The 144,179-nt window shown below is 43.1% G+C and overlaps 1 protein-coding gene and 1 pseudogene across 5 annotated transcripts; both read right to left on the reverse strand.

Moving 5' to 3' along the window:
- Window positions 1-16,838: 16,838 nt before the first annotated feature.
- LONRF3 (LON peptidase N-terminal domain and ring finger 3) lies at window positions 16,839-68,018 on the reverse strand. Of its 5 annotated transcripts, XM_051827336.3 has the most exons (12): window positions 67,020-67,974; window positions 64,139-64,257; window positions 59,725-59,847; window positions 55,710-55,865; window positions 52,720-52,987; window positions 51,847-51,937; window positions 40,783-40,897; window positions 30,613-30,734; window positions 27,682-27,840; window positions 26,731-26,893; window positions 25,587-25,736; window positions 16,839-21,671 (listed from the first exon to the last, which is right to left on the reverse strand). In XM_051827336.3, the coding sequence occupies exons 1-12, from the start codon at window positions 67,840-67,842 to the stop codon at window positions 21,516-21,518; spliced, it is 2,445 nt and encodes an 814-aa protein (XP_051683296.1). In that variant the 5' UTR covers window positions 67,843-67,974; the 3' UTR covers window positions 16,839-21,515. The 5 variants fall into 5 exon arrangements, with proteins under 5 accessions (XP_051683296.1, XP_051683294.1, XP_051683295.1 ...); XM_051827334.3 differs by lacking the exon at window positions 55,710-55,865 and having other exon boundaries at window positions 67,020-68,018; XM_051827335.3 differs by lacking the exon at window positions 55,710-55,865 and having other exon boundaries at window positions 52,870-52,987.
- Window positions 68,019-86,112: 18,094 nt separating this feature from the next.
- LOC108178695 (6-phosphogluconate dehydrogenase, decarboxylating-like) lies at window positions 86,113-87,729 on the reverse strand (annotated as a pseudogene).
- Window positions 87,730-144,179: the final 56,450 nt, after the last annotated feature.

A 144,179-nucleotide genomic window follows, 5' to 3' on the forward strand; every position in this document is an offset into this window, starting at 1 on the left:
AAGACTTTACTTTCTCTGGAATAATACAAATAAATTACATATGAGTAATTAAAAAAATTGGTAGGAAACATCTTGATTAATGTGGTATTTCTAGAGAAAGAAATGAGCAACATGGCCCGCACTGTGGTGTAGCAGGTAAAGCTGGCCACCTGCAATACCAGCATCCCATATGAATGCCGGTTTGGGTCCCGGCTGCTCCACTTCTGATCCAGCTCTGTGCTATGGCCTGGAGAAGCAGTAGAAGGGGGCCCAAGCACCCGCGTAGGAGACCTGGAAGAAGCTCCTGGCTCCTGGCTTCGTATCTGCACAGCTCTGGCCATTGCAGCCAATTGGGGAATGAATCAACAGATGGAAGACCTCTCTCTCTCTGCCTCTCCTTCTCTCTGTGTGTAACTCTTTAAAATAAATAAATGAATCTTAAAAAAAGAGAAATGAGCAAAACAGTCATTAATATGAGGGCTGGTCAGTTGCATTGGTTGAGTGTGATATCAGGATATCCAAGAGATGCCTATAAGACCCACTGTGCAGGAAACCCAGGAGATACCCACATGCCCAAAGGACAGGTTCTTCTAACAGTGAGCATCAAGATCTTTCTTTCTATTTGGGTTTGAAACCATTAATTAGCATAAGCATAAAGAACCCTGGGATATCTCCACCCTCTAATGGAAATCTAACAAGCAAAAGGTAGGAAATGCATTTATCCATTCCTTGCCAAGTGCTCAGCAGGGTCAGAGAGAAGCCCTGTACTATTCAATGCATAACTTTGGCGAGGAGGTATGTGCCTTTCCATGGAATCGACATGTGTTTAGAGTTAGTCCTTAGCTTTGGGGTACAAAAATTAATTTGGATTCCTGTCTCTTTTTTCAGGGTGATGAGGTTGTGGGAAAATGTTCCTCACTAGTGAAAATCATATGTAGTTATCCTTACAACTGAATGTTTTACAGTAAGTGTGTGTGTGTGTGGGGGGGGTAACCGTCTATTGAGCTCCATATAGCAGTGATTCCCAGATGTTGGGATTTCATCAATCAAATGTATTGAGTAACTTGATAAGGATTCACATTCTTCAAGCCCTTACTATGTGACAGGGACTCAGAAATTCTTTTTTTTTTTTTTTTTTTTTTTTTTTTTTGACAGGCAGAGTGGACAGTGAGAGAGAGAGAGACAGAGAGAAAGGTCTTCCTTTGCCGTTGGTTCACCCTCCAATGGCCGCCGCGGCCGGCGCGCTGCGGCCGGCGCACCGCGCTGATCCGATGGCAGGAGCCAGGAGCCAGGTGCTTTTCCTGGTCTCCCATGGGGTGCAGGGCCCAAGCACCTGGGCCATCCTCCACTGCACTCCCTGGCCACAGCAGAGGGCTGGCCTGGAAGAGGGGCAACCGGGACAGAATCCGGCGCCCCGACCGGGACTAGAACCCGGTGTGCCGGCGCCGCTAGGCGGAGGATTAGCCTATTGAGCCGCGGCGCCGGCCAGAAATTCTTTATATAACATCTCATTTAAGCCTCACAGCAATCCTATGGTATACTATGACTATGAAGTACTGTTTTGTTCCCCATGTAGATGAGGAGATTAAGCTGCAGAGAAAGAACTCTACGGACGGCAAATGGCATATCTGTATGACTCCAAAGTCATAGAATGTTATAATAACAAAAGACACAGCTCCTTCTTCCATTAACTGGGAAAAATATGGGGAGAGGGTGAGGAAGGAGTCCTGTAAGCAGAAGGAAGAAAACACCACCTCTCTCCTACTGCCTATGACTCAGCTGTGGCTGTGACTCATAGAGGACTGAAGGTCACTCTGCAAGCTGGAAACGACCCTGGACTTAGTATCAGAGCCAAAGTATGAGTACTGTGGCTCTGGTTGTTATCCCCAATTGACCTCTCTCGCCACCACTCCTCTAGGGCGATACTGTCTTCAGGTTTCCACACTTATCTTCTCTCAGAAAAATGTGATCAAAGGTAACAGATAAGGCATTGGGTGTGCTGTCTGGGGAATGGAGAGGGCAGAGTTGGCTTCTAAGACACCAAGGAAGTTAACAAAGAAGAAATTTCCAGGATCCAGGAAGTAGGCAGCACTTGACACTGGTCTCTCAGCACATGTATTTCTGGTGGGAATGTAGACTCCGACTCCTGTTTTGGGCTGATGTTGATCAGGCTACAGGCTTTCCTCCCACAGGATTCTGAGAAAGCAGAATGCATCTCTTTCTCTTTCATTGCATGTCCCAGGCTGGAAACAATTTTTTTTTAAGTCAAACTCTATTCTCATCAGCAGGTGCAAAGTGAAATAGTTGCCTTATACTCTGGTTTCTCTTTAGATAGGATAAATCTTGGCCTTTCATTAAATTAGCGGCCTTATATAATACTTGGCAATGTCCACGTTAAATGAAACTGGGTTGATTAATATATTTACATCTGGCTTACAGAGTTGTCACTGAGATAAAAGAACCAAATGGCAGGTGTTCATTTCTAGCAGTCTGTGTATTAATCACCAATTTTCTGTCTGTTCTTGTAGGCATAATGGAAATGTATGGCTGTAATATGTTTTGAGATGAGGGAAAATGAGAACTGGAAGACTGTAGGTTAGCCTATTAACCTTGGTACACCTGCAGGTTCCCAAACCCAGGATTTTTGTACATCCCATCCTGCCCATCCTGGTCTTCCTGTGTTTTCTTGTCCACCAATTACTTTACTCCTTGCTTGTTTCAGGTGGATAACAATAGTACCCCACCACCTACTTTCAAAAAAAAAAAAAAAAAAGAGGCCTGCCTGCTTTTGCCAGGAGATCACCAATCAGGGATCACCAATTCTAGGTAGCTCCAAACCTTTTTTTTTTTTTTTAGTCTTCAGGGACTCCTGAATTTTTTATTATTTATTTATTTATTTACTTGCATGCATTTCATAAATAAACACTAGGAACATAGTAATTCTTCCCACTGTACCCGTCCTCCCACCTACTCTTCTACCCCTCTTCCTCTTCCCTCTCCCATTCCCTGTCCTGTTTTTCACTAAGATCTATTTCATTTAATTTTATATGCAGAGAATTAACTCTATTCTAGGTAAAGAGTTCAACATTTAGTATGAGAAAGAAAAGAAAAAGAGAAACAACAACCACAAAAACTGTTCCTCAACAGTCCAGACGAGGGCTGTTCAAAGTTATTGCATTTTGAAAGTGATCTCACTTTTTTTCCCTTCCTTCCTCCCCCCTCTTTCCTTTTAGAAACTTAATTATCTTTAAAGAGAACCCAAGAATGATACATCTTTTGTGAACTCTTAGCCATAACTGTAACTTATGAGACATAATAATATCCTCCATTTAATACACTAAAAGGAAGTGATTCTTGAGAACAAGTTTTACTGTTAAGTCTCATGATACAACTCTTTGAGGACAGAGGTCCTGCATGGGAAGTAAGTGCACAGTGACTCTTGTTGTTTATTTAACAATTAATACTATTATGTATGATGTCAGCGATCACCTGAGGCTCTTGACATGAGCTGCCTAGGCTATGGAAGTCTTTTGGACCCACTGCCTTGACAAGGCCATCAGCAAAATGGAAGTTCTCTCCTCCCTTCAGAGAAAAGCACATCCTTCTTCGATGACCACTTCTTTCCACTGGGGTCTTACCCACAGAGGTCCTTCATGTAGAACATTTTTTGCCACAGTGTCTTGGTTTTCCATGACTAAAATGCTTCCCTGGGCTTTTCAACCAGACCAGAATGCCTTAAGGGCTGATTATGAGGTCAGAGTGCTACTTAAAGCAATTGTCATTCTATGAGTCTGCTGTATGAACTGCTTCCCACGTTGGAGCATTCACTCCTTTTAATTCTGTTTGTTATTATTACCAAACACTTAGGCCTATTTATATGATTGCTTTAACACTTGATCCTATCTATATGGTTACTTTACTACTTAATCCTGTTCATATGATCTCTATAACACTTAAGCTGCTATTTTTACCAGCCAGCTTAAGGGAATTTGGGGTCCCATGGTAAGTTTTTAAACTGTACCCTTAGAAGTAAGTCCATAGGAATGTATTAGGACTGTATTGCTTTGCAGTTGCAAACTTCATACATTTCACAATTATAACTTAGGATCTTGGTAATTCTTCCCCCTGTGCCTGCCCCCCCACCCACACTCCCCCCCCCACTTCCTCTTCCCTTTCTTATTCTCACTGTTATTTTTTTACTAAGATCTATTTTTCAATTAACTTTATACATATATGGTTACTTCTATGTTAAATAGAGTTCAACAATTAGTATGAAAGAAAACAGATAAGGAAAATATGATGAAGGAAAAGAAAAGAAAAAAAAATAAAGAAAAGCTGTTTCTCAACAGTCAAGAGAAGGGCTGTTGAAAGTCATTGCTTCTCAAAGTATCAATTTCATCTTTACTTAATGTATACTAAGCTGATCTTCTGTATATTAAGATAATCGAAAATGAATCTTGATGTGAATGGAAGGGGAGAGGGAGTGGGAAAGGGGAGGGTTGTGGGTGGGAGGGACGTTGGTGGGGGGAAGCCATTGTAATCCACAAGTCGTACTTTGGAAATTTATATTCATTAAATAAAAGTTAAAAAAAGTATCAATTTCATTTCCACAGGTTGCCTTTTAGGTGCTCTATTAGTTATCATGTGTGAGGGAGAACATGTGCTATTTGTTCTTTTGGGACTGGCTTATTTCACTAAGTCTGGTGTTTTCCAGTTTCATTCAGACTTTTCTAACTCAAGCCTTAGACTTTCTGTTTTCTCAAGTCTCCTCCTTCCACTCTTCAGGGCACTGCCCACCTCTCATCCTGAAAGCAAAACAAAATAAAACACAATATATGCACACCCCACCACTCACTCCCAAGTGCAAGCCCCCTTGACAATAGGGCAGTATGATGCAGCAGTCTCGGGCCTTTGTAAGTACCTACTTGCCTCTTCCTGGATGAGTGGGCTCTGACCTTCACTTCTTCTATTTCCATAACTCTTGGTCAGCCAATTCTCATAAAGCTCTGCTCTAACCTAGTTGCACCTCTCAATTTAATGATTTCATAGGTTACAAGAGGTGCGGCTGCTAGGTTGCTATAGAAACCTTTGCTCCACTGACCTTTTTCTTTCCCTAATAAAAAAGTTAAATAAAAAAAAAAAGTTAAGTCAACTATTCAATGAGGAATCGAGCACATTTAAGGATGTGCTTTTTTCACACTGTAGAGGGCTTGAAAACCACCTACCTCAGAAAAATTCCATTTGTCTCCTGGGTTATTTTTGGTTGTTTTCTTTTGTCTTTCTACGTGTCTGATCACATGATTCTATTGAGTTTTTGGAAAGATTAACCTGGAAAATATCCCTTAATTGTATGTGTTGTTGCTAAAGAACTGATTTAATCGTCATGCCTCAACTCTGCATCCTGTAATAGAGTAGGGAAGGCCAGGGAATTAATTGATAAGATGTGGCAGAGGAGAGTTGGAGGGACCAGAAGTCAGGCCAGCTTGAGATCATAGTAAAAAAAAAAAACAAACCTACACTCTTTGAATCCTGTGCTTTGGAGACTTGTGAGCCAAGAGTTAGGTCCCTGGACAACCGGAAGGCAGGCCCCAGGGATGTGATTGAGGAAAGGCAGAAATTCTTAATAGCCAAAATTGAAATTGAAGGGCCAGCACTATGGTATAGCAGGTAAAATCACCGCCTGTGGTGCTGGCATCCCATATGGGCACTCATTCAAGTCCTGGCTGCTCCACTTCCAATCCAGCTCTCTGCTATGGCCTGGGAAAGCAGTAGAAAATGGCCCAAGTGCTTGGGCCCCTGCACCCGCATGAGAGACCCAGAAGAAGCTCCTGGCCCCTGGCTCCTGGCTTTGGATTGGCTCAGCTCCGGCCATTGCAGCCATCTGGGGAGTGAACCAGAGGATGGAAGACCTGTCTCTCTCTCTCTCTCTCTCTCTCTCCCTCTCTGTGCCTCTGCCTCTCTGTAACTCTGCCTTTCAAATAAATAAATAAATCTTTTAAAAAATTGAAACTGAGTGTGAACACCTACCCTCTGAGGTAAGTTTGGGAGCACCAAATACCTTCTGTCTCAGAGTGCTGGCACCAGGGAGTTGTTTGGGGCAGCTTAATCTATTCCAGTCTCCCAAAGTCACCCTAAAATAAAAATAATAAAAAAATCCTTCATAAGGACAATATATCTTTTTAAATATTAAGTAAAGGGTGGGAAAGAGCATATTTAGAGACTTTTGCTATTTTTGCTCCTCTACTTCATCCCAACCAAATGGAAGTAATGTAAACAGCTTCCAGACAGTCTGCTGGCCACCCACAGTGTTCCCTCTTCTTGGCCCCTCTTCCCACTTTCCACTGGTAACCATTTGCTGCCCTTAATAGATATATTGATATTCTTCCTACATAAATAGTCTAGAGCTGCCACTGTGTCCCAGACTGACCCTTTGTTTCCAAGTAATAGAGAATAACAGTTTACACAGAAATAATGTGGTGGTATTATCATTTTCTAGTCTTCATGGCTGAGTGCAAGAAGGGCTAGGATTAGAACAAGAGGGGAATCCATTTTAAGGCAGCTTTATTCTCAACAGGGTTCAGACTGAGCAGAGCTCACAGCTGGGCCCCACTTTAGAACAGAACAATGTCTATTGTGCCTACTGGCCTAGCCAAAGCACTGGCCAAGGAGGAAAAATGAAAGAAAGGCACAAAACAGAAGTAGAGAATCAAAACAAAAAATATGATAGCCCTCAGTCTGGGTTAAGTGTCCCTTTTGCCAGTACTTCTAATGGCTGAAGCATTGCTCAAACTGCCTGACTACTGAAAACCCCGAGGTCATCACCCATCAAATTCTCAGTGCCCCAATGCCCAGTAATGTTTGCAGTTGAGTTATTCCCAAGATATATATGTGTACTTAGAACACAGCAGGGTTCTAAATTATAAGCCCCAGGAAACATCTGTAATGCGTTTAGGGAGTAAATGAATTCATTTAAGGGTTCTTGTTAGGTCAGAGTCCCTGGTCCCTGGAAAATCTGGGGAGCCAACACCAGCTCTGTGTAAGAACAATGACCACACACTGCAGAACTACTCCATTCGGGACACCAAAACAGTTGCCAGCCCTGGGCACTAGACATGGCAGCCTGCCCCATTAGCACTCTCAGAGGTAAACCAGGAACCCCATCTTTTTTTTAAGATTTATTTATTTACTTGAAAGTCAGAGAGTTACACACAGAGAGAAGGAGAGGCAGAGAGAGAGAGAGAGAGAGAGAGAGAGAGAGAGAAAGTCTTCCATCCACTGGTTCATTCCCCAGATGGTCACAACGGCTGGAGCTAGGAGCTTCTTCCAGGTCTCCCATGTGGGTGCAGGGGCCCAAGGACTTGGGCCATCCTCCACTGCTTTCCCAGGCCACAGCTGAGAGCTGGATTAGAGGTGGAGCAGCCGGGACTCGAACTGGTGCCCATAGGGGATGCTGGCACCGCAGGTGGCGGCTTTACCCGCTACGCCACAGTGCCAGCCCCATGGGAACTCCATCTTCATGCAATTGTTGCTGCAGCCACAGAGGTGCTGCCTCTCGCAACACTCATCAATGAGGACTTCCCCAAATATCAAAAGGGGATTTAGAGTGTGGAAAATAAAAACGAGGGACTGTATTATTTAGCTAGCTCTGTCATAAAAAAATACCACAGCCTGGGTGCCTAAGAGGCTAAAAGTCCAAGATCAAGGTGATGGCAAGTCTAGTTTCTTCTGAGGTCTCCATCCTTGCACTGCACAAAACAGTCTCCTTGCTGTGACCTCACATGGTCCTTTCTCTTCTTATAAGGATGCCACTCAGGTTGGCTTAGATCCCACCCTGGTGGCCTCATTTTAATTCAACTACCTCATGAAAGAATCTATTTCCAAAAATAGTCACATTCTAAGGTACTGGGGGTTAGGGCTTCAACATACAAATTTGGAGAGCCTCTAGCAGTTCAGTCTATAACAAGGACAAATGTTTATTTTCTTGACTTTGCCATACTGCCTTGGGCACTGCTGGTTTGAGATCTCACTACTCCCTTCCCTTCACCCTTCAGAGGCCAAACCAGGCTATCCTCCCTCGCACAATCTCATCACATGTCAGCTACTTTAAAAAAAAAAAAGATTTATTTATTTATTTGAAAGTCAGAGTTGCGGGGGGGGGGGGGGTCTTCCATCCCTAGTTAGTCACAACAGCCGGAGCTGCACTGATCCGAAGCCAGGAGCCAGGAGCTTCTTCCGGGTCTCCCACATGGGTGCAGGGGCCCAAGGACTTGGGCCATCTTCTACTGCTTTCCCAGGCCATAACAGAGAGCTGGATCAGAAGTGAAGCAGCCAGGACTTGAACCAGTGCCCATATGGGATGTCAGCACTGCAGGCAGTGGCTTTACCTGTTATGCCACAGTGCCGACCCCAGCTACTTTTTCTTCTCTATTGATATCCCAGCATACCTTGTAACTGTACTTATCCAAATATATCTGCCCATATGTATGATGTTCATTAGTTTCTCAAAAGCAGAGCTATATATATATATATATATATATATTCTGCTTACACAGAATGACCTCAGAAATAATAAGCATTTATGTTTGCTTGTTTGCTGGGTCAATTCTAGGCTGTTACCAAATAGCCAACATGCCTGAGGGGACTAAGCTACAAAAGGTCTAGGGAGAAGTCCCCAAACTTGTCAGACTAGGAAAGTTGGGAGTTTGGGTTAAGTCCAAACTAAGGCTGTTATCCTGACATGCTGAACCACCAGCCAATCACTGAGCTGTTATGGGACTCTCATTTTAGTACAATGTTGATAGTCTTCAACGATTCTATCTTAGAGCCTCCTGTTAGGGAGTGTGGACATTAGTGTGTGCAAAGTCTTCTACCAAGAGTACATGAATGAGTTCTTTGATTCGGAAGAGTCATAAACTGCATACAAAAGTGCATGTAAAACTTTGTGTGTGTGTTTGTGTGCATACATGTGCCTTTTTAGAGAAAGCAGATACAGTACTCTACATCTTTATGATAATCACCACTGAAACACTGCAATATAAAGAATGATGAAAGAAGGTTAAATGGTCTGCCTGGATGACCAGAAAGTAGGCACTTCGGAGATTAAAGGAACAGTGGTTGTCTTGGCCTGGAAGGACTTCCAAGCGTTTGCTGCTCTGCTGCAAGCTACAGTGCAGGTCAGAGCTGTGAAGTCAAGTGGAGCGCCGAGTACACACGAAAGGCTCTGTGCTGAGAAAAGCCCTGTGTTGGTTCAACACATGGAGTGCACAGCCAGTGGAACCATTTGATCAAGGCTTTGCATTCATGAAGGGCCTCAGTGTTTGAGGTTATCCCACAAAAAGGCTATTTTATATACATTCACACGGATTCGTGGCCAGACCAAAACAAAGACACAATTCATCAATTAACTTTTTGTGTTCATTCCCTTTCCAGACCACCCTGCATATAATGCAAGTTCATTTTTTTAAAAATTCTGGATGTATCTTGACAACAGCAAAAGCATATTGGATTGAGCTTCTCTGTAACTGAATGTGTTCTCGGTTTTGTAAGACTACAGCACTCTGTAACCAATATCACGTAAGATTAGGTGCGTTCAGGATACTGCGGTCACAGGCTACCAAAGTTTGTCACTTTATCATGGGCTGGCCCATGTCCCACACACCCCCAGATATTCACAATAAGATTTTTGACATTGTGATTTTACATACGTACCACGATTTGTCATTTTAGTTATCTGTAAGTGTACATTTCAGTCACGTTAACTGTATCCACATTGCTATGCAACAGATCTTTAGAACATTTCTGTCTTGCCAAAGTGAAATTATGCTCATTGAATAAGCCCCCATTTGTCTCACAAATAACAGAATTAGTAAGTTGCTCTGTATTAAATGTGTGAAGGTGGTCCCACAAATTTTGTAACTCTACTCCAACATTTCCCCATATTTTGTTTGTTTTAAGACTTGGAAGGATCATAAAATGAAAAATGGTCTGGGACTTTTTCAGGTTCTGCGATTTTCTTGCTTACCAGTAAAGTTCAGCCATTCATCTAAGGTCCCAGGTTGCTGACCTGCAATGGACTAGGAGGGGCAATAGTCCAGTCAGAGAGAACAGTGGATGAACACGGGCTGAGCTAAGGGAAGAGCCAGGAGGACAGTTTGGATGGGAGAAAGGACCTGCCCTGGAGGGGAATAAGTGCTCTGGAAGCACTGTCTGAGTCTAGATCGCCTCCTACTGCTTGATTTCTCTGGGCCTTTCGTTAGGTTCCTTTACCTCTCTCTGTGCCTTGGTTTCCTCTTCTATAAAATAAGGATGATAGGGCCGGTGCTGCGGCTCACTAGGCTCATCCTCCACCTTGCAGCGCCGGCACACCGGGTTCTAGTCCCGGTCGGGGCGATGGATTCTGTCCCGGTTGCCCCTCTTCCAGGCCAGCCCTCTGCTGTGGCCCGGGAGTGCAGTGGAGGATGGCCCAAGTCCTTGGGCCCCGCACCCCATGGGAGACCAGGATAAGTACCTGGCTCCTGCCATCGGATCAGCGCAGTGCTCCGGCCGCAGCGCGCCGGCCGCAGCGGCCATTGGAGGGTGAACCAACGGCAAAGGAAGACCTTTCTCTCTGTCTCTCTCTCTCACTGTCCACTCTGCCTGTCAAAAAAAAAATAAGGATGATAGTACTAGTTGCCTTATAGGACTGTTGTACTAAGGAGCACTTTGGTGTATAGCAATATCTCATTTCTTTAAAGACTTATTTATTTATTTCAAAGGTAGAGTTGGAGAGAAGGAGAGAGTGAGGGAGCAGAGAAAGAGAGAGAGAGAGAGAGAGAGAGAGAGAGATCTTCCATCCTCTGGTTCACTCCTCAAATGGCTGCAATGACCAGGGTTAGGCCAGCCTGAAGCTGGGAGCCAAGGGTTTCATCTGGGTCTCCTACGGGGGTGCAGGGGCTCAGGGACTTGGGCCATCTTCCACTGCTTTCCCAGGTGCATTAGCAGGGAGCGGGATTGGAAGTGGAGCAGCCAGCCCTCAAATCAGCACTGCTATGGTATGCTGGAACTGCAGGCCATGGCTTAACTCGCTGTGGTGTGGTGCTGGCCCCAGTAATATCTCAATCTATATTAACTGCTGATATCATCATCATCATCATCATCATCATCACCATCATCATTTACCACCGTTAGAGGCAATGAAAGGAAATTTCTCTAAATGGGATTTCCTGGGCTAGGGATCTGTATTTCTGTTCTGTCATAATGTTAGTGAGATGAATTATGAAGGATTCAGCCGCTTAATTCCACTGAAATCCTAGGTGACTGGAATAGTTCTAGTCACATGGTTTGAAGAGGTGAGTTGGAGGGATGATCTTATGCAAAAGCATAGGAGATTGTTGTATATTATGCACATTTCTATAGCCTCTGAAAAGGCTAGTCTGAAATTATCTCTCAATCTCACCATCATGATATCTCTAGATCATTATGAAAGCACACACACACACACACACACACAAATTATCTAAGAACCAAAACCAGAAATGTGGACTCCCAGCAATTCACATGTCATTGTGAATTAACTTTCAGGATCACTTTCTCCTGAAAACAACTGTTATCATTGGAGGCAAACCAAAAGACAGATAAAGGAAATAGACCCAGATCCAGTGGTGTACTGGTAATGACAACTAGGTCTCCGCAACTGGTATCCCAGTTTCTAGTGTGTCTTAAATATTCCCATCATGGCTGATTTCAATTACGAGACTGGTGTCGCTGAACGTGGACTTGGGAAGATGTACTCAGCAGCACACTGTTCTATGTTATTCCCACCACACAGATGTAGTAGATGTAAGTAATTTCAAAGGCATAGATAACATTAAAGGTGGTATGATAATCAAGAAGTGATGAGTTTTGAATATGTGTTTATATTAGTCTGATTTTTGTTACTATAACAAAATACCAGAGGCAGTTACTTTAAAGAAAAGAGGTTTATTTGAGCTCAGAGTTCTAGAGGTGCAAAGTCTAGGGCCTCATCTGGTGATGGCTTTCTTGCTAGCAGAGTCCTGAGGTAGTGGAGAACATCATGTGGCAGGAGAAAGGGAGCACATATGTGTTTGTGTCTGTGTGAGTGTCTCTCTCCTTCTGATAAAGCCACCAGGATTTATCTTATCCTAATCCATTCTCAAAGGTGTCACCTCCAAACACAATGCTTGCATTCAGTTTCCACCCTCTTAATACCTCACAAAGGGGATTACATTTTAACACATAAAGGCTCAGGAGGCATTCAAACCATATCCAAAGCATAACAGTATTACTCTATTTTTAATGTAATTTAATTAAATTTATATAACTTATTTTAAATAATGGAAATATTCAGAAACCATATTGGAAAATTTATAAAATCTTTTTTGTATTTATTTATTTATTTATTTGAAAGTTAGAGTTACACAGAGAGAGAAGGAGAGGCAGAGACAGAAAGAGGATTTCCATCCATTGGTTCACTCCCCAACTGGCTGCAATGGTCAGAGCTGTGCAGATCCGATACCAGGAGACAGGAGTCTCCTCTGGGCCTCCCACGTGGATACAGGGACCCAAGCACTTCGGCCATCCTCCACTGCTTCCCCAGGCCACAGCAAAGAGCTGGATCGGAAGTGGAGCAGCTGGGACTCAAACCGGAGCCCATATGGGATGCTGGCACTACAGGCGGCAGGTTTACCTGCTATACTACAGTGCTGGCCCTTGAAGTCTATTTTTTAACAAGTCTAATTGATCACTTTTGGAGAAGCCTGGGAAGTCAATTTTTTAAAAAGATTTATTTATTTGAGAAGCAGAGTTACGGGGGGTGGGGGTGCAAGTGGGAGGGAGGAGACAGAGTGAGAGATCTTCCATCTGCTAGTTCACTCTCCAAATGGCCACAATAGCCAGAGCTAAGACAAGCTGAAGACAGGAGCTTCTTCCGGGTCTCCCACGTGGGTTCAGGGGCCTAAGGACTTGAGCCATCTTCCACTGCTTTCCCAGGCCATAGCAGCGAGCTGGATAACAGGAGGAGCATTTGGGACACAAACCAGCACCCATATGGGATGCTAGTACCACAAGCAGAGGCTTAACCTACTATACCACAACATCAGCCCCCAAACTTCTGAAATCTTAACTAGTGGCTCTCATGAGCCAGTATGAGCCAGGTCCAAGACACATAGACAGAGCACAGGCTTGTGTTTAGTTGATCAAGGTGAGGACAGTCATCTGGTTCTCTTGTCCCCAAGCTCAGATCATATGAATCACAACTCTATTCCAGTCACGACAGCTCCTTTCTTTCCTCCTCCACACCCAATCTCCACATTTCTGAGCATTCCAATTAATCCTTTAAAAAGTGTCCTTGTGGAGGATGGCCATTTGGTGCAATGGTTAAGATGCCACCCAGGACACCTGTATCTCATATGGAAGTACATGGTTCAAGTCCCAGCTACTTTGCTTCTGATCCAACTTCTTGCTAATGCACACAATGGGAAACAGCCGGTGATGGCTCAAGAATTTGGGCCCCTGCTACCAATATGGAGACTCAGACTGAGTTCGCAACTCCCAGCTTCACTTTGGCCCAGTCGGGGCTGCTGCAGGCATTTTGGAGAGTGAAGCAGTGGGAGGGAAATCTCTGTCTGTCAGTCCATCTCTTTCTGTTGCTCTGCTTTTCAAAGAAAATAAAATTTTAAATGTCTATTCCACCAGTTCTCATTTGTCTTTCTTGGACCCTAAGGAAACTCCTGGGCCAAGTTTTAGGGACTGCGCTGTGCCAACAGGTCTCTCATGGTGATTACCCAATGAACTTGGCTAACAAACTGGACTCTCACAGGCCAATCTCTTCCCCTCGCCCAGAATCCTGGTGCCCAGACCTCCTCAGAGACCAGTTGGTGGTTTCATTCAGAACAAAACAAAAATGTGGGAAAGTGGGTCCTGCTCTCTGCCAGGAACTGCAATGCCTCAAGCCCTGTCCTCGAGCTGGCTGACCTGCTCAGATTCTCACACAAGTGGTCAAGCTCTCTATGGCCCACTAGGTATTTCGCATGTGTTGCTCCTTCTCTCTGGAATGCTCTTCAGCTTCTCTCTACTCTTTCATCTGGGAAACATCTCATTCTTCAGGATTCAAAGCCTTCCTTGTCAAAGCCTCCCCTGAAACTCTCCAAGCAAGATTGGATGCTGCTCCTCTGAGCTACTTCTATACTTGGTGTAATGAACAGATCTGTGTTTTCTTCCCTATAGGCTGTGGGCCTCTCAAGGGCAAGGATAGTCTTCTACTCCTCTCTGTGGCTCAGTCAGTACCTAGCGTATGATATGTGTCCTGTAGATATTTGTTCCATTAACAAATGAATGGATTGGCAGTTATTATGGGGGGGGCACAAGCATAGAATCCCCCTTTTCCACTTTAAAATCTCTTCATCTGTGGGTTTATAGTCCTGTAGAGCTGGTGGCCAACAAAATCCCTCTTTCAAGCATCTGAGGTTTAGCACAGAAGGGCCAAGTCCAACAGAGCCAAGCATTCCCTCCGGGGCCTGGTTGGGCAGAAGCTCTAATTTTTCTTATTTCTCCAAAGATCCTGCTGTGCTGAGCAAGGTCAGGCCCAAGTAGGATTTTCTATCATTTCATTTTTAAGGCAATTTAAAATTTTACTTATTTATTTGAAATGCAGAATATGAGAGAGAGAGAGAGAATCTTCCATTCTCTGGTTCACTCCCCAGATGCCCACAACAGTCAGGGCTGGAACAGGCCAAAGCCAGGAAACCTGAACTCCATCAGAGACTTGGGCCATCATCTACTGCTTTCCCAGGTGCATTAGTAGGAAGCTAGATCAGCCAGCACTTGAACCAGGCACTCTGATATGGAATGTGAGTATCCCAAGAGGTGGCACCGGTTCTAGTCCCGGCTGCTCCTCTTCCGATCCAGCTCTCTGCTATGGCCTGGGAAAGCAGTAGAGGATGGCCCAAGTCCTTGGACCCCTGTATCCACATGGGAGACCCGGAAAAAGCTCCTGGCTCCTGACTCCTGGCTTCAGATCAGCGCAGCTCCTGCCGTTATGGCCAATTGGGGGGTGAACCATCAGATGGAAGACCTCTCTCTCTCTCTCTCTCTCTCTGCCTCTCCTCTCTCTGTGTAATTCTGACTTTCAAATAAACAAATACATCTTAAAGAAAACTCTGTAAAAAAAAGCCATCAACAGCACAACACTGCAATCAGTACTGCAGAGGTGATGGCATATTGCTGAAGCTCTCTTGCTGGAGTCAGCTCAGTCAATACTGCTCATCGTCCCAATCAGTTTGACCAACTTTTCTGTTAAAAGATTTGGGCTTAGGGGGCTGGTGCTGTGGCGTATAGACTAAGCCTCCACCTGCAGCACCAGCATCCCATATGGGCACCGGTTCTAGTCCCGGCTACTCCTCTTTCGATTCAGCTCTCTGCTATCTGGGAAAGCAGTAGAAGACTGGGCCCCTGCACCCATGTGGGAGACCTGGAAGAAGCTCCTGGTTTTGGATCTACCCAGCTCTGGCTGTTGCGGCCATTTGGGGAGTGAACCAGCAAATGGAAGACCTTTGTCTCTCCATCTGTCTGTAACTCTGCCTCTCAGATAAATAAGAAAAGAGAAGGTAAGGTAAGGTAAGGTAGAGTAAGGAAGGGTAAGGTAGGGTAGGGTAGGGTAGAGTAGGGTAGGGGAAGGGGAGGGGAGGGGAGGGGAAGGGAGGGGAGGGAAGGGCAGGGAAAAGAAGAGGAGAGGGGAGGGTAGAGAGGAGGGGAGGGAGGAGGGGAGGGGAGGAGAGGAGGGGAGGGGAGAGGAGGGGAGGGGGGTAGAGGGGAGGGGAGGAGAGGAGGGGAGAGGGGAGAGGAGGGGAGGGGGGAGAGGGGAGGGGAGGAGAGGAGAGGGGAGGAGAGGGGAAGGGAGGGGAGAGGGGAGGAGAGGAGAGGGGGGAGAGGGGAGTGGAGAGGAGAGGGGAGATGAGGGCAGGGGAGGGGAGGAGAGGAGAGGGGAGGAGAGGGGAGGGGAGGGGAGAGGGGAGGAGAGGAGACGGGAGGGGAGGGGAGAGGAGAGGGGAGAGGAGGGCAGGGGAGGGGAGGAGAGGGGAGGGGAGGGGAGGAGAGGAGGGGAGGGGAGGGGAGAGGAGAGGAGAGGGGAGAAGGGGAGGGGAGGAGAGGGGAGGGGAGGAGAGGGGAGGGGAGGGGAGGAGAGGAGGGGAGGGGAGGGGAGAGGAGAGGAGAGGGGAGGAGGGGAGGGGAGGAGAGGGGAGGGGAGGGGAGGAGAGGAGGGGAGGGGAGGGGAGAGGAGAGGAGAGGGGAGGAGGGGAGGGGAGGGGAGGGGAGAGGAGAGGAGAGGAGAGGAGAGGAGAGGAGAGGAGAGGAGAGGAAAGGAAAAGGTTCTGGGTTGAGGCCTTAACTTTCATCTATTGTTGATAAAACATTTACGTAAAATAAAATGTCTAATTTGCTTTTCTGAACATCTTACAATGCCAAAGAAAACAGTAGGTAATGTGTCCTGCTTCAGGCAAAGCAAATAAACTAGGGGCATATTATTGATAAAGCACCTTCCACGTGATTTTTTGTAAGTAACCTGCTTTTCTGGAGCATCTAACACTTAATTTGCGGCTAGTATTTCAGAACACATCAATCACACAAATTGGTTCACGCTTGCCTCACTGTCACATGCGTGGGGCTTTACTGAGTGCAGGTCTATTTTCCCAAAGGAGCTTAGGTCAAATGCATTAGAACCAATAGAAGCAAGAGGGAAGTAGATGTTCCCGTAGCTTTCTTTTGTATTCAGCTTCTAACCAAGTAACAAGTAATGCTCAAACTAGCTGGGCAATTTGTTCCCAAACGTATGAATACAGTTTTGTTAGAAACAAAGTGAGACATCAGGAAACATTTTTTTAATGAACAAACAACTTTCACAGAGATTGTCTATTATCACATTGTTATTACAACATAGATGTGCTGAAATGGTTTTTGTACAGATTTAGAGGAAGGGAAACTCTAAAAAGAAATCAAGCTTATAGAGGTAGTTGAATAGCAATATGGGGGGAAAGCATTATTTTAATTTCCCTTCAGTTCATTACAGTGCAAGAATAAAATGGCTGCTTAACAAACAAATGAAAAAAATAACAAATACACATACACATTTGCCACTGGTTCAGTGGCTCGCTTGATATTGTAATCCTGACACTACTAAGAACTGCATAAAATGCTGGAGCTAGTTCATCTAAGAGAAGCTGATCGTGCCATATTAACCTGTTTGCTTTTATTTCAAAGTTGTTGATTGTTGTTGCTTTAACAATAGATGTTACTCAACATTTAAAATGATGCATAAAATACAGTGTTGCTTTGTAAACGTCTGTTAATCACGTTTGCTGCAAAAAAAAATCTGAAACAGCTACAGAGTCAAGAAGCAAAAGCTTTAAAGTGACAACAGGAACAGAGATTACAGGCACTTCTCTCTGGAGGTTAACTTAGCGTGTTTTAAATACCCATTTGTGAGTGAAAATTTCTTCATTTCGCCTCTGCATGTGCATACCCTATATTATTAAACAGTTGAGTGAGTTAGGTGGGAGCTATCATGGTAAGATGAATTGAATGCATCTATTTTACATGGCTCCTTTTCCTTCCTTCTCTCTGCACGCAGGAAGTGGTGCACAGGGAAGCCTATGCAGCTGGCTGCTTTTCAAAAATGTCTTCGACCATAAATCAAAACCTTGGTCCTCAGGCCCAAGAAAGGGCTGAAAACCTGCCCTTTTCTATAGTCTGAGCTGCCTTCCATTTGTACCTTTGCCACACACCTCTGCTATGGTTCTGCCTTGACGAGCAGAAACAGATGCAAAGTCAGTATGTTGGGAACTTGCAGAATGAGTACCAAATCAAATTCCCATGATGGAAATGGAGTAGGTGTGGAGAGCACAGTCCCCAGTGGATTACAGTCCATCAACAGTACACAATTTGTTAACAGGGAGAGACCTCTGGGCGCTGTGAACCGGCCTCCGGAGCTCCACTGCCCCACTGGCCAGTCACAGGGGAGTATCTGAGCCAGGCCAGCTCCACAGGCAGAGCACCGCATGCGCAATGCCTTGACTCGCCCCTTGCTGCCGAGGCAGCCCTGGACTAGAAGCAGTTGGCCTTCAGAAAAGGCAAATTGATGAAATAATCAATTCTCTGCCCCACTAAGCCAGGGGCAGGCACTTTTTCCTCCAAGTTGTCTACAAACAGTTTTTTTGTGTTGAACTTCATTTTCTACATTTTGCTGGTTATTAGCTAGCAGTAGTAGTACAGTACAAAGCAGAAAGGCATGGTATCTGCTTGCTACCTAAGATATGCATGATGCATGTGCATGTACACACATGCGTGCACACACACACTCTTACACACATAGATGGAAAATAACTTATTAGAGAAAGACTGGGGTCAGTGGTGATAAACAGAAAAAAAGTAACCCAATAAGTGGCACTATCTAGCAAGGGGGAAGCCTTGCCCAGGCCTACATTAACCTTTATATCCTGTCTCTTATATACTCTTTAGTCCCTATATGTTCAATAAAACCAATTTATAAAACTGGTCAAGTCCAATGGATTACCCCATTCAGTTACATCCAAAAAAAGTCAAGGCTTAGCCTCCCATCACTACTGAAACAAAAGCTTGAGGTAAAACAACCCGCATATGTATCTAGGCTACTGAGAGTACGTGCAATTCTGTCTAATCAAGATCTACATCTACTGGAGATGAGCACTCACTTATCAAGGGGAGGCTTTCTGTGTTGTGGGATTTTAAGAAATCACACTCAGAGGAAATAAGAGATATGCTGAGTACATTAACTTTACTTAAGCCATGACTTCCCTTTGTGACCTTCTGAGGTGCTTTTGGGATTTGATTGCCAAGCCTGTTTAACAAAATGTATGTAACACAAACTATTTAAAATTTTAAAAAATGGGTTCAAAATTAAGCTTGGCCATTTACTGGCTGGTTCTGTTACTTGGGTGAAGTAGCCAACATTGCAGAGCCTCAAGTTTTCTCAGCCACAATATGGCGCTAATAACTGCTGTCACAAGGTGGATATGAGAAATACATGAATTCACTCAGCTAGTGGTTGCATGATTCAGTACCTTGCACATGGTAGCTTCTCAATACATTTTTGTTGAATCTGTTCCAAGAACTAAACATGAAAGTCACACATTATAAAGTCCAACCACCCAGGCACAGGCAAGATTCTCCATTAATTTGGATGAGCAAGGACCGCTGGGTTAGTTATGTGAATAGAACTAGAACTTAAGGCTTCCATTCTATCAGAAATTCTAGACCCCACAGCAACACTACTTTTTAGCCTTTAGTGAAATGAGGAAAAGGTTGTTGGCATAGGATAAGCCCCAACCTCTAACCCTGATTTTTTTTCTCCACTATTTTCACCTTCCCAAACAGACTTAACCCCAAATGGATTTACCTGTAAATCACCAAGCTACAATCTAAAAAATCATTGGTATGGACTCTGCTGAGCAAGTTTAAAGCGATTCCAAGAGCGTTCTGTGTGTAAAGGCAGTGATGATGTTCTTAAACTATACTCTTGTAACAACTGTTATCTGTTGAATGTCTCCTATGTGCAAGACACTGTGCTAAGTGATTTGCACATATCCCATGTAAGGTGCCTAACAATTCTACAGACAGCATTCATTTATCATTACTGTTCTCTAGATGAAGAAACTGGGGCTCAGGAAAAGCGAAATCATTTCCCCAAAGTAACACACCTAGCAAGTGGAGAAGCTTCTGATCCTTTTCTTTGTTGCATTTACATAAGATAATAAGGACACTACCATACAGTGCCGTGCTATGACCACACAGTCAGCCACCAGGTGGGAGGGGGAGCTTTTAATTTCTTGCTCCCAGAGTCTTCTGGAGTTTGCTCGCACAGCAACTAGGCCTATACCTCCATTTACTTCCATGCTTCACCTGCTCAGTCTGGCTCATCTCACTCTCCTTTGCCTGCTTTTGGCCACAGGTAGTGATGGAAGTCAGACTGCCAGAAACATTCCCCTCTCACCTTAACAGAATGAATGGGCTGTGAGCAAGTAACATTGTAGGTGTCCGAAACCACATGGGGGGATAATTTGCAGGCAGGTAAAAATGGTACAATTCACTTCTTCCCTGCCCTAGTCTTTCAACTCTGTTATTATAACACTCCCATACTCAGGGTACTTTCAAGTTCTCCTGATACCCAAGGAACCAAAGTAGCGCCAAGCAAGTTACAAATATTCTCCTGCAATATTCAGATATTTGGTCCATTGCAATTAGGAGAAAAAAAAAATGTTTAGATAAGATTATGGATGAATTGTTTGGTTCCCTTAAAAAGAGTTTGAGTTATAACCTATCTGGCTTCTTCATACTTTTGATAACAAATAATCCTTCATCAAATGTTTTCACACATGCTAGTCCAGCTCTTGATCAGAACCGGGTATAGAGGTGTGTGTGTGTGTGTGTGTGTGTGTGGGCAGGGATGGGGGTAGGGGGAGACATGGCTATGATATGCCAAGTTGGAAGCCATTCCTTCTCAGGGTTAAATACTATTGCACCTAAAATCACATTCCTAACTGCAGTGAGAAGAGATGAGAGACAGGTCTAATTCTATTGCTGAAATACAATGCCCATAAGAGATCCTAATAAAGGACACTACTCTGATTCATATCTTAATTCTAGAAAAATAGTTCTTTCAGCCCTGTTCTGTATTACATGCAGAAAGTGGATTATTTTACTTTACCTTGGCATAGGCCATCATTTATGACAAATCTCTCAAGTATTTTGTTTTGTTTAATTCAAATTGAAGCAAAAAAGGAGACTATGTGAAGGGAGATGATCTTGGCATCACTCCGAACTTAATATCAATATCCAATTGGATAGATACAGAAGGGGATTAATATAGTAAAAAATAACTAAAGCAAGAAATTGCACATTTCTAATATTGTTACTTCCCCCTAGGACTCATGGTAAACCACATGAATAAATAAAGCAACTGACTTTTCAGTAATGTACACTTAAATAGTTACAGACATACATGTAGAAAAAAAGGGTACAGTAGTGCAAAAAATAAATTATTAAAACAGAAAGAAGTATGGACATTATTTTACACAATGCTCTATAAAACCTGAACCATTTGGAATGAGACCTCAAGTCAGTGACATCATGCAGCAACATTATTAGTATCTTTGCTTCACATTTCAAACACAATCATCTAGGAAAAAAATGAAATTAAAGCAAAAATCACTTTAAATTTTCTGAAGATTTTATGTGAAAATCGATTTTTTTTCTGGGCTCTTAAACCTCTCTGCTGTTTATGTGATTGTGCAGCATTGTCAAGAAGCATCTTAGGACAGAAAGTTTTAAACGGGTCACATTCTTTCGGTCTTTTGACTTCATCTTGTTCTGAGATCAAAAGCAGGATAATGCCTCTGTTGGATACCTCCTTCTGTTAAGATGTTATTGCGGTTAGACATATTTACAAGAAGCACCCCACCCCCAGGGCAGTGGGGAGGGTGGGAGCTCCTCTTCGCCATCCACTCTTACTAGTTTTGGTTTCGGGATATAAAGGCCAGGACTCGCCGAATACCGTTCAGTCTATCCTTTAAGGACCTCATTGCTAGGAACGGGAGCTGAGCTCGGCTTTCCAAGGGAAGAACGGCTAATGTCCACCAGCACCAGGCTGGACCATTCGGGTTAATCTGCAACAGAGAAACACAAAGGGTTCATCCTGTTCCCATGTAAGCACCATCGGTCTGCAAGTTTCCAAATGCAGTGGGTAAACATCTCAGGTGGAACTGCCTCTGCGGGTGACCGACACTGCTGACTGACCCTGTGTCTATTTCCCCATTATTTTAGCTGGGGATCTAGCTTCCCAGGGGGAAAAAAAAGACTACTTCTCAGCCTCCCTTGCAGCTACGTGAGGCCAGGAGACAAAGTTATAGCTCAGGAGCAGTAGCAGGAAGCAATAGGGGAAGTGATACTGGGTCAAGCTCTTTCTCTCCCTTTCCTCTAGCTAGAGCATGGACATGTGGGTAAGTGGTCTTCTTCAATGAAGGGCAGCAGCATTCCAAGAATGGTAGTGCTTTGTGATGAAGGAGCCTGGGTCTCTGAATGTTCTCATGGAATCAAGCTGCTCTGAAGCCGTAAGAATTAGGGCCAAGTATCTTTTTGGTATTTTGGCAAGCAAACCAACATCTTAGCAGAGACAACATGTCCCCTAATCAGGGTGAGTTTATGAGCTAGAATAGCCACTACCCAGTCTTTTCTACTTCTAAGATTCTGCTGAGATCCTTTAGACGGATATATGCAACTTTGCAGGCCTTCAAATCCCATAAGCCCTCAGGCTTTGCATGTCTTTAAGCTCCCTTCATATCTTTGCTCTGGCTGAACATGATAGTTCTGATATTCATATCAGCTGTAGGGCCACAGCTATCTTCTCTCCAGAAACCAAAGAACAGCAACCCCACTTAGCAAAAATTCCAATTAAAAAACACATTCAAAAGGTAAAAAGTAAAATGTCGCTAGTTCGGCAGGAATATAGGCAAGGGCTATAAACAATCATCAAATGGGAAAGATGACCATATCACCCATACACTGTAAATTTTAAAATAATCACAGGGCATTAAGCCCTTGACTATGAAACTTAGAGTGTTATCTCAAAAACTAAGAAATAAGAAAGGAAGAAAGAAAGAGGAAAGAAGTATCATTATATTCTTAGAATTGTACCCAAGAACTACATTGAATCTATTCTCTTTGTGTTAATAGCACGTTAACAAGATAAAATAAGGTATTAGATGGTAAAAAAAAAATCACATTAGACCTGGATTCTGCCCCCAGGTTTCTTTTCAAGAAAATCCTGATTGTAAGCACCTTCCTGAGCAGCCATCTCAGACAATGCTGACTTACTTGTTACTAAGCCTGAAATAAATGTTCTTCCCACAACTTTTGAAAGTTGTTTTAGGCCTGTGGGGAATCACATTCTGGCCAAACCACCCCCATCTGGGATTATCGGGTTCCAAATTGCTTCATCTGATCCTCCCCAAATCTCCTTGCCTTCTTTAATTCGCCATGCCTCTTGCTTCATCTGGATAAATTTTTTTTTGTCCCTGAGAGCGGTCTGCTACATGCTCTGCCTCCTGTGATCAGTGCTGAATAACAGACTGGCTTTCTGAATTTTCTTTCCTAGAATTATCAACAAAGACATTTAAACTGATATTCATACTTGGGGTAGTTTCTAAGAACCCTCCTCCTGAAGCTTCGGACATTCTTAACTCTGGGCCACTGAAGCTGCAGCATTGACTGGAGCAAACTGAATGGGTTTCACTTTTTGCTTCCACTGTCAACACAAACGCTGACAGAACTGATCATATAGGAAACAAAGCCCAAGATTTCAGCTTTCTGTGTCACCAAAGTCCTTGTGAATCACACTGTGGCATCTGTGTTTCCTCTTGGGGAAGATGCTGCTATCCTCGCTCTAGCTTTTGCCTGACTGGGAGAGAATGCTTCCCAGAAGGTGACGGGGAAAATCAAGCTTGATCATGAGCTTACTCAGAGTTATGCCGTAGTCCTGAGTCACAGTGGCGCAGAGCCAGGAGCTAGGTCACTGGCAAGCACTAACTGGCCTTTCGTGCTTTAAAACTCAAGATGCTGTCGCATGGGGTAGGGGGTGGGGAGTGGTGGTGAGCCAACTTTGTGGGTCTGGGAAAGCAAGATTCTTCATGTATATATACATAAACTACATATATAAACTATACAGTCCCTTTGGAAAACAGTTTGGTAATTTTTTGTTTTATTTAAGATTTATTTATTTACTTGGAAGGAGAGAGAGAAAGAGAGAGAGAAAGAAAGATAGATAGATATAGATAGATAGATAGATCTTCCATCCACTGATTTAGATAGATAGATAGATAGATAGATAGAGATAGATCTTCCATCCACTGATTTACTCCCCACATGGCTGCAACAGCCAGGGCTGGGTTATGCTGAAGCCAGGAGCCTGGAACTCCATTTGGGTCTCCCACATGGGTGGCAGGATCCCAAGCACCTGGGCCACTTTCCACTATTTTCCCAGATGGATTAGCAGGGAGGTAGATCCAAAGTGGAGCAGCCTTGGGGCTGGCACTGTGGCATAGTGGGTAAAGCCGCTACCTGCAGTGCCAGCATCCCATATGGGTGCCAGTTTGAGCCCCGGCTGCTCCATTCCCGATCTAGCTCTCTGCTGCGGCCTGGGAAAGCAGTGGAGGATGACCCAAGTCCTTGGGCCCCTGTACCCATATGGGAGACCCAGAGAAAGCTCCTGGCCCCTGGCATCAGATCAGCATAGCTCCAGCTGTTGTGGCTAATTGGGGAGTGAACCAGCACATGGAAGGCCTCTCTCTGCCTCTCCTCTCTCTATGTAACTCTGACTTTCAAATAAATAAATCTTAAAAAAAATAAAATGGAGCAGTCAGGGATGCAGCCATATGGGATGCCAACATCGCAACTGGAGGCTTAACCTGCTGCACTACAACACTGGCCCTGAAAGCAAAGCATTTTAGCCCATTTGGGAACAACACTGTGTTTTAGAACCCCAGAATAGAAGAGGAAGAGGAGGCTTTAGAGACTTCCTCATCAACTTCTCTCCTTTCAGAGACGGAAGAAAAGTTAAAGTCTTTTGGCAGGGGAGTCAGAATATGCAGATTCAGATTTTTCTATTGTGCAAATCGGAATGAGCATAAGTAAGATATGAGTGTGTAAAAGAAGTAAAGGGTGAAGGAAGACATGAGACTGAGGCTGCAGGAGAGTCAGCTCAGAGTATGAAAAACAGTGGTGGTGAGGAAGTATTTGCTTAGGATATTTCCAGCCTTGTTATAGAAAGAATTGCTGGAAGTGGAATTCCCTTAAAAAAAATCTTGTGAAACAACTAGCTCCACTTTCCTGGAAAGCTTCTGATCTGCAGCTGGATCTTACAAATGAGTGTGTCCCCCCCATTCTGCCCCGGGAAGAAGACTGGCCCAGGAGAACTGAGTGGACTGCTTTCTAGTAAATTCCTAGTATAACTCAGCCAAGGGTAAGTTTAAACATGGGATCAGTTCTCTCAAGACCTATTCACCCATGATGAGGACAACAGCAAGTGACTAGACTTGCAAGACTGAGCATGGGTGGACTTGTACGTACAAAGTTTCTGTGGTCTCAGAACTGGAATCTTGTAGCTGGCCCTAGCTCCTATTGCCAGGGGAAGAGGGTTGTGAAGCTTCCCGGAAGTGGCAGCCTTTGGTCTCAGCTCCCAGGATATCCATACCCTTCTCCTAAGTCCTGAGGTTTGTGTGCATCTTGTCACCCTGACATCACTATGGTGTAAATCTGGGTGGTGTCTATGTTCCCATTCTCTCACCTCAGTTATCTCTCAAAACCTGTCTCAGATCCAAATTCATGCTTTACTTCAGTTACCCCAATTCTGACTTGGAATCTTTTTAGTCTTTCCCATGATGCTCATTACCCAGCCAGATAACAAATTAGATCCCTCTTCCTCTCTGCCCTTGACTTGCTGGATGGCCACCTTGCCCCCATTTCATCACAAAGCCTAGGCATTCTCATCTGGTGGAGCACTCCGTCAAAATGAACATTTCATATACCTGAGGATCAGCATCTTTCTCTGGCATTGGGCCAAAGTGACTGAGTATCCGATTCTTCAGAGATGATTTGAGCGAATGAAACCATGATGACGCTTGCTCATACACACAGTTATGTAATCCTAGGAGCTCAGCACAATCTTCTCCCTGAACCTGAAATTAGTAAAGTCAAAGTGAAACATTCTGTACCGTCTCTACCCTCTCCATCACTCGCAGAGTTGCTTTTGACACCTGCCTCTCTTTGAGCATCCACCCTGCTCTCCCGATAGGAAGGTTTAGCCATCCAGCTGTCTTTTGAGTGAGATGTGAGATGCCCCACAAGTGCTGGGCCGTGTGCAAACACTGCTCTGGCTGCAGGAAGGACAAAAGGTTCAGCTGGGCAGATTAGCTGAAACAGCAGGACATACAGAAAGCCAGAGATTTGGTCTAGTCTGAGTGGAGTCATGTAACCAAAGCAGGTTATGCTGGTTTACGCCTCTGACCTTTCTGTTGCTAGGTCTATTTTCCTATTGCTTGCTGCCAAGAGGGACATGAATGCATCTGCGTCTCAGTGTGTGATTCTCCTCCAGGTCAAATGCACTTACTCATCTTCTGCTATTTAGTGAATGTAAAGATAAATGAACATGGGATTGTGTACCTCTGTTCCCACCCTTTAGCTTAGAAAACCAAGGATTAACGGGATATGCCATCTTTCTGCTTTGTGATATGATGGGTTACCAGGAAGGGTTCTTAGCCAGGTTGCACACTTAAAAATGCAAATGCATGTGTGGATCTATGACTATCTCAAAGCAAACCATTTTAAAATACAGATAAATAAATCAGTATAAAAATATGCACATGTAGACCCCACTCCAGATCTATCCTTTGGTATCTCTGGGAGACCCAACTCCTAGACTGAAAGGGCCCCAGAATTGGTCTGGGACAGCATTTCTTACATATGAATGCAATTCAGCAGCTAAGCAGATTGAGTCAGGACAATGCGCATTCTCACTGCAATTGGGCAACAAACCAGCAGCATTCAACGTTGCTGCAGCAATTTGGTGAGAAGCAGCAAGGTCCCCAGTAGTTCTGAGGAATCATTTTACAACCATCTGCTAAGTTACAGGGAGAGCTTTGCTTTGGCATTCTTGGCACTGGCCACCCTCACCTTTTGGTCTTCAATGTATTCGATGTCAGCTGTGTTGTAGCCATCCCGCTGGCCCTGATGCAGCACCTTGAAGCGTCTCTTGCCTATGCTGTCGACCACTGAGCGGCCATCAGCAAAGAATTGAACATTTCTGATCTCTAGAATGCATCCATATTCTGCAAACCTGTTTATTGAGAAAAGAATTAAGAAAGTAGATCCTTGACAAGCTCTATTTTCCTGGCCTGTCCCCTGGCCATTTATGTTACCCCATGCTATGCCACAAAGGACTTCTGCCTATTTGCCTGTCCTTGGTCTATGGCTATAGCACATCAGGTAATGCCTGTGTGAAACAAAAAAAAAAATAATACATTGCTGTAACTGCTACTATTTATTAAGTACATACTATGTGCCAGTGCTTAACAGTATTCAGAGATGACACATTTAAGAGGGGGCCATCCTGTAATGGTGGCATCCCATATGGGCACAGGTTCCAGTCTCAGCTGCTCCACTTCCAATCCAGTTCCCAGCTAATGTGCCTGGGAAAGCAGTGGAAGATGACCCAAGTACTTGGGCCCCTGCCACCCATGTGGGATACTTGCAAGAAGCTCCTGGCTCCTGGCTTCGGCCTGGTCCAGCCCCAGCCATGAGCTGTGAACCAGCAGATGGAAGATTCTCTCTCTCTCTCTCTCTCTCTCTCATCCTCCCTCTCGCTCTCTCTCTCAACTCTTTCAAATAAATAAAAAATAAATAAATCTTTTTCTTAAAAAGAAGCTTAATCCTGGGGTTCTTTTAAATAAGCAGTGTTTCATGGTGAACTAGGTGCCAGAGAGAGCCTGGTCCTTACAAATGCTCATATTCTTGAGCTGGCTAAAGGTCATGAGCTAGGCCACCCTGCCTCCTGGGGACACCCTAAAATAAAACCCCAGTCTCTCCCCACCCAACCTCCCTTTACTCACAGGGCTCTTCACTTACCCTTTAACAGGATCTCCAAGGCACATGCCAAACTGTCTCGTGCCTGTCTCAATGCATCTACGAATCATCAGGCGGTAACAAGGCTCAAAGATGTGCAGGGGACAAGGAACAGTGGGATAGGCCATAGTACACACGAAAATAGGCACGTTCTTATTTAAGCTGTCAAGAAGAATAAATTAGATGGATCTCAAAGCAATGGGGCAGAACACAGAAAGACTCATCAGATGTCAGCACATGGTTTCCCATGGAGGGAAGACAAAGAGCCATCCAATTTTTATGGCTGATCAATAAATGATGACATGCAATTGATGCTGTGAGCTGAGTCTTACTAATCTGGTACAAAGGTCAGCATGAGGGCTAAGAGATTGAAATTGGCATTGCACACAATCTAATCTGTCTGAAGAAGTCCTCAATTACCTTCACATCATGGGTGATAAGCCATGCCTCATTTTTGCTTTCTTTCATGCTCTTGAAACAATTATCTTCAGGTGTTGTACAGGCAGTAGGGGGAAGGATAATGATGGTGTAAGTGGACCCAGCTCTCCAGAAGGGTGGTGGGAAATTCTCTGCAAGGTCCATTTGGGCATCTCAAATTTGCAAAGCTCCCTCCCCCAGGGAATCTGCATATCAGGCCCAGCTTGGAGGAGGGAGCAAGAGACAGGCAAGAGTAATCTATGGGAATGTAAACTGGTACAGCCACTGTGAAAGACAATCTGGAGATAGCTTAGAAACCTAAATATAGGCCTACCATATGATCCAGCCATCCCACCCATGGGGAATTTATCCAAAGCAAAGAGATCAGTACATGACAGAGATATCTGTACTTTCATGTTCACTGCAGCACAATTTACAATAGCTAAGATATGGAATCAACCCAGATGTCCATCAGCTGTTAAATGGATAAAGAAATTATGGTATATATACACTATGAAGTACTACTTAGCTGTAAAAAAAATGAAATCCTGTCGTTTGCAACAAAATGGATGCAACTGGAAAACATACTTGGTGAAATGAGCGAGTCCCAAAAAGACAAATACCATATGTTCTTCCTGATCTGTGGTAACTAACAGAGTACCTAAAAGGTAATCTATAGAATTGACACTCTGAGATGCAATGGTTTTGAACCATTGCAATCTGAAGCAATTGTCTCAACTGTTGAGGAACAGGTTTTTTTTTTTTCTTCATACTATTTGTTGAACTCTTTATTTAGTGCAGGGTTAATCTTATGTGTATAAAGTTAATTAAAAATAGATCTTTGTAAAAATAAAAAATAAGGTAGGAGGAAGAAGGGTGGGAGGAAGGGTAGGGTGGAAGAATCACTATATTCCTAAATGTATATATATATATATTGAATGCATTAAGTTTGTATACCTTAAATAAAAGGTTTCCAGATTTAAAAAATGGAAAAAGACAAATGTAAGGGAAAAAAGAGTATCCAGCTCAGTGATGCTTGAATGCTCCAGTATGCCAGAATCATGAGGAGCTCTTAAATCCAGATGACTGGGTCCCCACACCTCCAGAGATGCTGATGCATTAACTCTGAAATTGGGATCCAGGAAGCTGCCTTACAAAAAACACCTCTGAAGATGGACACATGCAGACTTGCTGGGGAACCTGCTGTTATTTGTCTAGTAAATTCAATGCAGGAACAACTGAACCTAGACTGACTGACTGACAGATATGAAGGGACTTCAAAAAGGTTATGCAAAAAAGAATTAGGTGGCCAGCACTGCCGACATCCCATATGGGTTCTGGTTCCAATCCTGGCTGCTCCACTTCTGATACAGCTCCCTGCTAGCATGCCTGGGAAGGCAGTGGAAGATTGCTCAAGTCCTTGGGCCCCTGCACCCATGTGGGAGACCTGGAAGAAGCTCCAGGCTCCTGATCAGCTCAGCTCCAGCTGTTGCAGTCATTTGGGGAGTGAACCAGTGGATGGAAAATTCTCTCTCTCTCTCTTTCTGCCTTTGCCTCTCTATACCTATGCCTTTCAAATAAATAATAATAAAAAAGAATTTGATGAGAACAGGCAAAGATTTAGTATTTGAGGAAAACATTATTCAAAGAGAGAGGCACATTCAACCAAACTGGTGGCAGAGTTTAGAAATCCTCTGTACAGGGTGGGCATAAAATCAGAACAATTTTTGCCATCAGGAACCTCACATCCAGAATGTTGTGAAGATGCTCCTGAGGATGGGCTAAGGGAAGGGCAGTAGTAAGAGAGACAGAAATTACTGATTTCCCCCGGCTTTTGCTGCTGAATGAGCTGTTCTTTCAGCCAGGCAGAGATCTTGGAGCCTCAGCGATACCTCCATCCCTACCTAGCACCTGTCATACTACCTGTGCATGATGGCAGAGGAAGCATATAACAAGCACTAGTACCATGCCACTGGTTAAGCACTTACTATGCACTAACTCGTTTGCTCTTCCTAACAAGTCCACCAAGTAAGAACTATCAGCATCCTCAAGCTATTGGTCCAGAAAGTTTAAGTGACCTGCCCAGGGTCCTGAAGTATTCTCACTTTGTGAAGGAACTGAATCTTAAGCCCAGGTCTGGCTGAAACCAACATTCTTAACCTCACAACACCTCCTTTTGTAGTTAAAGATGGTCTTCTGGATGCTTTGTCAATTCCTCTGATTAAACTATTCCAATTAACTCCTATGAGTGACACATTGCTCCTGGTGCCAAGACATGTCCTGGTGAGTGGTTTGCCTGGTTTGCTGGTAAGTGTTTAACAACTGGCTCTCCACATTAGGTGGAGGAAGCCCTGGTGTGCAGCATTTGCTGATTTTCATGGTATAGATATTCTCTCCATGGCCAATTTCAAGCTACCGATGTGATACCACTGAATGAAGAGCTGGGAAGAAATGTGCACACTCAGCTCTCATGAGCTGGTATGAATGAAACTGAAATAAAAACACACGTATACATACTTGGAAAGTTCTTCCATTTCTTCTTCATAAAGCCTCCTTCGTTCCTTGAGTTCTTCTGGCAGGAATTTAGCTATAAGCTCTTCCATTATTACATTTTTGCTGTATTTTCTTGATGCCAAGCACTATATGGGGAACATGACAATTGAATATTATGTAGTCATCAAAAAGCACAAAGCCGGGTGGAGCCAAGATGGTGGAATAATGAGGGCGCACACCGATAGTCTGGGAAAAGATAGTTTAATAAAAGTGGAGTTACTGTAGCCTCAGTAAAAGGGCCAGGAAAAAACTGCAGAGGAAACTCTTCTAGATCTAGTGGATGTGACATGGAGGACCTACGGGGAGAGCAAGGTCACCCACCGCGTGGAAGCCGAGCCGCGGGAGCCGAGCCACAGAGTCTGCGTGCCAGCGCTGGAAGGAGAGGTGAGACAAAAACCTCGGTAACCCAAGACATTGGTGGGGAAAGACAGAAAGAGCCTACAGGGAACGAGGTCTGAAGCCCCACTGGGGAAAGTTCACCAGGCTGACTGGAGGAGAGAAAAAAACAAATAAATAAGGGGAACCGACATGGACATTAGCCTCTCTCTCCACTCACCTTACAAAGCCGAGCAAGACAAAGAGCAGGCACCATTTTATGTATGCAAAGCAGCGCCCGCCATTAGCCAAGCAGAAAAACCTGACTCTGGTGGGGAGAAATAACAGGAGGTTAAGACCTAGTGAAAGTGTGGAGCTAACGAAATGAGACTGTGAAAATCTGAGGGGAGGGTGAGAAAACTCACCGAGTACACAAACTCGGTAACCTTGGCAACCCAGTGAGAGACTGCAGAGAAATTTGAGACCACACTGAGGGCTGCATAAACTCTTTGTGTGGTCCCAGGGGTAAGCAGACAAATACCCACAGGGGCCAGATTTCATACATCAACTACCCTCAATTCCACTCAGCTGTGTGGAATTACTTCCCAACTAAGCCAAAAAGAGAGAGAGAGAGAGAGAGAGAGAGAGAGAGAACAGTCTGGGTGAGTCACCTTTGGCACACCCTTAACCCTGAAGAACCAGAGCTCTCTGGCCACACCCATCACAGCCTCTAAGGATCCATCAAAAGCAGACAGTCCACTTAATCTAGAGTCATAGTATAACAAGAAAAAACACCACAGCGAAGAAACCAAATATCTCCAATATGCCAAAAAATAAACGCAGAAACCGAGGTAACAAGAACAAGGAAGACACTATGACGCCCCCAAATGAAAAAGACAACCCAATTCAAGATTATGAAGATGATGAGATAGAAGAAATGCAAGAAGCGGATCTCAAAAAATTGATAAGAACATTAAGAAGTTCTCAAAAACAAATTCTTGAACTACAGAAATCCTTAATGGACAAGATAGAAAATCTCTCCAGCGAAAATGAAATATTAAGGAGGAATCAAAATGAAATGAAACAACTAGTAGAACATGAAACTGTGATAGTGACGAGAAATCATAATGAAATGAAGAATTCAATAGATCAAATGACAAACACATTAGAGAGCCTTAAAAACAGAATGGGTGAAGGAGAAGAGAGAATATCGGACTTAGAAGACAGAGCACAGGAAAATATACAGTCAAACCAAAGAAAAGAAGAGGAAATTAGAAATCTAAAACACATTGTCGGGAATCTTCAGGATACCATTAAAAAAACCAACATTCGGGTTCGAGGAATTCCTGAAGGCATGGAGAGGGAGAAAGGATTAGAAGGCCTTTTTAGTGAGATACTAGCAGAAAATTTCCCAGGTTTGGAGAAGGACAGAGACATCCTAGTACAGGAAGCTCATAGAACCCCTAATAAACATGACCAAAAGAGATCCTCACCATGACACGTTGTAATTAAACTCTCCACAGTGAAACATAAAGAAAAGATCCTAAAATGTACAAGAGAGAAACGTCAGATTACTCTCAGAGGATCTCCAATTAGACCCACAGCTGACTTCTCATCAGAAACCCTACAAGCTAGGAGGGAATGGCGAGATATAGCCCAGGTACTAAGAGAAAAACTGCCAGCCCAGAATATTATATCCTGCAAAGCTCTCATTTGTGAATGAAGGTGAAATAAAGACCTTTCACAGCAAACAGAAACTGAAAGAATTTGTCGCCACTCATCCAGCCCTGCAAAAGATGCTTAAAGATGTGTTACACACAGAAACACGGTCATCAATATGAAAGAAGGTAAAGGAAGGAAACCTCACAGCAAAAGATCACAGGAAGTTCAAAACATATATTAGAAAATATCTTTGGCAAATGGCAGGGCAAAGTTACTACTTATCATTAGTCACATTGAACGTTAATGGCCTGAACTGTGCAGTTAAAAGACACAAATTGGCTGATTGGGTTAAGGAACAAAACCCATCTATTTGCTGCTTACAAGAAACACATCTTACCAACAAAGATACATACAGATTGAAAGTGGAAGGCTGGAAAAAGATATACGATGCCAACAGAAATGAAAAAAGAGTGGGTGCAGCCATCTTAATATCGGACAACATAAACTTTACCACAAAAACTGTTGGGAGAGACAAAGAGGGGCACTATATAATGATTAAGGGATCAATTCAACAGGAAGATATAATGATTATCAATGTATATGCACCGAATTACAGGGCACCGGTTTATTTAAAAGATTTGTTAAAGGACTTAAAGGGAGACTTAGACCCCAATACAATTGTACTGGGGGACTTCAATACTCCACTCTCAGAAATAGACAGATCAACAGGACAGAAGATCAACAAGGAAACAGAAGATTTAATCGACACTATAGCCCAAATGGATCTAACAGATATCTACAGAACTTTTCATCCTACACATAAAGCATTTATATTCTTCTCAGTAGTACATGGAACCTTCTCTAGGATTGACCACATATTAGGCCATAAAGCAAGTCTCAGCAAATTCAAAAGAATTAGAATCATACGATGCAGCTTCTCAGACCATAAAGGAATGAAGTTGGAAATTAGCAACTCAGGAATCCCTAGAGCATATGCAAACACATGGAGACTGAACAACATGCTGCTGAATGAACAATGGGTCATAGAAGAAATTAAAAGAGAAATCAAAAATTTTCTGGAAGTAAATGAGGATAACAGCACAACATACCAAAACTTATGAGATACAGCAAAAGCAGTGTTAAGAGGAAAGTTTATATCAATAGGTGCCTACATCAAGAAATTGGAAATGTACCAAATAGATGAGCTTTCAATGCATTTCAAGGATCTAGAAAAACTGCAGCAAACCAGACCCAAATCTAGTAGGAGAAGAGATATAATTAAAATCAGAGAAGAAATCAACAGGATTGAATCCAAAAACACATTACAAAAAATCAGCCAAACGAGGAGCTGGTTTTTTGAAAAAATAAACAAAATTGACACCCCATTGGCCCAACTAACTAAAAAAAGAAGAGAAAAGACCCAAATCAATAAAATCAGAGATGAAAAAGGAAATGTAACAACAGACACCACAGAAATAAAAAGAATCATCAGAAATTACTACAAGGACTTGTATGCCAGCAAACAGGGAAACCTATCAGAAATGGATAGATTCCTGGACACATGCAACCTACCTAAATTGAACCAGGAAGACATTGAAAACCTAAACAGACCCATAACTGAGACAGAAATTGATACAGTAATAAAGGCCCTCCCAACAAAGAAAAGCCCAGGACCAGATGGATTCACTGCTGAATTCTACCAGACATTTAAAGAAGAACTAACTCCATTTCTTCTCAAACTATTCAGAACAATCGAAGAAGAGGGAATCCTCCCAAATTCTTTCTATGAAGCCAGCATCACCTTAATTCCTAAGCCAGAAAAAGATGCAGCATTGAAAGAGAATTACAGACCAATATCCCTGATGAACATAGATGCAAAAATCCTCAATAAAATTCTGGCCAATAGAATGCAACAACACATCAGAAAGATCATCCACCCAGACCAAGTGGGATTTATCCCTGGTATGCAGGGATGGTTCAATGTTCGCAAAACAATCAATGTGATACACCACATTAACAGACTGCAGAAGAAAAACCATATGATTATCTCAATAGATGCAGAGAAAGCATTTGATAAAATACAACACCCGTTCATGATGAAAACTCTAAGCAAACTGGGTGTGGAAGGAACATTCCTCAATACAATCAAAGCAATTTATGAAAAACCCACGGCCAACATCCTATTGAATGGGGAAAAGTTGGAAGCATTTCCAGAGATCTGGTACCAGACAGGGATGCCCACTCTCACCACTGCTATTCAGTATAGTTCTGGAAGTTTTAGCCAGAGCTATTAGGCAAGAAAAAGAAATTAAAGGGATAGAAATTGGGAAGGAAGAACTCAAACTATCCCTCTTTGCAGATGATATGATTCTTTATTTAGGGGACCCAAAGAACTCTACTAAGAGACTATTGGAACTCATAGAAGAGTTTGGCAAAGTAGCAGGATATAAAATCAATGCACAAAAATCAACAGCCTTTGTATAGACAGGAAATGCCTCGGCTGAGGAAGAACTTCTAAGATCAATCCCATTCACAATAGCTACAAAGCAATCAAATACCTTGGAATAAACTTAACCAAGGATGTTAAAGATTTCTACGATGGGAGCCGGCGCCGTGGCTCAATAGGCTAATCCTCCACCTTGCGGCGCCGGCACACCGGGTTCTAGTCCCGGTTGGGGCGCCGGATTCTGTCCCGGTTGCCCCTCTTCCAGGCCAGCTCTCTGCTATGGCCAGGGAGTGCAGTGGAGGATGGCCCAGGTGCTTGGGCCCTGCACCCCATGGGAGACCAGGAAAAGCACCTGGCTCCTGGCTCCTGCCAGGATCAGCGCGGTGTGCCGGCTGCAGCGGCGGCCATTGGAGGGTGAACCAACGGCAAAAGGAAGACCTTTCTCTCTGTCTCTCTCTCACTGTCCACTCTGCCTGTCAAAAAAAAAAAAAAAAAAGATTTCTACGATGAAAATTACAAAATCATAAAGAAAGAAATAGAAGAGGATACCAAGAAATGGAAAAATCTTCCATGCTCATGGATTGGAAGAATCAATATCATCAAAATGTCCATTCTCCCAAAAGCAATTTATACATTCAATGCAATACCAATCAAGATACTGAAGACCTTCTTCTCAGATCTTGAAAAAATGATGCTGAAATTCACATGGAGACACAGGAGACCTCGAATAGCTAAAGCAATCTTGTACAACAAAAACAAAGCCGGAGGCATCACAATACCAGATTTCAGGACATACTACAGGGCAGTTGTTATCAAAACAGCATGGTACTGGTACAGAAACAGATGGATAGACCAATGGAACAGAATTGAAACACCAGAATTCAATCCAAACATCTACAGCCAACTTATATTTGATCAAGGATCCAAAAACAATCCCTGGAGTAAGGACAGTCTATTCAATAAATGGTGCTGGGAAAACTGGAATTCCACATGCAGAACCATGAAGCAAGACCCCCTACCTTTCACGTTACACAAAAATCCACTCAACATGGATTAAAGACTTAAATCTATGAGCCGACACCATCAAATTATTAGAGAGCATTGGAGAAACCCTGCAAGATATAGGTACTGGCAAATACTTCTTGGAAAAGACCCCAGAAGCACAGGTAGTCAAAGCCAAAATTAACATTTGGGATTGCATCAAATTGAGAAGTTTCTGTACTTCAAAAGATACAGTCAAGAAAGTGAAGAGGCAACTGACAGAATGGGAAAAAATATTTGCAAACTATGCAACAGATAAAGGGTTGATAACCAGAATCTACAAAGAGATCAAGAAACTCCACAACATCAAAATAAACAACCCACTTAAGAGATGGGCCAAGGACCTCAACAGACATTTTTCAAAAGAGGAAATCCAAATGGCCAACAGATACATGAAAAAATGTTCAAGATCACTAGCAATCAGGGAAATGCAAATCAAAACCACAATGAGGTTTCACCTCACCCTGGTGAGAATGGCTCACATTCAGAAATCTACCAACAATAGATGCTGGCGAGGATGTGGGGAAAAAGGGACACTAACCCACTGTTGGTGGGAATGCAAACTGGTCAAGCCACTATGGAAGTCAGTCTGGAGATTCCTCAGAAACCTGAATATAACCCTACCATACAACCCAGCCATACCCCTCCTTGGAATTTACCCAAAGGAAATTAAATTGGCAAACAAAAAAGCTGTCTGCACCTTAATGTTTATTGCAGCTCAATTCACAATAGCTAAGACCTGGAACCAACCCAAATGCCCATCAATAGTAGACTGGATAAAGAAATTATGGGACATGTACTCTATCTAATACTATACAGCAGTCAAAAACAATGAAATCCGGTCATTTGCATCAAGATGGAGGAATCTGGGAAACAGTTATGGGGGGGGGGGGAAGCCATTGTAATCCATAAGCTGTACTTTGGAAATTTATATTCATTAAATAAAAGTTAAAAAAAAGAAAGCACAAAGCACTTCTGACTCATCAGAATAGTCAAATAACCCACATATTAGAATAATTTGGATCCACAAATTAACATCTAGTGCTATGATAATATATGCATTCTCTGGATATCAGAACATAAAGAAAACACACTTGTATATAGTTAGGGGAACACAGCACTAAAGTTTTAAAAATCTCATAGTCAGGGGCTGGTGTTATGGCATCGTGGGTTAACCTGCTGCCTGTGATGCTGACGTCCCATATATGTGCCAACTTGTGTCCTGGCTCCCTTAATTCCAATCCAGCTCTCTGCTAATGTGCCTCGGAAAGCAGCAGAAGATGGCTCAAGTGCTCAGACCCCTGCCACCTACTTGGGAGACTGGGAAGAAACTCCTGGCTCCTGGCTTTGGCCTGGCCCAGCTCTGTCCATTGCAGCCATTTGGGGAATGAGTCACCAAATGGAAGATCTCTCTCTCTCTCTCTCTGTCTGTTTGTCTCTGTCTCTGTCTCTGTCTCTCCCTCTTTCTCTGTGTACTCTTCCTTTCAAATAAATAAATCAATCTTTAAAAAAATCTCAGTCTTCTTAAAACACTGATATTGAGGTCAAGTTGTTATTGAACAGTGATGACAATCCTTGCCTTTTCTTTTTTAATGTTTACAAACTCACAGGAATGACCTCTGCCTGGCATATTCTGAAAGCCAGTGGTCAAAAGGTTCAGAGAACCTAAAGGGAATTTTCAATCATAATCATTGATCCTTTTCTTCCCTGCCCTCCCCTACACCACCCCAATGCTTGGCTCCCAGATATTGTCAAGTCTACACATTTTTATCTTCTCACTTGTTTTGGAAAACAAGTGGTTCTGTCTATTTGCCTTGAAATATATCGTTTATGTGTCACTGAAATTACATGATAAGCCATGATTTCAGAACTTGAATCAGGCTCAGTTGTCACTATTATTTTCTCCTGCAAACACCCCCACCCCATATATAGGCAGAGATCTGTAAGTAGTGGGTGTTTAATGATGTGAACCAATCAATGGATCAATGGAGGCTAAAACATCTAAATTCCTTATGCCAAAAAAAAAAAAAAATCTGCAGAGAATGACTCACTATGGAAACTACACCTATATAACCAGCAGGGGGAACACCTGAGTATAAAACTGCTGGGTTTGGCTTCAGACCATTTTGTTCCTTTCCCAGTACAGGCTGTGTCTGTGTTCTGTGCTGAACATGATTGGAATATTTATGTCTCTGTAAAATGGTCTAAGTTTGACTCTGGGTGAATATAGATTATAGATTTGATAGATAGATAGATGACAGATAGATAGATAGATAGATAGATAGATAAAGGGAGAATGAGAATATCTTCCAGCTCCTGAGTTTGACTCCACAGCACTGTCATTGCCTGATACAGGAAAATCAACTGTGTTGCCAGTCCCAGTCTTTGGGGAAAAGCAGTGACTCAGAAGAAGGCAGTGAATCCTCTGCTGATGCTAAAACCAAAAGCCAGGAAGGGCACCTACTACATATTCAAAGGGGTATTCTCTAGGTGTGGAGCATACAGATAGGTTTTTCTTCCTTCTGCTTATCTGCAACACAGATGCATTAGCTAAGTCTAAGGGCCACGTGCTCCTCACCTATAATCAGACTAACAAGTCTTACTTCTTTATCTAGGGAAAGGCATGGCGTTGATTCCTCCCAAACCTCCATACACACCCTCAGGGCTATCCTTGATGATTACTTCACTCTGTTCCCATAGTTTAACTAGTGGGATCTTGAGAAAGCTCCATATGTGACTTCTCTGGACTTCTATTCACCTACAGATAGTCTTGTGTTTCTAATCTCTCCTCAGAAAGACAGGGGTCAAGGAACAATTAATATGCATTACAAAACGTAGCACCCAAAAAAACAAGACAGATTCCTGGGCCTTTTTTAAGATTTAATTATTTATTTGATGAAAGATCTCTGCAAGTGAGATCCCAGTAGAAAGAATGGACCAGCAAAGAAGGAGGTACCTTTCTCTGAAGGGAGAACTTCCACTTTGACTATGACCTTGTCTAAATAAGATCGAAGTCAGCGAACTCAAAAGGCTTCCATAGCCTTGGAAACTCATGACTAGAGCCTAGGGAGATTTCTGATGCCATAAACAAGAGTGTCAGATTGTTAAGTCAACAACAGGAGTCACTGTGTACTTACTCCTTATGTGGGATCTCTGTCCTTAATGTGTTGTCCAATGTGAAGTAATGCTATAACTAATACTGAAACAGTATTTTACACTTTATGTTCTATGTGGGTGCAAACTGATGAAATCTTTACTTAATATATACTCAATCAATCTTCTGTATATAAAGAGAATTGAAAATGAATCTTTATGTGAATGGAATGGGAGAGGGAGCGGGAGATGGGAGGGTTGCGGGTGGGAGGGAAGTTATGGGGGGGGGGAGCCATTGTAATCCATAAACTGTACTTTGGAAAATTATATTTACTAAATAAAAGTTTAAAAAAAAAGATTTAATTATTTATTTGAAAGTCAGAGTCACACAGAGAGAGGAGAGGCAGAGAAAGAGAGAGAGAGAGAGGTCTTCCACCTGTTGGTTCACTCCCCAATTGGCTGCAATGGCCAGAGCTGCGCCTATCCGAAGCCAGGAGCCAGCAGCTTCTTCCGGGTCTCCCACGTGGGTGCAGGGGCCCAAGGTATTGGGTCATCTTCCACTGCTTTCCCAGACCATAGCAGAGCTGGATCGGAAGTGGAGCAGCCTGGTCTTGAACCTCGAACCGACGCCCATATGGGATGCTGGCGCTTCAGGCCAGGGCGTTAACCCACTGTGCCACAGCATCGGCCCCGGGGCCTTCTTTGCTACAGGAAATTCCCTCAGGTCCATTAAAAAAATGAAGGTGAGAGTTTGTGTGATGGAGTTTAGAGAAACTGGACTTTTTCAGGTATACAGGTATCTACTAATAAGTACAGTGGGGGCCAGTGCCGTGGTGTAGGTGGTAAAGCCACTGTCTGCAGTGCCAGCCTCCCATATGGGCACCGGTTTGAGTCCTGGCTGCTCCACTTCCAATCCAGCTCTCTGCTATGGCCTGGGAAAGCAGCAGAAGGTGCGTGAAGTCCTTGGGCCCCTGCGACCACGTGGGAGACCAGGAAGAAGCTCCTGGCTTCAAATCCGCGCAGCTCCGGCTGTTGCGGCCAATCAGGGAGTGAACCAGCAGATGGAAGACCTTGCTCTGCCTCTCCTTCTCTCTCGGTGTAACTCTGCCTTTCAAATAAATAAATAAATCTTTAAAAAAATAAGTACAGTGGCTCCTGAGATGTTTGATAAGGACCATAGTGAAGGTCTGTGAGGCTTTTCTGGGTTTCAGGAGCTGATCTCTTCAAAACACAGAATTAACATTTAGCCCAACTGAGAGAGGACAAAATATCTGCCCCAGGGTCCAGTGTATCATACCAAGTGGTACGCCAATATTAGAGTCAGGATCCATTTCTTTAATGCTTTTGTTTCCAACACAAATTAATTTTGGGACTGAGAGTTTATAAAAAGCTGAATGTTGTCTCATTTTCATGAAGGACTTGTAAAGGAGAGGGGTGGCTATTAGAAGAAACTGAGAGATGGTCCAAAGGGGTATTTTGCCCTAGTGCAGTGTAGGGGCTCGGAATCCAATTGAACACTATACGACTACCCATTTCCAAATAAGCAAAACCAACCAAGAAAGAAAATACTGGTTTACCTGTGCAAGGCCATCTTTGCACAACGGACACTTGGCATTGTGATCTAGGCATCTTTCAAGGCATTTTAAGCAAAAGGTATGCCCACAAGGTGTTGTGACTGGCTCATAGAATAATCTGAAATTTAAGAATCAAAATGGAAGAAAACTGCAATTAGACCAAAAATGAAAGACAGAGCTACTTCAAGGTTAAGATTTTATAAAATCATTTGGAAAAACCTGTGTGCGAGGGAGGCGATTATTTTTGTTTTTAATTACTGTTGTTATTGCATTTTAGAAAAGAACTTGCTTTTCATTTCTGCGCTGGACTTAATATAATGCACTTATTAACATTTAGGGCATAGCTAGTTCATTTTTGTAACATTAGTTCTGGTCAATCCCTTCTAGGCATCCAGATTTTCTACCATGTCTAGTCAAAAAAAAAAATAAAGATTAATACCCAGAGTGTCTGAATAGATTCCATTCTAAACATATTTAGCCAAACTGCTCACCTGAATTTATGTAAACACACAGATGGCTACACACACACACAAGCTTGTGCATGCACACACACATACACACACACACACATATACACCCCATATTGAAGCATGTTACATCACATTACATGGATAAAATTGCTTTGTTTGCTAACCTTGATGCCTTTCTTCAGCTAAGCAATGTTTACTGCCTGGAGAATTTTGAAATTACACCTCTGGCAAACATACAACTGGTTTTTTTTTTGTTTGTTTAGATGGACAATTTTCTTAGGAGTAGTAGAATAATGTTGTTAATGTGCTTACTGAGATAGACAGCTACACATCTATACATATGCATAGATACCCAATTAGATCTATTTTAATTGCTTTAGGAGAGCAGTGTCTTGTTGAAGCAATCTGAGGATTCCTTTTTAAAGCTATTCTGTACCTTCAGACATTCATGGATTTACTTTGCTTAGAGAAAGGCTCACCTGCAGCTGGATCAGTGGGTGGGAGCAGCTGAAAATGACAGTTGAGAAGTGGGGCTCAAAATCACCAGGAGGAGGAGGAGCTCAGAGAGCAGGGAAAGATGCCTGGCCAGCTAATTCTGACCTCACCAGAGGGTTCAAAGGAGAGGAAGCGGCTGACAGCTGCACAGCTCCCCTGTGTGGTCAGGAGGTGCACCAGCAGCAGAGGCTTCAAAATGTCAGAGCCCTGAAGTACATGAGAAATGGAGCCTGCCAACTGGAATGAAACTGAGGTCCAGAGGGGCGAAGCTGCTCAAGTGTACACAGCTAACTTCTGACAGATGTAAGTCTACCCAACTTCTACTTCCACTCGTGTGCCTTTCCCATTTGATCACTGATTCTTAACCTCTGCCATGTATCAGAATCATCTGGGGCTCTCTTTCTTGACGTAAAATGAACTGAACAGAATTAAAGTGTACCCTTTGATAAGTTTTAAAATATGCACGCATATATGAAGTCATCACCATGCCCAAGATAGCAAACATAGCTCTCTCTCCCTTGAACGTCTTTGTAAACCCTCCCTCCTGCCCACTGTGCACTGTGCTGCCCCCTCCCCCCATCACTTACAGAGCTCTTAAAATCACCAGATATCTAGGACCACACCTACAGACATTCAGATCAGTAGGCCAAGGGCACAGGCCTGGCATCAGGAATTTTCAAGCCCCCCCTGGGTGATTTCAATGTGGCTTTAATTTTAAGCCACAGATGAAAATCAAACAATCCTATTCATCTCTGCATTAGCGACCTTTTTGTATTGGTCTTCACACATAATTGTCACCCGTGAAACTTTAAAAGCACACATGGTGCTTTTTGGAGTGTATGATTCTGTTTAAAAGGTAGTTAATTTGGGTTGGAGGGCAGGTACGGCAGGAAGAATTACTATGCTCCCAATGTTGTATTTATGAGATACATGCAAATAAATAAATAAATAAATAAAATAGAAAAAAGGTAGTTAATTTATGTAACAGAATTAATAAATTCTATATATCAAATTGGCCAAAAAGTAAACTTAATGTAAAAAAAAAAAAACCCCTATGATAGAGGTCAAAGGCAGTGTACTAAAGCTAGAAGAAAAAAAAAAGTATGAGATCAAAAAGGATAAAAAGAAATTTGTCATTATTCACAAATGGTTTGATGGTGAAGTTAGAAAGTCTCAAGGAATTTACAAAAATAATTGTTAGGATTAATAAGAATAGAGTTAGCAGGGTTTCTAGGTAAATACACATGCAAAAACAGACTTGTAGTTCTATATAACAGCAATCAATGCTAGTGAAATACATTTTTTAAAAGAATGACATTTACAACTGCTTTTGAAAGTCAAGTACACAGGAACAAAAGTTGTGTGAGACTTCTATTGGAAAAAATTATAAACATTTCACTGAAAGAAAGTAAAGAAGATTTAAGTAAGTCCCAACAAAAATCCCAGTGGGTTGTTTCATTTGTTTTTGTGGAACTGACACGTTGATTTCCAAACTCTATAAAACATAGGCAAAAGGTCAATAGCCAAGACACACAACTGCTGAGCAACAACGTGGGAGAACCTGCTCTACCGGACATGAGAACTTATCTTAAAGCTGTGATGATTAAAACAGTGTGCGACTAGCACAAGGACAAATAGACTGGTGGAACAGTCTAGAAAGCCCAAACAGACTTACCATGGATTCTTGATTTGTGACAAATGTAGCACTTCAATGCACAAGGAGAGATTTTTTTTTTTTTTTTTTTTTTTGACAGGCAGAGTGGACAGTGAGAGAGAGAGACAGAGAGAGAAAGGTCTTCCCTTGCCGTTGGTTCACCCTCCAATGGCCGCCGCTGCAGCCGGCGCACCGCGCTGATCCGATGGCAGGAGCCAGGATCCAGGTGCTTTTCCTGGTCTCCCATGGGGTGCAGGGCCCAAGCACCTGGGCCATCCTCCACTGCACTCCCTGGCCATAGCAGAGAGCTGGCCTGGAAGAGGGGCAACCGGGACAGAATCCGGCGCCCTGACCGGGACTAGAACCCGGTGTGCCGGCGCCGCAAGGTGGAGGATTAACCTATTGAGCCACGGCGCCGGCCAAGGAGAGATTTTTAATACATGAATAGCGTTCATAATAAATGCTATGGAATCTTTAGCTATCTAGGAGGAAATGAAATTGGACCATCTCTCATACCATACACAAAAATCAGTTCCGTGTGGGCTGTGAAAACAAACGTGTGAGGCAAAACAATAAAACTTTCAGAGGATAAAAATAGTACGGAGGGGTCTACAAAAAGTTCATTGAAATGTGTGTTATCAAAAAGTTATGCATGGGGCCGGCATGGTGGCGCACTAGGTTAATCTTCTGCCTGCAGCGCTGGCATCCCATATGGGCGCCGGTTCTAGTCCTGGTTGCTCCTCTTCCAGTCCAGCTCTCTGCTGTGGCCCGGGAAGGCAGTGGAGGATGGCCCAAGTGCTTGGGCCCTGCACCATGTGAGAGACCAGGAAAGAAGCTCCTGGCTCCTGGCTTCGGATCGGTGTAGCTCCGGCCATGATGGCCATTTGGGGAGTGAACCAACGGAAGGAAGACCTTTCTCTCTGTCTCTCTCTCTCACTAACTCTATCTGTCAAATAAATAAATAAAATATTTTAAAAAAAGTTATGCATGGGTTTCAAAATTCACCAGAAATAAACTCATCTTTTAATTCAATTTTCAATTAACTTTTTAAAGTGTGCTCGTATTTTTGTGACCCCCCCCAAGGTAAAAACAAGACACAGACAAGCACCAAATACAAATGGAAAGACAGATAATTTTGACTGCATTAAAATGAAGAGCTTTTAAATTCATCAAAAGATGTTATTAAAAGTGCAAAGAGGCAAGCCACAGAGCAGAAAATTCTGCTAACACATAAATATGACCAACAAAGAACTTGTAATCTAGAAAATACGGAGAGCTCCTACAAATCATTAAGAGAACCCAATATAAAATGGATTAGCACTTATATGCACTGGAATGTATAAACAATATCTCCAAACCAGAAACAAATCCAAAATCCTCCTATAATAAAATTGAGAAATAAATGGTGGTAGATTTATACAATAGAAGACTATAAATAATGAAAATGAACAAACTTAACTTACATTGAATAACATGGATAAATCTTAATACTGAGTTTAAGAAGCCAGGTTCAAAGACTACATTTTGGGTAATTCAATTAATATGAAGCTTTTTATTTTAAGGCAAAATTGGGGCAGGCATTTAGCTTAGTGGTTAAGTCACTAATTAGGGGCAGGCACTATGGTGCAGCCAGTAAAGCTACCACTTGCAGTGCTAGCAACCCTATAAGGATGCCAGTTCAAGTCCCAGCTGATCCACCTCTGATCCAGCTCTCTGCTATGGCCTGGGAAGGCAATAGAAGATGGTCCAAGTCCTTGGGCCTCAGTGCCCATGTAGGAGACCTGGGAGAAGCTCCAGGCTCCTGGCTTTGGCCTGGCCCAGTTCCAGCCATGGTGGCCATTTGGGGATTGAACCAGCGGATGGAAGACCTCTCTCTCTCTCTCTTTCTCTAACTCTGCCTTTCAGATAAATAGACAAAAAAAATTTTTTAAAAGACACTAATAAGTATGCCCCAGTCCCACATCAGAGTTCCTGGGTTGAATTCCTGGCTCTGGCCGTGACTCCAGCTTCCTGCTAGTGCAGACTCCAGGAGATAGCACAAGTAGTTGGGTCCCTGTGACCCACATGGGAGACCTGAATGGAGTTCCTGGCTCAAAGCTGCAGCCTGGGATGGGCCCAGGCCATTGCAGGCATTTGAGGAATGAACCACTAGGTGGGATTCCCCCCTCCTCAAGTAAATAATAAATATAAAAAAAATAAGGAAAACTAGATTATACTGTTTAGAGATGTAGGCATGGTTGGTAAAACTAGATTCAAGATAGAAGCCAAGATAATAGTACAGGCATTGATGCTGTGGCACAGTTGGTTAATCCTCTGCCTGTGTGCTGACATCCCTTATGGGCTCCGGTTCTAGTTCCGGCTGCTCCTCTTCCAATGAAGCTCTCTGCTATGGCCTGGGAAAGCAATGGAAGATGGCCCAAGCACGTGGGCCCCTGTACCCACGTGGGAGACTAGGAAGAAGCTCCTGGCTCCTGGCTTCGGATCGGCCCAGCTCTGGCTGCTGTGGCCATTTGGGGAGTGAACCAATAGATGGAAGACCTTTCTCTCTGTCTCTCCCTCTCATTGTCTGTAACTCTACCTCTCAAATAAATAAATAAAATCTTTTAAAAGAGATAATATTTCAAGGGTAAGTGTAGTTGTGCTTGGGAAGAGGCACGTGGGCAGATTCTGGGGTCTTGGTAATGTTTTTTTTTTTTAAATCCAAAAGAATACATGGGTATCCTCTTTTCAATATTTTTTCCCAAAAAGACCTTTTATTTAAGGAATACAAACTCCATGCATTTCATAAATACAACTTTAAGAACGTAGTGATTCTTATCACTGTACCCGCCCTCTCATCCACACTACTACGCCTCTTCCAACTCCCTCTCCTATTCCCAGCCTTATTTTTACTAAAATCTATTTTAAATTAACTTTATACATATACAATTAACTCTATACTAAGTAAAGAGTTCAACAAATCTCTTTTCAATATTTTTTAAAGTTAACACCTTTATGTTTTTGCTGTGTTTACTTCACAATTTTTTTCCAAACGTGTGACTTCCAGGCTGATTTGGGAAACACTGCTGTGATTTACTTACAGCAGCTAAATGAGAATATCTCATTTCCTCAGTCACTTGAGTCCTGCATGCTTTTTATACTTCAGCTGATTATGATAATGGTGGAGACAATTGATTAATCTGTATCTACAATCAACAAGCAAAATGATTTTTCTTGAGAATTTCACAATTGGACCTATTGTTTCTTTAAGAATGCAGTCCATATCAAGTAACAAAAGTATGGTTGGTTGATTAACTGCAATAAATACTGAAATTTAGTGAGCAGATAATTGCAATAAATACTGACATTTAGCGAAAGAAGTATACACAAAGGAACACTATGACTAAAATCCCCCCTAAGTGGTGATAAACAAAAATGTAGCCACAAGGCTGGCGCCGCTGCTCAGTAGGCTAATCCTCCGCCTAGCGGCACCAGCACACCGGGTTCTAGTCCCGGTCGGGGCGCCGGATTCTTTCCCAGTTGCCCCTCTTCCAGGACAGCTCTCTGCTGTGGCCCGGGAGTGCAGTGGAGGATGGCCCAAGTGCTTGGGCCCTGCATCCCATGGGAGACCAGGAGAAGCACCTGGCCCCTGCCTTCGGATCAGCGCGGTGCACCGGCCACAGCGCGCTGGCTGCGGCGGCCATTGGAGGGTGAACCAACGGCAAAGGAAGACCTTTCTCTCTGTCTCTCTCTCTCTCACTGTCCACTCTGCCTGTCAAAAAAAAAATGTAGCCACAGATGCTACCTAATTATTGCTCGGAAGTAATTCAAGGTAGAGATGCTAGGAGTAGATCACTTTTGAGTAGTTGTCTCCCTCCTCTAGGTGGGGCTCCTCTGCACAGGCTGACTGAGTACAGTAACTAGAACAGATACAATATGCGTGTTTGCCTCTTGCTATATTTTTGGGTGTATGCAGTAGTATTCTTCATATAAATTTCAGTTTGGTCATTATTAGGAGTTCCATTTCATTACGGAGGAAATGAAAGCTCGGACAGGTTAAATAACTTGCTCGTGATCATACAGCTAGCTGGTAAGTAGCAGGGCTTTGTTTATGAAGTCACATTTGACTCTTCTTCCTTCCACACTCTATGACACAGCAATGACCAATATGTATTCCATTCAAATGGACATCATCCATCTGTGTGTGGATGCACACACTCACACATACACACACACACACACAATTTTTCTTCTTGCTCTCTGTCTCCCTCCTGAGAGAGAGAGAGAGAGAGAGACTAGAATTCCAAATTCTTCTCCCTTTTATTTACCACTTTGGGTAATGATTTCAGAAAACACTTCAGGGAGGCATTTATAAATCAGAACAGGGCCAGATTTTCTCACAAGAACGCATTTTACATTGTCACAGTGATGAAGTAAACAATGGTAATAATAAATGCTTTCAGTTAGATGTCAGCCGGGATAAAATGTTTGGCTTGTCTGGAAATAGCTATCTTTTCCCACCAGTTACATCCTTGCATTGTGTTCCTTTGCTATCAAATGAGAGCAAAAAGGGAAGGAGAAGGAGGGGGAGGGAGGGAGAGGGAAAGAGGGAGGGGGAGGGAGAGGGAAGAATGAATTGACTCCTTAATACCCAGCTACTTGAGTAGCTAAAACTAGGTTATATATAAAGCTTCTTTCAATTGACAAGGAGGTCACTGGGCCATTGGGTAACTGGTTCAAATACCAAACATTTTTGCTTCACATCTCAAAATATTCTTGTCATCCCAAAGGAGTTGTTCCACAATAGCCCCAGAGGTGCCCCTCCCAACAATGACTAGTGTATCCGCGCTAGGTAGATATCAAAGGAGGCTCTTCAGCCACTGAAGATTGAGGGGGCACAGTTCTGTTATGATCCAGGGGGCTACTTTTTGCAGCACAGCGCTCCCAGTCCAGCAAGGGAGACTTACTGCACCCTGAAATTATTGTTCAAATCGCTTTCCACCCTGTTCCCCATAGACTTTCTAACCTGCCCCCTGATTTTCTTTCTAGAAGCAGAAGATATAACTCAGATCTAAGTCATCTATCTACCAATGCATTACCGTGGGGCTGGATTTCAGTCTAGAGACTTGCACAGGTGGCACAAGGGTCTCGTTTCATGACTCTGCGGAGTCTCCAACACTATCTTCTACTCCTAGCCTCTGTTTCCCAAAGACATATATGATGGAAATAACAGAAACTAGTAGTAATCCTAACAAGGATAAAAAGAAGGAAACCACTAAGGAAATGCGGAAACAGGAACTTTGTTTTACAAGACTGTGAGAATTCAAGTTAACACACGCATATGAAATAGCCTCTGCCAACCTCTGACGTCTAACCTAGGGACAAACCCTGTTGAAAAGGAAACTGCATGCTTCTCACTGACAGCTGAACTTTTTGAAGGGCCTCAAGATAAAAATAAAATTACTCACACTCCCTAGAATGGGCAGGTCTCTTATAGCTAAAGAGTGTCTTTTAGCAGGAAGAGTGTAGTTACAATTTAGCAACCTGTACAACAGCGGCTCCTGCAAAGATGGGATTTTGTTTTGAAGACTCAGAACAGCCTGGGTCAGGAGAAGGGAAATAATGGCTTTCCAACTCAGAGTGAGAAAACCAAATGAGGGTCCTATTCCTGGGTGTTTGTTCTTGGACCAAATTTCTAACCCCTCTCTCCAAAGCCCCCTGTTGAGCTCAGGGGAGAAAAAAAGATGAAAGGAAAAAGCAGAGGAAGAGGAACAAAAGAGCTTAAACCTCAGGATTCTAAACACAAACAGGATGAGTGCTGATGTTTGATTTCATGTCCCCTGGATGCTGGGAGGCATGGAGGGAGGATTAAGTACAACAAAGGCCCAGTCTCCCTGTGACAGTTAAATCAAGTCTACTCCACAGGCACTGAGAGCCACAGTGGTGATGCCCACAGAGGTCCGACTGTCTGTTTGGAAACAGTATTTCTCTAGTTTGTAGCTTGGTTTTGGCTTGACTGATCTGCCACTCTGGCATGAGGGTATGAGGGCAGTGTTGAAAGGGGACTGCTCATATGAGAGTACTTCAAAAAGTTCATGAACATGGACTTGAAGGACAAGTTTATGGTTTGGAAAAAAAAATAGAAATCCACACATTTTTTTTTTTTTTTTGCAACACGCATCTTCAATGGACTTTCTGAAGATCTCTCATTGAGCCCATTCTATCCTAGCCCACCCCACCCAACCAAACTCCTGGCAGTATACAAAAGGCTTGCTCTGAGTGCTTCTGCTCCATCTACTCAACTGTTCCTTACAGGACTTCTCAAACCTATGAGAAAACTAAAATATTTTTTAAGAGAGAAAAAAAAAAAACGAGTCCACGTTTCATGTAAAGGCTGCCTTACTTTTTTATTCATTCAACAAGAGACGTCATTCAGAACACAAATGCATGTGATTGCTAGGAGAGGCATATGTGCTTGTAGAAGGCAAAAAGACAGCTAAGAAGGCTCTGCTGGCTGGATCCCTCTGTGTGCTGGACCAAAAGACATTCCTTGACACCTCTTCTCTTGGATCAACCATTAAAAATAAGGTTTGTGCAAAGATCTCAGCCTTCTTTTAATAATGACCTTTTGGAAAACAGACATATTTTGGGAATGTACTGATAACTGTAGACCTTATCTTGGAAATATGCAGACATGCACATGCACACATTCATATGCACACATAAAACACACAGTTTCACGTAAAACTGCCACACATTCTTTGATCTATTTGAATTCACACATGGACTCTCCTTGGTAGTCCATGGGCCTAAAGGCAAGAACCTCAGGTCTAGAAGGAAAAATCGTTAACACTGATTAAGTACTTCCTGTGTTCCAGGCAATCTTCTAAGTGCTCTAAATACATTTTCTCAATCATAACAACCCTATGGAGTAGTTACTACTGCTCTCTATTCTACTGATGGGAAACTGGTGGCCAAGAATGGCACTTGCTCCAGGTCACTAAAGTGACAGAGCCAGGGTTTAAACCCTGATTCTGGGGCTCCCCCTAGCCACTAAGTCACAGCTGTGAAATGAGACAAATGAAAGAGATTTTATAGCATTTTCTTCTTTTGCGGGTAGGGGACATGTGGGTAATTTACCTCTCCAGCGATCTGAGACAGTAGTAATCAGGTGGCACTGGTTGGAAGGGAAATGTCTGGCATGTGTTTCACTCCACTCTAACTGCTATTCATGGTATGACACAAAAGCGAGTCAGGCCTTCTACTTGGCTTCCAATGAACAGGTCTATGGTACTGACATTAGCCCATGAACTCTTGAGTTCTTGACCTAGTAGCTGAGATTAGTTTCAGGGTCACAAATTTTAATACCCAAAAGGACCAGGAAAGTAATGTGAATGTGAGACATCGGCTAGTACAAGGCAGTAAGTAGTAGTGGGACCATGACCAGCTGGAGAGTTAATGTCCTGTCTCAAAACATTCACATTTGGGGCTGGTGTTGTGGCGTAGCAGGTAAAGGTGCCACCTATGGCACCAGCATTCCGTATGGACACTGGTTTGAGTCCCAGCTGCTCCATTTCCTATCCAGCTCCCTGCTAATACACCTGGGAAAGCAGTAGAAGATGGCCCAAGTCTTTGGGCCGCTGCACCCATGTGGGAGACCTGGAAGAAGCTCCTGGCTCCTGGCTTTAGCTTGGCTTCAGCTTGGTCATTGTGGCCATCTGGGGAGTGAATCAGCAGATAGAAGATTCTCTCTCTGTTAACTCTTTCAAATAAATAAAATAAATCCTTAAAAAAAAAGACATCCACGTTTATAGGGCTGATGTTGTGGCATAATGGGTAAAGCTTCTGCCTGGGATACCAGCATCCCCACATGGATGCCAGATTGCATCCCAGCTGCTCCACTTCTGATCCAGCTCCCTGCTAACAGCCTGGAGAAAGCAGCAGAAGATGGCCCAAGTGTTTGGGCCTCTGCCACCAATATGGGAAACCTGGAAGAAGCTCCTGGCTCCTGGATTCAGCCTGGCCCAACCCTTGCCATTGCAACCATCTAGTTCTAGAAGATAGAAGATCTCTCCCTCGGCGTGCTCTCTCTCTCTCTCTGTAACTCTGACTTTCAAATAAATAAATAAATAAATCTTAAAAAAAAGACATTCCCATTTAACAAACACTAACCCCATGAGGGCCTAACAAAAGACATATTCAGCCTGTGGAACATCAATTTATGCCATCTGAAGATACCAATCTCTTCCTATTCTCCAGGTGTTTCCAAGTCAGGAGCCAGGGATGTAACAGCTGCAATCTGTAAGCATGGGTCACAAGCTGGCCCATGGGACAATCTCCATTGTGACTGCCACTTTGTTAAAATCATGCTTTAATGTGCTCACCACTGATCAGTGGCTCACTAGCAGAAAGGTTCAGACACAGAGGGGCAGAAACTCTGGGCAGTATGTGACAGCACACATCACGTACCTCATACACAGGGAGCATTCAAGGTCAGAGGCGTCAAAAGATGCAAGCGGAATATTGAAAGCAGGTTTGGGCCCCTGATCAGCAGGAGGATCTGTGATTTAGAAAGCATTAAGTCAGAGCTTCACAGGCAGTACTTGTGAGGCAGAAGAATGCAACTTGTTTTTCCATTTGCCTCTCTCACCACCTCCCAGAGGGCTGATCCAGTGGCCACCTAAGCTCTTGAGAATGGCATACCCTGAAGTAGGCTCTTCAGCAGCCTTCTTCCTCCATGAAAAAAAGAAAAATACAAGCAGGGAAGGCCTAGGAGCCCTGGGGACTTCACTCAAATACAACAGGCCACCTCACTCAGCAGCAGCAGCAGCAACACACAAGTCCATGGGCTGAGGCAGGGCTTCTAAAGTGGGACAGAATCCTGGTGTTGCCAGCCACTCTTGAAATGATACCACGCTGCAGCTGCTGCCGCTGATACCTATCTAGGGAAACACAACCGGGAATGATCAGGGTGAGGCCTGCCCATACTTCCCTCATCCTACATTCCTGGAACACAGATCTGGGGGTAGGGAGAGGCTGATCTGGAGAGGAAGTGTGACACTGTCGATTGCATGGGCTGTCATTACTTGATACGGTGGCTTGACCTTATGGCTTGCCTTTCCATGATAACAATTATTAGGCATCTAGAAAATACCAGGCACTGTCTGTGATCTTACAGAAATTTCACACAGCAACCCCTGGGATCACACAGCTTTTGAGGGGCACAGCTGGGCCACACACCTAGAGCCTGCGGAGCACCCAGATGGAGAGTGAGGAGTTCGCACACATTGGCGAGCTCAGGCATCTCCTCCGAACTACTTTCTCCCCCGGGGGAGTGAGTACCTTGCTTGGAGGCTTTATTAGGCACCTCCGTGTCTTCTTGGGGTTCAATTTGGCAATGTTTCCTTTTCTTTTCCTGGCATTTGCCAGTCTTGACGGAGGCAGCTTCTGGGGAGGCAGCATCTCGCTCCTCCTTCCCTTCTTCTTCCTCACCTTGCATGTCGCCTTGTTGACTGTCTGCCCTTAATTTAGCTGGCTTCATCAGGCTGCTGCCATCTCCCCAGGCTGCTGCTTCTTCCCTACTAGAGCAATGCGGGAGCTCTGGACATTCCTGTTCCAAGAAAGAGGCATATATCAAAATCTACTCACAATCAATACTGCCCTATGGCATTCCTACTCACAGGGAACAAAAAGAAAGCCATCTAGTCCTGACCCTCACCCGTGAGTACATAATAGGCACACAGCTCAAGTAGGGGGCAGTCATGAGGCTTATTCTGTACTTCGTCTCCACACAGCATCTACAACAAAGGCATGCCCAGCTTTGATGCAGTTAGGAAAATGCCCTAGGTAAGGGCAGAAAGGTGTATGGGAGGAGAGGCCCCTTAGGTGCTTGGTGAAGGGGCCAGCAGCCCCCCCCCATTAGCTATGTCACTCCCCAGTAACCACTTTAAGGAAACCAAGGCATGCAGTGAGGGTCGATCCAGCCATTCAATACTTCCTCTCACCATCACTGCCACTCACGGCCATTTGCAATCTCCAAACCCCAAGTCCAAATGGACTTTTGGCACGGGTCTATTCATAGGCCTACCAAGTCAGCTCACACTCCAGAGCTACATGTTATACTAGTTAAATAAACAAGGGACAAACTACTCCTTGCACGAGATTTTGGGTGAAAAGTCCAAAGAAGAGAAAATCATTTGGAACAATCAACAATGTCTCTAGCCTTGGAAAGATCTTTTTTTTCCAGAAGAGGGATATTTGAAAATAGATCTAGAAATAAATCCAGTGACAACATGTTTATGCAGATTTACTTGAAGAATCCCTCTCCTATCCAAATCTATAACCCATAGTCAAAATATTCTTCTTGTTTTTTACCCTGCGATCTCGTCCAGAGACAAATGATAGATAGATGAAAAGGGAAGTATACAGTTGGAAGAAGACAATGAGGTGAAGAGGAAAAGGTCAGGTGGGTTTTCTCAGTGTGTAAGCTGGAGAGTGCAGGTGTTTTCTAGCACTAGATCAGTGCTAGTACCTCCATTTTCCATGAGCCCACAGCATTGTTCATGTAGTTGTACAATGCTTTGCCAAACAAAATTTGGATGGCAATCCAATCCCTGTTCCCCAGCTGGCTCACACTGGAAAGCCACAGTGCTATTTTTCTTCATTTCAGACTAGGCTGCAATTAGAAGTCACTCTAGGCACACGGGTGCAATATTAGCATTCTCAATCATGAAATAAAGATCATTGGGGGAATCTCTGATTTCAGCAGATACTCTAAGTCCTGCTTTTGCCTTTATGTTAAGCAAATCTGCATTTTATTCATTCTCCAGAGCAGAGAGAGAACCTAGGAAAATGTGAGATCCTAGGGCTTACCTAGTTGGGGAGAACATCAGGCAAGAATGGAGGGGAAACTGCTCCCCAAAGATGTGCAGGTATGCAGTGCTAAACTCTGCCTTCGAGTCTGGACCCGAGCCCCAGCTTCTGCCCACCTCTGTTGGGAAGGCCAAGGCCTGGAGCTCATCTATTTTCTTCTTCCTTGTTTTCAAAGCAAGGCACAAATACTGTTTTGTCTTCTTCCCAGGAACTTCAACTCAACAGTCTTCCCCAAACCCTTTCCTCTGCTACAAATCTGTAAGGGAAGCCTACGTATGTGTAAGACGTAGCACAGAAATAGAAAATTATTGCCATTTGGTGATCAAATGGAGTTATCTTTGCAGAAGGATCTCACTGGTGTTCAGAGGCACCACAGCTTGACCAAACAAAAAACAGGAAAGGAGGAGCTGTCAGGCCCTCTTTCCCAGGCTCCACCCCTAAGCCCAGAAACCCACTCAATTGTATGGCTCCAGGGGAAGAGGACCAATTCCTTTCTTTCTTTCTTTCTTTTTTTTGACAGGCAGAGTGGACAGTGAGAGAGAGAGAGAGACAGAGAGAAAGGTCTTCCTTTGCTGTTGGTTCACCCTCCAATGGCTGCCGCGGCTGGCGCGCTGCGGCCAGTGCACCGTGCTGATCCGATGGCAGGAGCCAGGTGCTTCTCCTGGTCTCCCATGGGGTGCAGGGCCCAAGGACTTGGGCCATCCTCCACTGTACTCCCGGGCCACAGCAGAGAGCTGGCCTGGAAGAGGGGCAACCGGGACAGAATCCGGCGCCCCAACCGGGACTAGAACCCGGTGTGCTGGCGCCGCAAGGTGGAGGATTAGCCTAGTGAGCCGCGGCGCCGGCCCCAATTCCTTTCTAGGGCCATAAAGTTTCTCTCTAGGGTGGATGTGATCAAGAACTAAAAAACAAATGTATGGGCTGGCGCTGTGGCCTAGTAGGTTAACCCTCTGCCTGCAGTGCCGCCATCCCACAAGGGTGCCAGTTTGTGTCTGGCTGCTCCACTTCTGATCCAGCTCTCTGCTATGGCCTGGGAAAGCAGTAGAAGATGGCCAAAGTCCTTGGGTCCCTGTACCCACATGGGAGACCTGGAGAAAGCTCCTGTCTCCCAGCTTCAATTCAGCCCAGCTCTTGCCACTGCGGCCATTCAGGGAGTGAACCAGTGAATGGAAGACACCTCTCTCTCTCTCTCTCTCTCTCTCTCTGTGCCTCTGCCTCTCTGTAACTCTGCCTTTCAGATAAATAAGTAAATCTTTAAAACAAATGTAGTAAGTAAATAAACTATGAGACTATGCATGAAATTCACAGGTGCATCTTCAAGAAGTAACCTTTCTTAGCCAAGAACACAACCACTAATGACTCCATTTCTCAGAAACCAAAGTGGGTAGGCTCACTGCCCTTGTTTGCCAATAAAAAGCCAAATGAAGCGTCACGAGCGAGCTGGGTGAGTTGAGTTTTACCTGTGACAACTTTGGTAGATTATGGCTGGTGCCTTCAGTAGCCATTGACTCTACGTGTTCCTTTAATCTAGGGTGAGGTGCCAACAGCTTCAGGATATCAGGAGAATGTTCCTGAGAATCCCCCGGGACTGATGGTGAAAAGAAACTAAGGAGAAGCTGTGACATAAAACAGAAGACTTCACTACTTAGGCTTCTATGGGTGCTCAGGTAAAGGGGGAAGGGCAGGAGGGGGCAGAGGACACAGCTTATGGGGAAAAAATCCAAGGAGGAAGCCTTGGGCCAGTGTCCTGTGACACACCAGGGCAAGGAGTCCTCACCGCAGTGTACATCAGAATCAGTAGGGGAGCTTCTAAAAAATCCAGGTTCCTGTTTCCCACTTCCTTATCTCCCAGGTCTCAAGGGGGACCCAGAAATCTGGGTTTTGAGAAGGCACTACAGATGCCTCTGTTATCTAGCCAAGGTTAAGAGCCACCACTCTGGTGTTACCATTCCACCGCAACATCTGCAGTGGGATATTAGCACTCATTCTAGAGGGATGAGACAGAGAGGTGAAGTCAGGAGAGAAGCTTCCATTGAGGATCCCGGAGTCTTCACCATACACTCCAGATGGGAAGAAGTCTACAAATGTCTTGCACCTTCCTAGTCATTTCTTTTCTCTGTCTACCCATTTTACTTCCTCCCCTCTTCTTCCTCACCTCTGGTTCTTTAATTCCTTCAGAGTTGGGGACCTGAATGGTGAAGCGGTGAAGCGTCAACAAAGGCAGAACCCAAACGTCCTCCCTCTTCTCCCAGCCCCACCTCCATGCTGGCCTTCACTTGCCAGAGAAGGTCAGGTTAAGTTCAAACACTGGGGTAGGCAGATTCCAGTCTATCACTGGTTTCCCTTGCCATTGGATGTGCTGGGAGGGCAGAGTGGGAAGATCCAGAAAGGGATGGGAGCCAAACCCGTGCACTCTCCTGCAGGTTGTGGCATTCTTGCATCAGTTTTCTCCCCTGCCAGCAGGGGTTGTGACTATGTAACACGTGAGGGGAGCTCACTTGTTTTCTAAAATTGACTCAAGTGTTTAGCATCTGGCCCCTCTCCCCTGCTGTGTTCAGAGATCCACTAAAGGATGCTCTACTCCCTTGTTGAGAGCACATGGTCAGAGTATCAATTGATCAAGGAACTCTGACAGAACACTCAACAGCAGTTCTCTCCCAGGAGTTTCTTCATGATGTTCCTTTGCATTCCAGCACTTGCCATATAACCAAACCCTGCTCAGCCTTCAAGGCTTAACCCAAAGCCGCCTTCCCTTACTACTGCAGTCTCCCTGGTCTTGCCTGTCCTGCCCTTTTCTCTACTGCAACACAAGATAGCATCTTAAACCACACCATCTCATATTGTCCTGGAATTGTGAGGCAGATGTCAATCTTTCTAGCCAGATGGCTGGCTTCTGGAGGGTACATAACAGATGCCCAATAAATACTCATCACGTTGGATAGAACTAAATTAACACGCTTACCCATCTCATGACCCTCAGACAGATGCCTATGTTTCCTTCCAACTCTGGGAAACCCACTTCACAAGCATAGGTTCGCAAAGGAGCGAGAGGGTATACTCACAGTGTCCAGAGCCACAAATGCCAGCTTTTATAGATCCCTTCTCCATGGAGGCCAAAATTGGCCCTCAGAAGCCCTACTGAGTGGTCCAAAAGGACCAACTACCTCCTGAGACAGCTTCCCTGAGCATGACTGTCTTCACTGGCAGCCACACAGCATTCCAAGGTTTAAGGATGAAAAGGGTGGAGGATGGCAGGGACAAAAGAAGGCCAAGAGAAGAAATCCAAGGAAACAAGGCAGAAATAACAATGAGATGTTCCTTCTTCACTCTACTATCTCAGATTTCTTTCTAGGCCTTCTCAATGGCTTCAAGAAACAATAGTCACGGTCAACTCTCAGTAAGAATAATCATTCCACATGAATGAAAGTCAATTCCAGTTCAGTGTCAGCCTTAGAAGGGCCCAACTGGGTCAACAAGGAAAAAAATAAGCTCAAGTAAAAACAAACCCAGATCTGAGTTCTAAGGCAGTTTATTAATGCCAAGTGAACCAGGGCCATCTCTGTCAAATCTTTAGCCTTGAAACTGGAACAATCCAGTAAATAAGCACAGCTGAAGACCCTCACTGTTCTTAAATGGTTGCCGTGGCCTCATTACATTCAGTGGAAATTTGTCACCAAATTCTCAGGCAAGCTTCAGAATGCCATAACACTCATTATGGGCATATGCTCGCTTGTATTGCCTAAGATTCGTATTAACAAACACAAGATGATACATTCCTTCCTTGAGGTCTGAAACTGTCATTTATGCCTTAGTCCTCAGAACTTCACACAATGCCTTGCAGCATCCTGTTAGTTGTGGAAATGACAACAGCTGGTCTATGAAAGTAGACTGGAGGAAGAGGTCAACCCAACTGAGGAAGCCAGAACCTCTCAGGTCAACTGGGAATTGGACAGAGTTAAAGAAACTACTTATCTTGGGCCTAAAACCTACCTTGGTTGGCCTTTGCACCCTCTGTCTCCAAGTCAAGATACTTCTACCTGCCTTTGTCTATCCAAAAACTGCAGAATTCCAACGCTGCCCTTGACCTAGCCCTACCAGTGAGTGCTGAGACTCCAGAAATGTCTGCCCAGGACAGCAGACTGCTGGAATGGCTAAGAGGAAAGAGTTTGGAAGCAGGCAGAGTTAGTTAGGTTTGAGTGTATTCCCACCAACAACTGGCTGCATGACCGTGGGAAAGTCACCAAGTCTCAGCTTCCTCACCTGTCTCATCCTTAACATGGGCATGAATAACAACACTTACTCTCATAAGGACTTTGTCAGGATTAACTTGCATCTTACATGTTAAGTATCTAGGACAATGCCTGATGCATAGCAAATCCTCAAGAAATGTTATCTACTATTATTATTATTCTCACTATGAATTACACTTAAAATTTGGGAAAGGTTCCACAACTTAAGAGCAATTCTCCCCCTCACATGTTCCTCTCAAGAAAATCTTGTCTACATGCCCAAACAGGAAAACAAAACAAAAACAAACAAACAAAAAAACTTTCCAAAAAAGAAAACCCTCTGTGACAGACAGAAAATTCAGAACCCAGCTTCTCCTTGTTCATCGATTTTGCTGAAGATTCCTTTCCTGGAGCCTTCGGAAGTCAGGCCTGTCTGTTGCTCACTTTCTTCATCCACTGCTCTGCCAAACCATACAGGGATAGAAGCCCTTGGGGCCTGGTGGTGAGTGGGGGTAGGGCACAAGGACAGCAGAGACAATCATTGACTATCAGCATCCAACTTCCAGGCCAATTAGCCCGACACTAAGTAAATTGCAAAGCAACAAACAACAAGGTCCATGAGTTAAGGATGCTTGAACCTTCACTCGTGCTCTCAGTATTTCAATTAGGTTTTCTTGGTAACAACCACCTTCTCCTGGTACCTAGGATTTAGAATGACTGTTTAGATTATATCATAATGGTCTCTGACTTACATTTGTGAGACTTCGTGTTTTACTTCTGGCAAGGGAGCTAGAGACAGGAGTTATACACATGGCAGGTGAGATGGGGGCCATCATTGTCACTGCCCAGTTGTTGGCTGCCTTGTGTGGCTGGTAAAACCATGATTCAGCTGAAGAAAAACTATACAACTGCAGGCAACCCTATGCGCCACATCGCTCATCGACAGCCAGCCTCCTCAATGAGCCTTGATCCTCACGTTCACTTGTTTTGTTTTAAATCCCACTGATAACCCAGACCATGAATCAAAGAAGCAAAAACATTCTTCCTAGGCTCCTACAAAAATTCGGAACTGCTCAATCTGTATGTACATGCCCACAGGACAGTGTTTCTGGGCAGTCAGTTGGCACTCACGTCTCCCTCCTGTCCACCCACTGAGACCTCCAAATGCCAGGGGCCACATCCTCACTCCCCTCCCCAGAGAAAACAGGTCCTTTAGGCAGCTGGGCCTGATGTCATTTCAACTCACCCTTTGAGCTTCCAATCTTGCTCTTTTGTTCTTGCCATCCAGGGACACACAATAGAGAAACTCCCTTAGTGCTTCCTCCACTTTGCCTAGAGTAGCCAAGGCTTGCGCTTTTCTGAAGTGTGCCTGAAAGAAAACACCAGCACTCAGTCCCAACCTTTGCACATTATTCACACTGTGATTATTGATAATGATAACACTCGCTAAAGACTTAATAATACTAACTTGCATAGAGTATCTTAAAAAGACTCTCTTATCTTCAACCTTATAACTAGGCATAATATGAATCCCATTTTAAAGAAACAAAACTGAGAGCCAGAAAAGTAACTTGCTCAAAGTAATACAACTGGTACATTGTAGAGTTAGGCTTTGAACCTGGGACTAATATCAAGCCCACAGTCTTGCCATGCTACCTCCTCTCTGTTCCACCCCTGCATAGAAGTATCACCAAATGTAGACAGAGCTCCCATTTGACCATATGATAACAAGCTTCCAGTGCCCTCCCAGATATGCCTGCGATTGAATTGATCTGTCAAGCAGAGACCTAGTGAACCTAATACTGATCAAAAGAAGGGGCGTGACCTAAGACCGCAAAAGTAGCTAGTGGCAAAGCTAGAACTAGAACTGTACTTTAGGACTCCCAGGACTTAGGACTCTTCCCCACAAAGCAAATGCTTCCTTTTATTAAAATTTATTTTATTTATTTGAGCGGGGGAGGGAGAGAGAGAGAGAGAGAGAGAGAGAGAGAGATATCTTCCATCTGCTGGTTCACTCCACACATGGCTGCAACAGCCAGGGCTGGGCCAGGCTGAAGCCAGAAGCCAGGAGCTTCATTCCAGTCTCCCATGTGGGTTCAGGTGCCCAAAGACTTGGGCCATCTTCCGCTGCTTTCCCAGATGCATTAGCAGGGGGCTGGACCAGAAGTGGAGCATCCGGGACTTGAAACGGCACCCATGTAGGACACTGGCATTGTAAGTAGTGGCCTAACCTGTTAAGCCATAATGCCAGCCTCACCAACGCTTTCACTCCTAGGGGCTCAGCTCACTTCTGTTCCTTCACCACATCTTTCAAAAGCACAAAGAAATTTTAGGACCCCTTGGAGTTCTAGCTCAAGTGCCCTGGCAAAAACCCTAGGGAGAGCAGGGCAGCATCCTGGGGAAGAGGGAGAAAGAAGAGAAGAGAAGAGGGTTGCCTTCTCTGTCTTGGAACAGGAATCTACTTGCAACTTGGCTTAAAGAGCATTCCTCTTGAGTCATCTAGGCTGCCTCTAGGTGGCCTACTCCCCAGCCTCTATGGCTGAACTTAAGTCTAACTTAGGGCATGAAAGACCCAGGATGCAAATGCTGGGCACACCCCTGCCTCCCCTTCTACCATGCTTCTGCACACTCAGAGCCCTTGGGTTTTGGCCTGGCTATAGGAGTTGGCTAAGAGCTGCCTTCCTGCACACTAGCCTCTGCTCCAAATGTCTTGGAGACATCTCCCTAGGCCCCCACGTCCTTGTGGAGCCCAGTACTGGCTGATTGATAGGTGGATGTTCCTTGACCAAACCTTCCAGCAGTGCTTACCAGGGGCCTTCTGGACAAAGGCTCATATGATATGGCAGGGCAGCTAGCAGAGATAATGTTGGGGAATGGAGCGGCTCCTGGAATGCCACTAATCAAACCAAGTAGCAACTCATATACTCCATGTGGTCAGGGCAGGCAGCTCACCACCCCCACCCCTCACCCCCACTGAGAGCTGTACCACCACAAGTTGAGTGCCAAAGAACCTGGCTAAAATGGCCAGGACAGGGCTGCCAGGTGAATCCCCTCACTTTGGAAATTTCAGAGCAATGATGGGAAATATGCAAATTGGGATATGATGTGGTTTTGAGTTACATGCATCAGTTCAGGTCTACTCTCTACCCCCAAGACAATGGAGTTTGCTCATCACTGCCACCATCACTTACCCCACCACAATGGGAAAATGAACCTCCTACTGAATATTTCCACAAACTCTTCCTTCACTGGAGAAAGTCTCTTTTTCCATTTCACCCAAAATGCACCATTGCTCCTCCGCCCTGCTTTCCACCACACTGTCAAGGCCCTCAGCTCTAGCCCTAGACTTACAATGGGAGGAGAGGGAGTTGCAAGGGAAGCCTCTTATCCCTGAAGCTCCTGGTTTCACTCTGCTACCACACCTGAAATGCCCTTACTGAAGCACCTTTGGGTTAAGACACTGATGGGGGCTGGCCCTGTGGCATAGTAGGCTAAGCCTCCACCTGTGGTGCTGGCATCCCACATGGGTGCCAGGTCGAGTCCCAGCTGCTCCGCTTCCCATCCAATTCCCTGCTAATGGCCTGGGAAAGCAGTGGAAGATGATCCAAGTGCTAGGGCCCCTGCATGCACATGGGAGACCAGGAAGAAGCTCCTGGCTCATGGCTTTGGAGAGGCCCAGCTCCAGCCGTTGGGGTCATTGGGGAGTGAATCAGTGGATGAAAGACCTCTCTCTCTCTCCCTCTCTCTCTGTAATTCTGCCTCTGAAATAAATAAATAAATATTTTTTAAAAAGACACTGATGAGTTGTACTAAATTGAAAATGAGTCCCTTGGAAAGAGAACATATTGATCAATCCTAATTCATGAAAATCTTCTCATGAAAGAACTTATGGGTTCTGGTGTTGTGGCACAGTGGGTTAAGCCACTGCCCACAGTGCCAACATCCTATATCCAAGTGTCAGTTTGAGTCCCAGCTGCTGATCTAGTTACCTGCTAATGCACCTGGAAAGACAACAGACAATGGCCCAAGTGCTTTGGGCCTCTGCTACCCATGTGGGGGACCAGGCTAAAGTTCCTGGCTCCTGGCTTTGGCCTGACCCAGACCAGGTTGTTGTGGCCATCTAGGGAGTGAACCAATGGATGGAAGATTTTCTCTCTCTCTCTCTCCCTCCCTCCCTCCCTCCTGCCTTCCTTCTCTCTTTCAAATAATAAATAAGTGCGTTTTTTTAAAGAAAGAACATATAAAATTCACCCTGACATTAATGACAGAGTATGCAGGTTCACAATGTTTTATCTGAAGTTCGAAAATGCAAGAAGATTGTGACAATCCAATATTTTCATAAGATTGACATCAAAATTCCTTATGTAGCAGAACTTGAACTAAACAGTATATACTACGTTTTAAAGCATTTGACTTAGGGTGAATTTACATGTAAGTGCGTTTGATTACCGTGCACTGTCCAAAGCTCACTGAGAGTATGGTATTTTCTATAACCAGACACGTTCTGGATTCTGAATACACCTGGTCATATGGGAGTCAGCTAAGGAATCATGGCTGGTGGCTTGAATTAAGTTGATTTCCCACGGAAAGCATCCTGGGGTCTGATAGACAAAGTACTATGCCAAGACCCAGACAGCTTTCTTGCTTACAGAATCCTCTCTAGGCCATTGGTCACTTTTGATCCTCACGCATCCCTGTGAGGCAATCAGGGCAGATAGAAATAGCTTTGTTTTGTAAACAAGGATACTTGGGGTTCAGAGAATAAAGCCACTTATTCATGGTCACTAAGCTTGCAAGTGACTAAGCTTACAAATACTAGATCCCGCAGTCAAATCTAATCTTTGAAAGAAACTATGGCTGAAGGCCAGTCCTGAGGCCAGGCAGAGATGCAGAAAGTGACACTTTGTATCCTAGCATCCTGACAGATTCCTAGCCTGTCTCTTCCCACCTCTCTGATGTGACCTAGATGTTTGGGGATACTGGCAGGCCCACTAACTACTATATTAAGGACTCAAAATGGCACAAGTGTTGTGTGAGAGTGAGGATCTTTTCAAAGAAAGCAAGCTAAGCTCCTGAGAAACCTGGCTATCAGTAGAAGTTCCCAAGGGCCAGTGCAGCAATGCTTCTCTTGCTCTCCTCTTTTCTCTTGGCCCTGGAAGATGATGATGATGACGACGATGATGATGATGATGGTGGTTGTGGAAAATATGTAAATAATGCTACGTTCCAGGCACAATTCTAAGCATTGACTATATAGATGCTCATGTCATCTTCAGAACAACCCTATGTAGTAGGTGCTTTGAATGTCCCTGTTTTACAGGTGAGGCGATGAGGCACAGAGAGGCTCAGTCACTTTCCCAAGGCCACACAGGTAGTAAAACATAAATCCAGGCACTCTCACTCTCAAATGCACATTCTAGAGACTCTCAAAGGCCAGGCTGCTCTGGCAGGTCATCCACTGAAGAGCATGTTGGGGAAGAATCCAGTTCCCTTGCAGACCTGTTATCACCCTTTGCCAGGGGACCCCGGCTCTTCTGCAAAGCTTCCTCCCTGCTCTGCCTCAGCTCTAGTACCCTATGTCCCCAAGGAAGCAGTCCTTCCTCCCAATTCCTATCTACCATATAACCCCTTCCAAACCCTCCCATCCCATACTTCCTTACCTTAAAACCCATTGGGCGGAGTTTACATGCTATTTCTGCATCATGCAATGCATCTTCATGAGACTCCAAGGTGAAATAAATTTGAGATCGGTTGCTATAAAGCAAGTGGTCATTTGGAGCTGCCAAAATGAGAAAAAAAATCCTCATTAAGATCCCTGTGCACAAAAATGTGGTAAGATTCATATGATGGAGCTTGAACCATAGCAAGTTATCCAGGACTTCTCTATCAGGGATCCAAAATGGTAAATCCATTCCTCATCATATTACTCTGTCTTCCACACCCCCAGCCACTCTGGGTCTGAGCTTTTCCAACTGTAAAGAAGTACTTGTGGGTCTCCCTGGCCCAGCAGAGTCTTGTCGTATCTGTGGTGCATTAGACACTTTGACCTAGGAGAAACCCTGGCAGCCTGCTTCATGGCTACACACAGCTAGTGCTGGCAGAATGGCTTCTGAGGGAGGCATCACTAACAAGGAAACAGGCCAGGGAGGAAAGAGAGGGAGGTAGCCTGATGTGGCCTCTGTCCTGACCCTCAGGAAGACAAGTCCAAGTTAGCCTTCTAGGTCGGTTAACTGGTGACATTAACAATCTTTCTGTCTACCAAATCCATCACCTAGGAAACTTCCCTGAAGAAAAAGGAAATGCATTTACAAAGTCCCATCCTCTAAGTCCAGATGGCCAAATGTGAATGAACTTGGACAAGGCTTCTGGGGGAAAAGGTAAGGTTGGCTTTCAGCAATTCTGAAAGATGCCAGGACTGGAAAAGACTTCTCGAGACCATGTGACTCAATTGATCCATTCTTCAGATGAGGCAAATCAAGCCCAGAGAGGGGAAGGAGCTGTCTCAAGGTCACACAGCAAGCTGGTCAGAGTGGTTGCTAACTGCTCAAACCTTGAAGCTTTGAAGTTGGGGTGGAGAGTAACAGGTTCCCTTTTCTGAAGGTGTGTACAACACTTAGAATAATAAGCAGACACTGGCCATGTTCCAGAACTAAGATGCTCATAGTTGCAAGAGGTTGGGGGGAGAGGGGGTATCTTTCCTCTTAGAAGGGTGAAGCTGTTCTTTATATTTTCACCCTGATTGTTCCAAGAGGATTAGCAATAGTGCAAGGGAGAACTCCCAGGGGGAAGTAGCGTCAGCAACAGAGGAGAGAAGAGGCCAGGAAGAGAGTTTCCGGGTCGTTGGGGGATGGCTAGAAGGAAGGAAACTAACCTTGGAGATCTGTACTTGGGTGACCTCTGCCTATCTCAGTCACACTGCCCTTCTCTTCCCCAAGGTGTCGGTGCTGGCTTCTGCACCAGCAACCACTTGCTTTGACGGTTTATGTTCTGCGAACTTGCTAGGGAGCCCATTACTTGCTCTTAAAAGACAGGAACAAAGAGTTGAGGGTCTTTTCTGTCCCTTCTATTCTTCAGCACATACCAGCCAGGAGGCAGCTCACAGGCTCGCTTGGACAGAGACAGGGAGTAGGGAGCTGGTGGGGGCAGCTTTGTCTGGTAAGCCATTGTCGCCGCCCCCCCCAGTTACCTGTTGCAAGTTTGGGAGATTCAACACGTGGAGATTCCAGCCCACCCCCTCAGTCACCCATCAGAGTCTGGCCCAGGACTCCTTCGGGTCCCAGTGCCCTGCCTGCCCAGTGCTGCTGCTTCTTCCCCAGCACGCTCCATCAGACACCGCGCCCGGCGGGCTGAGCTCCTGGCAGCCTGCCCTAGCTGGGCAATATCAGCTGGCGGATGGGCGGCCCCTTCCTGGGCTCCGGGCGAACGGGATCCGGGCAGCGGCGCCCGGTGACAAGTCGGGCGCCCTAGTCCGGTCGGAGGTGTGGGGCGGCCCCCGTTGCCCTTGAAGCTGCGAAGCGCACTCCGCCTCGGCAGGCAGCGTCCGCAAGCACAGCGGAGGCGTCGTGTACCGTTCGGAGACAGCTCCCAGTCCCCGGAGATCCCGAGGCACCAGCGGCCTGGCCGGGTCGCGCGCGGGGTTGATGGGGTTGAGGGGTTTGAAGCCAGGGCGCAGGCTGCGGGCTGGCTGGGGGCGGGGAGGCATCTATTTCAGCCGAGGAGCGTGTGATAGGAAGCGGTGACAATGAGTCACAGGGCAGCGGGGCGCGAGCGCTCCCCTCCCCCCGCACACGCTCGCGGGATGGTTTCCGAGGCGAGCGTGGCCCACTTCGGTTACCTCAGCCGTTACACAATCCCGCCCGCCCGCCCGCCCGCCCGCGCGGAGGAGGGGCCGCCCGGCCCGGGCCGCTCGCGGCCCTTATGCAACCAGTGCTCTCCTGACCTAATTCCACGCCGGACCCACCCCACAGGGAGCCGCGGCCCCGGAAGGGACAACTCCCAGCGGCGGGAGCGGCAGACGCAGGCGCCGATCGGACATCTCCTGCTGGCAACACCCCAGAGGTCCGGACGCAAGTGTGGGAAGGCTGCGAAGTTCCTCTCCTGGCGGGGAAGGTGCGGGCAGGTGTACGTGGGGGCCCAGGTGCGCCGAGCAGAGAGGAAGCAGCAGAGACAAAGAAACAGACAGTGACACTAAGCAAGGCAGAAACAGAGTGACAACAACGCAAAGAGTAGGAGTAAGAGCGAGAAACAAGGCGACACAGAGAGAAACAGAGGCTGAGGCTAACAGGAGATGCAGGAAAAGACCCACGGCAGCACAGACAGAGGGGCAGAAACACAGCGCAAGAGAGTTAAGCGGTGAGGACGAAGTCCCAGAAACCCCAATTTCTCCCACCCTGGCCGCGTCCATCCCACGGTTCCCCGCACCAGTCTCCTCCCCGGGTCCAGCCCCATCTCGCCGCTGGGTTCCTTCTCCCGCCTCTCGGGTCGCGCGGCCAAACCCCGCTGCGGCCCCGGGCCGGCCCGGCAGCGGCGCGGTGGGCTCACCTAGCCTAACTGCCTCATTGTACTTGAGCAGCGCCGCCTCCACCTGGCGCTCGCGGTACAGCCGGTTGCCCTCGTGCCGGAGTTGCGACGCCCGCGCCGGGCCCGGGAACAACTTGCCGAGCAGGCCGCTGAGCACGACGTTGACCCGCAGAGGCGGCGGTGCCTGCTGCCCAGCCCGCCTGGCCCCGCGCGCCCGCCCAGTGGCCACCATCAACGCGGAGAGCTTGACCCCGCACAGCGCACAGCGCCGGTCGGCTGCCCGCCCACGTTCCAGGCAGAGTTTACAAAAGGTGTGGCCGCACGACAAGGACACGGGGTCCGAAAGAAATCCGTGACACTTCCGGCACTTGAAGCCGTCCCACACTTCGGTGGCCGCAGCCGCTGCCGCCCCTGCCTCTTCCACCGCCACCGCGCTGCTGGGTTCCGAGGGTGCCGGTGCCGGCGCCGGCGCCAGCACCTCATCTTGCCGGACGTTCTCAGCCAGGCAGCGCACCAGCTGTTCCAGCTGCTCGGCCACCAGCTGCTGCCGCTCCGAAAGCTGTCTGTACACCTCGAGGGCTTCCCGGAGGCGTCCCACGGACGCCAAGGCGTCGGCCTGCTTGAGCAGGACTTTGCACTCCGGCGTCGAGGTCCTCGGAGACGGCTCCGGCTCTGGCTCCCGCGTCGGTAGAGATGCGGGGCCCTCGGTAGCCGGCTCCGGGTTGGGACCGCTGTCTACGCGGGCCGCTGATGCTGCCCGCTCCTCCGGTTCCGCCAGCTCTAAGTTGCTGCTGCCGACCTCGGCGGGTAAGCTCAGCATCTGTTCGGTCTGAAAGGAATCCATGGGGAGAGAGGCACGCGCGGGGAAGAGGCGTCTAGGCACTGGGGCTACCGAGCAAGGAGTGGCGGCTGGACGGAACCGGGGCTGCCACGGACGCCGGGCCGCCGCGCGCCGGGCCCTGCCGCGCCTCCGCGAGCTCCATGCCGGCTGCCCCGCGCCGCCTAATAACTGTCTTGTCTCAGCAAAGTGTTATATAAAACGACACCACGTGACGCGCCACCTCGCCGCTCATTGGCCAGCGGCGGGGAAATTGTTACAAAACCAGACAGTTTTGTAACAGTGTTGCGCTTGCTTCTTTTTGGCTTCGCTTTTCTTGGCTTCTTTTGGAGATTGTTTGTATTGACACTCTGCCTTATTTCCTCCCCGCAACGTGGTTCCTTTTGAGAAGGAAGGTGAAACCCAACGTCTCTGCCCGGGGTTCTCCATCTCCAAACCCCACCCCATTCTTACCTCCAAAGTGGCCGGCAAACAGGTCCCCTCGGTTAGCACTCACTGCCGCCGCCCCCTCGCCCCTCCCGAGAGTGAGAGAGACAGAGACAGAGACAGACAGACAAAGACCTCGAGGCACACTCTGCGGGATCTTTTGCGACGCTGCCGCAGGCTCTCCCTCCCCTGGCCCGCCGGGGCTCTCTGCGGAGGGAAGAGAGTTGGGAGGGCTGGCTACCCATAAAGTCTTCCCCCGACCCCTGCCCGGGAGCCCTCGGTGCCCCCGCCCCGGCTCCCCGCCTTTCGTGGGGAGCCCCAAAGGTGATGAATGCACTTTTCTGAGGATTCTTGTTTCCTGTGCCGGGAGCGACTCCAAGCAGCCCGTCTGGCCGGCACAGAAGTTGGGCATCGCTCCTTCCGCAGGGAGCGACGCACGGAGATGCGCTTGTCTCTGTGGCCCCTGCGGGAGACGCGTGCCTGTTCCTTCTCCTCACCTCTTCCCCAAAACCAAAACCTTTTCTGGGGCGGGCAGCTAGCGCCCAGCGGGAAACGCAGCAGGCCCGGGAGTCAGTGGCCAGAAGGGTGTGGACTCAAGAATTCGGCCTGCTGGGTGCGGTGGGTACTCTGGGGGCATGGGAGAATGGCAGACGGAAGACAGCGCCGCTGTGGAGAGAAATCGCGAATTCTGGCGTAGTCCAGTGGTCGGCGGAGCGGCCTCCAGGTTCCTGGCCTCCAGGTTATTGGCCTCTGAGCTCAGACTTTTGACGGTGCTGCGCCACAATGGGTTGTGTCGGAGCGGTCCAGCTAGCTGGGAGCAAGCCGCAATGCACAGCTCACAATGGGAGGGGCATTTGAGGGTGCCCCTTTAAGGCCAGAGTAGTGGCCAACTGGATGTGCTGTTTTGTATCCCCTCTGTTCTCACACACTCTCAAGGTTTAGAGACCTAAAGGAATAAGGGGATCCCTAAGGTTTGCGCTGTTCCACGCAGGGAGAGAGGTGTGAGCTTACCCTAACTTAGTCTGCTTCCAGAGCCTTCGGCCCTAGGAAGTGCTAGGGGTGGTAGCTTGGCCATTTCTTAGCTGGGTGAGCTTGAGTAAGTCACCTAAACTCTGGGCACCACCATTTTCACTTGTGAACACACACTAGGGATGATTTTACTTGGAATTAAGTCATGTTTCAGAGCTGGAGATGGCAGCCCCTGCATCCCTTTAGGTTGCTCACCCCACCTCCAGGCAGCACCAAGGTCCCCAAGAACAGGTAGTGTATAGTGGGAGTTTCTTTTTGAGAGGACAGGAGGAGAGGATGAGAGAAGGGAAGCCGCACATAGGGGAACAGGAGACCAAGGAAAGAACCAGAGGAAGTCAGGGTGTAGCTAGAGAAGCATGAGGGGCACAGGAAGACTTGGTTGGAAGCCCTGACTTTGCCAGGATTTGCTGTGAGACCTTGGCCCAGTCCTCCAGGCCTTTGTTTCTCCTGCCTCCAAGGTTCCCTCTATAGCCTTGTCTTGAGTGACACTGATCCTAAGACCAGATTTTGCCGTGCTAATGCAACTGCTGAAGTACAGTGACTAGTCCAGATGCTGTGGGTGGGGCGGGACAGGGAGCCAGCATCAGCAGCAGGAGTGAAAGGACAGGGGCAGCTGTAAGACTTTCCTCTTGCTTAGGCTGAGGCCTGAGCTAGATTTCTGAGGACAGGAAGGTTGGGGGACTGTCCAAGAGGTGGAGGGCTTGGCACAGCCACACAGTGGATGAGAAGCCGGGGCTCCTGGCAACTTGGCTGGTGGAATGGAACTCCTTTCAGCCTTCAGTTTCTTTTGCTTTTCAGTGTGGTCAGCAGCACTAATTATCCACCTGCTCCCTCTGGCACCTGTGAGGAGGGACAGTCTGTGGGGCACATAAAGAGATTTTTGCTAAAGAGCCATGAGATGGATAATGGTGAAAACTTTTAATCCAGGAGCTTTGTCTCTTTGACATGTTTCAAAGAATAGATGTCCGTTACCCCAAATTATCTTACAGATGCAGATCACTGGTGTTCCTTGCTCCCTGGACCACCTTGACAGGGGAGCATCTCTGGGGTTCATTCCCCCCCCACCTTTCCCTGTTGGCAATGGGGAGGCAAGGAGAAGGCCAGGTCAGGCAGGGGGTCACAGTCCTGCAGGAATGGAGAAGAGATGAGCACTCTGGGCAGCTCCTGTTGGCAGCTGCATGTGCACAAGACTGACCATAAACTTGGTCAGGAATGTCTAGTAGTCAGGGTGTTAGAACTTGAACAGATCTTACTGAACACTGAAATGGTCCAGACTAGGAGGGTGCAGAGGGACAAGAGGATACCCAGCAGGAATGTCCCTTAGTCCTGCCTGAGATACAGAGAAGAGAGTAGACAGGCAGATGACGAACGTTGACAGTCCTGCATGTGCAAACAGTTTTGGAATTGAAAATTCCAGTCAAAGCCAGAAACCTGGAGTAAGGAGTAAACAACCACCACCATTCCCACCTCACCACACACACACACACACACACACACACACACGATGCATGGAAGCTTGGCCAAAGCACTGACTTGCAGTCTAGTTGAGTTTCTCATTTTATAGATTGGGGTGACCCCTGTCCATTTGCAGGGGGGAAAAGGTAGATGGGCTTTCGAGGCATTCACATGTCTTTTGCTGTGTAGAGTAGCCAAAACTCAACTCTGAGAGTTTACTCATCAGCCCTGGTTTCACAAATGAGGGAACTAAGCACCAGAGAAGGCAGGCGACTTGTTACAAGTCACAATGGGAGTTTGTGACATAGCCAGGACTGCAAGCTGGGGCTCCTGTCTCTTTGCTTTTAGAACATTTCATCCATGTGATCAGAATGTTTCCAAAGGGTACAGAACATCTCCCCAAATGAGTAAGAAATTACCTCAGGTTTTCCATGTACATGATTTCTATTAATTCAGCAACTATTTCTTGAACATATACTTTGTGCTAATGGAGCTAGCATTTGTGAGGCAATAACAGAAGAATACGACACAGTCCTTATCATCCAACAGGTATTTGTGGGGCAATAATAGAATATAACACAGTCCTTATCGTCCGACAGCTAACTGAAGAAATAAGTAGTGAAGATTCGAAACCATTATGTAAAAATAACAAGCAGTGTGTGAGACATGACAGAATTGGGGGAACAGTGTGTCCGAGGGAATGCTCAAAGGGAGTACATTGCAATGGTTTCCATATCCTAGACGAGGTGTCTTCAAAGCAAAGTTGGAGAGGATTTGAATAGAGAAGTGCAAGACCACCATGCTGTTCAACTCCCTTTGTGTTGGGGGCTAGGTGGCCTGGGGAAAGGAGAATTCCAAGTAAGCTGGGCTGGTCAAGGCTCAAGAATTTGTATCGTTGAAGGCTACCCATGTAGCTACCCATGTAGTTGTGAAACTCTGCTAGGTTTGGTATTGACTGTGTAACGGGTCATGCAGAATAGACTGAGAGAATACACCCCAATCCTTCTCTCCCCATCTCATGCTCAGCTTTTCTGGAGGTGGGAAGGCATCGATAAGTCCCTACATTTTACTGAAGGGAAAGGTCCAGAGAGTTTCAGTGATGTGTTGAAGGTCACTCAGGAAGTAGTAGGCACTCTGCCCTTTTGCCAACCAGTAGAAACAGAAAAGATCACAAGATACCATTTCAAAGAAGGTTTTGCTTCATTTCTCCACAAGTCAAACCTACGTGGTTAGCTGGAGAGTCTATGGCCACAAAAAAGAGCACATCTCTGGAGCTGCCAGGTGTATGGGGACAGAGCCCAGGGCGAGGTTCATTTTGGAAGCTTGGAGTTCTAACTTGGCTGTGTGACTCAGCCAAAGCCACTTCCCCTCTCTTTATGTCTGTTCCTCACCTATTAATAACAAAGCCCTACGCCATTGTTAGGATTAGCCACCAGTGATGAAAATGCACAGTGCAGATAGTCCTGATGTGATTCCTGGGAACAGAAGGGATCCACAGCCATCTGCCATTTGTTATGAGCAAAATACATGTTGGCTGCCCTCAGAGTAAGCATTTTCTTCCCAGGAGGAGAACGAGCTGGAGGCCTGCGAATGGGCCCTGATTTCTTCAGGGCCACTGACCTGTGTGGAAGCTCCGGAGTCGCTGGAAGACTGCACTCTGGTCTTAGGAGGAAAAAGAGAGAAAAATCAGGTTATTTGGAGGGAAAGCAGCAAATATTCACCAGGAGGAAATTGTCTGAAAACTTTGGCAGAACTCAGAAATGGTTGGAATCAGGGCTTGGATTTTTCTTTTAATTGTGTTAAAATATACATAACATAGTATTTACCACTTTAAACACTTTTAATGAGTCCATGGTTCCATGACACTGCTATCATCCATATCTTGAACCTTTTTCATCTTGAAAAATCAGAACTCTATATGTGCTCACTCAAAATTGACTCCCCATTTTCCCTTCTCCTGAGCCCCTGGGAAACACCATTCTACTTTCTGTCTCTACCAATTGGACTAGTCTCGGTAGCTCTGTTTCTTCATATGACTGGCTTTTTCATTTAACATAACATCCTCAAGGTTTGTTCATGTGGCAGTATGTATTAGAATCTCCTTCCTTTTTAAGGCTAAATGATAGTCCATTGTGTGTATACATACATCTTACGACATACATATACATATATATATATTTATTCATTCAATTATCCATTGATGGACACTTAGGTTGCTTCACCTTTTAGCTATTATGTTATAAACCTGGCTATACAAATATCACTTTACCACCCCCACTTTCCTTTTTATTTTAGTATATACCTCAAGTGGACTTGCTGCATTATTTGCAACTTCTATTTTTTTTTTTTTGAGGAACTTCCATAATGGTTTCCACAGTGGTTGCATCATTTTATATTCCCACCAGAAGTGCACAAGGTTTCCAGTTTTCCCACATCTTTACCAACGCTTACTTTCTATTTTTCCTTTTTTTTAATGGTGGCCATCCTAATGGGTATGAGATCGTCTTTCATTGTGGTTTTCATGTACATTTCCTTAAAGATTAGTGATGTTGAGCAGATTTTCATGTGCTTTTTGTCCATTTGCATTTATACTTTGAAGAAATGGCTACTCAAGTTATTTGCCCATTTATAAATAGGGATTTTTTTATTGTTGTTGAGTTTTAGTAGTTCTCTATATATTCTGGAGAGCAATTCATTATCAGATATGTGATTTGCAGATATTTTCTCCCATCCTATGAGTTGCTGTTTCACTCTTTTGATAGTTTTCTTATCTGAAGATTCTGGGAGGGCTTGAATCTTGAATTAAAAAAAATCTAGATTGAAAATCTGGCTATGTGATTTTGGGCAAGCTACCTAACCTTTTTGAGTTGGCCTTAGTTTTTTTCATCTGAAAAATATGATGCTCATAATAGAACCTAGTTTATAATATTGTTGTTATGATGGGTAAATGAGATCATACATGTAAAATCTTACCTCAGAGCCCAGCCCAAGTTAAATGCTTAATACGTGGTGTCCTTTGAAGTATTGGATTAGAATGATGTAATTGTAATGTGATATTAGTTATTTTGAAAAGTGTGAGTATGACAACAATACTAAGTAACCACTCTTAACACAATATTACATCATATTTAACACTTGTACAGCAAGATGCATTTACAAAGCATTTAAGCTTTTATAATTTGTTCAACAGGCTCTGCTGGGGACATACTGATGAGTAAGAAGCAGTACTGCTGAACTGAGTGGGAGAAGTCAACAAGGAAAAGGGCAGTTTCTATAAGGCTGATGAGTGCTAAGAAGATGGAAGCATAGGGTTCCAGGGGTGGGGAGCTCAGAGGAAGAGCAGTTCAGACTGGGGGACAGCTTCCCAGGTGCATAATATGGACACAAGATTCTGCAGGATTACAGGATTATGGGGAGGGAAAGGGGGACTGGGAGGGAATGAATGTTGTAGGTAGAGCACGAGGTTACAACAAAGACTGGAAGTGAGAGAGACTGGCTCATTGAGGAGTAGCTATTAGTTCATTATGGCTGAGGCCTAGAATTTAAGAGGGAGGAGGGGTGTGGAGTGAGCCAGCAAAGACAAGCAGGTGCCAGACTATGGAAGGGCCCTGTAGATCAGGGTGAGGAGTTAGGATATTTATCCTGAGACGAATAGGGAACTACTAAAGGGTTTTGGAAAGATGAGCAATGTGACTGGGTTTGTCTTCTAGAAAGATCTCTTTGGGGGACTGGCACTGTGGTGTAGTGGGTAAACCCACTGCCTGCAATATTTGCATCCCATATGGATGCCAGTTTGAGACCCGGCTGCTCTACTTCCAATCCAACTCCGTGCTAATGCACCTGGGAATGCAGAGGAAGATGGCTCAAGTCCTTGGCCCCTGAACCCACGTGGGAGACCCACAAGAAGCCACTGGCTCCTGGGTTCGTCCAGCCCAACCCTGGCTGTTGTGGCCATTTACGTAGTGAACCAGAAGATGGAAGATTCTCTCTCTCTCTCTCTCTCTAATTCTGCCTTTCAAATAAATAAATCTTTAAAAATAATATCTAATAAAAATAAATAAATAAATAAAGGTCTCTTTAGCTGCAACCTGGAGAGGGGAAGGAAGTGGATGCTGTTAAAGAATAATGAGGTGGTTGGGGCTGGCACTGTGGCACAGCGGGTTGGCGCCCTGGTCTGAGGCATCGGCTTCCCATGCGGGCGCCAGTTCGGGGCCCTGGCTGCTCCACTTCCGATCTGGCTCTCTGCTGTGGCCTGGGAGGGCAGTGGAGGATGGTCCAGGTCCTTGGGCCCCTGCGCCCCCGTGGGAGGCCTGGGGGAGGCTCCTGGCTTCGGATCGGCGCAGCTCTGGCCATTGTGGCCGATTGGAGAGTGAACCATCAGATGGAGGACCCCACTCTGTCTCTGCCTCTCCTCTCTCTGTGTAGCTCTGATTTTCAAATGGATGGATACATCTTTAAAAAAAAAAAAAGAATAATGAGGTGGGGCCAGCACTGTGGTGCAGTGGATTAAAGCCCCAGCCTGCAGCGCCAGCATTCTAAATGGGTGCATGTTAGAGTCCCGGCTGCTCCTCTTCAGATCCAGCTCTCTGCTATGGCCTGGGAAAGCAGTAGAAGATGGCGCAAGTCCTTGGGCCCCTGCACCCATGTGGGAGATCTGGAAGAAGCACCTGGCTCCTGGCTTCAAATCAGCCCAGCTCTGGCCGTTGCGGCCATCTGGGGAGTGAACCAGCAGATGGAAGACCTCTCTCTCTGCCTCTGCCTCAAATAAATAAATAAATCTTAAAAAAAATAAAAGAATAGTGAGGCTACGAAGAAGCAGGGAGGGTTCAAGAGACATTTAGGATGAGAGGGAGCAGAGGTGTAGACTCAATGAGCTCTGTTTGGGACTAAATAACTCAGGTATTAACATGATTTTTTCCTCTGAGGTGAGCAGTGAAGGTTGAAGAAAGTCAATTGATATGTACAAGGTCCCACACCTGGAAGGAGTGCAATCAGGACTCTGGCTTTCTATCTTAACATCTGCTGTTCACTTTGTGAGAAGTTGCTATTAGACAAGTTTCTAGATCTTTGTGTGTAAATCCTCTTTAAAGAGCCTGAGTTTTGTTTCCCCACTGACTACTCTGTAGCATGTAATCATTTCAGAAGGTACTTTTATCTGAGGGTTTAATTGTTCATAAATGTACTATGAATTTGAGTTCTTGAACTTCAGGTCATTATTTTACCTTCCTTTCCACTTAGTGTTTAATGAACAGGAAGCAAACCTTTCTATCACAGGGAGGCTCAAATAAAGAGCCTGGGACTCAGAAAAACTGAGCCCAAGTCTGAGCCTTGGCCACCAATTAGCTGTGCGATGGAACTGGTCGCTTCCTTTTTACAAACTCCTATCTGAAAGCACAGGAGAACAGAACAAACACGTATTCACTCACATATAATAACCTTATACATGCCTTTTAAAATGAATGCTCCTTCAAACTGTGAATAACCGCTCTCATCAATATGTTCAGTGAGCTGGGTTTCTGACTTTCCCTGAAATTCTACTGCTTGCTCATCGGGAAGTATGTTCCTGCCCTGTAATTGTTGAGCACAGTGTGATCAGACTCTTGTCAAGCAAGACACATGGGTATGTTGATTTTTACCCAAGACACTTGTACTGCTAAGATTTTTTTTGCAAGGAGTAGGGGAGAATCACTGAGTTATAAAACTGGTAGGGAGAGTAAAAATGAACAATGAAGTGAAATACAGTTTATGAAAACCCCACGTAATATGCTCATCCTGAAGCATCAACGAGATGATGGCTAAGTGTTTCTGTGAATGGAAAGGCACACATAATGGGTGATAATGCCAATTTTTTTTGTTTCAAACCCCACAAACTAGGTGAATGTGTGAGTTAAAAGGGGCTTTTGGTGGTGCAGACTCACCCCTTACAATGGCCCATCAGGAAGGATGGAGGCCGGCGCCACGGCTCAATAGGCTAATCCTCTGCCTTGCAGCGCTGGCACACCGGGTTCTAGTCCCGGTCGGGGTGCCAGATTCTGTCCCGGTTGCCCCTCTTCCAGGCCAGCTCTCTGCTGTGGCCTGGGAGTGCAGTGGAGGATGGCCCAAGTCCTTGGGCCCTGCACCCCATGGGAGACCAGGAGAAGCACCTGGCTCCTGCCTTCAGATCAGCGCAGTGCGCTGGCTGCAGCGTGCTGACCGCAGTGGCCACTGGAGGGTGAACCAATGGCAAAGGAAGACCTTTCTCTCTGTCTCTCTCTCTCACTGTCCACTCTGCCTGTCAAAAAAAAAAAAAAGAAAGAAAGAAAGAAAAGGAAGGATGGAGCTCTAACCTGCAACTCTACTCCGAGGGACTGGGCTCCAGGGCACAGAGCAATGGGGGCAGTGACCTTCTTGGGATATGGAAGTCAAGGTCAAATCCCAAGAGAGATTGGCATTCCTAAGGGTTCCCACTTCCCCTTATTTGGCTCCCATGAGCAGCAGGAAGTTCTAGGCATGAGGAACCTTGGACTCTTGACCCTGCTGGCAGGTAACAGCCCTTCTGCACGGGTGTTTCTCCTCTATGTGAGCACCCACAGCACAGCCTGGCAGTGGCACAGGGAACTACAAGGCCAGCCAGAGGCCAAGTCATCCCGACTGGTATATAGAAAGCAGAGGCAAAGTCTCACTGGAGGGGTGAAATCCCTCGTTGTCCCCAGCATCACAATAAAACGACACCTGGCCACAAGAGCAGAAACTTCAGCGGCAACTGTGGAGAAAGTTCCAAGAAAGAAACGAGGAAGGGAGAGGTAGGCCCTTTGTAGACAGTCAATCCCAAGGCAGGTAGAAGAGAAGCCCTTTGATTCATCCACTAACCATTTAACAAACACCTGCCTTGAGCAGAGCTATGTGACAAGCACCATGGGTGTTCTAAGATTGAGGGAGGCCTGGACATTTGCCCTAAAAAGGCTGTGCTTACACAGAGGAGCTAAAGCATAGATACACTTACCACAGGTGTTGAGGACAGCCTTGGGGGAGGGGCAGCAGGTACAGAAAGGAAGGCTGCCCAGAGGCAGGGAGCTTTGCAGAGTACTATAAAGGGGACCTTGGATTGGTCTTCCATGCTTGAGATTAAATGGACACCTCTTCTGGTTGAGTGGCCTTGGGTCCCTCCTGCTGTGTGCCCCTATCACAGTAGTCGCTGAATACACACTCACTGAATGATTGGATGACTATGGTCTAGAGTGTTTGCCCCGCCACATCAAGTGGACAGCCCAGCACTTCATGACTTGCAAAAACACATGTTGCTTTCCTACAAAAACTGTCTATGTGGGAGATTTGGATTATGTGGAGGCAAAGGAGGTGCCCTACTAGCCTCACCACAGGATTTCCATCCAATCCTCTAGGTCTGCCTTCTAACCACAACAACATTCCCTTTCTTCCCCTGCCCTAAAGCTTGAGCTGTTCTTACAGCCAAGGAACCTCTGAAGCCTTGCGTGCATTTCATCCTGGGGTTACTGCCCAGCCCAGCCAGGGGATGCTGCTCAGCTTTCAAAGCCCAGGATTTCCTCCTCTGGGAAAGCCTTTCCTGAGAACCCCCCCCCCCAACTGTGACCCCTCCTGACTCTTGCCTGCACAGCTGAATGAGTCATGATATTGTAGGTAAAGTATGTTTGAGTCATTTGAGTCATCAAGGTGTTTCATGTGTCATTTTTTCCCTCCCAAATGGCCGGCGACCCCCTTGTTGACAGAGATGGTAGCATCTGCTTCTCTATCCCTTGGAATGTCTCCCAAAAGGCCCCGCAAGTAAGTATGCAGTAAAACTTGCTGATTGAGGGGAAGGCCAGAACGCGTCTGATTCTTTTCAGGATTCTCAAGTCATAGACGTTGACTTTGTCTATGTCCCATTCATCAACCTTCTGCCATCAAATTGCCCCAGAAACTAGAGAGACAAGAAGCAGTCCTGTATTAAGTTTAGATCAGACATCAGGAAATCTTGGGTGCAGTCCTGGCTTTGGCAAGTCAGTTACCAGCTTTTGATCGCAGTATTCTCAATTAAAACAACAGGGAGATTTTGGCTTCTGGCTAAGAGGGAGTAATAGGGTTTGTTATAACTACACTGCTGCATTAAAAAAAAAATAAAATATAGAAAACGTGAAGCAAATGTTTTTCAAGACACTGGAAATTGGGCAACAAAAATAATGATCTCTGAGAGATGGGAAACAAGCAAGATGAGTCTTATGAATGCCCTGACATATTTTTTAAAGATTTGTTTGAAAGTCAGAGAGAGAGAGAGAGACAGAGAGAGAGAGAATCTTCCATCTGCTTCACTCCCCAAGCATCCAGGGCCAGGGCAGGCAAAAGCCAGGAGGCAGGAAGTCCATCTGGGTCTCCCACATGGGTACAGGGGCCCAAGTACTTGAGTCATCTTGCACTGCCTTCCCAGGTGCATTAGCAGGGAGCTGGATTAGAAGTGGAGCCATCAGGACTTTAACCAGTGCTCATTGTGGGCTGCCAGTATTACCCCACTGCACCACAACACTACCCTTCCTGCCTGCCCCCTCAACACACAGCCCAACTTATTTTTAAACAGCTGTATTCAACTGTAACTCACCTACCACACAATTCACCCATTTAAATGTAATATTCACAGATGCATGAAAACAACACTAATTTTAGAACATTTTCATTACCTTAAAAGGAAATCCTGTGCCTTTCAGCCATTATTTCTCTATTCCTCATTCCTCCCCCACCCATAGCCCTAAGTACCACTTGTTTATTTTCTGTATCTATTATCAATTTCCCTATTCTGGATTTCTAAAATAAATGTAATTATACACTATATGGTCTTGGTAACTGGCTTTTCTTACTGAGTAGTAAATTTTTAAGGGTTCATCCATGTTGCAGCATCCATCAGGAAGTATTTCATTCCTTTTTATGGCCAAGCACTGTTGTGCTGTATAGATAGATCATATTTTGTTTATCTGGTCATCACCTGATGGATATTTGGGTTGTTTTCACCTTTTGGTTATGATTAATAATGTTGCTAGAAACATTCGTGGACAATTTCATACAAGTTTTTGTGTAGATGTACATTTTGCTTACTCCTGAGTCTATACCTAGGAGGGACGTTGCTGGGTCATATGGGCATTGTATGTTTAAACTTTTCAGGAACTGCTTTCCCAAGTGGCAGCACCATTTAACATTTCCACTAGCAATGTACAAGGGCTCTACTTGCTTCAGTCTTGCCCATACTTGTTATTTGACTTTGTAATTATAATCATCCTAGTGGGTATAAAAGTGTATCTAATTGTGGTTTTGATTTGTATCTGATGACATTAAGCAACATCCATGTGCTTACTATTTGTGTATCTTCCCTAAGGAAATGTCTATTCAGATCCTTTGATCATTTTTAATTTGGTTATTCACCTTTTGATTATTAAGTTCTGAGTTCTCTATAATCTAGATACCACTCCACTGTCACAAAAATTACCTGCAAATATTTTATCCCCTTCTATAGGTTCTCTTTTTACTTTCATGATGGTTTTCTTTGAAACACAAACGTTTTTAATTTTAATGAGGTCCAATTTATATTTTTGTTGCTCATCCTTTAGGTGTTATAAACAATAACCCTTTGCCAAATCTGAGGTCATGAACATTTATACATGTTTTCTAGTAAGAGGTTTATAGTTTTAGCTCTGTACTTAGGCTTTTGATTCATCAGAGTAAATTTTTGTGTATGGTATGGGGTATAGTCCAACTTCATGAACCATGCACTATTCTTTACTCATTGAATGGTCTTGGCACATTTGTCAAAAATCACTTGGCCATAGACATATAGTTTTACCTCTGGACTCTCAATTCTGTTTCATTGATGTACCTGTCTATCCTTATGCCAGTACCACACTGTCTTGATTATCATTGCTTTGTAGTAAAATTTGAAGTCAGGAAATGTGAGTCCTCCCACTTTGTCCTTCTTTTTCAAGATTGTTTTAGCTATTCTGAGTCATTTGCAATTACATGTGAATTTTAGGATCAGCTTGCCAATTTCTAAAGAAAAGCTAGATGATTTTGATTTGCATTTCTCTGCTGGCTAGTGATCGAAGCATCTTCTTATGTGTCTGTTGTCCATTTGTATTTCATCCTTTGAAAAATGCCTGTTCATACCCTTAGCCCATTTCTTTTTTTTAATTTTAAGGTATACAAATTTTCTGTATTTCATATATACAGGTTTAGGAACATAGTGATACTTTCCACACTACCATCCCTCCCACCCACACTCCCACCTTTCCTACTCCTTCCTAATTCCTTCTTTTAATTTTTACAATGATCTACTTTCAGTTTACTTTATACCCATAAGATTAGTCCTACACTAAGTAAAGAGTTCAACAAATAGCAAGAAGAAAAAAACACTGTTAATCAACAGTAGAGACAAAGGCTATAAACAATCATCAAATCTCAAAATGTCAATTTTACTCCTACATGTTATCTTTTTTGGTACCCTATTAGTTACCACAGATCAGGGAAAACATACGGTATTTGTCTTTTTGGGAGTGGTAGTCCATTTTTTAACTGGATTGCTTGTTTTGTTGTTGCTGAGTTTATTGAGCATCTTATATATCTTGGGATATTAATCCTTTATCAGATGTATAGTTTGCAAATATTTTCTCCCATTATATCAGTTGCCTCTTTGTTGAGTGTTTCCTTTGCTGTGCAGAAGCTGGGTGTAATCCCATTTGTTTCTTTTTGTCTTTATTGCCTGTACTTCTGGGGTCTTTTCCAAGAATTCTTTGCCGATGTAAATGTCTTGTAGTGTTTCCCCTACTTTTCCTCTAGTAATTTGATGGTTTCAGGTCTTAGATTTAGGTTCCCTGATTGATTGTGAATTGATTTTTTTATAGGGTGTGTAAGGTAGGGATCATGTTTGATACTTTGAAATGCAAAGATTCAATTCTCCCAACACCATGTGTTGAAGAGACTGTCTTTTCTCCAGGGAGTGATTTTAACTCGGTTGTCAAAGATTAGTTGGTTGTAGATGTGTGGATTGATTCACGGATCTCTAGTCTGTTCCATTGATAGACACATCTATTCTTGTGCCAACACGAAGCTGCTTTCATTATAACTGCCCTGTAATATGTCTTGAAATCTGGTGTCATGATGCCTCCAGTTTTCACCTCACCCCAGTTAGAATGGCTATCCTCCAAAAACCAAAAAATAACAAATGCTGTCAAAGATGTGGGGAAAAGTGTACTCTAAAACACTGTTGGTGGGAATGTAAATTAGTACAACCATTATGGAAGACAGAATGGAGATTCCTCAGAAATTTGAAAATTGATCTACCATATGACCCAGCCATTCCACTCCTGGAAATTTACTCAAAGGAAATGAAATCAGCATATAAAAGAGTTATCTATACTCCCATGTTTGCTGCAGCTCAATTCACAATAGCTAAGACACTGAATCAACCCAGATGTCCATTAACTGATGTCTGGATAAAGACAACCCAGATGTCCATTAACTGATGTCTGGAATACTACTTGGCCTTAAGCGAATGAATTCCTGTATTTCACAACAAATGGATGGAACTGGAGACCATTATGCTTAGTGAAATAAGCCAATCCCCAGAGGACAAATATCATATGTTTTCCCTGATTTTTGGTAACTAGTATACAGAATACAAAAAAATGTAACATATGTGAGTGAAGTTGACATTTTGAGATTTGACTATTGTTTATAGGTGTTCTCTATACTCTTGAGGAACAGTGGTTTTTCTACTTACTACTTGTTGAATTCTTTATTTAGTGAAGGGCTGGGCTTGTGATTATAAAGTAAATTGAAGGTATGTCACTATAAAAGTTAAAAGAAAAGAAGGAGGGAGGATAGGAATGAGGGAAGGAGGGAGGGTATGGTAGAAAGTATTATCGAGCCGGCGCCGTGGCTCAATAGGCTAATCCTCCACCTTGCGGCGCCGGCACACCGGGTTCTAGTCCCGGTTGGGGCGCCGGATTCTGTCCCGGTTGCCCCTCTTCCAGGCCAGCTCTCTGCTATGGCCAGGGAGTGCAGTGGAGGATGGCCCAGGTGCTTGGGCCCTGCACCCCATGGGAGACCAGGAAAAGCACCTGGATCCTGGCTCCTGCCAGGATCAGCGCGGTGCGCCGGCTGCAGCGGCGGCCATTGGAGGGTGAACCAGCGGCAAAGGAAGACCTTTCTCTCTCTGTCTCTCTCTCTCACTGTCCACTCTGCCTGTCAAAAAAAAAAAAAAAAAAAAAAAAAGAAAGTATTATCCTCATAAAACTGTATATGTGGGCCAGCGCCGTGGCTCACTAGGCTAATCCTCCACCTGTGGCACCAGCACTCCAGGTTCTAGTCCCGGTTGGGGCACCAGGTACTAGTCCCGGTTGCTCCTCTTCCAGTCCAGCTCTCTGCTGTGGCCCGGGAAGGCAGTGGAGAATGGCCCAAGTGCTTGGGCCCTGCACCCACATGGGATACCAGGAGGAAGCACCTGGCTCCTGGCTTCGGATCAGCGCAGTGCGCCGGCCATAGCAGCCATTTGGGGAGGTGAACCAACGGAAGGAAGACCTTTCTCTCTGTCTGTCTCTCTCTCCTGTCTAACTCTGCCTGTCCAAAAAAAAAAAAAAAAAAAACCAAAAACAAAAACAAAAAAAAAACTATGTGTGAAATACATTAAATTTGTTCCCTTTATATAAGTTTTACAAAGTAAAGGAAGAAAAGAATAGTTAGGTGGAATTCTTATAGGAATTGCATTGTAATCATAGATCATTTTGGGACATGTTGCCATCTTAACAATATTAAGACTTCTTACTCATGAGTATGGTTTATGTTTCCATTATTTTGATCTTTTTTTTATTTCTTTCAAGAGTGTTTTGTAGCTTTCAGAGTATAAGTTTTGCACTTCTTGAGTTCCATTCTGTTTTATTTATTTATTTATTTATTTATTTATTTATTTTTCTGACAGGCAGAGTTAGACAGTGACCACAGCAGAGAGCTGGACTGGAAGAGGAGCAACCGGGACAGAATCCGGCACCCCAACCAGGACTAGAACCAGGGGTGCCGGCGCTGCAGGCGGAGGATTAGCCAAGTGAGCCGCGGCGCCAGCCCTGTTTTATTATTTTAAAAAAAGATTTTAAATTTATTTGAAAAGCAGAGAAAAAGAGAGAGAAGGACACAGAGATAAAGAGACTTCTTGGCATCCACTGCTTCACTGCCCAAATGCCTGCAAGAGCTGGGCCTCGGCCAGTCCAACGTGGATGGCAGGGACCCAAGCACTTGGACCAGCACATGCTGCCTCCCAGGCCATGCATTAGTTGAACGGTGGAATTGTAAGTGGAACCAGAAGTCAAACTGAGGCATTCTGATATGGAATGCAGGCATCCTAAGCAGGGTCCTCCTAAACATGGCAAAGAACACCTGCCCCCATTTGATGCTATTGTAAATGGAATTGTTTTTCATAGTCTCATATTTGGATTGTTCACTGCAAGTATATATACAATTGATTTTTGTATATTGATTTTGTATCCTATAACTTTGACTTGTTTATTAGCTATCGTTTTTGTGGATTCCTTAGAATTTCCTACATACAATAGGTAATAGAGGTAATAGAACAGTCTATGAAGAGAGATAATTTTAATTTCCCATCCAAATGGCTTTTATTTCTTTTTCTTTCCTGATTGCCCTGGATAGAACTCCAGTATGATGTTCACATGCTAATGTCCTTGTTTTGTTCCTAATCTTAAGGGTAAAAGTATCCATTCTTTCACCATTAAATATGGGGTTAGCTATGGATTGTTCATAGATACCCTTTCACAAGTTGAGGAAGTTCCCTTCTATTCCTAATCTGTTGAGTGTTTTTATCATGAAAGGATGTTGGATTTTGTCAACTGTTTTTTTTCTGCATCAATTGAGATGATCATGTGATTTTTGTTTTTATTTGATTGCCATGGTATTTTATGTTATTTTCAGATGTTAAACTAACCTTATATTCCGGGAATAAGTCCCACTTTTTATGTGCATCATTTTTTATGTTGTTGGATTATTTTCCAGTGATTTGTTTTAGATTTTTTCCAACTCTATTCATAAGAGACGTTGGTATGGGGCCGGCACCTTGGCTCACTTGATTAATCCTCCACCTGCGGCGCCAGCATCCCATATGGGTGCTGGGTTCTAGTCCCGGCTGCTCCTCTTCCAGTCCAGCTCTCTGCTGTGGCCCTGGAGGGCAGTGGAGGATGGCCCAAGTGCTTGGGCCCCTGCACCCGCGTGAGAGACCAGGAAGAAGCACCTGGCTCCTGGCTTCAGATCAGTGCAGCGCCGACCATAGCAGCCATTTGGGGAGTGAACCAACAGAAGGAAGACTTTTCTCTCTGTCTCTCTCTCTGTGTCTGTCTATAACTCTACCTGTCAAATAAAAAAAGGAGACATTGGCATGTAGTTTTCTTGTACTTCCTTTAGTTTTGGCATCAGGGTAATACTAGATTCATAGAATGGGTTGGTTGGGGCCAGCATTGTGGCACAGTGGGTTAACCCACCACTTTTGACACTGGTGTTCCGTATCAGAGTGCTGGTTCACATTCCAGCTACTCCACTTCCAATCTGGCTCCCTGAAAATGCAAGAAGATGGAGGAAGGCCCAAGTACTTGGGCCCCTTCCCTGGATGTGGGAGACCCAGATAGCATTCAGGGCTCCTTGCCTTGGCCTCCCAGCCCTCTGCATTGAGGCCATTTAGGGAATGAGCCAGTGGATGGATCTGTCTGTTTCTGTATCTCCCTCTCTCTCTCACTCTGCCTTTCAAGTAATTAAATAAATATTTTTTTTAAAGTGAGTTGCCTTTGGGTCAATTAATACTTTTTTCCTACTTGGGTGATTTCAACTTTTATTAGCATACAATTTCTCATGTTATTGCTGTACAGTTGGTCGTGATGTTCCCATTCTCTCTCTCTCTCTCTCTCTCTCTTAGTAAAGTAACTGTTACTCAATGGAGGGGAAAAGGAATCATCTGCATGATATAAAGGTTCCAGTTTGATCAAATCCCCTGGACCCCTTTCTCTTCTATATTCTAAGAGTTGCTGTCTATCAGGCAAATTCTGACTGCCTTACTGGTCAACAGGGCACAGGTGGCAACAGACTGTTTCATGGAGTTGGTTGGCTGTCACATACAGGATCAGTTCCTGGGCTGTCTCAAGAGGCAAGAACAGAGGGCATGATGGCTTTCAAAGAGCTATTTTACACACTCTGACTTTTTCAGGAGTCTCTTACATCTCTTACAACACTTTATTTTAAAAGATCTCAGCAGAAAACAGCAAAGGACCTTGAAGGTGTGTTGTGCAGCATATGGAATATCCTGGTCTATAAAATTGTGAGGCTATCATAATAGTCTGATTAGGCATTATATGAAGAGGATGACATACTACCATCATGGCCTGTCCACTTAGTGTGGATATACTGTCCTCATTTGGCTAAGATGTCATAAGTGTGAGCTGCAAAATAACCCTGCTGAGCCTGGATGCGGTTGGCTAGCAGCATGATATGTCCGTATCCATCGAAGGAGGAGATGGCTGTGGTGAAACAGAGCATGAGAATGCCTGCCCAGACACCGTGCTCACTGCCTGCTGCCAGAAGTCCTGGCAGTTTTCAACAGCTGACTCTTAAAGAATCTAGTAATAGATTATAAAGTTTTGGGTTTCGATCAAATGCATCTTTTCTCTCCCAGGAATACACTTTTGTTTTTCAGATTTATTTATTTGAAGGGCAGTGTGACAGAGAGATAGAGATCATCTGTCATCTGGTTCCCTCCCCAAATTCCTGCAACAGCTAGGAATAGTCCAGGTTGTAGCCAGGAGCCAGGAACTCCATCTGGGTCTCCCACGTGGGTTGTAGGAATCTAAGTACTGGGGCCATCATCTGCTGTATCGCAGCCACATTAGCAGGAAGCTGGATCAGAAGCATAGCACCCTGACTTGGGATGCAGGAGTGACTGCTTAACCCTCTGCACCACAGTACCCTCCCTGGGCAATACGCTTCTGGTGATGTACTTCCACATCAGGTCAACACCACGATAATTTAGGGTCCAGAAAAATTCAGTGGCTGCCTGTCTTAACAGTATAAAGCCTAGAACATAAGAGATGATCATTGAAGCACAGAGGGCCTTTTGAATGTCCTCCAGGAGCAATTCCTTATCATCTTCAAACTGTTTCTTTGGGGAGGACCTTTCAGTTCTTTCTAGCTTCAATTGTTCCATTTTTCAGAGATGATAAACATTCAGCAAAGACAGCCTCTGATGAGGCTGACCAGAATGCTGTACTCTGGGACTGAGATGGCAATCCACTTCCTGGTGCCCTTCCACCTGTACTGATCTTTGGCGGCAGCTGTTCTCCATAGTGTCTTGGAACTTGAGAATATTGGCTGTGATTTCAATCAAGAACAAGACTAGCTCTTTTTTTATCCTATTCCTCAAATACCTGTGCCATCTCATCATGCTCTGGGCCCAGAACATCTTTCATCAAGTGATACACCTCACAAATTAGCTGCATATCTCTGTAGTCTATCTAATTGTGCACCCTCCTCTGTCACACAGTCACAGCAGGATTCTCTTGCTCCTACTTTCTGTAATAATGCCTCGGAGGATGACCTTGATGTGGAGTCAAGTTTCTTTGTTCCCTCTTGGCATGAGTGATGGACCATACCAGACCCTTTCCTCCCCATTTCCCACAAACAAGATTCCCTTGGTCTTGACTTTGTCTTGTAATATCCCTATATTCATAATTTCCTCCCTGAATGATGTCACCGTTATCCAACAGTAGTGCCAGTTTTTCAATGCAATCGGCAAAGCTTGACCTGCCTCCATGGGAAGGATGATCTGCCAAGGCTTCTTCAGCTTGGAAACCATCTCCTTCAAGGACTGAGCACCAAACACTTTGGTTTCCTTTGCCTCACTGGCCAAGAAATCATCCACTTTGAAGACTATGAAATGTACACAACACAAAGCCTTCACAGGTACAGAATTAAGTCCTGGCCCTTGACAGGCAGTTCAATCAGTACAGTGTCAGCTTAGGCTATGGTGGGGGCAGTAAACATAGCAGAATTGAAGGGCAGGGAAGCATGGAGAGTTTACAGCTTGTGGGCAAGGTAGGCAGAGTCCAACCCTGCGGGCCTCTGCAGCTACTCACCACTTGGTACCTCTTTCATTTCTGATTCTCTCTCCTCTCATCTTTTCTTGGTCAATCAAGATAAAGGTTTGAGAATTTTGCTAGTCTGTAATAGCAACATAGCTTTTGTTTTCACCGATTTTCTCTATTGGTTTTCTATTATCTATTCCTTTAGTTTCCATTCTAATATTTATTATTTCCTTCCTTTGACTTGCTTTAGGTAAATAAAATTGGGTAAAATGTTTCCTTTTATTGTTTATTTTGGCCCATCTTACCTTCTTTGAAAGCTGTCACATTCCATCATTGTGTAAGCCAATTTTAAGTCACTTTATTGCTGTTCATTTTAAATCATGAAGTTGAAACAATTTCTTAAAAGAGAGAGAGGTGTCTAGCCTCTGGAACCTTGCTAACAAATATGTGGTTCATGTATCAACAGCATAGCAACACCTGGAAGTGTTGTAGAAATGCAAAATCTTGGGCCCTTGTGGACCTAGTGACCTAGTGAGACATTTTAACAATGTCTACAGATAATTCCTATATACTTTAAATTTTAAAATGTACACTTCTCTAACAAGCACTGTTATCAAAGGAAACTAAAGTGATGATCCAGGTATGCTTAGAGTCTCATGTAATGTTGAAGAGCCTGGGTGCACACTTTGTTTTAGAGGGCAATATGGAAAGAAGCTGAGCCTCATCTAAGGCAGGACCCGGCTTAACTCACTGGCTTGGGACTTGTAGGGAAACTGAACAGAACACCAAGAGTTGGACTGAGGAAGAGATTAGCATTCACAGGGTCTGAGACAGAGAAAAACCCCTTGGAATGGCAAAGATTGAGTTGTGGCAGTGGTAAAGTGAATAAGAAAAGAGCTAGCTCTAGAAAGAAACAAACATTATAATAGCATTTATATGGATTTTAAGTACATTCAATACCATTTGTATATTTACATGCAAGAGAATGATGTATATAAATGCATGTGTGTATATATACACACATACATATATATATATATACACATATACAGTCATGCACTACTTAACATGGGGATATTTTCTGAAAACTGTGTCACTAGGTGGTCTCTTTATTTTATTTGAAAAGCACATACATTATAGAGTATCGACACAAACTAAGATAACAACTACAAATATAATCCTTTTATAAAACTTTTATTTATTTTCACTATATTTGAAAGGCAGAGAGAGAGAGAGAGAGAGAGAGAGAGAAATCTTCCATCTACTTGTTCACTTGCCAAATGCCTGTGATAGCCAGCACTGGGTCACACTGAAGTCAGGAACGGGAAATCCATCTGGGTCTCCCATGTAAGTGGTAGAGACCTAAGGGCTGTAGTCATCACTGCTGTTCCCAGAATGTGCATTAGCAGGAAGCTGGATCAGAAGCAGGGGAGCAAGGACTTGACCCAGGTACTCCAACATAGTACGCAGGCATCCCAAGCAACATCTTGACTGATAGGCCAAATGCCTGTCCTGAAAAAGCAACATTTTTCTTAATTTACTTTTTTTCAGTTGAAAATCAGACACACAGAGAGAGATAGACAGAGAGCCATCTGCTTGTTCAGCCCCCAGAGGTCCATAACGGCCAGGGCTGGGCCAGACCAAAGCCAGGATTCTGGAATCCCATCCAGGACTCCCATTTGGCAGTGGTCCAAGAATTTGAGCCATCATCTACTGCCTCCTAGGGTGCATTAACAGGAAGCTGGATGAGAAGCAGAGGTTGAGACAAAAACTGGCACTCTGATATGAGACGCAGGAATCACAAGCACTGGATTACCCTGCTGTATCACAGCGCTTACCCCACGACAATATAGTCTTAGGAGACCACTCTTGGGTATACAGTCCATCATTAAACAAGCAGTTATTTTGCAGCACATGATTGTATTAATAAAGACATGTATGGGAAAGGTAAACAGCACATGTAGGTTAGTGGTTACCTCTTGGAAGGTATATTAGTTATCATGTTGCATAACATATTAACAAATTATACCGCAACTCTGATGCTTAAGACATATATTTTCAGAAATCCAAAGTTTAGCTGAATTTTCTGCTTCAGGGTTTCTCACAGGGCTGCAATCAAGGTGTCAGGCAGGGACACATTCTCACTTGATGATTTTACCAGAGAAGATCAGTTTCCAAGTTCACAAATATGCCTGGCCTCCCTTCTTTGTGGGTTGTTGTACTAAGGACTCAGTTCCCTGCAAGCTGTTGGCTAGAGGCTTCCCTGGATTCCTTACCGTATGGACCTAGCCCCTGAGTATGTCACAACACAGCAGCAGACTTCATTCGAGTGAGTGAGAGTGTCAGCTCATCACTTTTGTCATATTCTATTCATTAGAATCTAGCTGCTAAGTCCAGCCCACTTTCAAGGAGAGCAGATGACCAAAGGACATGAGTAACTAAAGACAGGAGTCCCCGAGGGTCATCTTTACAAACTTCTAGTAAAAGCAGAGGGTGCTAGCACAAGAGGAGAATTCCAGTGTGGTGCTACACAGTGGACTTCAACTATATCTGTAATGTTTTATTTCTTTTTTGTTAATTTAATTAAGAAATTTATTGATACAATAGATTCTCAGGGTCACAGTAAATACATGATAATTACTACAACATAATTCTCATGTTAATGTGATATTAATACATAGAGAACAGATTCAATGTAGTTTATAGATACAATTCTTTTTAAGATTTATTTTACAGAGAGAGAGAGAAAGAGAGAGATCAAGAGATCTTCCATCCGCTGGTTCAATCCCCAAGTGGCCGCAACAGCCATGGGTGGGCCGGACCAATGCCAGGAGAGCCAGGAGTTTCTTCCAGGTCTTTTACATGGATACAGAGGCACAAGGACTTAGACCATCTTCCACCGCTTTTGCAGGCACATTCGCAGGGAGCTGGATGGGAAGTAGAGCAGCCAGGACACGAACCAGTGCCCATATGAGATACCACTGCTGTAGGCAGTGGTTTAACATGCTGTGCCACAGCACTGGCACCTACAGATACAATTTTAAGAATATAATGACAAACAACAAATGCTGGTGAGGATGTGGGGGAAAAGGTACCCTAATCCACTGTTGGTGGGAATGTAAACTGGTAAAGCCATTATGGAAGACAGTATGGAGATTCCTCAGAAATCTGAATATAGACCTATCCTATGACACAACCATCCCACTGCTGGGAATTTACCTGAGGGAAATGTGGCAAAAAAAGTCCTCCATGAAGGACTTTGGTGGGTGAGACCCCAGTGGAAAGAAGGGGCCATCAAAGAAGGATGTACTTTTCCTTGAAAGGAGGAGAGAACTTCCACTTTGCTTATGGCCTTCTCTAAGCACTGACAGAGTTTGTGGATTCAAAAGGCTCCCATCGCCTAGGCAGCTCCTGTCAAGATCCTTGGGTGATCACTGACGTCATAGATAAGAGTGTTAATTGTTAAATTAACAACAGGAATCACTGTGCACTAACTCCCCATGCAGGACCTCTGTCCTCAAAGAGTTGGATTATAATTATGTCTAAGTACTTGCAAAAGATGTATCATTCTTGGGTGCTTCTTTAAAGTTAATTAAGTTTCTAAAAAAAAAAAGTGAAATTAACTTCAAGATGCAATGACTTTGAACAGCCCTTGTCCTGACTGTTGAGGAACAGTTTTTTTTTTTTTTTTTCCGTGCAAATAGTTGAACTCTTTACTTAGTATAGAGTTGGTGTTCTATGTATAAAGTTAATCAAAAATTGATCTTAGTGGAGAATGGGACTGGGAATGGAAGAGGGAGGAGGAGGTAGGGTGGAAGTGTAGGTGGGAGAGCAGGTATGGTGGGAAGAATCATTATATTCCTAAAGTTGTACTTATGAAATGCATGAAGTTTGTATTACTTAAATAAAAGATTTCTTTGGAGGAAAAAAAAGAATATAATGATAGATCTCTTCCTCCCTCCCCAACTTTCTTCCTTTCTTTTTTCTTAATTTTTGAGATAACATTTTAAATTTACACTGTAGTCAGAGGCTTAATGCTCCACTAAATAAAGTGTTCAACAAGTAAAAAGTAAAAAGACCATAGTTCAACAGGAATATAGGCAAGGTATAAACCATAATCAAATGAAAAGATGTCAATTTCATTCATATGCAGTAAATTTCAAAGTAATCACAGATCACTAAAACTATAACAGTATATATCATTCTTAACCATTGATTTGACAAAGACATAAAGTTTGACAAAAATATATTTGCAGCAATACTGATACACAGGCAGTTCTTTTATGTTTTTGTTTTTGTAATGTTTTATTTCTTATGCTTGGTGGTGGCACATAGGTATTTATAATAGTGCTTTTTTGTAGGTCTGAAATATTTTCTAACAAAGGAAAAACTGAAATTTAAATAGGTCTAATCTCTGAATTTGATGAAGGGGTAGTTGTTCAGAAATGGGGATCAGAAAGGGGAAGGGCCCAAGGGTTTGAGGTGGTGGCATCGTTTCTACTTTTCATTAAGGTTTCCTGGTTCTTGCCACTTAGAATCAATGTCCCCTTCTCCCACACTGTATAGTAGTACAGCTCACTGTATGTCTTAACACTAATACTTACATATAGATGCATGTGTGCATTCATCTCCATAGAGATTATAAAATAAAATAAGTACATAAGCTTCACAAATACAGAAATTATAAACTCCTGTAAGATTTCATTTACCTTTCTATTCTCTATTACCTAACACTACAAATAGTAGATGCTCAGTAAATGCTTTCTAAATTTAAGTGGACTTGAGGCTTCCCTACCCCATTTTGGAATTTGCATTAACATTTTAAAATGTATTGTATCTTCCTATTCATATGGCCAGAAACACAGTGTGAAAGAGAAGGCATAAATCTATTTGTGACTATGATGGGACAGATAGAGCAGGAAAAGTAAGTGGTTATCCATATAATGTGGTAAGGTACCCCTAAATCCTTTCCTAAAGGATATGCTCCCCACAATTGAACTCTGCCTTCCCTTTATTACAAAATTCTTTCTTTAGATTAAGGTATTATTTCCAGGTATTCTCCACAAAAAATATGAATGACCTTCAAATTAAACTGTATCAACCTTTGTACAACAGTTCTTAGTGCCATGCTTCTTAGTCTTTTGGGGTATACTGACATCTCTGAGAATTCAAAGAAATCTGCATATGTCCCATTCCAAATGCATAACATTTTACAGGTTCACTCCCCAAATGGCCTCAATGGCTGGGGCTGGGTCAGGCCAAAGCCAGGAGCCTGGAACTCCATCTGCGTCTCCTACATGGCTGGCAGGGGCCTAAGTACTTGGGCCATCTTCTGCTGCCTTCCCAGGCACATTAGCAGGAACCTAGAACAGAAGTAGAGCAACTGAGACTCAAACCAGCACTCAAATGAGATGCCAGCACCACAGGCAGTGACTTAACCTGCTGAACTACAATGCTAGCCCTTAAAAAGATGTTGATATTGAAGTGCAATAGAAATGATAGTAGTCATAGTTGGTGAAAATTTCACTTTCAGAACCTTTAGGAAGTTCCAGGTAAGGTTAGTCATATACATGCTCAGAATGAAGATTTTCCTCACAATATTGCTAAGCGTTATAATCGCTCAATTTGTGATCCAAACAGTAGAATAAAATCCATCACTGTAGGACCAACTGTTAGTAGTCTTTAGGGGGGCAAGGGGGTAGATGAAGATGACAGCTTTATGTTTGGTGTGTACAACACAAAATGGTGTATTTCCCATTTCCAAAATAGTAATTACAAACTTTAAGCAGAAATTCAATTCAATGAAGTAATCCTGGAACAAATGCTAAATATATACCCAGTCTTACTTACCTCTGCCATATTCCCTGTTCCTTTCTTCAGAAAACACGTCTGGGGCTCCATTGTGGTTCTCTTTGTAAGAATTGGCATAGTAAGCTTACCTTCTTGTGACAGAGAAATGCTTCAGTCACATCCACTTTCTGCTGGCCGCATAGACCCAGAAGCACAGAATATGCCAACTGGAAGAGGCATAGGCCCTTGCTTTTCCTTTTGCATTAACTGTAATTCTGCAAAATAATCTCTTAACTTCCTTGAACTTCGCAGAAGACTGAGAAGATGAAGAGAGTACAGGAGTATGTTTTTTGTTTGTTTATATGTATGTATGTATGTATATGTATGCATAACCATATCGTCTCATACCATGCTTATTTCCTCAAGCCTATTTTCTTCACAAAGTGAACCCTTTGCAGAATTCATAAAGGAGGGCCTTAAAGAGGCTCTGAAAGGGTTTGAAAGTTCTTCTTAAAAGTTCACAGAAGTAGGATTTACCAAATGTTCAAAAATAATGATGATGAATCACAATCGTGAAAAAACAGTTTTCTGTCTTTATTACAAAGTTATTTTTAAAAGTGTTTCTTCATGAATCATACAAAATAACCAATTGCAACATAAATTGTCATCTTCATAACTACTTCCGAGAGAGGAAAGTAGTTAAAAAAAGGAAGCCAATCTTTTAATTGAAAAATATTTCTGGACATTAAATGATATAGTAAAGAAAGCAACAAAATACTTCTCAAATGTAGATTATACAATCATTAAATCATACTATTTTTAAATTTTGATTTGAATTCAATCCATAGTAAAGCTATAAATTATCTTGCTAAAATGGCAAGCCCTTCTAGATTATTCAATAATTTTAGGATTAGAGGATTACATCTTAGTTCTTGAAACTGGGATACATATTTTTAAAAAAGAGACACATATTAATGATAGATTATATGACTTTTCAGTCCAGAATGGTTTCTATTCAGAGGGAAGTAGGGAACACTGAATACTTTCACAAGCATTAACACCACATAGCATTCCTTTGTTTAAAAAACTGAGAGGTATTTTAGTAAAAGAGTGTTACTTCTAGGCTCATGGCCTTCTGTTCTCATCACGGCTATGAATACCAAGCATCTGGTTATCCTGACATGCACATTCTCAGGAGACAATGTTTGGAATTGAGTGGAGGGCAATCGATGCTTGTAGGGATGCACTCAGATTACTAAACCCTGCCCTATATTGGGAGATTTCCCCACGGTGTCAGACATTCCTGCAAGCGCCCATCAAGTGCACTATAACATAAATCACACGTTTGTGTGTCCCGCTAGATCGTGAACTTCCCAAGGGTAAGGACACAGCTTTTGATCTTTAGTATTATCCAACACAAATACCCTGAGCACAGTGGCCATGATAAAGATAATGCTAATGACCAGAATAACCCCTATTGAGCACTGACTTTGAACCAGGACCCATGTTCTAAGTGCTTTACATGATTGATTTGGTGAATCCTCAGAACGAGCCTATGAGAGAGGTGCTATTTGTCCACATTTTTCAAATGAGGAAACAGTGGTCCCCACAGGTTGAGTAACTTCTCCAAGGCTAGAGAGATAGGTTGCAGAGCCAAGATTTGACCCGAAGCAGTCCAGCTCCAGAGTAAGGCTCTGAACCTCTAAACTGGCATGGTCTGCTGCCTAGAGTGTGTTCTCAACAATGTTCAAGGCAAATATATTTCCAAACACATTTGGGGCCTTAAACATGTAAATGAAAGTAGCCTTTCAAAGATGTTGCGCTGAGAAGCTGCTACCGTTTAGAACCTTTCATAATTCCTTCTTTGGAGTTGCTTAAAGGACCAGTTTATGAATAATAAAAGAAGTCAATATATTATGATCACAGGTTATTTTTAAATAAAGACAGTGAAGAGCAACTTGATGAACACTGTCTTTTCCAACTTCTTTCTGAATAAAATCTTTTTCAAGCAATCATTCTGCACTGAAAGAATAAAGATATGCCATCATCAAAGATTGTCCAAAAATGTGTTACAGGAGTATTTTTCAAACATCAACTAAGAAACTAGTCCTACTCATGTTTGGCCACAAGGACACAAAAACCAAACAAGACATCCTCTCTGTTTAGGGAGCATATGCCAGGTAAGGGAAAGACAATCTAGGGTGACAAATGCTTTGACAAACCTAAGCACAGGATGTCCCAGGATCCCAGAACAAGGGGCATGAAACTCAGCCTGGGGGTGAGGGCCAACTTCCTGAAGGAAGGGCGGAATGTCTTATTTTAGTTCCAAAAGACAAGTAGTTGTTGCCACAGCAATAGAACAAGGACATAGCCTCTCACTGTGGCTCACATTCAAGGGGAGATTATATCTTCAAATGGGTACACTCTGTCATGTTTATTCTTTAAAAAAAAGTCACATTATTTTACAGTCACACCTGGTACTGAAGTTATTTTTGCCTTTACATAAAGCCTGGAAACTTTTGTCAATGTTAGGTTAAAAGCTGCCTGAGTTTCAAATATTAATTTTCTTCAAAAAGTTCATGGAAAATGTGTATTATCAAGAATCTATGCAGGGATTTCAATTTTTTACACCAAAATTAACTTTAAGAAAGATTTATTTGAAAGGCAGAGTAGGAGAGACAGAGGTAGATATACAGATTGAAAAAGGTCTTTCATCTACTGGTTTACTCCACAAATAGCCAAAATGACCAGGACTGGGCCAGGCTAAAGCCAGGAGCCTAGAACTCCATCTGAGTCTCCCACATGAGTGGCAGTGTCTCAAGTACTGGGTCATCTTCCACTGCTTTCCAAGGTGCATTAGCAGGGAGCTGGATTGGAAGTGGAACAGCCAGGAACCGAACCTGCACTGTGATATGGGATGCTGGCATCCAAAGCAGCAGCTTAACCCACTGTGCCACAATGCCAGCTCCAAATTTATCTTTTAATTCCATTTCTCCATGAAATTTTTAAAGTATCTTATATGTGTGAGAGTTGTTTGCTTTCCCTAAAGAATTTCCTTGATGGAGTAAACAGGAAACAAATGAATATAAGGAGGAGTTACTTGTTATCAGAATCTACCACAGTGGGTAAACATGCCTTATATATGAGTATAGTAGACACCCGATGATCACTTGCTCAATAAGTGAAGGAAGGAATAAATCCTTAATACTGATTCACCATAATTTACACAAAGTGGTTTCTGTCCTTCATTTTCTGCGAGCCAAGGTATTAAGTACAGGATCACCACACGTGGAAACAGCTGCTCTGGAACAGGTTTGTGCTTTTCTCAACGGACACCAGTGCTCATTGATTGTTGCCAGAAGTCCTGGAAGTTTTCAACAGCTGACCTAAAGAATCTAGTAGAAGATTATAAAGTACTGGCTTTCAATCAAATGCATCTTTTCTCCTTCCCAGGAATACACTTCTTTTGGACCATGAAGGGTGGAAACTATGGTGAGCCAAGAATAGGTTGTCCTGTTTTTGTGGTTTACCTGCCCATAAAACCAAACAACGTAAGTGTCCTTAGAGAAGAGAAAAGTTCTTGAGAGGCAGGTAAATATTGTCCAACATGGGTGGGGCAAAGTGCTTAGACGTGCTGAGTGATGGTAGGAAGTAATCTAACTGGGCTGCATGCAGAAGTGAGTTTGAAGGGTCTCTTCTCTGTAATTCTCATACCCCAGCTGGCCTGACCCTAATTCAACAAAGTTATTACAGAGAGCAAGAAGGAGAACACAAAGAAGCAGAGGTTCCAAGCATGGGATGCTACCTGGGAAGAAAAGGCCTTTCTGGAATTTGACAGTAAAATATCCTTGGGTAAGTATTTACTAGGCACTTGGGAAAAAGGAATGTCTGATAAGCAAGGGGAACCAAAGACAAACTTAAACTGCTTGACAAAGTTGTCTAGAACTAGGCCCAATGAGAGAAATGGTAGTATTCCCTCTCCTAGACCTACCACTACCCGACAGAAACACTAAGTCATACACCCCTGGGGACAGAAGGTGAGGTCACTCTTATTGGCAAAGTTCCCTTTTCAGTCCTATAACTCTACTTCTTTGAGAGGCTGCAGAATCAGTTTTCAAGCACTGATCTGGGAATCTTAAGATTCTACAGTCAACTCCAAGGACTGGGGAATATTTGAAGAACATTTTCAGGGCTGGTATTATGATACAACAGGTTAAGTCACCACTTGCAATGCTGGCGTCCCAGTTTAGAGCACTGGTTCAAACCATGGCTGCTCCACTGTCAATCTAGCTCCCTACTAATGCACATGGGAAGGCAGCAGAAGATGGTCCAAGTGCTTAGGCCACTGCCACCCATGTGGGAGACCTGGATGGAGCTCCTGGCTCCTGGCTTCAGCTATTGTGGCCATTTGGAGAGTGAACCAACAGATGGAAGATTCTCTCTCTCTCTCTCTCTGTGTGTGTGTGTGTGTGTCTGTCTGTCTGTCTCTTTGTCTGTAATTCCTTCAAAATAAATAAATATGTCTTTCCCTCCCCCCCAAAAAAAAACATTTTCACAAATCTTAATATCATTAGCCTCTAAAAGACTACTCATCCCATACATCCTTAATTATCCCAGACTCATGAAAATCCTCATGGGCATGTTACAAAGAATGAAAGAATATTCATTCAGAAGATTTCCCTCAGTGTTCCCAGTAGAGAGGGAAATTTTAAAAAGTCAAATTTATGTTCAAATTTTCAATAATTTACTTATTGTATAGAATAGCATTATTCAAATATATTTTTGTTCTTAACAGTTGAATTTCATAGAGAATATCCACACATAAAAGACAGTAACAAAACAACTAACTCTAAGGTAGGGTATGGGTCCAAGCATTGACTTCTCAGCTCTTCATCCATTCTCTGATGAGACCCATGAAACACCCCTGTCTTGGGATATTCAGACTCCTATAACAAAATATAATAGGCCAGGTAGCTTATAAACAACAGAAACTTATTTCTCACAGTTTTGGAGACTGAGAAGTCCAAGATCAAGGCACAGGCAGGTTTGATGTCTGGTGAGGGCCTCAGTCCTATATTGTGGTCTTTGCCATAACCTCACATAGCAGAAAGGGTGAAGGATCTCTTTGGGGTAGCTTTTATGAGTGCACTAATCTCATTGACATAACCCTCATAATTTCACCTCCTAATACCACCATTTGAGGGGTTAGCATTTCAATATATGAATTTGGGATGGGGTGGGGATAAATATTCAGTCCATGGGACCAGTGTTGAGCCACAGTGGATTAAGTACAGCTTGTGATGCTGACTTCCCATATCAGAGCACTAGATTGAGTTCTGACTGCTCTTCTTCCAACACAGCTCCCTATCAATGCACTTGGTAAAGCAGAAGATGGTGAATGTACTTGGGCCCCTGCCACCCACATGGAGACCTGGATGGAATTCCTGGCTCCTGACTTTGTGGTCACTTGGTGAATGAACCAGCAGATGGGAGCTCTCTCTATATCTCTCCAAGTATCTCTCTCTGTCACTCTGCTTTCAATGAATAAATATATAAATCTTTTTTCAAAAATTCAGTCCATTGCAACCTCATTCCGTACAATTTGAAAACCACCAGTGTAAAAAAGTATACAATCATTGATTTATCAGGTTAGCAGAAAAACAAAGTAGGAACCTATAAAGAACCCCTGCTACTCTAACATTTCAGAATATTTACACCACAGAGTGAATTTTCTGTTTCCCACCCAAAGAAGAGGATGCAGGAGCATACAAAATACAAAACCCAATAATATTGAATCCTGGAAAGGCTGGTATTATGGTATTATGTTCTGGGGCAGCACAGTGGATTTTCATTTCTCTTGGAGCTCAGTTGGGGTCAGAGCTTCTCAAAGTCAGCATTACCCACATCTAAAGCCCAATAACTCTGGTGTGGAGAGCTTTCCTATGCAGTGCAGAGAAGTTTAAGAACAACATCCCTGGCTTCTACCCACTAGATTTAACAACCCCCTTCAATTGTGACAACCAAAAATGTCTCCAAACATTGACAAACACCCTTTGGAAGGCAAAATTGCCTCCCCCGTGCCCCATTGAGAACTACTGATAAAAGTTTGTGCTTGACTGAATGCACAAAAGTTTCAAGTGTTGCAGATGGCATATAGTGCAAGTAGCATTTAAATGGTAATGAGGTTAAGTTATATACAGATAAGAAGTTCACTATACAAGTTCTAGATCTGATAATGGTTTCATGGATCATGAGAGTCAATTTAAACATCCTTCAGTTTAGTTCCATACAGAGGTTACTCTGTGGCCTAGGTTGGGACAGTCAGAAGTTGATCTCCACGATGAATATCTCCTTTATTGACACTATCTAAAATATATCACTTTGGTTTTCTAGGAATGGGAACATAATAAACCACCACAGTGAACTGTGGTTACTTTTTTCAATTTTTAAAAATTATGGGAGCAAGAATTTGGTGTAGCAGTTAAGATGCTACTGGCAGGGGGGAGTATTATGGTACAGTGCATTAAGCCACTGCCTATGATGCCAGCATCCCATATGGGAGTGCTAGATGGAGTCCCAGATGCTCTGCTTCTGATCCAACTCCCTGCTAATGCACCTGGGAAAGCAGTGGAAGATGGCCCAAGTATCGAAGTTTTGGGCTCCTGGCTTTGGCCTGGCCCATCCCCAGCCATTGTGGCCATTTTGGGAGTGAACTAGTGGATGGAAAATCAATCTCTCTCTCCCTCCCTCCCTCCCTCCCTCCCTTCCTCTCTCCAACTCCATTCTTTTTCTCCCTCTAACTCCACCCTTCAAATAAATAAAATAAGACCCTTCCAACAAAGACAAAGAAAAGCCTAGGACCAGATTACTTCACTGCTGAATCCTACTAAACATTTAAAGAAAAACTAATTCCAATTCTTCTCAAGCTATTCATAAAATTAAAAACAAGGGAATCCTCCCAAACTCCTTCTACAAAACCTGCATCATCTTAACATCTAAACCTGGAAAAGATGCAACAGAGAAAGAGAACTACAGACCACTATCCCTGATGAAGGTAGAAGCAAAAATCCTCAACAAAATATTAGCTAATCGAATCAAACAACACATCAGAAAGATCATCCACCGTGACCAACTGGGATTTATCCCCAGAATGAAAGGATGGTTTAACATTCACAAATCAATCAATGTGATACATTAACAAACTGAAGAACAAAAGTCATATGATTATCTCAATATATTCAGAGAAAGCACTTGATAAAATACAACATCCTTTCATGATGAAAACCTTAAGGAAAATGAGTATAGAAGGTACATTCCTCAACACAATCAAGGCAATATATGACAAACCTACAGCAAACACACTATTGAACAGAGAAAAGCTGGCAGCATTCCCCCTAAGATCCAGAATCACTCTTACCATTGCTATACAATATATTCCTTGAACCTTTAGCCAGAGCTATTAAGCAAGAAAAAGAAATCAAAGGGGTACAAGTTAGAACAGAGGAAATCAAACTATCCTTATTTTCAGATGACATGGTCCTATATATAGGAGATGCAAAAGACTCTACTGAGAGACTATTGGAATTCAAAAAAGAGTTTGGTAAAGTGGCAGAATATAAAATCAACAAAAAATAGCCTTTGTATACACAGACAATGCCACGGATGAGAAAGAACTTGTAAAATCAATCCCATTCACAATAGCTCCAAAAAGAATCAAATAACTTGAAATAAATTTAACCAAGGATGCCAAAGACCTCTACAATGAAAATTACAAAACACTAAAGAAAGAAATAGAAGAAGGGCCGGTGCTGCGGCTCACTAGGCTAATCCTCTGCCTTGCGGCGCCGGCACACCAGGTTCTAGTCCTGGTCAGGGCGCCGGATTCTGTCCCAGTTGCCCCTCTTCCAGGCCAGCTCTCTGCTGTGGCCCGGGAAGGCAGTGGAGGATGGCCCAGGTGCTTGGGCCCTGCACCCCATGGGAGACCAGGAAAAGCACCTGGCTCCTGCCATCGGATCAGCGGGGTGTGCCGGCCACAGCACGCCAGCTGCGGCGGCCATTGGAGGGTGAACCAACGGCAAAGGAAGAAATTTCTCTCTGTCTTTCTCTCTCACTGTCCACTCTGCCTGTCAAAAAATAAAAAATAAATAAAAAAAGAAAGAAATAGAAGAAGAGATTAAAAATGGAAAAAATCTTCGACGTTCATGGATTGGAAGAATCAACATCATAAAAATGCCCATACTACCAAAAGCAATTTACAGATTCAGTGCAATACCAATAAAAATAACAATGACATTCTTCACAGATCTAGAGAAAATTATGCTGAAATTCATATGGAAATACAAGAGACTCTGAATAGCTAAAGCAATATTATACAACAAAAACAAAGCTGGAGGCATATCAATACCTGATTTCAAGACATACTACAGGGTGATTACAATCAAAACAGCCTAGTTCTGGCACAAAAACAAACGTGTAGACCAATAGAATAGAATAGAAACTCCAAAAATCAATCCATGCACCTATAGCCAACTTATATTTGATAAAGGAGCTAAAAATCAATCCATGGAGCAGACATGGATTCTTTAAGAAATGGTGCTGGAAAAACTGGATCTCCACGTGCAGAAGTATGGAATTAGACCCCTATCATACACCCTACACAAAAATCCACTCAAAATGGATCAAGGACCTAAATCTAAGACCGGATACCATCAACTTATTACAAAACATGGGGAAACTCTACAAGACATTGGCATTGGTAAAGACTTCTTGAAAAAGACCCCAGAAGCACAGGCAATCAAAGCCAAAACAGACAAATGGGATTACACCAAGCTGAGAAGCTTCTGCACTGCAAAGAAACACTCAGCAAAATGAAGAGGCATTTGACAGAATGGGAGAAAATATTTGCTAACTGCACAACTGATAAAGGGTTAACATCCATAATTTATAAAGAGCTCAAGAAATTCAACAACAAAACCAATACTCCAGTAAAGAAATGGGCAAAGGACTTAAACAGGCATTTTTCAAGAGAGGAAATTCAAACGGCCAACAGACACTTGTGAAAATGCTCAGGATCACTAGCCATCACGGAAATGCAAATCAAAACCACAACAAGGTTTTACCTCACTCCAGTTAGAATGGCTCTCATAGAGAAATCAAACAAATAACAAATGCTGGTGAGGATGTGGGGGAAAAGGTACACTGATCCACTACTGGTAAGAATGTAAACTGGTGCAACCACTGTGGAAGACAGTATGGAGACACCTCAGAAACCTACAATATGATACAGCAATCTCACTCCTGAAAATTCACCCAAACCAAAAGAGATCAGTACATTAAAGAGATATCTGTACCCCTATGTTCATTGCAGCACAATTCACAATAGCTAAGATATAGAATCAACCCAGATGTCCATCAATTGATAACTGGATAAAGAAATTATGGTATATATACACTATGGAGTACTACTTAGCTATATTTAAAAAAAAGCAAAATTCTTTCTTTTGCAACAAGATGGTCACAACTGGAAACCATTAAACTTAGTGAAATAAGCCAATCCCAAAAATGGTAAGTATCACATATTTTCCTTGATCTGATGCACCTGAAATATATCATATTCAAGCAAAATAGACATTTGGAGAATGGATGATTGTTTATAGCCCTTGTCTCTTCCATTGAGGAATACTTCTTCATTTAGTTTTGTTTTATTTTGTTTTGGTTTCATTTTCTTCATACTATTTGCTTAACTCCTCTACTTAGAGTAGGGCTAACTATATGATCACGAAGTAAACTGATCATTGTGAAAATTAAGAATGGGAATCCAAGGTGGTGTGAAAGGGTTGGAAGGTGGGCAGGAGGGAGGAGAAGCCCCCACTTTGTTCCTAAATCTCTATATATGAAATATATGAAACTCGTATAACAAATCAAATTTTTTAAAAATTTAAAAAATTTTGGTGTCAAAGTGGAAATTCATGCATAATTTTTTCATCATACACATTTTCCATGAAATTTTTAGACTGCTTATATATACCACATTTTGCATATCCATTCATCCATTAATAGACCCTTGCACTGCTTCCATATTTTAGTTATTATTAATAAGGCTGCTATGGACATGGCCTTACAAACATCTCTTTGAGGCCCTTCAAGAAAATAACTGAATTATTTTCAATTCTTTTGGGTATAGAACTAAAAGTGGAATTTTAATTTATTGAGGAATCATCATATTGCTTTCCATTGTGACTGTACCATTTTACATTCTCACCAACCATACACAAAGGTTCCAATCTCTCTACATCCTTGCCAACACTTGTTATTTTTTATTTGTTTGTTTGCTTTTGACAGTAATCATCCTAGTTTCATGAGGTATAACCTCAGTAAAATTTTGACTTTCATTTCCCTAATTTGTAATGCTGAACATCTTTTCATGCATTTTTTAGTCATTTGTATATCTTCTTTAAAGAAATGTCTATCAAACACCTTTGCCCATTTTTTATTTTTGTTTGCTTGTTTTTGCTAGGTTTTAGTAGTACTCTGTATATGTTGGATATTAACATATAATCAGATACATGATTTGAAAATAACATCTCCCAGGGGGCCAGCGCTGTGGCACAGGAGGTGAGGCTGCCGCCTGCAGTGCCGGCATCCCATATGCACGCAGGTTCGTGCCCCAGCAGTTCCACTTATCATCCAGCTCTCTGGCCTGGGAAAGCTGTGGAGGATGGCCCAAGTCCTTGGGCCCCTGCACCTGCGTGGAAGACTGGGAGGAGGCTCCTGGCTCCCGGCTTTGGATTGGCACAGCTCTGGCAGTTGCGGCCAATTGGGGAGTGAACCACTGGATGGAGAGCCTCTCTCTCCCTCTCTCTCTCTCTCTCTCTTCTCTCTGCCTCTGCCTCTCTGTAATTCTGCCTTTCAAATAAATAAATAAAATCTTCAAAAAAAAAAAAAAGAAAATAATGTCTCCCATCCTGTTGGTTGCTTTTTTATTCTGTTGGTACTATTTTGATACACAAGTTTTATAAATTTTCATGAATTTCAATTTGTCTGTTTTTCCTTTTGTTGGTTATGCCTTTGATGTCATATTAAAAAATCATTGCTAGTTCCAACGTGATGAAGCTTTTGTCTTTATTGATTCTTGGGATCTTATGTTTAGGTCTTTCATCTTTTTTTTTACTTTATTTATTTATATGAAGGGAACAGATTTCATATATACAGTTTTTGAAATTTCCCAGCCTCCATCCTCCTTACTTATCTTTCTTTTAATTTTTGTGATGACATACTTTCAATTTACTTTATAATCACAAGTTTAATCCTCCACTAAGAAAAGAATTCAACAAGTAGTAAGTAGAAAGACCACTGCTTCTCAGGGATATAGGCAAGGGCTATGAAAACAATCAAATTTCAAGATGTCAATGTCACTCATATACATTACACTTTTTGTTCTGTACATCTTAGTTACCACAAATCAGAGAAAACATATGATATTTGACTTTTGGAGACTGGTTTATATCACTAAGCATAATGGTCTCCAGTTACATCCATTTGTTGTGAAAGACAGGACTTCATTGTTTTTTAAGGCTGAGTAGTATTCCATTGTGTATATATATACTATGACTTCTTTATCCAGTCATCAGTGAGGGACATCTGGGTTGATTCCATATCTTAGCTATTGTGAGTGAAGGTGCTATAAACATGGGGTTACACATAACTCTTTTATATGCTGATTTCATTTTCCTGGGGTAATTTCCCAAGAGCAAGATGGCTGGGCCATATGGTAGATCAATTTTTAGTTCTCTGAGGAATCTCCATACTGTCTTCCATAATGGTTACATTCCCACCAACAGTGTATTAAGGTACCTTTTCCCCCACATCCTCTCCAGAATTTGTTATTTTTTTTTGTTTTTGGATGATAGCCATTCAAAGTAGGGTGCCATGAAACTTCATTGTTGTTTTTATTTGCATTTCCCTGATGGCTAGTGATCCTGAGCATCTTCTCATGTGTCTGTTGGCCTTTTGTACTTCATCCTTTGAAAAATGCCTGTTTACTTCCTTAGCCCATTTCTTAACTGGATTTTTTTTCTTGATGTTGAATTTCTTGAGCTCCTTACAGATTCTAAAGGACCTGATAATCCTCTATCAGATGTATGGTTTGCAAATATTTTGAGTTAATTTTTGTATATGGTGTTAAGTAAGAGTTCTACTTTATTTATTCAGTTTTCTTAGCACTATTTGTTGACAAGATTGTCTCAACCGCCATACATACTAAGTGGTCCTGATACCCTTGTCAAAAATCATTTTACCATGTATGTGACATTTTATTTCTGAGTTCTCTATTCTATTCCATTGGTCTATATGTCTATATGACAGTACCACAATATTTTTTAATTGTAGCTTTGTGTTTAAGTTTTTAAATCAAGAAATGTCTGTCATTTCTTGTGATGTGAATGATTTTTAAGATAAGCCATTGCTGGGGGCGGAGCCAAGATGGCGGAATAGTGAGGGCGCGCACCGATAGTCCGGGAAAATTTAGTTTAATAAAAGGGGAGTTACGGTAGCCTCAGAAAAAAGAACCAGGAAAATATTGCAGACAAAACTCTTCTGGATCCAGTGGGCGTGAATCGGAGGACCTACTGGGAGAACAAGGTCGCCCACCGCGCGCGAAAGCCGAACCACAGGACCGAGCCGCGGGACGGAGCCGCGGAAGCCGAGCCACGGGACTGAGCTGCGCGCAAGTGCTCGAAGGGGAGTGCAACAGCGGGGAGACTTGGGAAGTCCAGGGCTCCGAGTCCACACATCGGCGCTGGAAGGGGAGCAGACCTGCGTGGAGAGCGTGGGAGCCCACAGTTCGGGACATCAGCGGCAGACTCAACACACCAGCGCTGGAACGCGAGGTGAGCCGAACCTCAATAACCCGAGACACCGGCAGGCAAGCGGAGAGAGGAGACTAGAGGGAACGACCCCCGGGGCGGGGGGGACTTCACCAAGCTAACTGGAAGAGAGAGAGAGGGAAAAAAAAAAAAAGGTGACTGGTATGGACACGGGTTTCTCTCTCTCCGCTCACCTCTCAAGGGCGAGCAAGACAAAGAGCAGGCGCCATCTTGGACATACGTCATAAGCAGAGCGACCTCAGGTCTGCACCGGCCCTGAGCCTAGCAGTAAAACCTGACTCTGGGTGGGGCGAATTAACAGGAGATTAGGACTTAGTAAATTTATGGTGCTACTGAACTGAGACTGTGAAAAAAGAGACGGTGGGGGAGAGAACTCACGGAATTCACGTGAGCACTCTCCAGAGACGCTACAATTCCGTAACTTTGGCAACCCAGTGGGAGACTGAAGGAGAATTTGAGCCCACTCTAAGGGCCGAACAGATTCCCTGTGTGGTCCTTGGGAAAGAGCTTCTGATCTCTGGCTCCTGTGGGTATATCATTTGCCTGCTAACTACCTCCAACTTTGTTCAGCTGTGCAGAATAACTTCCCTGTTGAATCAAAAAAAAGAGAGAGAGAGAGAGAGAGAGAGAGAGAGAGGTTTACCACGCCTAACCTGGGAGTGTCACCTTTGGCACACCAAACAGAGCTCTCAGGCCACACCCATCTCAAGCCCTAAGGCTCCATCAAAAACAGATAGTCCACTTAATCTAGAGTCATAGTATAACAAGAAAAAGCACCACAGTGAAGAAACCAAATATCTCCAATATGACAAATAACAAACGCAAAAACCAAGGTAATAAAAACAAGGAAGTCACCATGAAGCCCTCAAATGAAAAAGACACCCCAATTCAAGATTATGAGGATGATGACATAGAAGAAATGCAAGAAGCAGATCTCAAAAAATTGATAAGAACATTAAGAAGTTCTCAAAAACAAATTCTTGAACTACAGAAATCCTTAATGGACAAGATAGAAAATCTCTCTCGTGAAAATGAAATATTAAGGAGGAATCAAAATGAAACGAAACAACTAGTACAACAGGAAACTGGGATAGTGACTGAAGTGAAGAATTCAATAGATCAAATGAAAAACACAATAGAGAGCCTTACAAACAGAATGGGAGAAGCAGAAGAGAGAATATCGGACTTAGAAGACAGAGAACAGCAAAGGATACAGTCAGACCAAAGAAAAGAAGAGGAAATTAGGAATCTAAAACATATTGTCGGGAATCTTCAGGATATTATTAAAAAACCCAACATTCGGGTTCTAGGAGTTCCTGAAGGCATGGAGAGGGAGAAAGGATTAGAAGGCCTTTTTAGTGAGATATTAGCAGAAAATTTCCCAGGTTTGGAGAAGGACAGAGAAATCCTAGTACAGGAAGCTCACAGAACCCCTAATAAACACGACCAAAAGAGACCCTCACCACGGCACGTTGTAATTAAACTCTCCACAGTGAAACATAAAGAAAAGATCCTAAAATGTACAAGAGAGAAACGTCAGATTACTCTCAGAGGATCTCCAATCAGACTCACAGCTGACTTCTCATCAGAAACTCTACAAGCTAGGAGGGAATGGCAAGATATAGCCCAGGTACTAAGAGAGAACAACTGCCAGCCCAGAATATTATATCCTGCAAAGCTATCATTTGTGAATGAAGGTGAAATAAAGACTTTTCATAACAAACAGAAATTGAAAGAATTTGTTGCCACTCGTCCAGCCCTGCAAAAGATGCTTAAAGATGTGTTACACACAGAAACAAAGAAACACGGTCATCAATATGAAAGAAGGTAAAGGAAGGAAACCAAGGAAGGAAAGCTCACAGCAAAAGATCACAGGGAATTCAAAGCATATATTAGAACTTATCTTTGGCAAATGGCAGGGCAAAGTTACCACTTATCATTAGTCACATTGAACGTGAATGGCCTGAACTGTCCAGTTAAAAGACACCGTTTGGCTGATTGGGTTAAAAAACAAAACCCATCTATTTGCTGCTTACAAGAAACACATCTTTCCAACAAAGATCCATACAGACTGAAAGTGAAAGGCTGGAAAAAGATATACCATGCCAACAGAAATGAAAAAAGAGCAGGCGTAGCCATCTTAATATCAGACACCATAAACTTTACCACAAAAACCATTAAGAGAGACAAAGAGGGACACTACATAATGATTAAGGGATCAATTCAACAGGAAGATATAACAATTATCAATGTATATGCACCTAACTACAGGGCACCGGTTTATCTAAAAGATTTGTTAACGGACTTAAAGGGAGACTTAGACCCCAATACAATAGTACTGGGGGACTTCAATACTCCACTCTCAGAAATAGACAGATCAATAGGACAGAAGATCAACAAGGATACAGTAGATTTAAACGACACTATAGCCCAAATGGATCTAACAGATATATACAGAACTTTCAATCCTACAGCTAAAGATTATACATTCTTCTCAGCAGTACATGGAACCTTCTCTAGGATTGACCACATACTAGGCCATAAAGCAAGTCTCAGCAAATTCAAAAGAATTAGAATCATACCATGCAGCTTCTCAGACCACAAAGGAATGAAGTTGGAAATGAACAACTCAGGAATCCCTAGAGCATACGCAAACACATGGAGATTGAACAACATGCTCCTGAATGAACAATGGGTCATAGAAGAAATCAAAAGAGAAATCAAAAACTTTCTGGAAGTAAATGAGGATAACAGCACAACATACCAAAACTTATGGGACGCAGCAAAAGCAGTGTTAAGAGGAAAGTTTATATCAATAGGTGCCTATATCAAGAAATTGGAAAGGCACCAAATAGATGAGCTTTCTATTCACCTCAAGGATCTAGAAAACCTACAGCAAACCAGACCCAAATCTAGTAGGAGAAGAGAAATAATTAAAATCAGAGAAGAAATAAACAGGATTGAATCAAGAAAAACATTACAAAAAATCAGCCAAACGAGGAGCTGGTTTTTTGAAAAAATAAACAAAATTGACACCCCATTGGCCCAACTAACTAAAAAAAGAAGAGAAAAGACCCAAATCAATAAAATCAGAGATGAAAAAGGAAATGTAACAACAGACACCACAGAAATAAAAAGAATCATCAGAAATTACTACAAGGACTTGTATGCCAGCAAACAGGGAAACCTATCAGAAATGGATAGATTCCTGGACACATGCAACCTACCTAAATTGAACCAGGAAGACATCGAAAACCTAAACAGACCCATAACTGAGACAGAAATTGAAACAGTAATAAAGGCCCTCCCAACAAAGAAAAGCCCAGGACCAGATGGATTCACTGCTGAATTCTACCAGACATTTAAAGAAGAACTAACTCCAATTCTTCTCAAACTATTCAGAACAATTGAAGAAGAGGGAATCCTCCCAAATTCTTTCTATGAAGCCAGCATCACCTTAATTCCTAAGCCGGGAAAAGATGCAGCACTGAAAGAGAATTACAGACCAATATCCCTGATGAACATTGATGCAAAAATCCTCAATAAAATTCTCGCCAATAGAATGCAACAACACATCAGAAAGATCATCCACCCAGACCAAGTGGGATTTATCCCTGGTATGCAGGGATGGTTTAATGTGCGCAAGACAATCAATGTGATACACCACATTAACAGACTGCAGAAGAAAAAACATATGATTCTCTCAATAGATGCCGAGAAAGCATTTGATAAAATACAACACCCGTTCATGATGAAAACTCTAAGCAAACTGGGTTTGGAAGGAACATTCCTCAATACAATCAAAGCAATCTATGAAAAACCCACAGCCAACATCCTATTGAATGGGGAAAAGTTGGAAGCATTTCCACTGAGATCTGGAACCAGACAGGGATGTCCACTCTCACCACTGCTATTCAATATAGTTCTGGAGGTTCTAGCCAGAGCTATTAGGCAAGAAAAAGAAATTAAAGGGATACAAATTGGGAAGGAAGAACTCAAACTATCCCTCTTTGCAGATGACATGATTCTTTATTTAGGGGACCCAAAGAACTCTACCAAGAGACTATTGGAACTCATAGAAGAGTTTGGCAAAGTAGCAGGGTATAAAATCAATGCACAAAAATCAACAGCCTTTGTATACACAGACAATGCCATGGCTGAGGAAGAAATTCTAAGATCAATCCCATTCACAATAGCTACAAAAACAATCAAATACCTTGGAATAAACTTAACCAAGGACGTTAAAGATCTCTATGATGAAAATTACAAAACCTTAAAGAAAGAAATAGAAGAGGATACCAAGAAATGGAAAAATCTTCCATGCTCATGGATTGGAAGAATCAATATCATCAAAATGTCCATTCTCCCAAAAGCAATTTATAGATTCAATGCAATACCAATCAAGATACCGAAGACCTTCTTCTCAGATCTGGAAAAATTGGTGCTGAAATTTATATGGAGGCACAAGAGACCTCGAATAGCTAAAGCAATCTTGTACAACAAAAACAAAGCCGGAGGCATCACAATACCAGATTTCAGGACATACTACAGGGCAGTTGTAATCAAAACAGCATGGTACTGGTACAGAAACAGAAGGATAGACCAATGGAACAGAATTGAAATACCAGAAATCAACCCAAACATCTACAGCCAACTTATATTTGATCAAGGATCTAAAACTAATTCCTTGAGCAAGGACAGTCTATTCAATAAATGGTGCTGGGAAAATTGGATTTCCACGTGCAGAATCATGAAGCAAGACCCCTACCTTACACCTTACACAAAAATCCACTCAACATGGATTAAAGACCTAAATCTACGACCTGACACCATCAAGTTACTAGAGAACATTGGAGAAACCCTTCAAGATATTGGCACAGGCAAAGAGTTTCTGGAAAAGACCCGGGAGGCACAGGCAGTCAAAGCCAAAATTAACTATTGGGATTGCATCAAATTGAGAAGTTTCTGTACTGCAAAAGAAACAGTCAGGAGAGTGAAGAGACAACCGTCAGAATGGGAAAAAATATTTGCAAACTATGCAACAGATAAAGGGTTAATAACCAGAATCTACAAAGAGATCAAGAAACTCCACAAAAACAAAACCAACAACCCAATTAAGAGATGGGCCAAGGACCTCAATAGACATTTTTCAAAAGAGGAAATCCAAATGGCCAACAGGCACATGAAAAAATGTTCAAGGTCATTAGCAATCAGAGAAATGCAAATCAAAACCACAATGAGGTTCCACCTCACCCCGGTTAGAATGGCTCACATTCAGAAATCTACCAACAACAGATGCTGGCGAGGATGTGGGGAAAAAGGGACACTAACCCACTGTTGGTGGGAATGCAAACTGGTCAAGCCACTATGGAAGTCAGTCTGGAGATTCCTCAGAAACCTGAAGATAACCCTACCGTTCGACCCAGCCATCCCACTCCTTGGAATTTACCCAAAGGAATTTAAATTGGCAAACAAAAAAGCGGTCTGCAGCCTAATGTTTATTGCAGCACAATTCACAATAGCTAAGACCTGGAACCAACCTAAATGCCCATCAACGGTAGACTGGATAAAGAAATTATGGGATATGTACTCTTTAGAATACTATACTGCAGTAAGAAACAACGAAATCCAGTCATTTGCAACAAAATGGAGGAATCTGGAACACATCATGCTGAGTGAAATAAGCCAGTCCCAAAGGGACAAATACCATATGTTCTCCCTGATCGGTGACAACTGACTGAACACCAAAAAGGAAACTTGTTGAAGTGAAAGGGACACTATGGGAAACGGTGACTTGATCAGCATAGCCCTGACTGTTAATGAACAACTTAATACATTATCCCTCTTAGTAGTTTTTTTGTCTGTTCTACTTAATATGACTGATTTAATTCTGTAATTAATACACAGTTATTCTTAAGTGTTGAAATTTAACTGAAATGTGATCCCTGTTAAACATAAGAGTGGGAATAAGAGAGGGAAGAGATATATAATTTGGGACATGCTCAAGCTGACTTGCCCCAAATGGTAGAGTTAGAAACATACCAGGGGACTCCAATTTAATCCCATCAAGGTGGCATGTACCAATGCCATCTCACTAGTCCAAGTGATCAATTTCAGTTCGCAATTGATCATAATGAAAGGACTAAGAGTCAAAGGGAGCACATAAGCAAGTCTAGTACCTGCTAACACTAACCGATAGAATAAATAAAGGGGAGAGTGATCCAACATGGGAAGTGAGATACTCAGCAGACTCATAGAATGGCAGATGCCCTAAATAGCACTCTGGCCTCAGAATCAGCCCTAAAGGCATTCAGATCTGGCTGAAAAGCCCATGAGAGTATTTCAGGCATGGAAAGCCAAGACACTCTGGCAAAAAGATCTCTGTGAGTGAGATCTCAGTGGAAAGAACAGGTCTTCAAAGAAGGAGGTACCTTTCTCTGAAGGGAGGAGAGAACCTCCACTTTGACTATGACCTTGTCTAAACAAGATAAGAGTCGGAGAACTCAAGGGGCTTCCATAGCCTTGGAAACTCATGACTGGAGCATAGGGAGATTACTGATGCCATAGACAGGAGTGTCAATTGGTAAAGTCAACAACAGGAGTCACTGTGCACTTACTCCTCATGTAGGATCTCTGTCCTTAATGTGCTGTGCATTGAGATTTAATGCTATAACGAGTACTCAAATAATATATTTCACTTTGTGTTTCTATGGGGGTGCAAACTGTTGAAATCTTTACTTAATGCATACTAAACTGATCCTCTGTAAAAAAAAAAAAAAAAGAAAAAAGAAAAGAAAAGAAAAGAAACTATCAACTCCCAACTTGACTCTCACTGGGATTAAACATGACAATAGGTCTGATCTGATTTCATCATCATTAAAAAAAAATCATCTATTATTTTTCACTTTATGTTTCTGTGTGGGAGCAAACTGTTGAAATCCTTACTTAATGTATACTAAGCTGATCTTCTGTATATTAAGATAATCGAAAATGAATCTTGATGTGAATGGAAGGGGAGAGGGAGTGGGAAAGGGGAGGGTTGTGGGTGGGAGGGACGGTATGGGGGGGAAGCCATAGTAATCCATTATTCGTACTTTGGAAACGTATATTCATTAAATAAAAGTTAAAAAAAAAAAAAAAAAAAAGATAAGCCATTGCTAAAAAATGATCTCACAGAAAAAAGGCCCAGCATAGTGTTGATTTTGATAGGGAGATAGGGGAGTAAATAGTCCAGTAGTCTGTCGCTGAGATGGATATATATACATAAGTGCTTAGGGGATGGTGGTGAAAACAATGAATAAAATGAAACAATATATTTGAGTTCCTTTTATGTGTCAGTTGTTTTCATATATTCACAATACAGATTCTAAGAGTAGGTATTCTTATCCCTATTTTACCTGGTAACATCCTGAGGATTAGAGCAATTTGCTTATAGAGCGTGTAAGTGATAGTTAAACTTGAGTCATTAGGATTCCAGAGCCTATCACCATGCTGCCATGATAATGAAACTGCTAGAGTAAATATATCAACCAGAGTATAATCAGAATAAAGAAATCACATGAGCTATTTGAACAAAGAGAATTTAGTATAAATAATTATTAACTAGATATATAGTTGTTAACTATGTGACTAGAAAAGTAAAAAGATAATATTTTACCCAGTCCAGATAAGACTATGTTGTCCCATACAATAGCCATTCATGGCTTTTGAGTACTTGAAATCTGACTGATGCAACTGATGAATTTTAAATGTTATTTCATTTTAATTCATTTAAATTTAAATTTAAATTTAAAAGCTGACACTTGATACACCAGTATGGAATAACAGACTGGATTTATCTCCTCTTTAAAACAACTGAATATTGGACAAAATACATAAAATTATTTTTAAGACCCTGCACAGTGGGCCAGCAGGACAGTGATCCCTGAAAGGAGATAAATAAGAGATGTGAGCTCTGTAACTCTCATAGCTTACTGACCTGGGAAAGCTTCCTGACTGTGGCACAAGGAAGTGGAGGCAGAGCCTTGAGGACCCACTGAGTTGAGCAGACAAAGCTGAGTGTTCAGGAAGCTCAAAGCAACTAGATCTTTCAGAACAGAAACCAGAAAGGAGAAAACCACACAGAAAGAGAACTTCAGAGAACCACAGTCAGCCACCCTTGAGTATTCAGTAGAGTATTGGTAAGTACTGCATGCGGAGAAACTACCAGAAGTCAGAGAATAAACCATGCAAGATGATTAAAACCAACAGTACCCAACATAAACAAAGAACCTGGAATGGTGCCTCTCCCCAGCAAGCAGACTGGAAAACCTTGTAATTCAAGGTGAATTGGATCTATTACTCAGAAAGGTTTTCCTTCAACAGTGGGGAAAAATACTGCCTTCCTTCAACCTAACAAATCTTAAAACTAGGCCTGAAAAGGATAAAATTATATATTTAAGTAATGGAAAATCAAGTAAATGAAACTGTTCCAGAAGTAACATAGATTCTAGAATTAGACCAGGCCATTACAACACTTCTGATATCTGTATTCTAAATGGTCAAAGGATTATGTAGAGCCATGCAATATATTTCAGAGATAAAAATTCGGTGCTGGTATTGTGGAGCAGCAGGTTAAGCTGCCACTTGCAAAATCAGCATCCCATATCAGAGTGTGAGATCAAGACTTGGCAACATCGCTTCCCATCCCTCTTCCTGCTAATGTGCCTAGGAAGGAAGCAGATGACAGCTCAAGTACTTGGATCCCTGTCACTCACATGGGGAGACCCAGAGTTCCTGGTTCCTAGCTTTGGCCTGGCCCAGACTTGGCTGTTGCTGCTATTTGAGGAGTGAACCAGAGAATGGAAGATCTCTGTCTCTCTCCCTTTTTTCTTTTCTTTTCTTTTTTTTCTTTTCTTCTCTCTCTCCATTATTCTGACTTTCCAATACATTGATTAAATTTTAAAGATTTATTTATTTGAGAGGCAGAGGGACAGAGAGAGAGAGAGAGAGAGAGAGAGAGATGACCATGACCAGGACTGAGCCAGACCAAAGGCAGGAGCTTGCAGCTTCATCTGGGTCTCCCACATGGTTGCAGTGACCCCGTTAGCAGGGAGCTGGATTGGAAGTGGAGCAGCTGGAACTTGAACTGGAGCTTATATGGGATGCCAGTGTTACAGGTGGCAGCTTAACCCACTACCCCACAATGCTGGATCTGTAAATGATACTTTTAAATATCAATTTTTTAATTATAAGTATATATAAATAATATTATTTTTGGTATTTTGATATTTCTTATAACTTTGCTATACTCACATATTAGTTTTAGAACCTTTTTAATATTATTACCAATTTTCTGCATATGAGTAATTATCTGAAAGTAAAAAAATATGTGCTTCTTCTTTTATTATCTGGGCTTTTTGAATTACATTTTATTGCCTAATTACACTAGGTCATGGTTTTCAAGCAATTAACCCATTTCATCTAAATCCTCAAGTTTATTGATGTGTATTTGCTCATAATAGTCCCTTATTATACTCTTAGTATTTGTACACTCTCTAGTGATACCTTTCCTTTTATTCCTGACACTGGTAATTTGTGTCTTCTCTCCTGATTGATGTAGCCAGAGTTTTATCCATTTTGTTGATTATCTGAAAGAAACAGCAAACTGTTGAAATCTTTACTTAATGTATGCTAAACTGATCTTCTGTATATAAAGAGAAATGAAAATGAATCTTGATGTGAAAGGAAAATGTAAATTAAGATCACAATGAGGGACCGGTGTTGTGGCCTAATGGGTTAAGCTGTGACCTATGACGTCAGCATCCCATATCAGAGCCTATTTGAGTCCTGGCTGCCCCACTTCAGATCCAGCTCCCTGATAATGCACCTGGGAAAGTAGCAGGATATGCCCAAGTACTTGCACCCCTGCACCCACATGGAAGACCTAGATGAAGCTCCTGCCTCCTGGCTTTGGATCGGCTCAGCTCTAGCCACTGCAGCCACTTGGGGAGTGTACCTGTGAATGGAAGACCTTTCTCTGTGTCTCTTCTTCTCTGTCTCTCTCTCTGTAACATTGCCTTTCCAATAAATAAACAAATCTTTTAAAAGATCATAATGAAATTATTACATATAAGTTAAAGTAAAAAAAGAATGCTGAGGATGCCAATGAACTGTTAACTCTTTTGCAGTGTTGGTGGAAATATAAAAGGCTTAAAATATCATTTATATATAAATGCAACTTTGTTAACTTTGTTAAACAGTCTAATAGTTTCTTAAAAATTTAATGTACACTTAGGAATGATGAGCCATTCTTCTCCTAGTTACTTACTTACTCTAGATAAAAGGAAGTACATATCCATAGTAATCCTTATAAGGGATGTTCACATAAACTTCATTTGCAATAGCTAAAAAGCAGGAACAACCAAGATGTCCATCAACAAGTGAATGGATAGACAAATCGTGGTATATCCATACAACAAATACTACTCACTAAAAAAAGAATGGATTATTGATATATGCTACAACATGAGTGGATTGAAATTAATTATGCTCAATGATAGAAGTCAGAAAAAAAGATGTGTGATTAAAAATATATAAATTCTAGGGGCCGGTGCTATGGTGCAGTGGGTTAAGCCCACTGCCAGCAACCCATTCGGGCACCAGTTCATGTCCCAGCTGCTCCACTTCCAATCCAGCTCCTTGCTGATGCACCTGGAAAAGCAGCAGAGGATAGTCCAATTTCTTGGGCCCCTGCACCCATGTAAGAGAACTGGAAGAAGTTCTTGGCTCCTGGCTTCGGTCTGGCCCATCTCCTAGCTGTTGCGCACATTTGGGGAGTGAGCCAGTAGATGGAAGATCTCACTGTCTCTCCTTCTGTCTCTCTCTGTAACTCTGCCTTTCAAATAAATAAATAAATCTTTATATATATATATATATATATATATATATATATAAATTCTAAAAAAATGCAAACTAATCTAAACTGACAAAAACCAGACCAGTGATTGCTTGGAGACAAAGAGGAGGAAAGAGAAGGGATCATCAAGTACACTTAGAAATGCTTAGGTACATTCATGATATTGATCATGAAAATGGTTTCACAGATTTACCCATACATCAAAACATATCAAATTGTATGCTTTAAATATGTGCAGCTTAGTCTATATCAATCTACCTCAATATAGCTGTTAAAAGAACTGACCTGCACAAACATACTCAACTGATTTTTGGCAAAGATGCAAAAGTAATTTGGGATTGTATGAGAAAAGGCTAAGGCTTGACAGATTTGTCCAATAAAGACATAACAAGCCTTTTAAAATTCAGACAGTTTATTATTTACATGGAAAATGGAAATAAGGGTACCCAAAGAGGCCAACTCCCTGTGGTCCCAGTCTCACTTACTAAAAAGGATGACATCAAAACAAAAAGGACTTCCCATTTTCTCCCAAACAGGGAGTTCTGCCAAGATTCAGATAAGCTGCATGTCAATTCTTTGCCTGTGTGGCAAAGGTTACCATGACAAAGCTGTTTTCCTACACATAAAAGTCTCAGCTTCTAGAACCAGAAGTTATTTGCCCCCTTAGTTCATGGCTAGAGAGAAAATACATCCTGTGTTGCTTAAACGGGGAAGCATATGCCTGGCCTCTCTGGACTCTGACCAATGTGTGTATTTCTCTGGTTGTTTTTGTTCTGTATCCTTTGCTGTAATAAACCTTATCAGTAAGTAAAACTTGCTGTGGAGTCTTCTGAATCCTTCCAGTGAATCACTGAAACTGGGTGGCTGTAGGATACTGGAACAATTTTTTTGAACAAATTATGCTGCAAAAGTTTGACGTGCAAAGGCCAAAAAATCAATAATAAATCTAGACCAAAACCTCGTACCTTGTACAAAAATTAACCCATATCAGAATATTAATTGAAAGGCAAAATCTTAAGACTTTTAGAAGAGAACATTGGGGAAAACCTTCACGATCTATGATTAGATGGAGGTTACCTAAACAGGACACCAAAGCATGAAGCATAAAAGGAAAAAAATCAAAACATTGATAAAAAGTTCACAGAACTTTTCCTCTGTGAAAGACCCTGTTGAAAGGACAAAACACCAAGCTGCACACAAGAATCTCGACAAATCATCTAACAAAGGATTTGAATCTAGAATCTATAAAGAACTCTCAAACCCAACTGTAAGAAACCAACCACCCAAATTTTATTTATTTTTTAAAGTAGTCAAGGTTTTAAAAAAACAATAGCTTTTTTAATATTTATTTATTTGAAAGGCAGAGTTACAGAGAGGCAGAGGCAGAGGCAGAGAGAGAGAGCGGTCTTCCAGCTGCAAGCTCACTTCCCAGATGGCCCCAATGGCCAGAGCTGAGTTGATCCGAAGCCAGGAGCCAGGAGCTTCCTCCAGGTCTCCCAAATGGGTGCAGGGGCCCAAGGACTTGGGTCATCTTCTACTGCCTCCCCAGGCCATAGCAGAGAGCTGGATCGGAAGTGGAGCTGCTGGGACTTGAATTGGAGCCCATACAAGATGCCGGCGCTGCAGGCAGAAGCTTTACCTCTATGACACAGCACTGGCGCAACCACCCAACTTTTTAAACAGGCAAAATACTTGAGTAGACATGTCACCAAAGATAATATACAGATGGCAAAGGTGAGGGTACTTCAAAAAGTCTGCAGAAAAATAGAATTTAAAGATTCATTTCTTCTGTTGTGAACAATTTTTAAACTTTGTGCATAGTTTTTTCATAAAATGTACTTTCCATGAACTTTCTTTTTTTTTTATTCATACTGAAATAATGAATGGTTTATTTATTGAAGCCTTGGCATTTTGGCATTAAGTTATGAGATTCTAGATCTTTAAATTTCCCTTTTAGCTAGTTTTTTTTTTTTTTTTTTTTTTTTTTTTTACAGGCAGAGTGGACAGTGAGAGAGAGAGACAGAGAGAAAGGTCTTCCTTTTCCGTTGGTTCACCCTCCAATGGCCGCCGCGGCCGGCACACTGCGGCTGGCGCATTGTGCTGATCTGAAGCCAGGAGCCAGGTGCTTTTCCTGGTCTCCCATGGGGTGCAGGGTCCGAGGACTTGGGCCATCCTCCACTGCACTCCCGGGCCACAGCAGAGAGCTGGCCTGGAAGAGGGGCAACCGGGACAGAATCTGGGCCCCGACTGGGACTAGAACCTGGTGTGCCGGTGCCGCAAGGCGGAGGATTAGCCTAGTGAGCCACGGCGCCAGTTTCCATGAACTTTCAAAAACCCTCATATGTGTGGATTTCAAGAATTTTTGCACCAAGCAGGCATTGTGGTACTGCAGATTAAGCTACTGCTTGGGACGCCTGCATCCCATATTGGAGTGCCAGTTCCAGTTGTGGATAAAATGATTCTGATCCAGATCCCTGCTAATGTACAACCTGGAAAGCAGCAGGTGATGTCCCAAGTACTTGGGCCCCAGCCACCCATGTGGGAGACCTGGATGGAGTTCCTGGCTTTGGCTGAGCCCAGCCCCAGATGTTGCAGGCTTTTGGGGGGAAAACCAGTGGATGGAAGAGACCTCTCTCTCTCTCCCTCTCTCTGCCACTCTTTCAAATAAGTAATTTTTTGAAGAAAATTATTGCACCAAAATAATGTTTTAATTTAATTTTCCACAAATGTTTTGAAGTTCCCTCATCTATACACACATAAAAAGATGCTGGTCATCACCTGTCATTAGAGACATGCAAATTAAAACTACCAGCAGATGCTACTATATAATTATTCAAATGACCAAAATAGAAAACACCAATAATGTCAAATGCTGATTAAGATGCCAAAAAATAAGATCTCTCATACATTGTTGGTAGGAATGTAAAATGGTACACCCACTCTGGAAATCCAACTGGAAGCTTCTGAAAAAGTTCAAAACTGGCCCAGCAATAACTCTCCTTCAGGGTATTTATGCCTGAGAAATGAAAACTTACACCTACACAAAAATTTCTCCTTAAATATTCACAGCAGCTTTACTTGTAACATAAAATATCCAAATAAACCAAATGTCCTTCAACAAGTGGATGGCTAAACATATTGTGGTACATCCATATTGTGGAACATTGCTTAGAAATAAAAGGAACAAACCACCGATAAATCCAACAACTTGAAAGTGTCTTAAAGGCATTATGCTGAGTGAAGAAAAAGCCAATATCAATCTTTCCTCATTTTATAATCTTTGTTATGAATCCTCATTATGTGATATTAATATATCCACCCCTGCATGCAAAAAATAGTATGTATGTATGTATATATATGTGATATTTATATACAAAGTGAATATGGAAAAATGTTAAAAATTGTTATCTTTTTACTGTGAGTGAGACCCCAGAGGAAAGAACGTGCCATCAAAGAAGGCAGTACCTTTCTCTGAAGGGAGGAGAGAACTTCCATTTCTAATATGACCTTGTCTAAATAAGATCAGAGTTGGTGAACTCAGGAGGCTTCCATGGCCTTGGCAGCTCATGACAAGATTACTTACATCATAAATAAGAATGTCAATTGTTAAATCAACAGCGGGAGTCACTGTGCACCTGCCCCCATGTAGGACCTCTGCCCTTAGTGTGTTGTACTATGATAATTAATGGTGAAACTACTACTCAAACAGTGCTCTATACTTTGTGTCTTTGTGGGTGCAGTCTGTTGAAATCTTTACTTAGTATATACTAAGTTGATCCTCTGTATATAAAGATAATTGAAAATGAGTCATGATGAAGAATGGGATGGGAGAGGGAGTGGGAGATGGATGGTTGCGGGTGGGAGGAAGGTTATGGGGCGGGAAAGCTGCTATAATTCAAAAATTATACTTTGGAAATTTATATTTATTAAATAAAAGTTGTAAAGAAAAAATTGTTATATTTTTATAACACTCCCTTGCCTATTTACTTGCTGGACTATGGTCTTTTTACTTTTTAATTTGTTGAATCTTTATTCAGTAGTCATTAAGCCTTTGATCATAGTGTAAATATAAAATGTTATTCCAAAAATAATTTTAAAAAGTGGAGCCAACATTATGGTGTAGCCAGTAAACCCACCTCTTGCAATGCCTGCATCCCAAGTGGCTGCTGTTTCGTGTCCTGCACGCTCCATTTCTGATCCAGCTTCCTGCTAATGGCCTGGGAAAAGCAACAGAAGATGACCCAAGTACTTGGGCCTCTGCTACCCATCTGGGAGCCCAAGATGAAGCTCCTGGCTCCAGGCTTTGGCCTGGCCCAGCCCTGGCCATTGCAGCTATTTGAGGAGTGAACCAGCTGATGGAAGAATCTCTCTTTCTCTATGTCTCTCCCTCTCTCCCTGTAACTCTGACTTTCAAATACATAAATAAAACTTTTCTAAAAGTAATGATAAAGCAAAAAAGTTTTAAAATAAAGAATAAGCAGGAATTCAAGTTTAAAATTTTATCTACTATATAATTCTATTTATTTGACATTCTAAAAATCATAGAGATGGAGAACATATATGTGCCTACCAGGGATTAGGTACAGTGACAGGACAGTACAAGGAACTTCCATTGTAGTGAGGGAATAGTCCTGTCTCTTGATCATGGTGGTGGTACTGGTTATGTCAAGTTAAAGATGTGAGAAAATGCCATATAATTATAAAGACATATAAAAATTATATGTGCATACCAAATATGGTAACATCTGATTAATATCTGCAGTCTAGTTAGTTGCATAGTGCAACTAATTTTCTGGTTTTGACAATGCACAATAGTTGCAGAAGATGTCACCAATGCAGGAAGCTGATGAACATAGACCCAAAAATCCTCAACAAAATTCTAGCCAATTGAATCCAACAAAACATCAGAAAGATCATTCACCTGTACCAAGTGGGATTTGTTCTTGGTATGCAGGGATGGTTCAACATTCACAAATCAATCAATGTGATACATCATATTAACAAACTAAAGAATAAAAACCATATGACTATCTCAATAGATGCAGAAACAGCATTTGACAAAATACAACACTGTTGCATGAGGAAAACTTCAAGCAAATTGGGAATAGAGAGAACATTTCTCAACACAATCAAAGCAATATATGACAAACCCATGGCCAGCATCATAATGAACAGGGCAAAGGTGGAAGCATTCCCACTGAGATCCAGAACCAGATGAGGATGCCCACTTTCACCACTGCTTTTCAATATAGTTCTGGAAGTTTTAGCCAGAGCCATTAGACAAGAAAAATAAATCAAAGGGATACAAATTGGGAAGCAGGAAGGCAAACTAGCCCTACTTGCAGATGACATGATCTTATATGTAGGGGATCCAAAAGACTCCACTAAGAGACCATTGGAACTCATAGAAGAGTTTGGATATGTAGCAGGATATAAAATCAACACACAAAAATCAACAGCCTTTTTATACATAGAGAAAGAGTTTCTAAGATCAACCCCATTCACAATAGCTACCAAAAATATCAAATACCTTGGAATAAATTTAACCAAGGATGTCAAAGATCTATACAATGAGCATTACAAAACATTAAAGAAAGAAATATAAGAATATACAAAAAATGGAAAAATCTTCCATGTTCATGGATTGGAAGAATCAATATCATCAAAATGTCCATATTACTGAAAGCAATTAACAGATGCAACATGATACCAATCAAAATACCAAAGACATTCTTCTCAGATATAGAAAAAATGATGTTGAAACTCATATGGAAACACAGGAGACACTGAATAGCTAAAGCAATCTTATACAACAAAAACAAAGCCGGAGGCATCACAACACCAGATTTAAAGACATAATAGGGCAGTTGTAATCAAAATATCCTGGTACTGATACAAAACCAGATGGATAGACCAACGCAACAGAACAGAAATAGCCAAAATCAATCCAAATATCTACAACCGTAATTGTCAACAAAGGAGCTAAAATCAACCCCTGGGGCAAGGACAGTCTCTTCAACAAATGGTGCTGGGAAAACTGGATCGCCATATACGGAAGCATAAAGCAAGACCTTTACCTGACACCATTCACCAAAATCCACTCAAAATGGACTACAGACCTAAATCTATGACCCAACACCATCAAATAATTGGAGAACACTGAGGAAACCCTACAAGATATTGGTATAGCCAAAGAGTTCCTGGACCCCAGAGGCACAGGCAATTAAAGTCAAAATAGACAAATGGGATTACATCAAATTGAGAAGCTTCTGCACTGCAAAAGAAACAATCAGCAAAGTGAAGAGACAACCAACAGAATGGGAGAAAACATTGGCAAACTATATAACCTATAAAGGATTAATAACCAGAATATATAAAGAGATCAAGAAACTCAACAACAAAACAAACAATCCAGTCAATAAATGGGCAAAGGACTTAGACATTTTTCAAAAGAGGAAATCCAAATGGCCAACAGACATGAAAAAATTCCCAGGATCGCTAGCCTTCAGAGAAATGCAGATCAAAACCACAGTGAGATTTCACCTCACCCCAGTTAGAATGGTGTTCATACAGAAATCAACAAACAACAAATGCTGGTGAGGATGTGGGGGAAAAGGTACCCTATCTACTGTTGGTGGGAATGTAAACTGGTAAAGCTACTATGGAAGACAGTGTAGAGATACCTCACAGGTTTGAATATAGACCTACCATATGACCCAGACATCCCACTCCTCAGAACCTACCCAAGGGAAAGGAAATCAGCATATGAAATAACTCTCTGTACCTCTATGTTTATCACAGCTAGAAAAGTCATGGAATCAACCCAAATGCCTGCCAAATGAAGACTGGATAAAAAAATATGGGATATGTACACCAGCAGCAAAACAAAAACAAACAAACAGACAAACACCTTGTCCAGGCATTTGCAACAAAATTGAAGAACCTGGAAAACATCATACTTAGAGAAATAAGCCCGTCTCAAAAGGACAAATTCCATGTTCTCCCTGACATCCGACAACTAATAGAGCACCTAAAAGGCAACATTTAGAAATGAAATTGGGGCCGGCGCCGTGGCTCAATAGGCTAATCCTCCACCTTGCAGCGCCGGCACACCGGGTTCTAGTCCCGGTCGGGGCGCCGGATTCTGTCCCGGTTGCCCCTCTTCCAGGCCAGCTCTCTGCTATGGCCAGGGAGTGCAGTGGAGGATGGCCCAGGTGCTTGGGCCCTGCACCCCATGGGAGACCAGGAAAAGCACCTGGATCCTGGCTCCTGCCATCGGATCAGTGCGGTGCGCCGGCTGCAGCAGCGGCCATTGGAGGGTGAACCAGTGGCAAGGGAAGACCTTTCTCTCTCTGTCTCTCTCTCACTGTCCACTCTGCCTGTCAAAAAAAAAAAAAAAAGAAATGAAATTGACACTATGAAAAGCAATGATTCTGAACATCCCTTCTTTTCACCATTTATGAACAGCTTTTTATTATATATTTTTCATTATCTTTCCCTTTTTTTGCTCTAGAGTGTTTTCCTTATCTTTTTCTCTTTCCTATGAATCATGAGCACTATCCTTAACATTGAGTTAATTATATATATATATATAGTTAATTGAAAATAGATTTTAGTAAAGAATAAGAGTGAGAAGAGAAAAGGGAAGAGGAAGAGGGCTGGGAGAGTGAGTGGGAGGGTGGACATGGTGGGAAGAATTGCTAAGACTCTAAAGCTATAATTTTGAAAAGCATAAAGGGCATAATTGCAAAGCAATATAGTCCTACATATTCTCCTATGGACTCACTTCTAAGAGTACAGCTAAACAAAATGCCATTAGACCCCAAAATACCTTAAACTGGCTGATAAAAATAGCAACTTAAGTTTTATAAAGACCAAATACATAGGATTAAGTACTAAAGTGCCCATATAGATAGGATCATGTAAACAAGTCATATAAATAGGACTAAGTATATGGAAACAATAATAAACAGAATTAAAAAGGAGAGTAGTCTCCAACGTGGGAAGCAGTCAATACAGCAGACTCATAGAAGGACAATTGTTTTAGGTAGCAATCCAACCTCAGAATCAACCCTTAAGGCATTCTGGTTCAGTTAGAAAGCCCAGGAGGAGTATTTCAGGCATGGAAAGCCAAGACACTCCACCAAAAGACATTCTACACATAGGACCTATATGAGGGAGACCACAGAGGAAACAAGGGGCCACCAAAGAAGCATGTACCTTTCTCTGAAGGGAGGAGAGAACCTCCACTTTGCTTATGGCTCTGTCAAGCTAGCAAACCCAAAAGGCTTCCATAGCCGATCCAGCTATGTCAAAAGCCTTAGGCAATTACTGATGTCATATATAAGAGTGGTAATTGTTAAGTAAACAACAAGAGTCCCTGTGCACTAACTTCCCATGCAGGACCTCTGTCCCCAAAGAGTTGTACCATGAAACTTAACAGTAAAACTTATTCTCAAGAATCACTTCCTTTTAATATACTAAAAGGATGATATTATTATGTCTCATAAGTTATAGTTATGTCTAAGAGCTCACAAAAGATGTATCATCCTTGGATTCTTTTTCAAAGACAATTAAGTTGCTAAAAGTAAAGAAGGGAGAGGAAGGAAGGGAAAAGAAGAAGGGGAAAAAGGAAAATCACCTTCAAGAAGCAACAACATAGATCAGCCCTTGTATACACTGTTGAGGAACACTTCTCATAGTTTTTTTTTTACTCCATTCATTCTTTTTCTTTCTTTCTTTTTATTTTTCTTTCTCGGACAAAACAGGAGAGGCATCAGGAAGGGGGAGGGAGAATGGGTGGAAGGGTGGGCACGGTTGGAAGAATTACTATGTACATAATGTTGTATTTATGAGATACATACAAATTACAAATAAAGAGGAGCAGCAGGGACATGAACTGGTGCCCATATGGGATGCTGGTACCACAGGCAGAGGCTTAGCCCACAATGCCACAGCACCGGCCCTGCCACATTTCATATGAAAAGAAATGTTCCTTTTAACTTTTGAATTTACAGATTATTTCACTGAGAAAAATGGACACTTTTAAGAGTTTTAGAGAATTTATTCATGGAGATTATTTAGCATTGACAATGCTTTGGGTATAATAATGCAATTATAACAGCACACTATTAAGGTTGTTAAGAAAATTGTCCATGTGATTTCATATAAAATACACAGGACAGGGGGTGAAACATGGAGGTGGATTCCAGTGCTTCTCTCTTCACCAGAACAAAACTGTTTTGATATTTAAATGGTCCAGTCTGAAGTCATTAACAAGAAGCCATCTTAAGATTCTGATTAAAGTCATATGTTGGGGCTGGTGCTGTGATGCAGTAGGTTAATCCTCCGCCTGCAGCACCAGCATCCCAAATGGGTGCCAGTTCTAGTCCCAGCTGTTCCTCTTCCAATCCAGCTCTCTGCTGTGGCCTGGGAAAGCAGTAGAGGTTGGCCCAAGTTCTTGGGCCCCTGTACCCATGTGGGAGACTGGAAAGAAGCTCCTGGCTCCTGGCTTCGGATTGGCGCAGCTCCAGCCGTTGCGGCCATTAGGGGAGTAAACCAATGGAAGGAAGACTTTTCTCTCTGTCTCTCCTTCTCACTGTCTGTAACTCTACCTCTTAAATAAAATAAATAAAAATCTCTAAAAAAGTCATATGTTAACAAATACTTGAACTTGCACCAGCTCCTTCATTCAACAAAAGTGTAAATGGTGATTTTGCTAATGGAATGGCCCTTAGGCACCAATCTTATAGAAAACTAGATTCAAAATTCTCAGATGCAGGAAGGAGGCTTCCTCTTGGTTAGTCAAAGAGAGTAGTTGCTTTAAAATTTCCCCTCTTTTACAAAAGGAAGCCTGGAAATTTTGTAATGAAGTCATAAAGTTTACATTAATTTCTTTTTAGATTATTTAAATGTGAACTTGTTTAAAGTTTAAATTTCTAGCCCTTAAATCTTGAAATATCATAAAGAAACTGGTCAAATGCATTTTCAGAAAAGTAACCAACAATCCCATGAGCATCATGGTCAGTGTTGGCTTCTTTAGCCAAAGACAGTGGCAAGGGAAGCAGCATCAGCATCTTAGTGGGGTGGCAGGAAAGGATTCTGGGATTTCACAACTCTGCTTCTCAAGGGGCAGAGGCACTTGCACGACTGGTGACCATGTCTTAGAAAGAAATTTGGATGAGTCTTTATCTATCTCTTCCTCTCAGTCAAAATTCTCTGGTAGCTGAGAAGGGTGGTGACTGACAGAGACTAGGAAGAGGACGTGAGTGGCTTTGATGGCCAAGCACAAGCACCAGGAAGGCTCTGAGTCAGTTACGAGGTGTGTGGTAACAGTAAGCTTGCACACCTGTGTGTACTGTCCCCTCACTCCTCTCTCTCTCCCTTCCCTTTACCCTCTCTCTAGGAACCCACCAGTAGATCTCCTAAACAAACCTGAACTCCTTGGACACTGATCCTACCAAGTGCAGTTCTCTGTCATGCTCATCTTACCTTCACTTGCTTTCTCTCCCTTGAGACCTCACTACAAAAATATTATTTGATTTCCTGGGACATTGCTTCCTCTTTCAGTGTTATCAACTCCCTTTCCCCTCTTCCAAGTTAGGCTCAGATGGATGATATCTGGTTCACACTGAACAGTATCAACAATTACAGGTTATGGGAAAGTACGTAAAATATTTTATTAGAATTCTGTATCAGTAGAAGTAAAAAGGTTTGCCTGCTAGAAGTTTAGGGGCTATGAAGGCACTCAGAAATCAATGTGAATTAAGGTTCACAAAGATACTAAACTATTTGTATCTGAAATCAGCTGCCAACCTCCAAAATATTCCCCTCAGTAGCTTTCCATATCCCCACTCAATAACTGGGAAGTGATTAAAGCTTTCTGCACTCTGGTTTTTCGATTTGCTATAAAAGAAAATAAATCCTTTCTTTTCTCTGCACTAGACACTAATTTCTTGAGGGTCCCTTAGCAGCTGGCATTTATTATCCAATAAGATACAAGCTCATAAGGCTGAAGGTGGACTCTTTCCGAGGTATTTACATATTAATGACACTATGTCAGTACCTTATATGGGATGAATATTTGTAACCTCACCTAAACCTCCCACCATCTTTGTGTGATAGCCTGATCATATATCTCTATCTTACTGACAAGGACCTGGTCTGAGAGGTTTGAATGACCTTTCCATCATGATAGAAACATTCAGGGGGTAGAACCAGCATGAGAAACCCAATCTCCTCACTCCTAGTAAGTGCTCTTTCTTAGGGGTGAACATTTTCAACCTCTGGACACTCCATGATTTGTTTCTGGCCATTAGGACAGAAAACCAGAGCAAATTCCAGCCTTGCCCTGAGCATAAAACCACAAGGCTCAACCCCAGTTTATTATGTGCACATTGTGCTTTGGCTTATGTCCATCCCCTCTTCCTTGACTCTGGAACCCCTACAAGTCCTTCCTAGGCAGGCCAAACCCACGCTACAGTCATTATTTTCTCACAGCAAATTCCCTTGACACATGAGCATCTAGAACCTTCACTAGTTGGACTTTTGTTGTTGTTTTGGTGGTGAAGGTTGGGGGATGTCCTATATACCAGTTTTTAATAAAAAATAAGTGACAACATAACAAACTATCAGAGGCTTAAACTTCCAGATTTTAGGCTATGAATGGAATTGATACATGTTTAATTAAATTTCTTCAACTTTCTAGTTCTAAAATTCTTTTTAAATTATTTGTTTATTTATGAGACAGAAGGAGACATATAAAGAGACAAGGAACTCTCATCCATTGGCTCACACCCCAGATGTTTACAACAGTCCCCAACTGGAGCCAAAACAAGAATCCAGGATCTCAGTCAAGGTTTCCCATGTGTATGACAGGAACCTAATCACTTGAGCTATCGCCATTGCCTCCTGGGTTCTGCATTAGCAAGAAGCTGGAGGCAGACACCTGAGCTGGGTATTGAACACAGGCATTCTGATGTGGGATGTAAGTGTCTTAAATGGTGGGGTTTTCTTTAAGATTTATTTATTTGTTTGAAATTCAGAGTTAGAGAGGGAGGGAGACATGCATGCACGCACACACACACACAGAGGGAGGGAGGGAGGGAGGGAAGGGAGAGAGAAAGAGAGAGAGAGAGAGAGAGAGAGAAAATCATCCATCCACTGGTCCACTCCCCAGATGGCCGCAATGGCTGGGGCTGGGCCTGGCTGAAGCCAGGAGCTAGGAGCTTCTTCTGGGTCTCCCACATGGATGACAGGGGCCCAGATACTTGGATCATCTTCTGCTGCTTTTCCCAGCCATTAGCAGGGAGCTGGATCAGAAGTGGAGCAGCCAGTACTTGACCCAGTATGTGGTATGTGGCAGCTTTACCTGCTAAACCACAACACTGGCCCCTTAAATGGTATTTTACCTGCCAAGCTTCTCCCAGAATTCTGAAAAGTGATCACTAATGCAATTGGGTCAGCCTAGAGGCTCTGTATGTTCTTCAGGAAAAATCAATGGTCACCAGCTCATCTCCCTTAATGAAGGAAAGTGGGTTCAGATATCTTTTTTTAATTTATTTATTTGACAGATAGAAAGTGAGAGAGAGACAGAGAGAAAGGTCTTCCTTCCGTTGGTTGTTGGTTCAGCTCCCAAATGGCCACCACAGCCAGAACTACACCGATCTGAAGCCAGGAGCCAGGTGCTTCCTCCTGGTCTCCCATGCGGGTGCAGGGGCCCAAGCCCTTGGGACATCCTCCACTGCCTTCCTGGGCCACAGCAGAGAGCTGGACTAGAAGAGGAGCAACCGGGACTAGAACCCAGCGGCCATATGGGATGCCAGTATTGCAGGGGGAGGATTAACCAAGTGAGCCATGGCATTGGCCCAGGTTCAGATATTGTAGAAAGATTTGCCAACTCAATCCAAACAAGGATTTTCCTTAGCCCCAAGATAGTCCAAAAATTCTGCCTTAGAAGCTTTCGTTTCTAAAGTATTCAAAGGGGTAGTATTATTCTCTGGATGTGGAGTTCATATCTATTTCAGTCTTTCTATCAATGTCTTCTGTTTCTCTTGTGGACAAGAAGATGTGCACTTAATTTATACCTGGGACATTTTTTATCATAATACTCTCCGAAGGTGACCTGAGCATGTCTGATAACTCATATTTCATCCACCTGACAAATGGAAGTATAATAGAAAGATCAAAGCCCTGGAACATTGGGAAGGAAATTTGCATAGAGAGTTCAGAACTGAAAAGGTCAGTGATCTGATGAGAATGGATGGTCCTGGGGAGTTCTGAAGCCCCTGTTCTAAGAAAGGACATGAAAATGGGCTTCTCTTTCATTTTGAAAGATGATTAGATGACTTAGTATAACAAGACTCACTTCAAAGGAGTGAGATGTCCCAACTGGGCTTCAGTTGCGTTAAAGTTGATGGCTGCAAAGACCAGAGTTATCTACTTATTAGTCACATGGGTGGAGAGTTACAAGGCTAGCTTCTCTTTGGAGGCAAAACTCCTATGGGTGCCCTAGTGAAGTGAGGTAGCATATACTGCTTAACTACAAGAGGTCATTTTTTAAGATATCTATGTCAGCCTCAACTTCTCCATAATAGTTCAGCTCAACAAATAGTTCTCAAGTGTCTATTTTCCAGTCACAGTGTTAAGTATGAGAGATGCAAAGACAATAACTAGTTATAATTGTCAAGCCTTACCAAGAATTTCTCACTCTGTAAGCCCCTCTGCCAGATGCTTTACACACACCCTTTCCCTTCATTCTTCCCATTACTCTGTGAGGAAAACAAGTCATAGAAAGGTAAAATAGCTTGCCTAAGGTTACATAGCTGCTACATAGCAGAGATGCGACTTAACCCCAAGTCTATCTCATCCCAAACGTCATGCTCTCCACCACTATATTGCCTCAGATAACAATAAGCTTTAGGATCCTCATGGTAGAGCAGCAGGCACACATATCCAAAAAGATATTTTCAAACTATTAAGCTAAATGCTAAGATAGAAGGATACCTAGATTTCTGTGGGAATAGAAGGGCCTTGGGGAAGCAGTCCTGTATGTGGATTAAGAGCACAGACTCCAAAGCCAGGCAGTTTAGGATTGAAGTATGGATTTGACATTTACAAATTATGCAAACATGGACTACTTAAACCTCTATGTGCCTCAGTTTTCCTCATCTGAAATGTGAGATAATAGCAGAACCTAATTCATAAAGTTATGAGGATTAAATGTGCTTCAATAGTTCTTGGCACAGAATAAGCAATATATAAGGATCAGATAAAAACAAATAAGCTTCACTCTGAATGGGGTTACAGGAAAGGCTTTTGGAGCTGGCTGAGGCCTGAGCTGAGTCATAGAGGATGAGCAAGAGTTAGCCAAATGAATAATGTTGTGAAAGTGCACCGGCAGGCTGACAGCGTGATCTCCAAACAGAGGTACAGAGCAGCAGCTGGTGCAGGCTGACCACAGGCAGCGTGGTCATTCTTAACTCAAGTGTGAAGTGCAAAAAGGAAGAAGGAGGGGGCGGGTCTGGAAAGGCCTGTATGTCACTTGCAGGAGTCTGGACTTTATTTTGTAGCCAATAAGGGACTATGGAAGAGAAAGGTTTAGGGCAGGGAACAGTATGAATGGATATACACAGGAGGGCAGATTTGCTCTATGGTGTGCAATTTACTTTAAAAACCACTCCGCAGAGACTGTGTGAGATACACACATATCTATATATGTATGTGTAGATATACATACACCCTTAGGGCAATTCATATCTATAGCACTATAGGATGCCAATGAGGAACTCACTCTAGCAGTACCTAGTATACATCTGAAAGATCATAATTATAAACCCACACTCCAGAGGTAGCTACTGGAAAGCTTCAACCAATCTACCTAGATCTACACCAGGAGGTTTGCTTATTAACATAAAGGGATTGTTCATCAGTGAAATAAAGGGTATTCTAGATATATGGATTGCTACTTCTGTTTTCCCTCACATGAATGATTACTAAGAAATTGATCTCAGGGCCAGCTCTGTGGCATACTGGGTTAAGCCACCACCTGCAGTGCCAGAAACTCACATGGGCGCCAGCTCAAGTCCTGGCAGCTCTGCTTCTGATCCAGCTCCCTGCTAATGCTCCTGGGAAAGCAGCAGGGGATGGCCCGAATTCTCGGGCCCCTGTACCCAGGTGGGAGACCTAGAGGAAGTCCCTGGCTCATGGTTTCAGCCGGGTCCAGCCCCAGCAACTGAAACCATTTGGGTAGTGAACCAGCAGATGGAAGACTGATTCATATTCTCTCTCTCTCTCTCTCTTTCTCTCTCTCTCTCCTTTTCCCTCTCCTCTCTCCTCTCTCTCTGTAACTCTGATTTTCAAATAAATAAATACATCTTTAAAAAAAAAAAGAAAGAAATTGGGGCTGGTGCTGTGGTGTAGCAGGTAAAGCCACCATCTGCAGCTGAATTTCTTTCTTTCTTTCTTTCTTTCTTTCTTTCTTTCTTTCTTTCTTTCTTTCTTTCTTTCTTTCTTTCTTTCTTTCTTTTTTAACAGGCAGAGTTAGACAGTGAGAGAGACAGAGAGAAAGGTCTTCCTTCTGATGGTTCACTCCCCCAAATGGACACTACAGCCGCCGCGCTGTGCCAATCCGAAGCCAGGAGCCAGGTGCTTCCTCCTGATCTCCCATGCGGGTGCAGGGCCCAAGGACTTGGGCCATCCTCCACTGCCTTCCCGGGCCACAGCAGAGAGCTGGACTGGAAGAGGAGCAACCGGGACAGAATCCAACGCCCCAACTGGGACTAGAACCCAGGGTGCTAGCGCCACAGGTGGAGGATTAGCCAAGTGAGCTGTGGTGCTGGCCTGAATTTCAACACATGAACTGAATTTCAACACATGAAGCCCTGGGGGGCACTCAAACCAGATGTGAACTGATTCAAATATATGCATAATTTCCTACTTAACAGCAGAAATATTTTTCTCAAGTGCACACAGAACTTTCTCCTGGACAGATCACATGTTAGGTAACAAAACAAGTCTTAACAAATTTAACAAGACTGAAATCATACCAACTATCTTTTCAGACCACAGTGTAATGAAACTAGAAATAAATAACAAAAAGAAAATTCACAATAATGTGATTAAAAAAACATACTCTTGAACCATTGGGTAAGAAAGAAAACCAAAAGTGAATGTTTTTTAAATATTTACTCTATTTACTTGAAATGCAGAGTTGAGGCAAGGAGATCCTCGATCCTCTGGTTCACTCCACAAATGGCCACAACAGCCAGGACTGGGCCAGGCCAAAGCCGGGAGCCAGGAGTTTCTTCTAGGTCTCCCATGTGAGTGCAGGGGCTCAAAGACTATGACCATCCTCTGCTGCCCTCCTAGGTACATTAGCAGGAACCTGGATTGGAAGTGGAACAGCCAGGACTCCAACTAGCACCCCATAGGATGCCAGCATCACAGGCAACGGCTTAACCCAGCATACCATAACATGGGCCCCAAAAGGGAATTTAAAAATACCTTGATAGAAATGAAAATAAAACTTATCAAGAGTTATGCAGCAAAAGCAATAAACTAAGAAGAAAGTTTATAGCCATAAACTCCTAAGCCAAAAAAGGAGAAAGATCACAATTAAGCATCCTACCTTTACAACTAAAAGAACTAGAAGAACAAACTAAACTTGTTGGCATTTGGAAGGGAATAATATTAGATCTGAGGGGCCAGTGCCATGGCTCACTTGGTTAATCCTCCGCCTGCGGTGCTGGCATCCCATATGGGCGCCGGGTTCTATTCCCTGTTGCTCCTCTTCTAGTCCAGCTCCCTGCTGTGGCCTGGGAAGGCAGTGGAGGATGGCCCAAGTCCTTGGGCCCTGCACCCACATAGGAGACCAGGAGGAAGTACCTGGCTCCTGGCTTCAGATTGGTGCAGCATGCCGGCCGTGGCGGCCATTTGGGGGGTGAACCAACGGAAGGAAGACTTTTCTCTCTGTCTCTCTCACTGTCTAACTCTGCCTGTCAAAAATAAAAATAAAAATAAAAAAAATTAGATCTGAAATAAATGAAATAGAGAATAGAAAAACAATAGAAGAGTTGATTTTTTTCAAAGGATAAAAAAGTCAACAAAATCTTAGCCAGACAAGAAAAAAGAGAGAGCATTCATATAAATCAAAGTAGAAATACTACAATGGGTAACAGAAATAAAATGGATCATGACTATTTTTTTTTGACAGGCAGAGTGGACAGTGAGAGAGAGAGAGACAGAGAGAAAGGTCTTCCTTTGCTGCTGGTTCACCCTCCAATGGCCGCCGCGGCCAGCGTACTGCGGCCGGCGCACCGCGCTGATCCGATGGCAGGAGCCAGGTGCTTCTCCTGGTCTCCCATGGGGTGCAGGGCCCAAGGACCTGGGCCATCCTCCACTGCACTCCCTGGCCACAGCAGAGAGCTGGCCTGGAAGAGGGGCAACCAGGACAGAATCCGGCGCCCCGACTGGGACTAGAACCCGGTGTGCCAGCACCACTAGGCAGAGGATTAGCCTGTTGAGCCACGGCACCGGCCAGGATCATGACTATTATAAGTAATTATTTGCTAACAAATTAAATAACCTAAAGTAAATGAATAAATTTCTAGAAACATATAACTTACACAGACTGAATCATGAAGAAATAGAAAGCCTGAACAGACAAATAACAAACAGGGAGATAGAAGTGATTAAAAAGGTTCCAACAAAGAAAAGCACAGGAGCAGATGTCTGCATGGGTGAATTCTCCCAAACATATAACAAGGAACTCATACAAATTCTTTTTAAACTCTTCAGAAAAAGGAACATGGAACACTCCCAAATTCATGTTATGGGGCCAGGATCACCCTGATTCCAAAGCCAGACAAAGACAACATGAGAAATGAAAACTACAGGCCATGATTAGCATAGATTTAAAAAAATATTCAATAAAATACTAGAAAACTAAATTCAACAGCATATTAAAAGGATCACCTAGTATGATCAAATGGCATTTCTCCCTGTGATCCAAGGATGGTTCAACAAATGAAAGTCAATCGATGCATTGTGCCAAATAAACAGAATGAGAGACAAGAAGCACACTGTCAATCTCATATAGGCAGGAAAAGCATTTAACAAAATTCAACATCCTTGAATGGTAAGAACCCTCAGCAAAATAGGTGTAAAAGGAATTTGCCTCAACACAATAAAGGCTATATATGTAAAACTTACTGCTAACACCATAGCCAATGTGAAAACTGAAAGCTCTTCCTCTGAGATCTGAAACAAAGAATGCACATTATTGCTGTTGCTATTCAACACAGTACTGGAAACCCTAGCCAGAGCAATTAGGCGAGAGAAAGAAATCAAAGGCATCCAAATCACAAGGGAAGAAATACAGTTACCTCTGTTTGCAGAGGACATGATCATCTACGTAGAAAACTCTAGACTCTACCCCCTAAACCACTTGTTAGAACTGATAAATTCAACAAAGTCAGAGGATACAAACTCAACACATAAAATGTCTATAAACGTTAACAACAAACTATACAAAAGGGAAATTAAGAAAACACACTATTGTCATTAAGGGGGAAAAAGAGGGACAGGCATGGCAATGCAGTAGGTTGAGCTGCCACTTGGGATGCCTGCATTCCATATCAGAATGCTTGGTTTGAGTCCTGGCTACTCCATTTCCAATTCTGCTTCCTACAAATGCTAATGTGTGGGGAGCAACTCGGACTGGACTAAGTTACTGGAATTAAGACTTATTCTATGCATCTGCTCTCCCACAATATGGCGCTGGGAGAGAAGAAAACAGCTTCTACACAGCTGCCTCCAGTTCAGCCAAAAAACTGTAGGACTTGCTCCTGATTGGAGGAGAGCAGCGTACTCAGCGTGTGGGCAGCCGAGTTGGGATTGGCAGAGGAGGACTATAAAGGAGGAGAGAGACGGCATGCACCAGGAACATCTGAAGGAACATCTAAGGGGAACACCTGTGCAGCCCCCGAGAGAGCCGGCCGGCGGTGTGCCGCTCCCCTGCGGAAGTGGGGAATGTGGCCAGGGGGAACCGCCCTTCCACGGAGGTGGAAGGGACAGTAGCCAACCCGGGAAGAACCAGCAGCAAACCCGGGAAGGGCCGAGCAGACGAAAGAACAGCGCAGGGTCCTGTGTCGTTCCTCCACGAAGACGGGGAGCGACACTAATGCATCCTGGGAGGCAGTTGATGGTGGTTCAAATGCTAGAGAAACCTGGATGGGGTTCTTGGTTCCTGGTTTTTGAAATAATGCCTGAGGCCAGTGCCTGTGGCTTAGTAGATTACACCTCCACCTGCAGTGCCAGCATCCCATACAGGTGCCAGTTTGAGTCCTGGCTACTCCTGTTCCAATCCAGTTTTCTGCTACGGCCTTGGAAAGAAGAAGAGGATGGCCTAAGTTCCTTGGCCCCTGCACCCAAGTGGGAGACCCAGAGGAAGCTGCCAGCTCCTGGCTTCGGATCAGCTCAGCTCTGGCCTTTGCAGTCATCTGGGGAGTGAACCAGCGGATGGAAGACTCTCTCTCTCTCTCTCTCTCTCTCTCTCTCTCCCCCCCCCTCTCTCTCTGGCTTTACCTGTCTCTGTAACTCTGTCTTTAAAATACATAAAATAAATCTTCAAAAAGAGGGAAAGTTTAGGGGCCGGCGCTGTGGCACACAGTGGGTTAACGCCCTGGCCTGAAGCACCAGCATCCCATATGGGTACCGGATCAAAACCTGGCTGCTCTACTTCCGATCCAGCTCTCTGCAATGGCCTGGGAAAGCAGTAGAAGATGGCTCAAGTTGTTGGGCCCCTGCACTCATGTGGAAAAAACAGAAGAAGCTCCTGGCTTCTGGTTTTGGATCGGCACAGCTCTGGCCGTTGCAACCAATTGGGGAGTGAACCATCGAATGGAAGACCTCTCTCTTTCTCTCTCTGCCTCTCTTTCTCTCTGTGTATAACTCTGACTTTCAAATAAATAAATAAACAAACCTTTTAAAAAAAAAAAGAAGGAAAATGTATAGCAATTGGTGCCTACATCGAGAAATTTGAAAGACACCAAATAAATGAGCTATCAATGCATCTAAGGATCTAGAAAACCAACAGTAAACCAAACCCAAAACTAGTAGGAGAAAAAAATAATTAAATTAGAGAAGAAATCAACAAAATTGAATTTAAAAAAAAAAAAAACAAAGAACAGCAAAACAAAGAGCTGGTTTTTTGAAAAAATAAACAAAATTGACACATGATTGGCCCAACTAACCAAAAAAAGGAGAAGACTCAAATCAATGAAATTAGAGATGAAAAAGGAAGTGTAACAACAGACCCCACAGAAATGAATCATCAGAAATTACTACAAACAGCTGTATGCCAACAAATCAGGAAACCTAAAGGAAATGAATAGATTCCTGGACACATACAGCCTACCTAAATTGAGCCATGAAGACACAGAAAACCTTAACAGATCCACAACCAAGTCAGAAATTGAATCAGTAATAAAGGTCCTCCCAACAAAGAAGAGTTCAGGACCAAATGGCTTCACTGCTGAAACCTACCAGAAATTTAAAGAAGAACTAACTCCAATTCTCAAACTATTCAGAACAATCGAAAAAGAGGAAATCCTCCCAAATTCTTTCTATGAAGCCAGCATCACCTTAATTCCTAAATCTGAAAAAGATGCAACGGAGAAAGAGAACTACAGACCAATTTCCCTGATGAACATAGAGGCAAAAATCCTCAACAAAATTCTAGCCTATCAAATCCAACAAAACATCAGAAAAGTCATTCACCCAGACTAAATGGGATTTATCCCTGTATGCAGGGATGGTTCAACATTCACAATCAATCAAAGAGATACATCACATTAACAAATAGAAGAACAAAAGCCATATGATTATCTCAATCGATGCAGAGAAAGCATTGATAAAATATAACACCATTTCATGATAAAAACTCTAAGCAAATTGGGTATAGAAGGAACATTCCTCAACACAATCAAGGAAATTTATAACAAACCCACAGCCAGCATCTTATTGAATGGGGAAAAGTTGGAAGCCTTCCCACTGAGATCCAGTACCAGACAAAGATGCCCACTCTCACTACTGCTATACAATATAGTCCTGGAAGTTTTAGCCAGAGCCATTAGGCAAGAAAAAGATATCAAAGGGGTACAAATTAGAAAAGAAGAAGTCAAATACTTCTTATTTGAAGATGACATAATCTTATATATAGGGGATGCAAAAGGCTCCACTGAGAGACTATTGGACTCATAAAAGAGTTTGGCAAAGTAGCAGGATATAAAATAAATACAAAAAAATCAATAGCCTTTTTATATACAGACAATGCCAAGGCTCAGAATGAGTTTCTAATATCAATCCCATTCATAATAGCTACAAGAAAAAACAAATACCTTGGAATAAATTTAACCAAGGATGTCAAAGATACCTATGATGAGAATTACAAAACATTAAAGAAAGAAATAGAAGTATACAAAAAAATGGAAAAATCTTCCATTGTTCATGGATTGAAAGAATCAATATCATCAAAATGTCCATTCTTCTGAAAGCAATTTACAGATTAAATGAAATACCAGTCAAAATACCAAAGACATCCTTTTCAGATCTAGAAAGAATGGGAGCCGGTGCCATGGCTCACTTGGCTAATCCTCCGCCTGCAGCGCAGGTACCCCATATAGCAGGGTGCTGGGTTCTGGTCCTGGCTGCTCCTCTTCCAGTCCAGCTCTCTGCAGATCTAGAAAGAATGATGCTGAAATTCACATGGAGACACAGGAGACCTCGAATAGCTAAAGCAATCTTACAAAACAAAAACAAAGCCAGAGGCATCACAATACCAGATTTTAAGACATACTAAAAGGCAGTTATAATCAAAACATCCTGGTACTGGCAAAAAAATAGATGGATAGACCAATGGAACAGAATAGAAACTCCAGAAATCAATCCAAGCATCTACCACCAACTTATATTTGACCAAGGAGCTAAAACCAATTCCTGGAGCAAGGACAGTCTCTTCAACAAATGGTACTGGGAAAACTAGATTTCCACATGCAGAAATATGAAGCAAGATCCCTCAAAAATCTAATCAAAATGAATTAAAGGCCTAAATCTACAACATGAAACCATCAAATTATTAGAGAACATTGGGGAAACCCTGCAAGACATTGGCACAGGAAAAGAGTTCTTGGAAAAGACCCCAGAGCACAGGCAGTCAAAGCCAAAAATAACAAAAGGGTTTATATAAAATTGAGAAGTTTCTGTACTGCAAAAGAAACACTCAGGAAAAGTGAAGAGGCAAATGACAGAATGGGAGAAATTATTTGCAAACTATAAAACCTATAAAGGATTAATAACCAGAATATATAAAGAGATAAAGAAACTCCACAACAACAATACAAACAACCCAGTTAAGAAATGGGTAAAGGACTTACACATTTTTCAAAAGAGGAAATCCAAATGACCAATAGACACACACAAAAAATGCTCAGTATCACTAGCCGTCAGGGAAATACAAATCAAAACCAAAATGAGGTTTCACTTCACCCCAGTTAGAATGGCTTTCACACAGAAATCAACAGAGAACAAATTCTGGTAAGGAGCTGGGGGAAAATGTTACCTAATCCACTGTTGGTGGGAATGTAAAATGGTAAGGCCACTATGGAAGACAGCACAGAGATACCTCAGAAATCTGAATATAGATCTACCATATGACCCAGCCATCCCACTCCTGGGATTACCCAAGGGGAATGAAATCAGTATATGAAAGAGTTATCTATACCCCTATGTTTATTGCAGCTAAATTCACAATAGCTAAGACATAGTATCAACCAAAATGCCCATCAACTGAAGCTTCGATAAAGGAATTATGGGATATGTACACTATGGAATACTACACAGTGGTCAAAAAATGAAATCCAGTCATTTGCAATAAAATGGATGAATCTAGAAAAACATCATACTTAGTAAAAAAAAAAAAGCCAGTCCCAAAGGGACAAATATCATATATTCTCCCTGGTCTGTGATAAATTATAGAGCACCTAAAAAGAAATCTGTAGACATAAAATTGACACTTCAAGAAGCAATGACTTTAACAAGCCTTGTCTTGAATGTCAAGGAACAGTTTTCATTTTCTTCATACTATTTTTTGAACTCTTAACACAGAGTTAACCATGTCTATAAACTCAATTGAAAGTAGATCTCAGTCAAAAATAAGAGTGGAATTAAGAGAGGGAGGAGGAAGTTTGTAACTGTAAGGTTGTATAGTTCTTACATCCTATAGCATACATTCTTATGGACTTACTTCTAAGGATACAGTTTAAAAATTTGCCATGGGACCCCAAATCCCACCAAGCTGGGTGGTACAAAAGGCATCTTAAGTGTTAAAGTCATCATATTAAGTGTTAAAGTGAACATATAGATAGGATTACATGTTAAAATGAAGGATCAAGTGTCTGGTAATAATAATAGATAGAATTAAAAAGCAGGGAATGTTCCAAAATGGGAAGCAATCCACACAGCAGACTGAAATAATGACAATCACTTTAAGTAGCACTGTGACCTCAGAAACAGCCCTTAAGGCTTCTTGGTCTGGCTAAAAAGCCCAAGAGAGCATTTCAGGCATGGAAAGCCAAGACACTGTGGCAAATAATGTTCTACATGAAGGATCTCTGTGAATGAGACCCCAGTGGAAAGAAGTGGCCATCAAAGAATGATGTAATTTTCTCTGAAGGGAAGAGAGAACTTCCCCTCTGATTATGGCCTTGTCTAAATATTGACGGAGTTTGTGGATTCAAAAGGCTTCCATCACCTAGGCAGCTCATGTCAAACGCCATGTGTGTCACTGATGTCATTCATATATAAGTGTGTTAATTGTTAAATTAACAAGAGTCACTGTGCGCTAACTTCCCATGCAGGACCTCTGTCCTCAATGAGTTGCATTATGAGAGTTAACCGTAAAACTTGTTCTGAAACAGTTTTTGTATGTGTGTGTATGCAAATTGTTGAAATATTTACTTAGTGTAGTGTTGATCTTCTGTGTATAAAGTTAATTGAAATGAATCTTAATGGAGATTAAGAGTGGGAATGGAAGAGGGAGGAGGAAGAGGGGTGGGAGTCTGAGTGGGAGGGGGCGAGTATGGTGGGAAGAATCACTATATTCCTAAAATCATACTTATGAAATTTGCGTTCCTTAAATAAAAGGTTTCTTTGGGAAAAAAAACTAAGGTATGACCAAATAAAATCTTCGGGGAATAGCCAGAGGAGTCTGAGAATCAGGAGAATATAGTTTAATAAAAATCAGGGAAGAGAGAATTTCAAGCAGTTGAGTGGTTGAACAGTGCTAAAGGTTGCAGAGAAAGATCGTGAAAAATAAAGACTAAAAGGTATCCACTGGGTTTAGCATTAGGGTGAACAGAAAGAAAGGAAGGAGAGCATCATACATAGATTTTTTTCTTTCAGTAGACTTTGCTGACAAGGGAACAGCTGAAGGGGACACCAGGTAAAAAGTCTTTGTTTGCCTTTTTTTTTTTTTTAATCAAGTTTTGTTGAGGCAGAGTTTAACGGAAGAACAAGGGACCGTAGGAGATAGCTGAACATGTTGGTACTGAACTGGAGAAGGGATACATTATCATCTGAGATAGACAGAAATCATAAGAACTTCAGTGATAACTTTCCAATTCAGAGTTAGCTTAGTCTTACAAGTTGCCAAACAGACCAACCCAAAATGTAGAGCTACTCTTACAAGAAGAAACGAGGGTCAAGGACAGAACCTAAGAAAATGTCCACAGCTAATAAAAGCTAGAATTAACTTTGTGTGATGATTCAGGATCAATACTTAGTTTGGGTTTAGCTTTCCCTACTATTTGTCTGACTCTGGATCTATTCTCCTTAACACCTAATTGGCTACAAGCTCCAAGAATGCCAATAACCCTTACAAGTCATAATTAGAAAATAATGTAGCAGTAAGGACATAGATGATATTTTGGAAAGAAAATGCCAGTGGGGATTATGAAATCTGCCACCTTCTGTCTCTGCACTTCTGTTTCTCCATACGCAAAAGTGAAGGGGCTGTCCCCAGTTGTTTCCATGGCTCCTGCAGTTGGAATAAACTATGATTCTTTGACTTCTGGTTTATCTGTGCTCTATCTTATAGCTGTATCTGTGCTTTCCTGCACTAATACAAATGGGTAGAAACTGCCCCTATTTGTTTCAAGCTCAGGACAAGAGAATACCCAAGAAACCTAGAAATTCACCAAGTATGATAAGTAAAAAGAAGTGAGAGTCAAAAGGGAAAATGTGATTGACTTCTTGCTATTAATGTCAGGGATCAGTTGTCCAGCACTAAGGCTGTGTTCCCTTATGATCAAAGCAATGGCTCCAAAGGGAAAAACTCAAACCACCTGTATGTCCTCCTGGTCAAATCAAGATTTACTCCACAGGGCCAGCACTGTGGCGAAGCAGGTAAAGCCACTTCCTGCAGTGCCGTCATCCCATGTGGGCGCTGGTTCGAGACCTGGCTGCTCCATTTATGATCCAGCTCTCTGCTATGGTCTGGGAAAGCAGTACAAGATGGCCCAAGTCCTTGGGCCCCTGCACTCCGTGGGAGACCCAGAAGAAGATCCTGGCTCCTGGCTCCTGGCTCCTAGCTTCAGAACAGCCCAGTTCTGGCCATTGTGGCCATTTAAAAAGTGAACCAGCAGATGGAAGACCTCTCTCTCTATCTCCCTCTCCCTCTCCCTCTCCCTCTGCCTCTCTGTAATTCTTCCTTTCAAATAAATAAATAAATCTTGAAAGATGAAAAGATTTACTCCCCAACCTGGCTAGCTTTGAGGAGATCATGAATACGGTCCTCTATTCATAAATTTCCTCACAGCGTCATAAGGGGTGAAAATATTTTAATATATATAGGGAGCTGGCACTGTGGTGTAGTGGGTAAAGCCCTGGCCTGCAGTGCCGGCATTCCATATGGGCGTTGGCATGAGTCCCGGCTGCTCCACTTCTTTTTTAAAAAAAATTATTTATTTATTTGAAAGTCACAGTTACACAGAGAGAGGAGAGGCAGAGAGAGAGAGAAAAAGAGAGAGAGACAGAGAGAGAGAGAGAAAGAGAGAGGTCCTCCATCTGATGGTTCACTCCTCAATTGGCCGCAATGGCCAGAGCTGCGCCGATCCAAACCCAGGAGCCAGGAGCTTCCTCTGGATTTCCCACACGGGTGCAGGGGCCCAAGGACTCAAGCCTTCTTCCACTGCTTTCCCAAGCCATAGCAGAGAGCCGGATTGGAAGTGGAGTAGACCTGCCTCAGAATCAACCCTTGGGACATTCGGATCTGGCTAAAAGGTCCATGAGAGTCTCACAGGCATGGGAAGCCATGACACGGTGGCAGAAAACAATCTAAGTGAAAGATCCTGGTGAACAAGACCCCAGCAGAAGGATCAGACCATCAAGGAGAGAGGCGCCTTTCTCTGAAGAGAGGAAGGAACCTCCACCGTGATATGGCCTTGACTAAACAAGTTCAGAGTTGGTGAACTCAAGGGGCTTCCATATCCTAGACAGCTAATAGCAAGAGTCTCGGGTGATTGCTGATGTCATAAATAAGAGTGCCAATTGTTAAATCAACAACAGGAGTGAGTCACTGAGTACAGGCTCCCCATGTAGGATCTCTGTCCTTAATGTGTTTTACTAGGAAACTTAAAAACAACACTACTAGTCGAACAATACCCTATACCTTGTGCGGTTGTGTAAGTACAGCCTGTTGAAATC

The sequence above is a fragment of the Oryctolagus cuniculus genome, chromosome X (assembly GCF_051225735.1).
Source record: "Oryctolagus cuniculus isolate XC-2025 breed Fujian yellow rabbit chromosome X, ASM5122573v1, whole genome shotgun sequence".
Lineage (NCBI taxonomy): Eukaryota > Metazoa > Chordata > Mammalia > Lagomorpha > Leporidae > Oryctolagus > Oryctolagus cuniculus.

What these genes read in the sequence shown, in the direction of transcription:
- LONRF3 (XM_051827336.3), bottom strand. Translation starts at nt 67,842, where the DNA reads ATGGATTCCTTTCAGACCGAACAGATGCTGAGCTTACCCGCCGAGGTC. An exon ending in ATCTACCAAAGTTGTCACAG is followed by an intron (nt 52,988 to 55,709) that starts GTAAAACTCAAC and finishes TTCTTGGAACAG; the next exon opens with GAATGTCCAGAGCTCCCGCA. An exon ending in AGAAAGATGCTGATCCTCAG is followed by an intron (nt 21,672 to 25,586) that starts GTATATGAAATG and finishes TCTCTGTTGCAG; the next exon opens with ATTAACCCGAATGGTCCAGC.